The following is a 144,179-nucleotide window of genomic DNA, read 5'->3' on the forward strand; positions in this document are numbered from 1 at the left end:
TTTATTTTACCTGGAAGTTTTTAGAGACTACTTCTGGTTGTGTTATTGGGAATTATCTTTGGCAATGGTCCGTGATTAAATAGGGTTTATTTCTGTGAGCCTGAAGTCTGATATATCTATCTTTTTAGAAAATTGCTATTAAATTATTTTTTAATAACAAGTAGTTATATGTGGGAGGAAAAGAAAGTAAAAATAATGATTGAAAACTATAATTACTTAAATAAAAATGGTTGGTGACATGAATGTTAGAATGGAATTCACAAATATTACAGTTTTATGAACTGATTTTGACTCAGAAAGACAAGAAAGGAAATGTACAGAAAGAGAATGTAGGAGAGAAGAATGAGACAGAAACTAGAAAAGAAGTGGTGATCTGTAGTCAAAAAGAAAAACAACTCTCAGTTGGTGTAGTAGCCAAAGAATAATAATGATTAACAATTTTCAAGATTCATTCAATTTAGGATTATTTACATTGCTACTTTGAAAATTGATAGCCCATGCTTCTGCTCACCTCAAGAACTTAAACTATTTTATTCCCCAGTGCTTTCTTGAGACAGAGAGAGAGAGAGAGAGAGAGAGAGAGAGAGGAGAAAGGAGAGAGAGGAAAGAGAGGAGAAAGTAGAGAGAGGAGAGAGAGAAAGAGAAAGTAGGATAATTCATGAAAGAGACCAAGCATAATGTCTGGGTTGATGTTCATTGAATTAGAAATTCCAGGTCCACTTAAATCTGGAACCTGAAGACAAAGCTGAAATAAAGGATATAGACTCCTTAGAATTTGTTGAAATTTTAGGAAGGACAATGGGACTTCCAGAGTTCTGCTCCAAATTTATTTGACTATTCTGAGCTTGTGATACCTCATTCTGACTCACACCTGACTTATAAAATACTTAGTCCTTCTACCAGCAAAAAAATTACTCCGTCCAAGATAAACCACGTGCCTTGGTTTCTCCCTGCACAAAATTTTTTTTTTTTTTTTTGGTTTTTTTGGGTCACACCCAGCAATGCTCAGGGGTTATTCCTGGCTCTACGCTCAGAAATCACCCCCGGCAGGCTCGGGGGACCATATGGGATGCCGGGATTTGAACCAGCGACCTTCCGCATGTAAGGCAACCGCCTTACCGCTGTGCTATCTCTCCGGCCCCCCTGCACAAAATTTTTAACAATTGCTTTCCCTTGTTCTGTCTCCTCAGATCTTATTCTGTTAACAGTCTTACATTTGCTAGTTTATCTTCATTAGCAAACCTTTATCCATTTGTTTTTGTTGTTGAAAATGAACATTTTTCAGAGGCTCTCCCAGGATATTTCTTTTAATCTCTTCAGTTTATGCATTTAGGGAGTCACTTCAGTAAAGACTGTTCATATGGTTTAAAGTAGGCAGAAATTATCCTGGACTTGAGGCACATTAATATTAACAAATTTATTGTGCATTTAGAAAAAATTGGGTACCTTTATTATAATATTTACTTCATTTCAAACTTCTCAGCTTTTTTTCTATAAAGTTTGGTGACTATTTTAGTTTTATAGCCATATGGCCTAAACCACTACACTTACAATTTCGTGTAGATGCAGCCATAATAATGTAAACAAGGAACTGTGGTTGTGTTCCAATAATATTTTATTTACAGAAACAGACTGTGAAAATGATTTTGATTCTTAATTTACTTATGTAGACAAGCACTTGCTATCTATGAATGCCCTAGGATATTAAATGAATGCAAGTTCCATTGGATAGTAAGTATAAGGAAGACCTATGGGAGGGTAGATTTGGATGGTGTTTTCCTGATCTTCCTGTAAATGAATGTAAAATCTGTCCAGATGCTTTCAACAGATTTTGAGACTGGATTTCTCAAGGAGTGGAAGTTGTTTTAGAGTTGTTCAAGGGGTGGAAGTTGCTTTGTACCAGATCTGTGTTTGTTTGTTTGTTTTTTTGTTTATTAGGTAGATACCTAATAAACTACTCTGTTTCGGTGATTGTATTAGTCTGGTGGTGTGGATGCCACAATAAAGTTCCAGAGACAAATTAGTTAAACAACAGAAATTTGGAGCCACAAAGATAGTACAACAGATAAGGCATTTGGTTTGTACACAACAGCCCCAGGTTCAATTCATTGCACTCCCATATGGTTCCCCTGAGCCCCACTAGGATCGATCCCTGAGCTTAAAGCGAGCAGTGAACTAAGAGCACTCCAGTGTGTGACCCAAATAAAATACCAAATACCAAAATAAAGAGACAAAAATTTATCTTTTTTTTTTTTTTTTTTTTGGTTTTTGGGCCACACCCGGCGTTGCTCAGGGGTTACTCCTGGCTGTCTGCTCAGAAATAGCTCCTGGCAGGCACGGGGGACCATATGGGACACCGGGATTCGAACCAACCACCTTTGGTCCTGGATCAGCTGCTTGCAAGGCAAACACCGTTGTGCTATCTCTCCGGGCCCAATTTATCTTCTTAAAGTTCTAAAAGTCCCTTTCTAGTCCCAGATCAATTGAGCTTTAGAGTTAGTTTCTACTGAACTCGCTCCATGATTTTCAGACATTTATTCCCTGCCATTGTTTTCCCTGCTCATTGAATAGCTTTATCTTAATCACTTCTATTAAGGACACCAGCCATACTAAACTATATCCCTCTATTGGGGCCCTAAATAAATTAATTTTAGCTTTAGCTTTTTTGTAGTCATACCTAGCATATTCAGAACTTACTTCTTGCTCCATGATCAAGGATCATTCTTGGCTGGGCTCAAGGGAACATATGTGATGTTGAAAATTGAACCTAGTTTGGCTGCATGTAAGGCAAATGTCTTTTATTCCTGTACTGTCTCTTCCCACTCCCACCCCAGTCCCTTTCAGTGAAGGTATTTCTAATTCATCATTTAAAAGATCAAAGAAACACAGGCTGGGGGGTGGAGCAATAGCACAGAAGCATGGCCTTTGCCTTGCACACAGCCAACACAGGACGGACACTGGTTCAAATCTGGGCATCCCACATGGTCCCCAAGACTGCCAGGGACAATTTCTGAGCTCAGACCCAGGAGTAACTCCTGAGTACTATCACTGGGTGTGGTCCAAATCTTACCCCCCAAAAGAAAGAAGTTAAAAGACAGCTAAACTTAAGAAACAGCTGAGTCTGAAAAAAAAATATTAGCATTCAACACACAGCTAAAGGTTGGCAGGATATATAAAGTACTTACAAAAATCAACAATAACAAAAAATAAATTCAAAAACCCTATCAAGAGGTGGGAAGAGGAAATGAACAGACACTTCTCAGAAGAAGACAGGAGGATAGTCAATAGGCACATGAAAAGAAAATGATTGGCATTACTTATCTTTAAAGAAATCCAAATCAATACAACAATGAGATATCATCTCATACCAGTGAGAATGGCTCATATCAAAAATAGTAGGAACAATCTGTGCTGGTAGAGATGTGGTTAAAATAAAAGGAACTCTCACCTACTACTGGAAGATATGTAGTCTGCTTTAACTCCTGTGAAAATCAATGTGGAGGATCCTCAATAAACTTAAACTTGAACTGCCATATGACTCAGCAATTTTACTTTGGGACATCTACCCCCAGGACATAAAAACCTTAATTCAAAATGACATATGCACACTATTATTCATTGATGCGCTTAGTACAATAGTTAAGATATAGAATTAACCTAGGTGTCCAATGACATGAATGAAATATTATGCAGCTGCAAAGACCAATGAAATCATGCAATTTGCTGAAAACTGTTTGGAAGTGGAAGATATGTTAAGAAAAGTAAGGCAGAAGAAGGAAAACTAACACAGGATAATCTCATTTATCAGTGATATATGTATATATAATAACTGAGCTAAGTTATATAATGTAATAATGTAATATAGTAAAGGATGTGTGCCTAGATCGTCCTTGACCTTAGAGTTTAGAGAGAAAAAAGACAGAGAAGTAAAGAAATCAAGGGGAAAGGGAAGAAGAAGTGAAATAGAAGTAATGGGGGAAGTGGGGTCAGAGCTTTAGAGATAGTGGTGATGTGAAAGAGTAGTATAGATATAGAAAAACATACAGTATTTTCTGGCATATAAGATGACCCACTACTTTTCCTGTTAAAATATAGGGTTTGGGCTATATTCACCATATAAGTCTGCCTCTCTTTTAATGCACACTGTAGCAGGTCAGCCCCTGAAGAGGTTGACTGATGGAGGGATGGAGAATGAGGCCCTTTTCTTCCAGCTCGGAGCACGCGTCTGCCACCCTGTCTAGCCCACGGTTCTGAGGTGAAACGGCGGGTAAACAGCTCGCAGACAATCAGGCTCGTGGAAATATTTGCTTTATTCGGATGGACAAAACTGAAGTCCAAAGACTCAGATTCAGTTCCAGCCAGCAAAAAGCTCCTCGCCTTCCACAGACCCTTGCTCTTATACTCCAGAGTCAGGTCCCACCCAATGGTGGGATCAGATACCAACCAATGGTGGAAGCAGAATCAGGTCCTACCCTAGGGTGGGGGCATAATGCCAGGTCACACCCTAGGGTAGGGCACAGATTAGGGTGAGCAACATAGTAATCCCCCAAAATATTTACATACACAACAATTCCCCCTTTTGTTTTTAGTAAACAAACAATATTGTCTACAATTATTAAAAGAAAAATTAGTCAATAATAAAAGAGCGGCTGTTTGCATAAGCGCATCACAGGAAAATGTAAAGAAAAACTTCTAACCTAAGCACAGGGTGTCTAAAACCAGAAACATGTATCAAGGAATCAACTACAAGCTCCTGAGAAGATAAATCTAAGACGTACATAGATCTTTCGAAGAGACACCAGAAAGGTTGTGTAGCAGGCAAGAAGAAGCACCTTTTCTTTATTTGTTGTTGTTGTTGGTGGTGGTGGTGGTCGTTTTTGGGTCACACCTGGCAGTGCTCAGGAGTTACTCCTGACTCCACATTCAGAAATCGCTCCTGGCAGATACCGGCATTTGAACCAATGACCTTCTGCATGAAAGGCCAATGCCTCACCTCCATGTTCGGCCTCCATGCTATCTCTCCAGCTCCATTTTCATTCAAGTTCAGGTAGACCAGAAAGCCCATCTTTGAGGGCATTGAACTAGGCCTTTATTTCGGAAGAAGAGGCACATACACCCTCTGCACAGTGGGGAGCCACTGCAATGATGATCAATAGGTATCTGAACTTAGTCCAAGTTCTTAATCCAGTCTGAAGTCCATAAGATGTCTGAAATTGATGTCGACTATTTATAGATGGGAGCTTAAGTCACAAACCAAAACAAAATGTTTAAGGCAGAGACCCTCCCTGTGTAAATAAACAACTTGAGGGCCCATCCAAAATGGATGGAACCTTCTATAAACCTAGTATTTTGCCTATGATGCGCCCACGCAAAAAACCCTGAGAACAGACAAAAATATCATTTGGGAAATTATAGACAATAATATATAACTCACAAACCTAAAGTCAAGAAAGCAAAACCGTAATGTAATACAACATCGATTCCTAATATTAAAAACTAAAATAGAAAAACATTAATTACGATAGTCAAAAGAAGTGTAGTACCAAACATAACTTCAAAGGATTACAGTTATAGGAAAAACAACAGATGTAATTTCTACAGAGTTCAATACCAATCTGTAAATATGAGGGGTCTGGAACTCCAAAAAGACCGGCAGAAGACACTTGATGGGTCTGGAAAAGCGGGTTGAAGCCTTGTACAGGAGATAACATCAAGCTGAATGAAGAAGGAAGGCCAGTACAGTCATCCATGTGTTGGGGCATCCCCAAGCGTTACATCATTACATCATAAGTTGGTTGGGCTTCTGTATTTTCTTTGGGATCGGTGCAATCTGGGGGTAGCCATTGTAGAAACGGTCAACAATAGCATTTTGTATGTGGATGGAAAACCAGAAATTCAGATAGCACAGTTTAACTGGGATCCAGAGACTGTGGGTCTTGTCCATGGATCTTTTCTCTGGTGTTACATTGTGACACAAATCCCAGGTGGCTTCATTTCCAACAAGTTTGCAGCATATATGGTGTAAAACTCCAACAGTCATGGATTTCTTCTTCCCGCCGAGATCAGGAAGCTTGTAGTTGTGGGTGAAGGAGATGGGTTGCACATGTGAAATCCTGAAAATTAAAATGTTAAGGACTAGGAAGAGAGAAGGAAGGATAAGGAAGACTAATTTGGGGAAGATAAAGTTAGGAAAAAGGAAACTATATACAAAATATGCAGAACAGACAGACACTAAACAAGACATACATACACAGACTTCACAAAAAATATGGCCATAACACTCACTCATACTAAAAAATATTTGTTGGAAAGGATCCAAAATAGAGCAAAAGAAAAGAGAATTCAGCTGAATCAATTAAAAGCTCCTTAAAATGTAATAGCCGGCAATTGTTTAGATAAATCATTTCAAATTCACTAAAAATATATTTTTTTTGCCTAGCAGATCTGAAAGAGAATTTCATGCGTAATACAAACATGGACAACTCTACTATACGTGTATATCAGTATATATACAAAGTTATTGTATAACAGTAACTTTATGATAATCAATCATAGGCAAGAAGCACTGTGAAGAAAGTCCACCTAAAATTATCATTATGTCAGCATCTTAAAACCTAAATTGAGGGAAATAAAGCAATGATGTTAAAATAAAAAGAGTGAAAGTCGTTAAATGAGTATACCTAGAAAGAAAAACAACATTAATATGATGAGAAATTTCTCTTTCAGGTGAACCTTGACTAAATTAATTTGTAAAATTTCATGATTAACTGAGACCTAGAGCAATAATGAAATTAAGACATAAATCCATCCTACAAGGAAACACATTGGGGATTCATGATTTTCAATCTATATTCATTGATCATGCCTGTGGAAAGAATCCTAGAGCATTAATAGCAACTGATAAGGAAGTAAAATGATTATCTGGTGTTCATTGTAGATCTCTAAGAAGTATAAAACAGGATGTATGCTGCTGTGGATTTCACCAATGTATTAGGGACTTTTTTGATCTTCTTGTCATCAAAATTGATCCAGTGTTGTTTTGCAGCAATTTTACAGTATGAAGTACAGTGTCCATAGTGAACTTTACCATAATGGTTTGACACCGATGATAAGTTGTATTTCTTAATCTTGCTTTTATTCTCTGAAGTGAATTCCTCTAAATTGAGGTCTTCTAAAGGAAAATCTACATAAGTATGCAATTTTTTTATTTGTTTGCCATCAAAAGCAAAACGTTTCAAGTGTATTATAAGTACTGGTGGCAGTTTCCATAAGTACGTTTTCTTTGAAAAATCCCTTCTATTTTTGCAACTGTTGCACAGAACTTTGTTGTCATTTCTTAATTCTTCTTCTTTAAAAAAATTCAGAGAGGCATTCCTGTAATGTACATTTATCTGTAGATGTAACAGCCAAAGACAAATGAACAAATGTCTCATAAACCTCAGACTTTTGGTGGCAAGTGAGACACTGGAGTATAGATTTGAATTGTCCTTGAAAGAGATCATGAATAATAGATTTATGAGCCTTTTGGTGTTCTGGACTAAATTGTTCATAATTTTCATTTCCCATGAGATGTGTAGTTTTGTCTGTCATTAGATTTACAGTAAGCAAGTCCTGATGTAATCCCTCTATTAGGAACATCAGTAGTTCGTGAGGATCCTGCTGATTGTGTCCAGCAAACTGGTCATTAAGTAAACCAATTGTTACTTTGAAGCTTTCAGGGTTAATATATCTATGAAATCCATTTCCCATGGTTTTGATGAGCCGACCAAATTCTTCGGCTAATTTACCTTCATGCCCCATCGGATTTTTCTTGTTAATATCCTTTTTATAATGATCTTTATAAAAATACTGAGTTAAGTCTGAAATATTATACAAGCATTGCAATATTGAGTTCATGTAGCAAGAGTTTCCTATATTTTGGAGCCCAGTTAAGACAGGTTCCTGTCTTTCCTTTTGCATCTCGGAGTGTAAGGGTTTATCACTACCATCAGTCTCACTCATTGTATGGTGTGTGACAGCGAAATCGTTCCCTGCCCCAGAGACCTTAGTAATATTACTGCTGTTAGTGTCTGAAGTATTCTGTTTTTTCTCTGAAGGGGAGTTTGTAGTCTGAACCTGATCATTTGTGCTAGCCCGATTTCTAACAAGACGTAATGGAACCCAAAATTTCTTGGGAGGGTCATCATTTATAGAAACATAGGCATAACCCCTTCCTCTTAGGAGAAGATAGCCAGCTATCCATTTTTCATCCTCCTTGATCCAAATAGGTTTATGGGTTGTTTCTTGTCTCTGAATATCTTCTTTAAAATGTCTTTCCGCTGCAGTGTAGCTTTCCCCTTGGGGTAAGTTAAAGTAATTTAGTGTGATAAGAGTCAAAGATAGCAAATCCGTTGGTGGTAAACCTCTTTTTCTATTTTTTTGCAATTGAGTTTTTAAGGTTCTGTGAGTCCTTTCTACAATGGCCTGTCCCCTACAATTGTAAGGAATTCCTCTGAGATGTCTTATCTGCCATTCCTTACAAAAAAATTCAAAAGTTTTGCTAACATAGGCTGGCCCATTATCAGTTTTTATAGAATATGGAATACCCATCACAGAGAAACATTGTAAAAGAAAACTACAAGCAGCCTTAGATTTTTGAGAAGACATGGGAATTGCCCACATAAACCGAGAATAAGTGTCCACCACAACATGAAGATAAGGTTTCCTTGGAAATAAATCTGTTTGAGTTATATCCATTTGCCAAAAAGGCTGCATTTCTTATGCAAATTGGAGTAGTGAAGAGAAAACTTAAGCTCTGGCCTACCCTCTCGGACCATCCTATTCTTAAGTATAAAGGCAAAGTGGCCAGAATCCCACCACATGTCATATAGGGCACCATAAACTCCTTGGGGTACTAAGAGAAGCTCACATCCTCCTTCTAGTACAATTCATGCACTTTCCCACTATCTACCACTTTGTGATCTGCAATTATAATCAAGGGACCAGAGCAGTGGTTTTTAACCTTTCTAATTCTGTGGATTGTTTTCAACTAGTGAAACTATTGTAGGCCCGCCACCCCCAGATACCATGGGTTTGATTCTTGGCAGAAGTTCCCTCAACATAAAGGGTATATCAGTAATCACTGGTGTCATTGACTCAGATTCTATGGGAGAAATCATTGTAGTTATTACTGTACCAGTTACATGGACCTTTAAAAAAGGAGAAGCGATTGCCCAGATAGTAATAGTGCCTTATGTCAAATTTGGGACTTCAGATAAGACTAGAATTGGAGGTTTTGGAAGCACAGATCCGGATGCTGCTCAAAACCCAATCGTGGCTCTGGTTACTAAATGTAAAGATGAACACCCAATGATCAAACTTCACTTGGAAGGCAAACCCTTTGGTGGAATGATAGATACGGGTGCTCAGGTTACCGTAATTTCTGATAAAGAATGGCCAGAAAATTGGCCTCTTCAGGAAATCCCGTATTCCCTAGAAGGAATAGGAGGCCTGAGTTCCTGTCTGTTGAGTACGAGTACTATACTATTTTACGGCCCAGAAAATCAAAAAGCAATAATCAGACCTCACGTGGGCCCATCCCTGTGGGGCCGTGACCTACACAAACAGTGGAAAGCAGAATTCCACATCCCATTAGCTCCAGAAGAGCCCGAACCTTCTTTTGATTTAAAAACCAAAAATTTTTAGTGGGGGCCACTGCCGTAAAAACACCAGCACCAATAAAAATAAAATGGAAATCTGATGAACCAATTTGGACAGGTCAGTGGCCCCTTAAAACGGATAAATTAAAGGTGCTGACAGAATTAGTGGAGGAACAGCTAAGTTTAGGACATATTGAACCATCTTTTTCTCAATGGAATTCACCTATATTCACTATAAAAAAGAAATCCGGTAAATGGAGACTTTTGATGGATCTTAGAGCTATAAATTTATCCATGATACCTATGGGCAAATTGCAGACTGGTTTACCATCACCTGTAGTTATTCCAAAGGAATGGCCACTAATTATAATTGATCTGAAAGACTGCTTCTACCATATTCCTATCCACCCAGATGATAAAAAACGTTTTGCATTCTCAGTTCCTTCTCTCAATAATACCCATCCCTGCAGACATTTCCAATGGACTGTTCTCCCCCAAGGCATGCTGAATTCCCCAACCATGTGTCAGTTTTTTGTAGATAAGGTTTTGAGCCCTGCTCGTGAAAAATTTCCTCAAGCCATGATATTTCATTATACAGATGATATCTTGCTCACAATGAACAACGAAACAGATTTACAGGAATTATACTCTTATGTTACTGACTGTTTACAAACATCAGGACTGAAAATAGCTTTAGAAAAAATACAGATAATGCCACCGTATCAATATTTGGGTTTTATTTTGGACCGGACATCTATACGTCCACAAAAATTTTCTATCAAAAAAGAAAACCTCAGAACGCTTAATGATTTTCAGAGACTTTTAGGTGATGTAAATTGGCTCCGCCCTGCACTAGGAATCCCAAATGCAGAGTTATCTAATCTGTTTAAAACGTTGGAGGGTGATCCTGCTTTAGATAGCCCGAAAAATTTAATAACAGCTGCAAAAAATGAATTGGACATCTTCTTGAGCAGATTACAAAAATCGTTTCTCTCAAGATTCATCCCAGGAGAAAAGGTATTACTGTTAATCTTCCCTACTATAGAAACCCCCACAGGGGCCTTGATGCAACAGTCAGGACCTTTGGAATGGGTGTATTTACATAACAAACAACCTCGCTCAGTTGTCCCCTACTTACAACTGATTTCAGAGATTATTATCAAGGCAAGACTCAGATCTATATCTTTACTAGGTTTTGATCCAGATATAATAGTTTTGCCAGTACCAAAAAAGGAAATTGAGTCAATATTGCCAATTAATGAATCTCTACAAAGGGCCCTCTCAGATTTCACAGGAGAAATATCCTCCCATTATCCAGCAGGAAAAATTTGGGACTTTTTAAAGAAAACTCAGTTTGTTATTTCTTCAATTGTTCGGGATTCCCCTATCCCCAATGCCAAGGTTTTTTACATTGATGGATCCCAAAATGGAAAAGGAGGAATAACTGGAGACAACATTAATATGACCTGCTACACACACCAAATGGAAATTAAAAAATGTAAGATTTGACTTCAATATGGAAATTTTAATTCAAATGCTTATGTCATGCATGTACTTAGCTGAAAAACTGTCACTTATAAACATAAGGCTATTTGTCATCAAACATACAAACATAAAACAGTGATCTACATTGAAAGCAGAGAAATGGGGCTCCTCCAAGAGCAGCTGGCTGGGGTGCAGTGATTAATAGAACAGCTAGAGAGAGACTGAGAGCCTTCCTCTGTGTTCCATAAAAGCTGAACAGAGGGGTGCATCAATAAGGGGACGGATCAGTTGTCCCTGAAGCTGGAGTAAATTTCAGCATGCCATATACTGACCTATAAAACAACGCCCGACTTTTAAGAAGTTTTTCATGGGTTAAAAAGTCATCTTGTACACCAGAAAATACAGTAAATTCAACAACACTGCAAATGTGAGATTAGAGTTGCAATCACTGGAACTTTGTAATGTGCCTTATGAAGATGGCAGGCAAATGACAGACATGGAGCATGGGAATACTGGTAAAAAGTTGACACTGGTGCTCGCTTCGGCAGCACATACACTAAAATTGGAACAATACAGAGAAGATTAGCATGGCCCCTGTGCAAGGATGACACGCAACTTCATGAAAAAAGTTGACACTGGTGGTGGAATTGGTGTTTAAATATTACATATCTAAAATTTGACTACAATGACATTTTTAAATGACTTTGTAAAACATGGTTCTTTAATTAAACAAAAAGAAAACAATGTACCTTACCCATTTTAAACTATTCCAACAACGTGTTTTCAGATCGGAATAATCAGTCTCTATTTTCCTTTAAAAGAGGAACATAATTTTTTAATTATGTTTTTAATCTTTGTGCTTTCATGTCTTGTGGTTTAACAAATCTCCCATTCTGATTGTGTGTACTTGTATAGTTTATACTAAGGCCACTACATACATATTATTCAGCATAAACTATATTATATTTCGATTGGAATAATTTTAATCCCCAAGGAATGTGTGCAGCATATAATTACATTAATGTAAAATTTTAGCCTTAAAATGTAAGAGAAGAAATTCCTATGTATTATATGCAGCATCTTTCATTGTTTCTTGAGTCCATAGATAAAAGCTATTTTAGGGCCACATTGGCAGTGGGTTTTAATAATGAGGTTTTTTCATAATTTAAAATAATTTAATATGTAATTTATATACTTATATGAAATTTAATAATGAGGTTTTTAATAATATTGAGTGTTTTAATCATTTTTAAATGAGGGCCACAATTTCCAAATGAGGGCCAGAAGACTGATCCATGGTAGGAAGCTTGCCCCAAAGATGAGTAAATGTAGTTAGGGCAGAGAAGGGATCACTCTGATGATATAATCACTCTAATGATACTGAAAATGATCATTCTGACAACATCCAGGCTCTGAAAAGAAGTAAAGTGATATGCATGTCATCCTTTCAGTAACAATATTGCAAACCACAATGTCTAAAAGGAAAAAAAAGTAAAGTGAGTGAGTAAGTGAGTGAGTGAGTGAGTGAGTGAGTGAGTGAGTGAGTGAGTGAGTGAGTGAGTGAGTAAGTGAGTGAAAGATAGAGAGAAGAAAATGCAATAGAGGCAGGTAGGGGGAGATAAGGGGAGAGGGCAGGAAAGAAACTGGGGACATTGGTGGCAGGAAATGTGTACTAGTGAAGAAACAGGTGTGTGACTGAAACTCAGTCATGAGTAAATTTGTAACTATATTTCACGGTGATTCAATTAAAAATAATTTAAAAAATAAGACTATTCCCAAGCAGTTCCTATTGTTTTCTAGTATATAATTCTAGTATATAATCTAGTATATATAATTTATATATATAAAGTGTGACTTTATTCCACTCCATTCCTTTCTCAATATTTATCCTGTTCCCTTTGAACTATGATCACACACTATCAGTTACCTGAAGACTGGAGCCAACTATGTCGACAATCCATGAGCAAGCTGTGTGTTGAAGACCAATAAAGGGCATTGAAGCATGGGTGAATGTTCCTGATTAACAACATACATATTGTTGCACATGGATATTGAGAAAATAATGCACCTAATGCCATTGGAAGCAGACAACAAAAGTTCTGTGTCTTTTTGTAATTTTTCAGAAACTCTGCTCACATGCTTCTGCACTGATGCATACTATTCATGTGCTGAACCATAACTGTGTGTTAGAGTATACCTTGTTTTACCCAAAACAAAGATCATCCCTGGTTTCTTTGTGTCTGTTTGCTTACAATATGATTTCACCCAAAACAAAGATTGTCATACATGTAAACCTGGTTAAGACTGGCTTAGGTAGCTTGAGCTATCTGTCCTTATTCCCCCACCTAGGGGTGGTCTGTGTACTCAATATAAACAACAGTTCTGGCAGGCAGCCCACTCACCATAGGAGGTAGTATGTGCCATACTACACATGTTTCCCACTCAGCCTGGTCTGGATTATTTTGTGCAGCAACTCTACTTTAGACTCGTTCACCTGGAGTTGGAGATATAGAGCATGGGGTGATTTTATAATTGTGCACAGGACAGTTCTCAGTGTGTTCTCTGAGTCTTTTTTTAATATAATTTTTATTTTGATCATAGTGGCTTACATATTGTTGACAATAATATTTTAGGTACATGTTAACTTAATATCAGGGGGATTCCCATTACCGAATTTTTCTCCCTACATATCGGTTCCCATCCTACCTCCCATATCTTCCTCCCTGGCCCTCGGGGCTGCAAGAATACGTGGTCTCCTCTGTGCCTAACTTGCTATTTAGTGGTCTTACACCTGTTTGGTCTTGGTAGCTCTCTCTGAGTCTTTTTTAATGAACTATCAAATCTAAGGAATTTAGGACACTGAATTTACGGTTAGAATCAGAAGTGAGGCAATCTTGTTTGGAGGCTCAAACTCTTTTTGTTATGTACACACGAGGGCAAAGAGAGCTTCCTAATTTGTTCTAATGTCTCAAATTCAGAATCAGCACTATCAGTTACCTTTTAATTATATATATATAATGCAGGGAACCAAATCCAGTTTACTGAAAAAAATCAAGGAAGTTGATTAACTTTGGCCAATACACACATACAAAATATATAAATAAATAATAAATAAAATTAAATAGAAACCAAAAACCAAACAATTTTAAGCTGTGGGAGAGGTTATAATTATTAAACCAAGAGATGGTAATCACTTTCCATGCCTAGATATGTCACCCACAAAAAAAGAAAATCAACACAATGGAATACTGTGCAATTGTTAGGAAAAATGGAGTCAACATTTGCTTATGTTGATATGGAGAGTATTGGTGGAAAGGGATTAGACATAAAATTAACTAATTCGTTTACGGGGTATATTAAAAAAAGATAGTATGATAATAATATTCAAAGACAATAGCAATGAGGGCTAGGAGGGCCATTGTATGGTAGAGAGCTTGCCACATAGAGCAGAGGACTGCAGGTAAGACAGAGAAGAGGCTACTATGATAATAGCTGGAAATGAGCAGTCTGGACAAGAACCAGGTACTGAAAGGAGATAAAGTGATAAACATAATATCCCTTTAATAACAATATTGCAAAGCACAGGGTCTAAAAGAAAAAAAGAAAGGAGAAATATCTGTTACAGAGGAAGGAATGTTAGTACTCAGAACATTTTGACAGTAATTTTTAATTACATAAAATTAAAAATTCAACGAAAATATGTATATTATGCAAAAAAGGAAAAATTTTCCACTGCAATGGGAAATCAATACCTTTCACAATAACCTCAAAGTTGAACTAGTCCCCTGGGAAAAGCAGTTTAGGTCTTTTAGATTACAGGGAATGCAAAAATGTGTTCAGGAAAAAAAATAGAATAGATTACAAAGCAAACAAAAATGTACCCAGGAAAGAATAGAATAAAACAGTTCAGGATTTTCTAGATGTGAAAGATGATATATGCAAAATCAGAGTGGGAAATTGTCAGGTCTTTATACTTGAAGCCTACTTATTGCCTATGTGAAATATTCCAATCTCTGCTCCTAATGTTCCCACTGAATTTCTGTGTGCTTACTAACTGCTCTTATTATCTGTCCACTACAACAATAACTCACTTGCTGAGAACCCAAGTGGAGAAGCCTTATTGCATTGAATAATTGGCCAGCTTATTCAATTACTTAGTGACTACCCAGGTGACTCTTGGATAGTCTTTGCTTGTTGATCTTCCTAAGTATTTGTTTGTCTCATTCTCTTTGACTCACACTGGAAGATAGTAAAGCTGCTTTGATTGGCATTATCCACAGAGCCATGCAACAATAGACTTTTAACATTAACATTTCTATATTTAAAGATTTTAATACAGTACACTTCTTATCATAGCAGTGACAATGATATATTCGTTTTTTTGCTTTTGGTTATGCTTTTATGTATATCAAGGTAATTAATTGGGTGTCTATGTTTATTTTTATTCATATGTGAGAATTACATCTCCTCAAGTATAAAAAAAAAAAACCAGTGGACTATATCATTAACAAAAGGTTTACTATTCTCAAGTTACTATCTTCAGTAAGGGGACAAGAATTAAAGCAGTATTAGTTACAGATAGCATTCAGTATTAACTATACAAATAAGCTACATTTAAAAAGCAGTTAATGAAGAATTAAACATTAGTAAGGCCTGTTCTGAGATTCAACAAGAATTATCAGCTTCCTGATAGTCAATGTTTGGGTAGAAGAGGTTTTTCAGTGGAAATGTGTGCATTTGATGAATGCTAATTACTGGTTCCAAACTTCTTTAGCCAATCCATTTGCAGCTGTTATCCAAGTTATTTTATAAATGTTTGAAACAGCTGTCAACATTCTAAGAAGAAGCTCTTCAATCAATGAATTGACAGAAATGCAATACTTAGATTTTTCTGAGCAGAAGGCAAGAGAACATAATACATATCTATTTTGTGATGTAGCCAGCAATGAAAGGCAACGATTGATACTGCCATTTTGTTTTAAAGTGCCAAAGAAAATGTTCCTGCTCGTGGGCATGGAAAAGACATTATAAGAGCAAGCTACAAGCAGGGAGACCCACAAAGTCAAATGGGCTATTTGAGTGTCCTAAGGATACAAGCAGTACAATCTTATTTCCCATCAATAAGAAAGCTTGGAGTGGTGCATAGCATCATTGTAAATCATATTTTAATTAAAATTTTAGTACTTGTTGATGTTATTTGTTTATTGTCTCAATAAAACATTTTTAACAGATGACATCTGGACATTTTGCTTAACTTCTTTTTTTTTCCTCTATAAAATTCTTTAGTAAATATAATTGTCAAGAAAGGCAGCAAACTGAAAATGAAGCAGCAGTAAATGAAGCCTTTTATTTGGTCTCAGAATTTAAATTTTAAAGAAATTGCCTTTATGCTGTCAGTAGCTTTGATTCCACATGAGAGAGATGACTTTATAAGGCAGGGCTTAGCTCACCTTTACCCTTGACTAACATATGTTTTTCTTTACTAACATTTCAACCTGAAGGGTCAAAATGAGCATCTTTCATAGTAGCATTTTCTGGATTGTCTTATGTCAGAAATAAGATGAAACCTACCTTTCTATCTGCAAATGGCCCCAAAATAAATCTTGAACTGTCATGACCTTAAGTGAAAGTAACTCAATCCGAACAGAAAACCCTGTCTGCTCTGATTTTTCACATTAACTGTGGCCCTGCACAGGCATGTCAGGACTCATCTAATGTCAATAACCAAAGGACACAATTATGTTGTGTAGTTTGCAAAAGTCAGACTGGTTATCTTGCTGCAAGAATACATATAATCATCCCTACAAAATGGATACCAATGAGCAAATACATAAAAACATTTTTAAACTAGTACTACTCCTGACAGGGTGAAAATAACAGCAGTCACTGGACTATTTTTGAAAAACATGGATTAATCATCTAACTTTCAAGTGAAGATTTAAAATAGAAATCTACTTTGTTCAGATATAGTATCTCTTTTCTCCATTATTTAACATACATCTGTGGTTAGTAGCCCTTGAGCTACTGTGGCGCAGTATGGATTCCCCAGAAGAGGACCTTGAGACAAGGATTGTGTATAAAAGAAATCATTGCATAAATGCTCTCAGTAGAAGCCAATTAGGAAGAGTGAGAATCAAGATAGGGAAGTGGGAAAAGCAAGCAAACATATATTCTCAGTCATACGAACAGGATAGAGGAACCAAGATTGATATGGCGGGTGAATTGGATTATAAAATTTGCCTCAGTTTATCCCAATTTAAGACAGCAGATCTGTGTTTTCACTGATAACAACAGTCAGCCACTGGGTAAGATGTGAGCTCCTGAGCCTGTCCTGCCTTTTATTTTAACTTATGCCCAAATTTGTTTCCAAAATCCCAAATGATAGAGGGAAGTGGTAACTCTGGATAAGTACTGGGTACTGAAAAGGAATAAAGAGAGATGTATAATACTATATCAGTCAGAAGAAGAAAATTGCCTGCTATAAAGGGCAGACTGGGGATGGGAGGGAAATTGGGGATACTGGTGATGGGAAGTGGATTCTGGTAAGGGATTGTGTTTGAACATTACACACCTAAAATTTAATCATAAATGACTTTGTAACTTTGTAATTTATGTTGATTTAATTTTAAAAAGAAAAATACATGTCTAGTCACATAGAAGCATAAGCATAGAGAAGTCATCACATAAGAATAAAAGAGATGCATTTGAATGTGGCAAGGCCCCCTCAGTATCCAGTAGATGTAAGACATTTTAGATAACATTCCTTAAATTGTAAAACAATAATAAATGATTATCCATAAATAATAAACTTTTAGAAAATAGAATTAGTTGTACTTAGAAAAATATTAGAAATGTTTAGAGTGGTCATATTTTGAGTAGCAGTCTCATTGATAACAGAGACAAAAGTCATAATGTAGATATTCCAAAATACTCATTAGTATATCACTTAGGGCTCATTTGGAATTCCATAAGCCCAGGTTACACCATATATTATTAAAAAAATTCCTGGGCCAAAGACACATGAAAAAATGCTCCACATCACTAACCATCAGGGAGATGCTAATCAAAACAAATGAGGTACATCTCACACTACAGAGATTGGCACACATCACAAAGAACAAGAACAATCAGTATTGGCAGGGATGTGGAGAGAAAGGAACTCTTATTCACTGCTGGTGGGAATGCTGTCTAGTCCAGTCTTTATGGAAACAATATGGAAATTCCTCGAAAAACTGGAAATTGAGCTCCCATATGATCCAGCTATACCACTCTGAGGGATATACCCTAGGAACACAAAAAGACAATACAAAAATCCTTTCCTCACACCTATATTCATTACAGTGCTATTTACAATAGCCAGACTCTGTAAACAACCAAGATTCCCTTCAACAGATGAAAGGTTAAAGAAACTGTGGTATATATACACAATGGAATATTATGCAGCCATCAGAAGAGATGAAGTCATAAAATTTTCCTATACAAGGATGTACCTGGAATCTACTATGCTGAGTGAAATAAGTCAGAGGGAGAGAGATAGACACAGGATAGTCTCACTCATCTATAGGTTTTAAGAAAAATTAAAGACATTATTGTAATAAGGCCCAGAGAAAATAGAGTTAAGGGCTGGAAGAGCCAACTCACAATTTGAAGCTCACTGCAAAGAATGGTGAATGCTGTTAGAGAAATAACTACTAAATAATAATAATAATAATAATAACAACAACAACAACAACAAATAACAACTAGCATGACAATGTTAAAGAATGAGAGGAGCAAAATGCCTGTCTCGAATACAGGCAGAGGTGGGGAGGGGGTCATCGGTGGTGGCAATATTGCACTGGTGAAGGAGAGTATTTCGGTTATATCTGAAACCCAACTTCAATAATGCTTATAATCATAGTGCTTAAATAAAGATTTTATTTTATTTTATTTATTTGTTTGGAGGGGGTTGAAAAACACCGGCAGCGCTCAGGGGTTACTCCTGGCTCTACGCTCAGAATTGTTCCTGGCAGACTCGGGGGACCATATGGTATGCCGGGATTCAAACCACTATCCTCCTGCAGGCAAGGCAAGCACCCTACCTCCATGCTATCTCTCTGGTCCAAAGATTTTATATATTAAAAAAATTCCTGGGCCTAGAATTTAGCATCACTCTTTTTCAACTTATAGCCATGTAAGGAAAATTTTGCATGCAGCATGGTCTCGATATGGAAGAACTTAAAAATGAGAGAGCTTCCTTTCTTTAAGTGGTTTTATTTTAGAATTTTTAGTTTTGGGGTGGATGTTGTTGCTTTTTGTTTGTTTGGGTATTTTTTGTTTTTTTTTTTTGTTTGTTTGTTTTTTGGTTTTTGGGCCACACCCGGTAATGCTCAGGGGTTACTCCTGGCTATGCGCTCAGAAGTCGCTCCTGGCTTGGGGGACCATATGGGACGCCGGGAGAATCGAACCGCGGTCCGTCCGAGGCTAGCGCAGGCAAGGCAGGCACCTTACCTTTAGCGCCACCACCCGGCCCCTGTTTGTTTGTTTTTTGTGATATATGAAATAAAACTTTCTATTCGTTAGTATACTGGAATGTTAATGAAAAATAAGTTGGATGAGAACTTTCAGTTTCTTTTCCTATTAACTTATTATTTGATATTTATTTATAACTCATTTAATTGATATAGGGACAATCTACAGAGTTTTTCAGAAATCTTCAGGAAAATATATTTTTATTTTTTAAATTTACTTTATTTAAAGAACATGCATCACATAGTTGACATAGTTACATAATATATTTGTTTCCAAAAAAGTAAGAGCAAAGTTATTAAGAATCGAAAAGGAAAAATGAAGGGAAGACTTTTTTTTAAAAAGTACAGTGATAAGAAAAATTGTGAAAATTATTGTATCTCCAATAAGGCATTGGCAGAAGGTTTAGTAAGATCTTGTTGCTAACTGTCCACTTAGTTATTTCATTTGTTTCCAAAAATTAAGTGACCTCAGCTAAACATTGGCATCTAAATTGGTGTGTTCCTATAATGATGACAGGATCAAAAATAGGAAGTTGTCCAGGAATTCAAAGCACTATTACTTATACTGCAGCTCTTTTGGTACGTGCTTTCAGCTGTCAGGTCTCCAGGAAGTAGAAGAATATGGGTGTGTCAGGGGAAGAAAGTGCCCTCACTTGTTTCAAAAAAGCCCTGGTGATATCAGCCCAAATACCAACATACTTGGAGTTTGGTCAGATTGCTGTCTCTGCAGAAATAAAAAAATATTTGTTTTTAAGCTACAAAACAAACAGTACTATTTCAAGAAATAATTGAAAAACTCTGATAGTTTATAAAAATAAAGAGAGGTTTATGGGAGGATGGTAAAGTAGGAATTACTAGGAACCCATCTTCCATCTAGACAGTGATTACACTGTAGGAAAAGATATAACTATATTGGAATGCTGAGATCTATTCAAGCTTTGCAACTTCCATGGGGCAAAAGCAAGTTATCCTTAATTTAAATCAAGTTTATGATTGGAGGGAAGACTATCCCTTTCCATGCTTCACATCAAGTAGCTGAGCATTTCAGAGGCAGCAATGAAGTTTGAGGAGGTCTGGGGGAACAATAGAAACCCGTGTCTCCAAATGTTGGAGTTATATTCTAAGGTGGCTAATTACTGCCCTGACAACAAAGTCACAGAGGCAGAATGCAGAGTCACAGTCCTCTATTTTTTTTAATTTTTTTTTTTATTTTTGGGTCACACCTAGCAGCGTTCAGGGGTTCCTCCTGGCTCTACGCTCAGAAATCGCTCCTGGCAGAATCGGGGGACCATATGGGATGCTGGAATTCGAACCACTGACCTGCATGCAAGGTAAACGCCTTACCTCCATGCTATCTCTTCAGCCCCCACAGTCCTCTTCATTTCCATGGCCCCAAACCCCTCCTCTTCTGACTGATATGATTACAACTTAACAATGTGCCAAGGTAATTTCAATTTTTCCTTTGGTTTTGTTTGCCTTCTCATTTTATTCTTTTGGTTTGGTGCTACACCTGACAGTATTAAGGGCTTACTCCTGCCTCTGTGCTCAGGGATCACTCCTATTGGTTTTTAAGTGACCATATAGATGCTAGAAATTAAACCTAGATTGGCTGTGTGCAAGACAGATGCCTGCCCTTTTTACTATTGTGTCAGTTACAAAGTTTATATGTTTTTAGTGCTAACTGGAATCAATAAGTGTCACAACTTTAAGATATTAAATGTAATACCTCATGGATTAAGAAAAAGAAAGCATTTATTTGACTTCCACAAGGAAAAATTACAGTAAAAAACATTTACTGCGAAAATAGTAAAAAAAAAAATACAAAAAGAAAGAAGGAAAATAAAAAGACTTCTGTGAGGTACTGCAACATAGAAGGCATATAAAAAAAACAAATTGTAAAATGACAGGAGTTAGTTCTTACAAGTAACTAAGTATAAATGAATCAAACTCTTCAATCAAAGGACAGAGATCGGCAGAATAGATTAAAACATTATCCAACTGAATGTTGTTTGTGAAAGACATTTCAGATCATAGACACAGCTAGAATGAAAATAGAAGAATGGAAAAAGTTATCCTATGCAAATGTAACTGCATCATTCACAATAGCTAAAATGTGGAAGCAATTCAGAGAATCTATTGTCAAATGATTGAAAAGGCAACCTGTAGTCTATTCATACAAAGAAGCAGTATCTTCAAAAGGAAAAAAATAAATCATGGTAACATTATGGTTCACAAAATGAATTAACCACAAAAGTCCTATTTTTTATGAGATTTCTTGAGAGGTCAAATAAAAGAAACCAAAAAGTGGAATGTTTATTGTCATGGGTTGAGATGTAAGAGAACAGGAAATTGTAGGTTCAAAACTTCAGTTGTCCAAGATGAAAAGATGGAAATTCTACCACCTGGAAACGGAAGGTGGTAAAGGTCATATAATAGTCGGAACATACTTAATGCCACTGAACCATTTGTTTAATATAGTTAAGATGGTAAATCCTTATGCAGTAAGATAAAGAGATACATCACTATCAAGCTAGCAGAGAAAGTGTTAATAGAGAAAAGGATAATGAGGAATAAAGCAAATTGGAATAAAAGTGGTAAGAGGATAACAACTGGTTATTTTTCTAAATCTTTATTTACTCACTCTGAATCTAGAGAATTGTTGAACTTCTGGTCAATAGAGTTTCACTTTATAAAATTTACATCTGAACATTTAGGGCAAATTAGTGGATATGGTGATAAAATTAATGTGAAATTATTAGGGGATTTATATTATTTAGTAATGTTCATTTACTCTGCATGTTTGTGCATATGTGCATGTGTGAAAAAATTAAGGACATCTGAGAAATTTAAGAGCTAATTCCGTTTTCACAACCAATCTACTTAGGTAATGTTTGTTTTCTTTTCTTTAAGGTATCTTATTTTATTATATTAATAGGTGGTATTTTCTTTCTAAATATAACACTTTCTATTGCTAATAGATGCTTTTAGCATTTAAAATATGTAATCCAGTGTATCCTAATATGACAAGGTTTCTGGTATGCTCAAAATCTAATTAGGTTATTGTAAGACTCAAATGGAGTAAACTATTCAAAAATGTTGTAAAAACAATTTAATGAATGAATACACAGAATATATTTTGTTCTTAGATATGACTATAATCTAATTTCAGATAAAGTGTTTTATAAAGTAGAAAGTTGTAAAATAAAGGACTTGAGAATAAATTCACCTTATTTAGTTCTCAAATATGCTGAACTTTAGGTACTTTGACTAAACAATTAACACAATAATTAATTTTAATATTTATATGCTGGACAAAAATTAAAGTTTTCAGAGATGTAAAATAGAAAAAAATTTAGGAGAGAGAAACTCAGATTTTTAAATATAAGCAATAGGAGTGACAGGATACATAGAGCAGAAATTAAGTCGCTTGCCTTTCATGTAGTGAGCTCTGATTTGGTCCATGGTGTATATAGGGTTGCCTCAGCAGAACAGGAGTGATTCCTGAGCAGAGCAAGGAATGAGCCATGGGCACCAGGGTGTGACAGAAAAACAACAACTCAAAATTAAATTAGATTAAGGAAAAAATAGGAGCCTAGTCATGTTAATCAGTGCTACAACTCTGGTTTCTCACACTTGATATCCTAGTTTCATTATAAGAGCTAGATATTGTCCTTTGAGGTGTCTATTGCCACAGCTCAGTGTATGATCACCTAGATAACAAGACAAAGTGCTCAGCCTCTGGAAAACACCACAATCAAAGTGTGTGAGCATAGCAATCGAATGTCTGACTTTTGGCCAGTGAAACAACAGCAAAGGACAAGAAAAGATGAGGAATTCAATTACAAATAATAAAACAAATAGGACTCCTCTTTTGAACTTCAGGGTGAAAAAGGAAAGTTACTTACACAATGATGCTGTTTCCCTTGTAATTCTTCATTCCAAATTATAAGCAACAAGGCCACAGTAAGGACAAGCTGTTAGGAAAACTGATGGGATAATCATTATTTTCTGATTAATCATGTTGCATTAGCCTTGCTTCAAGAGCTAGGATGTCATTTCTAAATTTAGAAGGAAGTGTCTTCTGCCAGGCTAGAAATCTTTAGTGATATATTTCTGTGCACTCATTAGGCAACAAAACCATGATTGTGATAGCCAGTCTTACACTGAATTAACTAAGCATCAAAAATGAATTTAGTTGTCAGTATAAACAGAAGCAATATACCAACATACTTACAAATCATCAATTTGCACAGATTCCCAATTTAGGGAAAGAAAATCAAGTGACAAAATTCTCAAAAATATTATTTATGTCATCAAACAATAATTACAGAATCAGCAGCTTATGATTTTGGACCCTGAAGAATGGTGAGGGAGGAGAAAAAACAACTTAGGGTTTATGTAATCATTTATTCAACAAGAATTTGTTGTCTATAAAGTGTTACAGCAGGAACAGTTAAGCTGGAGCTATAATAATATAAAGTATACGTAGACCCTGCTTTTCTGATATATGAACCAGAACTATAGCACAAAGATTAAAGCACTTTCCTAGCTGTGGCCATGGCACTGGTTCAGTTCTCAGCACCCTGTATAGTTCCTGGAGCATCACCACAGGTGGCCCTTGAGAACCTCTGAGTGTGGTCCCCAGCTAAACAAAAGGTATTTGATAGGACTTCAAATTCATCTCACCTAAGCATCTACTAGATTCATAAGCACCCTTTGGCAAACTCTTCATTACATTTTTGTAAAAGAAGATGGTGGATCCCTTTCCTCAACTTCTCTTCCGTTTTTAAAAGAACAGTTATGTTTCCAGTGCTTGGTTCTGTTTGGTAAATTGTTAGAAATAGAGTAGCAAGCAAACATTAAAAATATCACTTCTGGGGGCTGGAAAGATAGCATGGAGGTAAGGCGTTTGCCTTGCATGCAGAAGGATGGTGGTTCGAATCCCGGCATTCCGTGTGGTCCCCCGAGCTTGCCAGGAGAGATTTCTGAGCATAGAGCCAAGAGTGACCCTTGAACGCTGCTGGGTGTGACCCAAAAACCAAACCAAAACAAAACAATCACTTCTTTAAAATGCTTGTACAGGAGGCAGGGGGTAGAGTGAGTGGGAGGGAAACTGTCTACATTAATGGAGGGAAATGTGCACTGGTCAAGAGTGGCCATACGTTCTATGACTCAAACTCAACCGTGAACAATTTTGTAACTATGCTGCTTAAATAAAGTAATTATATACAGAAAATTAAAATCACTTTATTTATTTATTTGTTTGTTTGTTTGTTTGTTTGTTTGTTTGTTTGTTTGTTTTTTGGTCACACCTGGCAGAGCTCAGTGGTTCCTTCTGGCTCTACGCTCAGAAATCGCTCCTGGCAGGTTCGGGGGACCATTTGGGATGCCGGGATTTGAACCACCGTCCTTCTGCATGCAAAGCAAATGCCTTACCTCCATGCTATCTCTCCGGCCCCTAAAAATCACTTCTTTCCTGTACTACTAAAGCTAAAATAAAAAATAAAAAAAAATGGAACCAGAGAAATAGTACAGAGAGCAGAGAGCTTGACTTGCAAGATACTGATCTGGGTTCGATTCGCACACACAGTCTCCTGAGCCCTGCCAGGAGTTATCTTTGAGCACAGAACTAGAAGTAAGCCCTGATTAATGCTGGGTATAGCCCAAACAAACGAACAAAAAAAAAAAAAATACAAATCAGGCTGAAAAGTTTAAGACTCTCTTGGAGTTAGATTATGTTAGAGATGACTCAGTAGTTGGATTGAGTTGGCATTCAGTGGTCGGCAACCTTTTTTTTCAACTGAGCCAAATCTCGCCAAAAGCACGATTGAAATTTATTTTGAGAGCCACACAGGGCGCGCACTGACAGAGGCTTGGAGCAGAGTTCTGACTCCTGGAACGGCCGCTAGGCACACAGAAGAGCCAAATTAAAAGTGGAAAGAGCCAAATATGGCTCGCGAGCCGCAGGTTACCGACCACTGGATGAATAGAGCATGAAGCAGCCTCTATGTGGGTCATAGCAAGCAGTGGCAGATTTGTAAAGGAGACCATCTCTAAATTCTATAAACCAGCTTCCCTTTCTATTCCTTTACAGATTAATTAATACAGACTAAATCCTGCCTGCTACTGAGCACAAAGTGATACAATGTTAGTCCAAAAGTTGCTCCAATGTTGAGCAAGAAACCCTCATTATTTCTAGTCAGGAATTCATCTATATACAGATATGTACATACAAAGGGGAAAAATAAAAAATAACGTTTTATTTGTTTCTTTTGGTCTACATCCTCATATTCTCTTTTAAATGCATTCAAAATAATCTGTACTTCAGACTGATTCATTTTTTTAAATGTTCTTTCCAGTTACAAATTAGTTGTCAAATACTTAAATTCACCTCTTGTTTTTGACTATGCAAAGAAATATACTATTCTAATTAGGAACGTCTAAAGAATAGGGATATTTAACAAATGCATGTCTTTAGGTTTCAGCAGCTTTTATCGAAAGAATGCTAAATATATAATAAAGATTATAGGAAGTCATGAATCTACCATAAATGCACAAATAATGTTATGCCCCAAGACCTCTAAGAGTGATTATATATACATATACATATATATATTGCCTTGCTTGTGTGAAACCCTGGTTTCAACCCTGAGCAATGAAAAGAAAACATTATGAATGTAATATTAGAAGTTTGATTTGAAAATGATATGCTTATTTCAGGAATCTGTGTTTCCCAAGATAAACTTTGAGCTCCTTTGAGTTTAAAGTGAAAATAAAATTCTGCAGGTGTCTACAATCTAATCACAAAAAACTTTATTCCAAAAGAAACAGGGAGCTTGAATTACACAGTAGGCTGTTCTATATTCATTGAAATTGGACCCATTTTTAGATTTCAGATAATATTTGACTTGGGGAAACAAAAAGGAACAGAAATGTTTTTTTCAGTAGAAATAGGGAAGATGGCATGCAAATGTGAAACAATCAAGCAAAGATACTAGAAAATAATTTAAGACATAATTTGATTTATTTGAAATAGAAAATTCTACTTAGTAGATATTGTAAAATGAGGCAGGTTAATTGCTGTCAGAGTGAGTTTAGTTGTGTTTCCTTATAATGGTAAAGAAATGAAATAGGGGGCTGGCATGGTGGCACTAGAGGTAAGGTGCCTGCCTTTCCAGCGCTAGCCTAGGAAGGCCCGCGGTTCGATTCCCCATATGGCCCCACAAGCCAGGAGCGACTTCTGAGTGCATAGCCAGGAGTAACCCTTGAGCATTACCAGGTGTGGCCCAAAAACTAAAAAAAAAAAAAAAAAAGAAATGAAATAGATGTTTTCCCTGTTCTATAAAATATTTGGAAAAAGAAAGCTCTCTTGACCCACTTGAGAAGAAGTAATGATTTCTAGAGTTAACAAGAAAAAGACATCTCATTCCATCTAAAATGAATAGAAGAGATGAACAGAAACTTCATCATATAAGAAATCAGATGGTCAAAGGGACATGAAAAATGCTTCACATCACTAATCATCAGGGAGAAGAAAATCAAAACAACAATGAGACATCATCTCACACCACAGATATTGGCACACATCAGAAAAAACAACTAGTGCTGGCATAGATATGGGGAGCAAGATATTTTTATTCATTACTGGTGGGAAAAAATAGTACATTTCTCAAAAATTAAAAATTGTGGTCCCATATGACCCAACCATACCACTCCTAAAATATACCCTAAAGGTCTAAAAACACAATACTAAAGAGCCATTTGCACTCCTATGTTGATTGGATCCCTATTCAAAATAGCCATAAGTTGGCAACATCCCAAGTGCCAAGAATGGATGAGTGGATTAGGTAACTGTGGTACATTTATACAATAGAATATTATGCAGCTGTTAGAAAAAATAAAGCAATAAAATTTGCTTTGACAGGTATGCTGAGTGAAATGAGAAGGAGGGAGTTAGACATAGAATTGTGGTGCTCATTTGTGGGTTATTAAAAAATAGTATGGAAATAATATCCAAAGACAAAGTGATGAGGGTCAGGAGGACAAGTCTATGGTAAGAAGCTTGCCACAAATAGTGTAGTTAGAGCAGAGAAGGAACTACTATGAAAATAATAGTTGGGAATGATAACTCTGGACAAGAACTAGATGCTAAAAAGAGATAAAGTGATATGAATGATACCCATTCATTAACAATATTGTAAATAAAAGACCCAATCTTGAAAACCAATTTCTAAAAGGAAAAAATGGAAGAGAGAATGAGAAATAAAAAGAGAAAATAGAAAAGAGAATGAGAAAGATAAAAGAGAAAAATGGGAGAGAGAATAAAAGAGAAAGAGAAGAAAAATATATCCTCTAAAGACAGGCATGAGGAAAGGCAGAGGGGAGGGCAGGAGGGAAACTGGGGACATTGTTGATAGGAAATGTGCTCTGGTGAAATGATGGGTGTTAGAGACTGTATGACTAAAACTCAGTCATGAACAATCTATTTATCTCACAGTGATTTAATTAAAGAATTTAATAAAAGACAAAAGCAATGGTTTTCTTCTTAAACCTCCAAATTACTTCTCAATTCTTTCATCACTATATCTAAAATGATTGTATTTTTGCAAATGGTTTTTCCCCTAAAGTCTAGAAGCTCCGGATGGTCAAGTACCAATGATCAGAATAGATCCTGTTATAGAGTTTAGCAAAGTACACATCAATAAATCTAGGGAATACAAATCAAATCGTCTTGAATAGAATTAACCTCCTATTTTAATTTTTAATATATTAAAATGTTACTTCACAATAAGACAGAGAAGTCTGTTGAGTAGATGTGTCCCAGTCATACATGATCCTGTTCCATGCTTAACCTTTAAGGAAGAAGCCTCTGAGCTCTAGAATCCCAGAATTTTTAGTCATCTCTGAGTAAGCAAAATTAGAAGTTTTCTGTAATTGATGTTTGTATCAGGAAGTATTTTTTCGAGTGTATTTACATGACACCATAGAAAGTAGAGATGAAAAATAAATGCAGGACCAGCCTTGAGCAAGACAGTGAGGGTGTGGGAATATGATTTCCATAAAGCATCACATCACATTTGAATTACACACACACACACACACACACACACACACACACTTGTGCAGATGAAAAATAAGGGGGGCACACTGCTTTTGTCCAAAGCAATAGAGAAAAATATATATTTATCTGTCTTACACAGGAGAATAGATGATTGATTCAATGAAATGAATGAAAATATTCACTCCTCAGACACACTTACCTCGATGATATTCTGCCCAGAGCTGGGCACTACAGACTGAGTAGTAGAGGTGTAGCGCCATATACTGGCTCCAACCCTTCTTCCTTGTGGGCCCATCCATACATTATTGAAAACTCTCCACTTAACATCTCTAACATGAAGATAACTATGATGTATCTCTTATTGATTTGTAGTTACAATTAGTTATGATTAAGTGATATAAAACTAGGGCCCTGAATGCACAAGTGTAGTGCACTTACCTTGCTTACCACCAACCCAGGCTTGATCTCAGCACCACATATGGTTTGTCTAGTCCTACCTGCCCCCTCCCCAAGCCCCCTCTCCAGCAATTCCAGGAATGAACCCTGAGTACAGGGTTAGGAGAAAGAACTGAACATAGCAGAGTGTAGCCCCACAAACAAACAGATATAAAACATAGAACATCACTGAATTAATACTACTATATTAATATTTATGATATTAATACTTAATATTTTGTTGTTGTTTTTGGGCAACACCTGGGGTGCTCTGGGATTATTCCTGGCTCAGCACTCAGAAATCACTCCTGGTAGGCTGTGGTGCAGTATATGGGATGCCAGTGATTGAACATGGGTCAACTGTAAGCAAAAAATTGCCTAACCCACTGTGATATTGGTCCAACCCCTGATGCTTAATTAAAAAAAAATTTTTTGGCCACACCCAGTGATACTCACACACACACACACACACACACAGGGTTACTCCTGTGTGTAACTCCTGGCTAGGCGCTCAGAAATCGCTCCTGGCTTGGGGGACCAGCGGGGACACAGGGGGATCAAATCGCGGTCTGTCCTAGGTCAGACATGTGCAAGGGAAATGCACCACTGCTCCGGCCCCAGGTTTTTTTTTTTTTTTTTTTTTAAATTTTACACACGTGTGCCTATATACATACATTGTTTCTATGATTGCAATTCCTATTTCTTGGAAAAACACTCTTCCACTGATAATACTACTAGTGATCATACTGCTTTTACTTACTTTTTCTCCAAGATTAAGAATGAAAAAATGACACTTCAGAGCATTCTTCTCTGTTAGGTTCGAATAACAACTATATTCTACTTATTTACATTTTCAAGCTGCATCAGCTTCTCAGGAGCAATGCACTTTTTCATCTGTCTCCTGCTGTGTAAAGTGGTACTCCCTCTATTTGTCCTAAAATAGTCTCTTTTATGCCTCAAGAAGTTCACTTACATTCTAGTTTGTTGGATTTGATGATTAAGTTTGCATACATTTTACTGTTTCTACTAAATAAACGACTGTATTGATTTCATTTAATACACCTCTTAATATTCATGTTTTTCTTCTTGAAAGTCCTAGCACCTCAACTCTCTCTTGTCCCTCACCTATGCCACTTTGTTCTTTTTTTCCCCTGTCTCTTCTTTTACCTCTGCATTCAAGCATTCCTTACAGGAACACTGGGACTGAGTCCAAATCTGTGATTGGGGTACAGTTGAAAAACTTGCCAACATAGTCACAAAACATATATACTATTATTTCAAAGAGGGGATGAGTTATAATCCCACCATTTGATTTTAATTAAGATAGAAAAATGTAATCTTAGTTTACATATCTACATGCAGTTAAATATAGAAGTATGATACCTATGCAAAGTAATCACAAACACAGACAATGAAGCACTGTACCTCAATACTCTGCCTCTGAAAACTTGTGAAAGTTTGAAGCATCTTCTGTGTGCAGAGCAAATAGTGTGATCGATTAACCTTTTGGTTTCATGTAAATTTGTCTTATTTTTGATAATGGAGCATGGAGAAGTGATTCTTGAACCATCATAACAGCACTGATTGATGGCCCCCTGAGTGCTGGATCTTTTATAGCAAACATAATTGACAGCTTGGAGGTAAAGAGCAAATGTCGATGGATTGAGTCCACATTGAACACAGAAATGAAACAAAGACATGATCTGTTCTATTTGTTATTTCATAAAATTCAATTAATATGATAAAAAAGATGCATTTCAGAGAATAGATTTATTTGAGGTTGGGGCAGATTCATTTTTTAAATTGTTATAGAATCTTGATATATGGCAATGAGATGCTGAAATTGCCTCCTGTATAAGTATTTTATTTATTTGCTTATTTTTCACAGTGCTGGGAACCCAATAATTTACACATGCAAGGCATGTACTCTACCACAGGACTACATCCACAGTTGCTTAAATCTTTTATAACATCAATGAAATTTATATTACTATTTTCTTTACCCATGTATAACCCCCCTGCAAGTTGTTTATTAAGCAGAGACCTTTCAAGTTATAGATTTAAATTACACTAAGCTTATTTTTTTTTAGTTACATACCTGTGATAAATTAAGGTAAAATTCTAGGCTGTAAGAGTAAATAATCCTTTAATATTACTTCTGGGTGCACACCACAAAAGACTTGAAAGTGGGAACTTAAATAGATGTTTTCATATTCACCTACACAATAACATAATTCATACTATCTAAAAGGTAGATGTTACTCAAGTATCTAATGATAGATGAAGAAAAACATGATCTTACATTCAGTTGAATATTATTTGGCTTTAAAAAAGAATCAGATTCTGACATGTACTATAATATGTACAATGTTGAAACGATGTTAAATAGAAGAAGCCAGGCACAAGAGGACAAGATTGTTTTACTCTACTTTAATGATCTGATGCATAGAAATTGGAAGTAGAGTGGGTTCCCAGGAACTGGAGAGCAATTACTTAGTGGTCTCCCAGTTTCTGCTGGGAAAGATGGATAAACCCTGAAGGTGAATGATGATGGTGGTTGTACAATAGTGTGAATGTTCTTAATGCCAAAGAACTGTACATTTAAAAAGGGTCAGAATGGTACATTTTTATGTATTTTTACCACATACAAGGCATGTAGCTATCTGCCTTATGATCAAGATGAAAAAAGGCACTGTCACTAGATTAGATGTAACAAAATTTGACCTACTGCTAAACAATAGATTGTAGATGCAAATATAAAACAATATCAGCAAGCTGCTGATAACTAATTTGGAGGAGTTGGTGGTAGGCCACACCCCAACATAACAGATCAAGATAGGCACCCAAGATCCTGGTTAATAACATATTATAACCTGTTAAACTAGGTGTATTGATACAGAAGCAATTACCCCACATTTAGTGGCCTAAAACCCCAGTTATTTACTATATCATCGTAGACTTATTTCAGCCCAACTGAGATAAACAGTTCTAGACCAAAATCTCTCAAAAGGCAGAAGCCATCAATCAAGATGCTTATATAGTCTTTGAATGAGTGAAAACTGGCTTATAAAAATCCTCTTTCAGAAGATCTCATTCCCTGGATATTAGCAGAGGGTTCTCATTTCATAGGCATTTTTGAGGGTCTTCCATGACTTGTCACCTGAGTTTCCCCAGAGTAGGCTTAGAGAGGAGAGAGAAAAAAGGGAGAATGAATAAGAAGGAAAGAAAGAGAGAAGAGGGGAGAGAGATGGAGAGAGTAAAGAGTGAGAAGGAAGAGAGAAGAAAGGGAAGCAGAAAACCACCATGCCTATTGTGACTAATGTCCAAATTCAATGTATCTTGACTAACACTTTATTCGTCAGCATATTCAATTTATTAAATCAATGATTAGGGGAGTCATTAAAAAAAAGAGAGGTATGTTTCTGAGAAAGCAGTAAGAAAGTATTTAGGGTTCACACCTGGTAAGGCACTGATCTTGCACCATGGCTGCTTCACTTTGGATCTGAGGCACCTCTTCTAGTTCCCCCTTCCACTTCAAGGATTAATCACAGAGCAAGATTTAGCCTTGAGCACCACCAGCTGCTGCAGAAAGAAGGAAAGGAATGAAGGAAGAGAAGAGGGAGAAAAGAGAGAACCACCTTAGGAGAGAGGGAGGAAGAACTAAAGTTTTGAGGAAGGATGGAAAGGAGAGAGTGAGGGAAAAAGATTAAAGGAGGGAGAGCTGGAGGGAAGGAAAGAAAAAAGAAAAAAATCATTAAATCTAACCTTTCAAATGTTTGGTTACACATTCTTCTTTTAATATTTTGAATGTCTATAAGCACAGTCCTGATCCCAATCTTTCCTTCTCCAAATTAATTACCAAAAGTCAACCTATGAGCTATATTTCCAAATTCAGACTGGATACAATTTAATGAATGAATGCAAGTATTGCTTCTAACGGTGGGAAGGAAATACAATGCATTTACTTAATTTGGTAAAATATCACAACGTTAAATTTAAAAGAAAAGAATAAGAGTTCCTTTCTCTCCACATCCCCACCAGCACTGCTTGTTTTCCTTTTTTGTGATGTGTGCCAATCTCAGTGGCGTGAGGTGGTACCTCATAGTAGTTTTGATTTGCATCTCCCTGACGATTAGTGATGTTGAGCATCTTTTCATGTGCCTTTTGGCCATTTGCCTTTCTTCTTTTTCAAAATGTCTGTTCATTTCTTCTCCCCATTTTTTGATGGGGTTAGTTGTTTTTTTCTTGTATAGTTCTGTCAGTACCTTGTAAATTTTGGGTATTAGCCCTTTATCTGATGAGTATTGGGTGAATAATTTCTCCCACTCAGTGGGTGGCCTTTGTATTCTGGGCACTATTTCCTTTGAGATGCAGAAGCTTCTCAGCTTAATATAGCCCCATCTGTTTATCTCTGCTTCCACTTGTTTGGAAAGTGCTGTCTCCTCCTTATTCTCAATGTCCTGGAGTGTTTCACCTTTTTCACTGCTGGTGGGAATGCCATCTAGTACAACCTTTATGGAAAGCAATATGGAGATTCCTTCACAAACTGGAAATTGAGCTACCATACAATCCAGCTATACCACTTCTAGGAATATACCCGAGGAACACAAAAATACAATACAAAAAACCCTTCCTTACTCCTATATTCATTGCAGCATTATTTACAATAACCAGACTCTGGAAACAACCAAGATGCCCTTCAACAGATGAGTGGCTAAAGAAACTGTGGTACATATACACAATGGAATACTATGCCGCCGTCAGGAGAGATGAAGTCATGAAATTTTCCTATACATGGATGTACATGGAATCTATTATGCTGAGTGAAGTAAGTCAAAGGGAGAGAGAAAGACGCAGAATGGTTTCACTCATCTATGGGCTTTAAGAAAAATGAAAGACCTTTTTAACAGTATTTCAGAGACAAGAGAGATGAGGGCTGGTAGGTGCAGCTCATGACATGAAGCTCATCACATAGAGTGATGAGTGCAGTTGGAGAGATGACTACACTGAAAACTATCATAACAATGTGAATGAATGAGGGAAGTAGAAAGCCTGTCTCAAGTACAGGTGTGTGGGGGGGGAGGAGGGAGATCTGGGAAATTGGAGGTGGGAATGTTGCACTGGTGAAGGGGGGTGTTCTTTACATGATTGTAATCATACAACTGTAATCATGTTTGTAATCACGGTGTTTAAATAAAGATAATTAAAAGAAAGAAAGAAAAAGAGAAAAAAAAATAATAGTAACTCTGACAAGTCTTAGAGAAGATTTAAGTCCACCAGGAATCTAGAGCAAAGTACCTACTGAAAGGAAGCTACAAGAACTCTTCACTATAAAAAAAGAAAGAAAGAAAGAAAAGAAAAGAAAAAGAAAAGAATAAAATGTCCATAATGTATTACTTAATTTTAGTACTTTGTCTTTTTATGGTCCAACACAACATTTAGAAACTATTTGAAGGCATCTCTCAGTAAACTGTGAAGTCTCGTTACCAATTTCTGACGGAAGTTTTACCAGTTAAAAACACAACGAGGGGTCAAAAAGATAGTCCAGCGGGTAGGAAGTTTGCCTTGCATGGGGTCTGACCGGGATTCAATCCTAGTATCCCTTATAACCTTATAACCCAAGCGTGCCAGGAGTAGCCTTTGAGCGCCGCCTGGTGTGGCCCCAAAACAAAATAAAACAAACAAACAAACAAAAAACACTTAAAAACACAACCAAATGCATTCCACTTAAAGCATTTTTATTCCGAGGTTATCATTTTGATCTTTTTTCATGTTAAAATATTTTGGAAATGATGGCGACAGTAGTTAGCGTTTACTTGCTTGACAACTTTGATCCCAGCTTTTCTGCTCGTGCTTGGGCTTTTTCACCTTACTGACTTCAAATCTACCTGTCTGGAAACTTCCAGAGAGGCTTGCTTTATTCAGTAATAAGAGTACCTTGTAGTAAGCTGTCGGGGGGTGAGGGGTACCCTCGGCATGCACAATTGGCGGGAGGAGAGCGGGACATATGCACCAGCAGCTAACCCAGCTCACTGGGTTACAACAGGGCTTGGCACAACCGGGGGACCCGCAAAGCTATTCAGCCCGAGCAAGATACAGTGCACCTAGGCGGCAGGGTTTTGAGTTCCAAGTCCCAAGCTGTGCTTTCCACAGCGTCTGTAGGGTGGTGGATCACCTTGGGTAGGGACCAATGTGGAAGAGGAGCAAGGAAAATCACCTCTTGGGAGGCAGAAGCGGGTATCAGGGCTGGGCGTCCATTCTCGAACAAGGAAAGCGAAAGAATCTACCTGAGTTAGGATTTGGAGGAGAGAGAAGAGAGAAGAGGGAGGAAGTCTGCCTTGCAAGGGGCCTGCCCGGAGTTCAATCCTGGCATCCCTTATGGGTCCCCCAAGCGTGCCTCTGAGCTCCTCCTGGTGTGGCCCCAAAACAAAATAAATAACAAACAAAAAACACAAAAACACAACCAAATGCATTCCATTTAAAGCATGGAAATATACCCCCCAAAGGAGAGTAGAGTTCTTTTTTTTTTGGTTTTTGAGCCACACCTGGCGGTGCTCAGGGGTTATTCCTGGCTGTCTGCTCAGAAATAGCTCCTGGCAGGCGCGGGGGAAAGAGTAGAGTTCTTAGGAAGAGGCAGAGGAACACTGTGCCCTCCCTCCATCCCCAATTGAGCAGGTGGGGAAAAAAAAAAAAAATAAAAAGCTTTTCCGCCACACTTCCCGACAGCCTCCGCGAGAAAACACCCAAAGCGCCTGCGCAGTACCTAGGGCCCGCCCTCAGCCCCGCCCCCTGGCTTTCCTGCCCGGGTCTTGCAGGGTCAAACATGGCGGCCCCCAGTGCACTGCGGCGAGCTGCGTTTTCACCCCGCTTCTTCCTCGGGTCGGGTGTTACCTTCGCCCTCTGGAGAGCAGCGACTGCTGAATTGCAAACAAGTGTCAGATTCCAGGTAAGGCCTGGAGAACGGAGAAGAGCCTGTGCCGCCGCCACCTGTCGCAGGCCCCCCTGAGCCCCACTGTGGAGGAGCGAGATGGCGAGAGTTGCAGCGACAGCAGCGACCCCGGGTTCGGGCGGGAAGTCATCTGCAGAGGGAATTGCAGCGATCCCTGCCTGGAAGCACCGCCGGGCTGGTGGTGCATTGCTGAGGGAGGGTGGGAGGTTGGTGACCCGGCCCCTGAGAGGGAACTGGGAACAGGCCTGGGAAACTTAAGAGCAACTTCAAAATAAAAATAAAAGTGGGGGCCGGAGAGATAGCATGGATGTAGGGCGTTTGCACTGCATGCAGAAGGACGGTGGTTCGAATCCCAGCATCCATCCCATATAGCCCCTCGAGCCTGCCGGGAGCGATTTCTGAGCAGAGAGCCAGGATGATCCCCTGCGCGCTGTCGGGTGTGACCCAAAAAACAAAATAAATAAATAATAAATAAATAAATAAATAAATGTAACTGGGATGCGGGAATCGAACAGCAGATAGGACGTTTGCTTCGCACACAGGTTTGAGCTCCAGGACCCCTATAAGGATCGGTCCTTCAAACCCCCATCAGGAGTGATCCTTAGCCTAGAGCCAGGGTACGTAAGTCCTGAGCACCTCCTGGTGTGGCCCTTACAAGCAAGGCCAAATAGAAGTTGCCCAGTGCAAGGCAGTGCCTCTCCGTCTCGGGAGGTCTAAACCCAACTGGCACACAAACCCCAAGGGTCCTCGAAGCTGGCTGGGGGAATGCTGGATGAAGTCCTCTAGGAGAGTTGCAGGTTTTATGCATCTCTGGGGTGTCCAAGCAGAGAGGTGCAGAGGCGGGTACTTGTGTTTAGTTGTCGGACACGAGTTCTGGACCAGGAAGAAGCTGGCACAAGTCTCCCAAGAAGCCAAAAATGAGCTGCTGCGGAACTAGGAGAGAAAAAGTGGTGTGGCTCTGTAGAAAGTAAGAGGGAAAGTGATGGAACGAACACTACTGGATATTGGCAAGAAGTCAAATGCTAGTTAGGATGTGGGAACTATATTGAAAACAATGTGTATCTTTTAATAAGCTTATCAAACAAGTAATTTTTAGAAAATATGCTGTCCCTTTTCCATTTTTTTTGTACCACGCCCGGTGGCCCTCATGGATTACTTCCAGCTGTGTGTTCTGAAATGATTCTAATATGGGATGCCAGGGATTGAACCTGGGTCTGCCACGTGCAAGGCAAACGCTCTACTCTCTGTACTTTCTGGTCTGAAAAATAGAGCTGTATCACATTGATAATAATATTTACCTATTTTCTAATAAGCACTTTAGTTCTTAAACTTTACCTTTTACATTAGTCAATACACACTTGTTGGATTGGACTGTCTATCATGGAAGAATAACTGAAGGTATTTGGAGGCTTGGCCCTTGTATATTTTTATTTCACTGTGAAACATAGGTCTCTGTCCCAAGTACCTGTTGTTTTTATATCATTTATGGACTCCTTGAAATTAGAATGCCCTGTATTTGTCATAGCAGCCTGATGGTTTATCTTAGGGTCTCAATAAACTTTATGATAAATCGCTAATAAACAGTCATAGAAAAAAAGACATAACTTTGTATTTGCATTTGTGTTAGATGTTTTATACAACTCTGTACATTTTTTTCTCTGAGTTTTTTAATTTAAAAGTATTTCCGTTTATTTGCAATGTGGGGAGGGGACCTTGTTGAGGATTAAGGCTGAAAGGCTTGGAATGTATGCAATCTCTGTCTTGAACCCAGCACTGCATGGTCTTCCTGGCACCATCAGGGTTGAATGTGAGGAGGTCACCCCAGCAATATAGGCTCCAGGCAGCACCTTATCATTGAGCCTTAGGCCCAGCTTTGCCAGGCCTGACAGTGAAAGTGGGCTCCTGGCTCTAGAGCAGTCCTGGTAGGTAACCCACTGAAAAATAACCTTGTGGTAAGAGGGGCTTATTTCTTTTGCTATCTCACCCTGTCTTTTATGCTTAGTTTCAATATGTCCCTCATTGTTTTAACTATAGAAAACATTAAGATGTGCTTTAAATATATAATTTTCTTGAAGAGAACTGGTGATAAAGACCAGGTAGATGGTATGGGAATTAAGAAATTATTGCCTAGCTTTGATTCCTAGCACTCCATATTGTCTCCCTACTCTTTCAAGAATAACCCCTGAGAGCAGAGCCAGAAATAATCCCAGAGCTCTGACAAGGATGGCTCAAATTCCCCTACCCTCTCAAAAGAAAGAGCTTGATAATTAATGTCACCATATGCACACCTCTCTAACTTATGAAACAAAGTAAATATAAACTTGGGTACTGTGATCCATTGTTTTTTTGTTGTTGTTGTTTTGTTTTTTTGGGCCACACCCTGCGGTGCTCAGGGATTACTCCTGCTCAGAAATAGCTCCTGACAGGCACCAGGGACCATATGGGACACCGGGATTCGAACCAACCACCTTTGGTCCTGGATCGGCTGCTTGCAAGGCAAACGCCACTGTGCTATCTCTCCGGGCCCTACTGTGATCCATTGTAATTAGGATGGCAAATAAATTTATTTTTACATAACAAATCCCCCCCCCCCAAATCTGGCAACTTAACAGACATATTTATCCCAGTTTTTATGGATCAGGATTCCAAGCATTGGATTTTCTGTTCAGGGTCTCCATAAGGCAGCAGTTAATGTTGGCTGTGGCTATATTCATCACAAGGTCTGGGAAAGTATGGAAGAGGGAATCCAATTTGCAGCCCTCTGGGCATGCCCATTAGCAGGATTCCTATCCTTGCTGACTGATGGACTACAATTGGTTTTAGACTACTCAGTTTGGGACATGTTGGCCTCTCTAGGGCCCAGTACCATGCCTGACTTGGATAAGGTTGGCCAGTAAAGTATTAAAATGAGGACTGTCTCATTTTAATTTGCAGCCTGATCTCCAAAAGAACTCTTACTTTAGTATTTGGTCATCAAAATCAAGTCCTTGGTTTGAGCTGAGCCCAAGGCTCTAGGAGTATATCATATGCATGCCCTGTGGCAGAGTCCCTGGGAGCCATCATGAAAGTTGCCTTTTAACTGTCAATGTTCCACTTGCATTTTTTTTTTGTTATTATTAACAGCTTGTGTGCTCAGGCTTTTCTTCTATAGCTTTGTTGACTTCTTGTAAAATAAAATAACCTGTGTGTGCTTTGTAATGCCACTAGATATTTCCTAGATACTTACTGATTGATTTTAGATCACATATTTAAAGAATTTTAACCTGTAGGGATATGTGGTTGTAGACCCATTTTGTATCTGTGAACATTTTCTATTCTTATTTTTGTGTGTGTGAGATAGTAAGGAAGTTGAGTTTGCAGCTGCTACTTTTTTCAAAATAAAGAAAAAAATTGAAAACTTTTCTAACTAGTAGCAAAAACCCTGTCTCTTTATCTTTGAGAATACCTTCCCTCAGAAAGAATAGCAATATTCTCATTTTATGACGGCTCCATTCAGTTTTATAGTTGTTTCTGGTGAGATATAATGCTTAGCCTGGCACAAAGTAGTTGCTCAGGTTTGTTAAATGAACCTATAAGAAAATTTACTGTGTAGACATTTGTTATGAAAAAGAAAGCATATGCAAATGTGCACAAAAATAGAATACTATATAATAACCCCTTGGTCATACAAACCAGTTCTTAATGGTTTTTCTCTTGGACAGGGGACCATTCCTGGCGAGGTTCTGAACCAAATAGCGTGCTGGAAATTGAACTTGGATTGGCCACCTGGGAGGCAAATGCCCTACTTGTTGTACTACTTCCTAGTGCCCTGGTTTTTAATATTTTGCCCATCTTGTTTTATGTTTTTCTATTTTAGTTTTATTGGAAATAAAATTTTCAATGTAACTTAATCAATTTCAATTAAATTTTAATATAATTGAATTCAGTGTAAATTTCAATGTAAATAATATTCTGTGTTTCAGTTTATAATTGAGTCTGCACTTTTTTAAATTAATTTTCATTTTGTTTTTTGAGCCACACCAGACCATGCTCAGGGTTTACTTAAGATTCTGTATTTCCTGATTGTGCACAGGGACCATTTGTGGTGGCAGAGGTTAGTACCCACGCCCTCCCACAGTCTCTTTTGCCCACAGATAGTTTTTAAAACATAGTTTTTGTATGTGTACCATACCTAGCAGGTAAACAGTATCCCAGTGTCCTAATAACCCTGATTGTCTAATAACTTTCAATCATTTGCTTTAATCAAAATTTAAATGAAGTTTTTGTATTTGATTTTGAAAAGTATGCTAAATTGCTTGCTTGTAACAGATGGTAAAATGAATGCAAATGGCGAGTTTTTCCTTTAGTATCTTAGTTTTCTTATTTCATCTTACGTCTATTCCCCTTTCATAATTGCACTCCTGTTTTTCTCAATAGAAATGCAGTCTTTCCCCATTGGCCACCGCTTGGAAAACCTGTTATCTAGGGCACCTGACCAAAAATACCTCCTGAGAGCCAGTCCCTTCCTTGAGGTTCTGAGCAGAGGCAGATTGGGAGATTGATTTATCTTAATTGCTACATCCTGAATACATTAAAAGTACAGTAAATCACTGAAAACATGCAACATGGAAACACCTGCCTGCGTTTCAAGTATAGTCCTATGGATCCCTTAACCTTCTCAGAGCCGACCTGTGCTTGAGTAGAACAGACGCTTTGGTATCCAGACCCCACTGGATTTCAAACTACAGAACAGTTCAGGAAGGTCTCACTCAATTCTGGGGCTATTTCTCTTCATTTCCTTAATCTGACTTCAACCTTTGTTCTTTTCTACCCAGATTAGCTGCAGATTCTTGGTTCCATTTTTATCCATTTGCACTGAGGAAATTGCTCCGCGACAGTCCTACAGTTCCACTGCCTGGTAACATTGGCGCGTGGCCAAGCTGGGGCCTCCCTGCACTGTTAGGAAGTGTCTGCTTCTCTGGCAACCTGCTTGATTGAAATTATAGTTGTCTGACCTCCTGATTATCTTGAAAAAGAAACAAATCTGTCAGCTCGTGTCCAGACCATTCCCTTGAAAACCAAGTCTGAGGAAAATTTGTTTGGAGTTTTTTATTTGGAAATGGAATTTGTGGAAAGAATTGCTGGGAACTGTGCTTAGGGGTGGCAAAGCAGATTTTCTCCAAGAGTCTTAAGATTCTGTCTGGGCTAGCCAAAGATCGAGGCATTTCCCGGACAGCCTCATCTGTTCCATCATGGACTAATAGAGAACTCTCTCTTGAATGTCAATTCCTTATTAACTATTTGCTGGAATTTAATAAATATAACTTTCTGCTGTTGAGGTTGTGATGGCTTCCATAAATACAGTATAGAGAATTGACAGATTTTCATTTTATTTTCTCCCTTTTGGGGGCAAGCACTTTAGCTATCCTACACTCATTTTGTCCCCAGATTTTCGTATTCCTAAGCACTGTATGCAAATGACTTCGAGAAGATCCTAAAAGGAATTTAAAAAATAAAAACAAGAAGGTGACTTTTAAAATGTACCTTTCTAAATGGACAAATGGCTCGCTCTTCAAGCCCTTGTTCTCCCTTAAATATATATCTCACCTGTTTGTCTTTATGTTTCTTTGCTTTTTATTTCCATTCTGGAGAAGCCTCTGTTCTCTTCTCCTTTCTTTCCCCTTACATCTTTCTAAATCAGTAAACTAGCTTCACCAAAAACACAAAACAAACAAACCTGTGCAAATAATTTTAAGCCTCATTAATGATAAAACTAAGGATATCTTGTCTCATGTCACAAAATATGCAAACTAGTGACAATAACTTTTAATGAAGTGAGTCTTTGAGTTAGTAATCAGTCACTTGAAATGAGGTTAAAATGTAGAAACAAAAATAATGTAGTAGAGGAGGATGCAAATATAAAAGAATATCTACTCAGTACAAATGAAAGACTATTTTACTATAGCTGCTTCTTTAAGAAAAAGATTTAGTGGAGGAGAGTTCTAAGATTTTTTTAATAGTACATAATGAACAGGAAAATGTAATGTTTAAAAATCACAGAACAGGGGCCGGAATGATAGCACATTGGTAGGACATTTGCCCTGCACGTGACTGACCCAAGGTGGACATCGTTTTGATCTCTAGCATCCCATATGGTCCCCTGAGCCAGGAGTGATATCTGAGTACAGAGCCGGGAATAACCCCTGAGCGCCACCAAGTGTGGCACGCGCACACACAACAACAACAACAACAACAAAATCACAGAACACAGGAAAAAAGAAAAAGAAGTTAGACAAATAGAAGCTGGTATCTGTGTAATTACTACGATTGGAGAAGAGAACAGTAGGCAGAATTTGGTGGATGCAGTTTTATTTTTATTCAGATATGTACATAATTACCACTGAATGTAATGTAAAAGCAGAACCTATACTACCCAAACTACCAAATGAAAAGCAAAACAACAACAAGAAAAAAAAAACCTTGTGGCAAAAGGGAAAAACAGGATGGAAACAGTAATAATAAATTAAAAGTTAAATAAGATGAAAACACAGGGAAAAAAAATCTGTTAAAATCCATTTAAATGGGATGTTCTTTTCTCTAGGATTAGGGTAGATTGGAGAAAGGAGGCTTGTAGAGTTTGCTCAGGAGGCAGGGACCCCACCTGAAAAGCAATTCTTAGTTAACTAGACCTGTGTTTCAGTGCAAGGGTCTGAGGACCCAGTGCTGCTCAGTGCTACTTGTTCCCTGAGGTACTGGGGATTACCTGGTTTTCCCAAGTGGTACTTGGTGCTCTGGGGTTTCTAGGGCTATTCTTGATGATACTCCATGACTATGTGGACTGGGGATGGAATCCAAGTAGCTTCTGGACTACAGATGGTACTGCTGGACTATCCAAACCATGGTGTATTATATACTTAAGAAAAATATAAATGAACCCAAAATTTAAATTAAAAATATGGACAATATTATTACAAAAGAAAGGAAATAAAAGGTTGATCCAGTGGAATTGAATCTAAGATAAATTTGCACAAGAGTGAAATACTTTGGTATACCAAAGGGAGCAATCTAATAAGTGAGAACTCTTGTGAAGTAGTATGTTGTATACCAAAGAAAGTGCATGGGGAATCTAAAGGTGTTTGATAAGGCATATTACAGTCATAGTATGGATGCAGATTTTTGGTTTTCTGGCTCATATCCAAGAATAAATAGATAATTATTTTCTTTTATTTTTCTTTCTGTATTGGCCATTGAATATGAAATATTCAGTCGATCAAACTTGCCATCTGCTACGTTTTGTTATGGCCAATATTTATTTCACAAAATAAATAAAGTAGTGTCCATAAGTAACCTTTTATCTTTTGCTTTTTTTTCTCTCTCACAGCAATTTGTTTGCAGAGTACAGAAGCCATTTCTCAATCTAACACTAATGCCTGCCATTTCCCCTGCTCTGATGTTGCCTGTCTTGTGTCCCAGGCTGATTACTAACCCATGTATCTCTCTGTATCTCTCAGTTAGATCTCCAATAAGATGTTCATCATGTTTTTCAAATTCATGGTGTCAGAATTGAAGTCAGTGCTTTTCTTTCCTAATTTAACTCTCCCACTAAAATTCATTGGTTCAATGAATGGGGTCATATTCACAGGGTGACTTGTTTCTCTTGTGAGAGCTGTGGTTAGCTATTGGTAGGGTCTACCTCTTACAATATAGATTTTGTCATCATAGAAAAAATTTTGTTCTACAATTTTCAAAGCCTACGGTGTCCTCATTATTTTGGCAAGAGAATGTTTGGGAGAATGTCTTACACAACTGCTTTTTCATCTCCAAATTCATAACTATGTCATAATTTTTAGGGAGATTTTCTCTTTGCTTTGAATGGGAAGAAATATTTTGCATTATTCAAAAAAGCCATAGAATTATTTTTTAAATCAGAACAATCTGGAAAAAGAAAGAAAAAGGATAATAAAACTAGCACACTGGGAAATTGGTGACAGTAGACTTGGCACTTGAGTGTGGGAGCGGGAGTAGAAAAATAGTCTGATTTATAGAATGCCAAACGAACTAGGGAGCAGTAGTCCTGGGCTCTGTTTTCCTGTTGATAGTAAAATTGTGGATTTAGAAGGCATAATAAGAACATAGAATTGTTGTTTAATAAAAAATATTATTTTGAGTAAGCAAGCCAGATAGGACAATGGGTAAGACTATTGATTTGCATTCAGCCAGATTTAATCCCTGGCACCACATATGGCCTCTTGAGCACTGCCAGGACTAATCCCTGAGCACAGAACCAGAAGTAAGCCCTGGCCACCACTAGGCCTATCAACCAAACCAAACCAACCAAACAAAAATATCCTGGCCCAGAGAGATGTACAAGGGCTAAGGCACTTGACTTGCACATGGACAATGAGGTTTTGATCCCTAGCAGCACATATGGTCCAGTAAGAGCTTCTAGCAATGATCACTGAGCACAGCCAGATGCGGCCGAAAACTTAAAAAAATATATTCTTTGTTTTTTCAGAGGAAAAATATGGTTTCATGTAATTTATTGAATTTTTGTAATTTATTGAATTACATTAATTTTTTTAATTTAATAAAGTGTTTCTAATGTAACTTTAATGACAAATAGCTTTAGAGACTTTAGAATCTATTCTCAAAGTGCTAGGAATGAGTATAAAGAGGTGGTATTGCTGGTGATATGAAGGAAAGACTTTTTCATATTAGGAAAAGAGAAATGAATTAGAGTTCATAAGGTGCAGTTTCTACAACCTGACTGTTGCTTCTAGAGTGTTGAAAATCACTGATAAAGGGTGAGAACCACAGACTTAAGATTCTGAGAAAAGCCAGAACCTGAAAGATCTGTTCAGTTACTGAATGCAGCAAAAGTCTAGTTTGACCTTTGGAAGTATTTTCTCTAGTTCTTTACATTGTCTTTGGGGGGGGAGGGGGGCAATTCTTAGTGCTACAGCATAGAAAGAATCAGCAGCTAGAGATGAAATGTGATGACTGGTAACTTAAAAGGGTTGAGCCCAACTCAATAAATAGTCTTGACATTTACTGAAAGTTTCTTCATTATGCCAACTTAACTAAGAACTAGGGAATGAAGTCTCATGCTTAGCCAAAGTTGTCACTGGGAGAATTAAAGATGGTTTTCGTAGTACCTCGGCCTAAGGATGTATTTCCAAATACGTGTACATTTCTTTCCATCTCCGCTTTCCTGTTCTTATCAGTTGTGATAATTAGTTGACACCAACTCTGGTATCACATTCAGATATTTGCTTTAGCTAAGGAGGTTGCATATCATTGATGTTTTTGTTTTTAATATAATGAAATGATAGTATTTGTAAGCATAGGCATTTAAAAGTCAAGCTTTTGAACTGGCGACCAATGTCTTAACAACTTCCTTTTAGATTTTTTTTTGTTTTTGTTTTTGTTTGGGGGGGGTCACCCCTGGTGATGCTCAGGGGTTATTTTTGACTATGAGCTCAGAAATCGCTCCTGGCTTTGGGACCATATGGGACGCCAGGAATAGAATCCTGGTCCATCCTGGGTCAGCTGCATGCAAAACAAATGCCCTACCACTGTGCTATTGCACCAGCCCATCATTTTAGACTCTTTTTTTTTTTTTTAATCTTTTTCCTTCTAAATTCCTGCCAACTGAGTACTATAGTAAAAGAGACAATTATTGGAATGGTGTTTTGTTTCAAGGTAGTGATAAGTGTTTAATTGAAAAAAATCTTTATTTTCTTTTCCACATTTTATTTTCTCATAGATAATAAGGCTAAGACATGCCACGGTTGTAACGACAAAGAAAAATGCTGCAGCTTTAAGACGGGAATCTTACACGGCAGATTTTATTAAAAAGCAGATTGAAGAGTTCAACCTAGGAAAGAGACATTTAGCCAATATGATGGGAGAAGATCCAGAAACTTTCACCCAGGAGGACATTGATGTAAGTACTGTTCCTCAGCTGGAAATTAATTGCTGTAGAGTTTTAGATATCAAAAGTCTTTTGATATGTAGTAGATTTGGAAATAGCTGTGATGCCTTAAATTCAGCTTTCTTACAAAATGATAAAATAAGTGGAAATGAAAATATATTCATGATTACCAGAAATCCCACATGTAAATCTAAGCCCAGTGTTTTCATTAGTTGAACTTATTTTTTGTTGTTTGCCCCCTTTGTTTGGGGGTGGGGGTGGGGGCTTCACCTAGTGTTACTTAGATGTTACTTCTGGCTCTGCACTGAGAAATTACTCCTGGCAGTCTTGGGGGACCTTATGGGATACTGGGGATCTAAGCTGGGTTGGCCGCATGCAAGGCAATCGTCCTACTTTCTGTACTATCTAATATCACTTTGGCCCCAGAATTTACATGTTCAAAATGAGAACATGTTCTAAGCAATTTGAGAATTAGGGATAGGACTCTATCAGTATTATTATAATACCAAGAAAAAACAGTAATGATACTATTTTTGTTGGCAAGAATTATCAGCTTTAAAGATTTTTCTGATTTTTATAAAGTGACATAGAGCCAAGGAGATAACTGGTAAAGCATATGCCTGAGTTTGATCCCCCAGCATTACCAAGTGTTTTTTTTTTCTTTATTTAAACACCGTGATTACAAACATGATTATAGTTGTATGATTACAGTCATGTAAAGAGCACCCCCCTTCACCGGTGCAACATTCCCACCACCAATTTTCCAGATCTCCCTCCTCCCCATCCCCCTACACCTGTACTCGAGACAGGCTTTCCACTTCCCTCATTCATTCACATTGTTATGATAGTTTTCAGTGTAGTCATGTCTCCAACTGCACTCATCACTCTATGTGATGAGCTGCATGTCCTGAGCTGCACCTACCAGCCCTCATCTCTCTTGTCTCTGAGATACTGTTAAAAATGTCCTTCATTTTTCTTAAAGCCCATAGATGAGTGAAACCATTCTGCGTCTTTCTCTCCCTCTGACTTACTTCACTCAGCATAATAGATTGCATGTACATCCATGTATAGGAAAATTTCATGACTTCATCTCTCCTGATGGCTGCATAGTATTCCATTGTGTATATGTACCACAGTTTCTTCAGCCACTCATCTGTTGAAGGGCATCTTGGTTGTTTCCAGAGTCTGGCTATTGTAAATAGCGCTGCAATGAATATAGGAGTAAGGAAGGGATTTTTGTATTGTATTTTTGTGTTTCTTGGGTATATTCCTAGGAGTGGTATAGCTGGATCGTATGGAAGCTCAATTTCCAGTTTGTGAAGGAATCTCCATATCACTTTCCATAAAGGTTGTACTAGACGGCATTCCCACCAGCAGTGAAAAAGAGTTCCTTTCTCTCCACATCCCCGCCAGCACTGCTTGTTTTCCTTTTTTGTGATGTGTGCCAATCTCAGTGGCGTGAGGTGGTACCTCATAGTAGTTTTGATTTGCATCTCCCTGATGATTAGTGATGTTGAACATCTTTTCATGTGCCTTTTGGCCATTTGCCTTTCTTCTTTTTCAAAGTGTCTGTTCATTTCTTCTCCCCATTTTTTGATGGGGTTAGTTGTTTTACCAAGTGTTTTTTATTTTTAAAAATTATTTTGTTTTTATTAATATATATATACATATATATATATATACCTTGATTTACAAAGTTATTTATAATTTTTTTGTTTTTGGTTTTTGGGTCACACCCGGCAGCACTCAGGGGTCACTCCTGGCTCCATGCTCAGAAATCGCTCCTGACACGCTCTGGAACCATATGGGATGCCGGGGTTCAAACCAGTTGACCTTCTGCATGAAAGGCAAATGCCCTACCCATGCTATCTCTCCGGCATTTAATGTTCTTCCAACAGTCTCATTACTAGTGTCAATTTCTCCATGAGTATCCTCAGGTTCCCTCCCATCCTCTGACCTGCCTCCAAACATTTTCAGTTTGGTTGTTACTGTCTGGATCTCAATCAAGTTTTCAGTGTTGATGATTCTATGATTTGTGTATATATAGCTACACCTTTGCCCCACCCATATACCTGAGACCCTTGACCATTTCCCTTGTTACTTTCCTTCCTCTTCTTCACCCTTAATTTCTTTCCTGTCCTTTTCCTTTCTATATACTCCAGGGTCAAAAGTGATCTAAGTATTTCTTTAATGACTTGCATTCCCTCATCCCTCATCTATATATCACAAATAAGTGAGACCATTCTGTTTGTCCTTTTTTCTGACTCACTTCATCTAACATATCCTTCAGTTTTACCCAAAGCTAGCTGCATTGTTTCTTGTAGCTGCATAGTATCCTGTTATGTACGTATATCACATTTTTATTGTCCACTTATCTGTCGTGCGACACCTACATTGGTTTCATATCTTACCTATGCTACAATGAATAATGTCTACATACATTTTTGGATGAATGTTTTGAATGCCAGTCTATGAGCATGAAATAATTTTTTATATCCTAAGGTCCCCTTCTCTTTCTTAAGTGACTTAAGTTTCAGTTCCTTCCACCATTCAGTCTCAGGTGATTTAAAAGACTTGTGAAACAAGCAAAGGTGCTCACCTTGTACACAAGCAACCTGGTTCACCACACCCTAAAGTACCTTTTTGCAGAGACAGGAGTAAGCCCTGAGCACAGCTGGGTGTGACCCAAAAACCAAAAACCAAACAAAAGCCCTAGTGGCAAGTTAAATTGGTTGTGAAAGACTCTGATGATAACAGTTAAGAGAAAATACCTGGTCACAAGAGAGAAAGTAGATCCACATTCAAAACAAAAGAGGTATGAATATAACAAGTATCACCAACACAGCAAGCAGTACGTCCCTATTCCCCAGATCCCAAGTCCATTGGTACTGATGAACTGAACCAAATATTTACAGGATTAAATCTTGTGAAAATAGAAGAGAATATTGTACAACCTTAAATCTAAATAAGATTAAAATACTCTAAGACAAAAAATATAGGTCAGTACCAATTAGATTTCAAAACTCCAACAAAATTGTTAGCAAAACAAGTGCAGACAAAATAATATCTACATGGACAAGGTTGTATATATTTTGGATTGCAGAAGTTGTTTGGCATTGACGTAAAAATTATTCCAAATAAGTAAATTACTTCTCCTTAAAGTATCAATCAAGTTTGAAAAAAGATAAAGTCTCTTCTGCTTTTAAGTTTTAAGTTGATATCTACTACCTATGTTAGCTCAAGGTTATGTTAAAGATTTTTGCTATTAAGTGATGCCTTACTAAACAAATAGTACAACAGGGAGGGCACTTATCTTGCAAGTGGCCAACCTAAATTTGATCCCTAATACCACACATGTTCTCTCAGTATCACCAAGACTGATCCTTGATTACAGAATTAAAGTTATACCCAAGTACTTCTATATATAGCCCAAAAACTGTGTCCCCCCAAAAAAAGAATATGCATTTACCATATTTATAGAAGAAATCAGATGTTTGGGTTTTTTTGGTTGTTGGCAGGAGGACTTGGGATTTAGGGCCATACCCAGCATTGCAGGGTCTAGAGATCGCATCTGAGTGCTTGGGGATCAAACCAAATCAGTTGAGTGCATGGCAAGTGCCTTAGTTCTGCAGCATCTTTTTGGCCTTCTCTTTGAGACTGTCTTTTTTGATAAATTTTGTGAAGCTATGTCATAAACCTTTTTTATTTTGCTATGTCTATTTTTGTAGTGTTACCAACCATGCCAAGACCATCTAAATCAATGATGGCTAACGTTTTTCAGAGACCGACTACACAATGCCCGGTCCTCCCAATGGCCAGTCTGGCCCTGTTGCCAAGTGAGCTGCAAAGCAGACACCAGCACACTCGCCTCCCGCTGTGCCACATATCTTAATTTCGGACGTTCCCACATGCCAGCTGCAAGGCCACAGCTGGCATCCATGCCATAGGTTTGCCATCAGGATCTAAATAAAAAGAGGAAAAATATTGACAAGATAGTGTGGCCATGCTCTGAACTTACTTCTCGCTCTACACTTGGGAATTTCTCCTGGTGATACATAGAGGACCATGTGGAATGCTGGGGATTGAACCTGGATCAGCCGCATGCAAGTCAAACACCCTCCCCACTGTACTTCTCTTTGGACCCAAGAAGATTGGCAAAAATTGTTATATTTAGGGGCTGGAGCAATAGCACAGAGGTAAGGCATTTGCCTTGCATGCTGCCAACACAGGACAAACCCCAATTAGAATCCTGGCATCCCAGATAGTCCCCGAGCTTGCCAGGAGTGATTTCTGAGCACAGAGCCAGGAGTAACCCCTGAGTGCTGCCAGGTGTGACCCCCCCCCAAAAAAAAAAATTCGTTCTATTCATATAAAAACACATTTAGCTGGAAAAATAGAAATCAAAGGAAAAAAATTTTATCAAGCAAAAAATAGTTATGGGTTGATACAAAGGTTTCCATTTCAAAAATAGTTTAATTGTTGCCTAAAGATAAAGAACCCAACTACTGTTCTTGCTCATTGAACTACAGCTCTACTCATTCCCTTTGGCTATGTACAGAGAGAAAGAGTGTTCCTTTAAATTCATTGTGTGTGCTCACGATGTACTTACACACAGTGCCTAAAATCAATGCACACACAGAATATAAAATGATTGTATACACAGCACCCAAGACCAGTGTGCACACACTGTCGAAGATCATTGGACCCACACAGCATGTCTTACTAAAAGTTCTTAAAAACATGCTAGATATTTTGAGACTAGATCTTAACGCTATGGTTCTCAATTCCTGTTCCACAATCCTTTATCCAGGTGACTGCCAATTGTTGACCTGTCTGTAAAGTGTTTTTGGCTGTAACAACATTTGTGAAGAGGAGGGCTTGTTGAACTAAGTGGGTCTGGTAATTCAATGTAAAGCTGTTACAGTTTGGTCAAATTTTATGTATCTAGAGATGGGAAAGAAGTGAGGCCCATAGAATGTAACAAAGAATCTAGCTCATCTTTTTCCTCAAGTAGTGAACCAAAGTGAAAGACTGTTGAGTTGATTATTAAATGCATTGCAGCTCGCCATTATGCTAGAATAGACATAATCTGCTGCTTACTATTACGAAATTTTTCAGCCCTTTTCACGTGTACCAGCAGAATTTCCTTTTCTTAAAATCATGTAAACAGGGGCCTGGATTGGTAGTACAGTGGGTAGAGTGCTTGCCTTGCAAGTGACCAACCCATGTTCTGTTCTCAGCATCCCATATGGTCCTTTGAGCACTACCAAGTGCAGAGCAAGGAGTACGCACTGAACACCTTAGGTTGTTGACCCCCACAACTCCCCCCAAAAAGCCCTGTAATTGTATAAACAAAAATTACTGATGACCACTGATATTTACATTTTAATTTTTGAATTAAAATAGTATCACTTCTATATTTTAATTTGGAGACATTTCAGCGATAGTAAATATTTGGAAAACAGAGTTTCACTTGCATCTACTAATGTCTTTATTCGGGAATTAAAAGTTAAGTTCCACATCACTGTAGAATTTCAGGAAAAAAGCCAGCAAATTGATATATCACACTCCTGAAGTCTACCAATTACTTTTTAATTGGTATTATAGGCCTCATTCTGAAACCAGAATGTTTTATTCTCCTAAGTGTGAATGTGCTGTATGAAGTTTCTCTAATTGATTTGCTGTGCCCATTCCATTTGATGTATCATTTTTCACAATATTTCATAATTTGTGCTCAGTTCTAATGAACAGAGTCGTTAGGACAGGCATGTCTAAGTACAACTGACAGCTAACATTAGGTGCCAGATGCAGTTTATAAAGCTATGTAGAACTGTAGAGAACAGTTTAAATAAATTAGCACCTGTACATTAGTCTCACTTGCTGGTAATTTATAAGCGAATCAGTAGAGATGACATTTAGGTAAGTCATTGATCAAGTTAACAGCTGCAAGCCCACTGCCCAGCTGGGATACCTAATTAATAGAGATTGCATTCCTGACCCAGTGCTTCTCCTGGGTTCAGTCTGCAGGCCTTTTGTACTTTGACTTAAGTCTAAGAATATAGTTTTAATACTTTGCCTTCATTTTAGGAGACCTTTGCAGTATTAGTATTCTAATTAAAGTCTAAAAAAAGAAAGAGAATAAACTTGTTTACAAATGAAAATCACCTTACTCCATGGTGTACTTTTTTTTAAAAAATTGACTTATTCTCATTAGCATTTTTTGGTTTGGGCTTCAGGTAAGCGATGTTGTGGTCTACGTATATTTCTGAAGGGTTCTATACTTAATATTAAGCATATAGGTCTCAACATTTTCTTTTTCCTGGAAGGAGCAGGGTTGGTTTGTTGTTTTTTTTTTTGTGACAACCAATCATTGAACCCAAGCCATATATTAACAGCTTTCTTTCAAATGTGACATCAGTTTAAAACACCATAAACATTGCCAAGTTAAATTCTGTACAAATTCCACAAGTAAATATAGGAAATTGAAAGCTGGAAATGTAGGAAAATGCTTTGTTTTGTATTTCTATGGCTCAGATTTTTCTGAGTGAATGTGAAATTGAAAATGTAAGGCATCATCAGTCTTAAATCAGAATCAGGCATTGATTTTGTGACTTAGGTATGGAGTTGTAGATATTAATGATTATTAGTATTAAAGCTATAAACTACATCTAAAGTCTGCTTTGTCATCTGAGAAAAAGATCTCTTTTTTTCTCTTTTTTTTTTTTTTTTTTGGTGGGGGGAGGGTCACACCCAGCAGCTCTCAGAGGTTACTCCCGGCTCTACACCCAGAAGTTGCTCAGGCTGCTCAGGGGTCCATATGGGATGCCGGGATTTGAACCACCATCCTTCTGCATGCCAGGCAAATGCCTTACCTCCATGCTATCTCTCCGGCCCCGAGAAAAGATCTCTTGACATAAAAATATGAAGTCTAAAATAAATAAAAAACATTGGGCAACTAATATTCTTTTCAGCTTCTTGAAGAATCAAGTCCAAGTGGATAGATTGAAGATAGATTTATTTATTTTACAGAAAGATTTGGTATTTCTTTTTGTATTGTTTTGTTTTGTTTTGCTTACTTCCTACTATGTACTCAGGGATCATGCTTGTCAGTTTCAAGGACCAAAGGAGATGCAAGGGATTGAACCCATGTTGGCCCTGGGCAAGGCAAGCACCCTATCCACTGTACTGACCCAGGGTTGAATACTTCTTGAATTTAAATAATAGGGAGTTGTTGTTGTTGGTGGCGGTGGTGGTGGTGGTGATGGTTTGTAAGTGAAAAAGTAATTATTTGGGAACTGCAGGGATAGTCTAGGAAATAAGATGTTTTCCTTGCCTGTGGCTAACCCCAGTTTAAGCCCCCAGCACTACATATTTGTGGTTTACAGAGTGCTGAGCACTGCCAGATATATCCCTTTCCCATCCCTCCAGAAAAGGTTCTTATATCATTAAATGACTATGAATTTCTGGTAAGTTGGTCCAAGCAGGCCAAAGCACAGGTCAGATGTGAAATGCCAATTTACTTCAGATTTTAAAATACTTGAAGGCTTCACCTTTTCCTCTTGGCATTTTTTCCTTCAATATTTCTCATGTGCCATATGCTTCAGGGAATAGTGGAGAATTAGCAGTTGATAGAAGGATTTACATTAACCAAAAAGCCAGATTCCCCTTCTCACTGTCCTCCATTGGTTTTCTGACTTTCATATCACTTAGCACATTGAAATTCTACACTTAAAAATCATACTTACATAGATATTTCTGATCAGGAAAACGGCCTGCAAAAAGACTGGAATACTTGAATACTTTCTTTGTCTTCATTTGTCATATTCTCTGAACCTTTTACCCAGCCCAGTCTTTAATCTCAAGTTTGTATGTAGAAATAGCTTTCTTGCTTCTCAGGCTTTAGTATAGTAATCATGGTTGTGTATATATATATGCTGCCTAAGTGAACACTAGCTATTTTGTTCGAAATACCCACTGTAGCTTTATGTCCAAGTGGAAAACTACATTTTTTTTTAAGTTAAAGGGTATTTTGAAGAAGCCACATGGCTGCAAAGAGTAACCCTTGGGAGACTTTGCTTTCCATGAAGAGTTTTCATCTTGTGGGGCAAAAGCTATGGAGTGTAAGTACCAATTGAGTGTCTAGGTCTCAGCCACCTGTGAGGTTCCAGGGCTGATGCTAAAAGGAGGCTCTTGAGCTTGTGATTTTTGAGAAAAACTGATTAGCAGATCCAGGGCACAAACAAGGGTTAGGAAGGAAAAGGCATGGAGCATTTTGGTGAATACTATTTGAAGGAGTTTGTGCACCTGCCTTTCTGCTAAAATCAACCTCCAGGCCCCAAGACTCCCAATAGACCCGTTTGGCTTTACCACGGGTTCCTGTGCACATTTATTCCAGCCATGGCTTGAACTAGAACCGGAGATTTCCGGTCAAGCAAGGCAGAGGTGTATCGTTTTAGCCCATTCTTTCCTGTATAATGTTGTAACAGCACATCTTAAGTCCCTCTTTTGTCTCCACTGCTGAAATAGCATGTGGCAGGGATAGAAGGGATATCTTTTTACCAAGCTAAAAGACTACCTAGAAACCAGGTAGGATGGATATGTGTTGAATACAGTTTATTATACCCAAGATCAATTTATTTTTCATTAAGCACCTTCAGTGTTTTGTCTAATTTTGCCACCAAATGGCTAACTGTCCTTGAACTCAGTTTTGTAGTCTGGTTTTGATGGCTCCTGAGCTAGCTATTTGTCTGTTTTCCTGAAGAATAGTTGGTGAATGAATGGTTTGTTTTACTAGTCCTCAAATAATGGAGGAAAGTGTTTCCTAGAGGTGAAACATTTTGGTATGGCTAATGTCTATTGAACATTTCTTCTGCATGCTAGCTGGGCTTTTAAAAATTCTTTCAACCTTAAAATGGCTGGGTAGTGTCTATCCATGCATTCAAAAGCACTAGTACATTTTCTTCATGATCATAAGATTCAAAAAGTGTTATGTTACTGCATGCACATTTACAGAGAATACTTTCTCTGAAATACAACTCAATTTATTTAGAGGAATAAATGCAAAAACAAATTTTTAAAGATTATGAGTTTATGTTGATTTATCTAACTCTAATATGTTTGACATTTTATTTTGTATTTTGCATCTCTTCTCTTTTTTTTTTGTTTTTTGTTTGTTTGGGGGCCACACTCATTGATGCTTAAAGGTTACTCCTGGCTATGTGCTCAGAAATTGTTCCTGGCTTGGGGGACCATATGGGACTCCCAGGGATCAAACCGCGGTCCATCCTAGGCTAGCGCTTGCAAGGCAGATGCCTTACAGCTTGCGCCACTGCTCCGGCCCTGCATCTCTTCTTCTCTTACAAAAAGTAGGTCTCCACAGGGCTGGAGCAATAGCACAGCAGGAATGGCATTTGCCTTGTATGCGGCTGACCTTGCTTTAATCCATGCCATCCCCTATAATGTCCCATGAGTTCTCCTAGAATAATCCCTGAGCACTGCCGAGTGTGGCCCATAAAAAAACTTTGGTCTCCACAATATTTTTTATTCAATAAACATAATATTTCCAAGTTACAATTTTAACATGACTGACTACTAACAATTAACCCTATCTAGTAAACTAGGAAAATATTTGCAGTAATTATTTTGTGGCTAAATCAATTTTATTTGTTTGGTCTCATTATATTTCAAGATTTCTTTTAAAATTTTGGTCTGCAACATACATACATATATGACTCAGACTTCAACTGCACACAAAAGAAGCTTTATCCAAAGATTCATACTTATTCCTGTGATCCTCAGTCTTCTCCCACTAATTTGTAAGAGATTTATTTATGTTAGTTTGCACTTTTTCTTGACTTGTTTATGTTGCCCTCTCAATATGCCATTAAACCATGAACATTTTTCCTGTGTGTTTTTTATTTCTATTTCTTATAGGTACTAAAGCTGCATACTACAGACCTTTTTTTTGATATTCTGATTTTCTTTTTTCTTTTTTTTCTTTTTTTCTTTTCTTTCTTTTTTTTGGTTTTTGGGTCACACCCGGTAACACTCAGGTTACTCCTGGCTAGGCGCTCAGAAGTCGCTTCTTGCTTGGGGGACCATATGGGACGCGGGGGGATCGAACCGCGGTCTGTCCTAGGCTAGCGCTAGCAAGGCAGACACCTTACCTCTAGTGCCACCGCGCCGGCCCCTATATTCTGATTTTCTCAGTCTTTTGTGGGGTTGTGTGGAGTGGGCCTCATGTGATGGTATTCAGCTCTGTGTTTGGAAATAATCCATACCAGTACTCTGGGATTGGATGTGATGCCAGAGATCAAACCAGTGTCGACCATATGCAAAGCAAGTGCTTTAACTTTGTCTCTCTTTTTTTTTTATTACTAAAGACTACTTGATTTCATAGAGTTATCATAATTTATTCAATCAGTTTCTTACATAAGGGAATTTGGTTGTTTCTAATATTGTATTTTCATCAATTACCAGTTGTTTTGGATTTGGGCTGTCAGTGTCAATCTGTAGACTTGTATGACACACAGCAAGGTATCTGAGGCTATATCCTTGCCAGCACTGCTGTTGAACTTAGATTTTTGCTCCTGTTTGTTGAAAAGTGGTATATTAAATAGTCTCAATTCTACTTATTATGGATGCATTCATCCATATCTTTATTTTGTTTTTGTTTTTCATAAGTGTAGTTGGCCAATTTTATTTTTTTTTGCTTATGAATTTTGAATCAAGTTCAAGATTTTGATTTATCCAGGTGATACAGAAATTCACCCATGTTGCCTCCTAAGGTTTGATTTCACTTTCCATGTCCAGCCATCTAACTTTCTTGGAGTTTCATGTTTAGTGAGGTTTGGATCGAAAAGCATCTTTTTCCAAATGGGAACTATTGTTTCATTTATTCAAAACTTTACCTTTTCTCCTTCAGAAAAGGTGAGGTGTCAAGTATCTGGTTTTAAGAAGAAAAAAGTTCACAAAATAAGTATCCCTTTGTTTGATCTACATGACTAAAGCATGACCTAAAGATACAGCTGGGTTTCCTAATAATTGAATTTCTATACCCAAATTATAGACCTTTTACTTTCAGAGGCAAAACATGATCCTCTGTAGTTGGGCAAAAAAAGTCTGTTCAGGAACAAGCTTTCCAAGTGAGCAAGTGTTTATCTGAGCAGTTTGTTTGCTTAGAATCCAGAAAAGATGTTAAGATCAAGGCCATCTAATATCTTTCATGCTTTTGCTTTTAATTGTGAGAAAGATTAGTGGAAGATAAACTATGATAACTTAGCCAGTTGTTCTCAGTTCAAACAAAACTTCCAAAAGTCAACACATTTGGAAATGTATGAAGTTGAGTATTTTGGGAGGAGATGCCCCAATGGGATGACCATACTCAGAATCTCATCTCCCTAGAAAAATAGACAAAAAAAGAGAACTATTATTAACCTATTAACCAGAGTTATAAAATCTCTCATAACGTCTAGGAAAAGTTCTGAGAGTATCTGAGAACCTCAGTGGTGATGTGTGAGATGAGACCTCAAACCTGCTCTTTTTTGTAGTTTGCCTTTGCTATTGGCATTGCCTCTGGGATGTCAAACAACTGCTTTGGAGCCTTCCACCACAGAAGCTGTGCAGGGGCACCTCTGCTCTGATTTGGGAAGGCAGGGAGTGAGTTTATTTGTGGTATTGTGTATATTTAAAGCCAACACTTCAACATGTTTATTTTTCGTTTCTTGTGTGTGTGTGTGTGTGTGTGTGTGTGTGTGTGTGTGTGTGTGTGTGTGTGTGTCTGGGAGAAAACCAAGAACCCTCATGTTCTACAACTAGCTTTATCCCTGATCCTTTCTTGAAAAATATTCATAACTAGGTCTTGTTTTCTTTGGGGAAAAGTAGACTTAGTGTTTTTTATTATCCCATTTAAAAGATTATGGAATATTCAGCACATAGTAAATAGTCACTAGCTATTAGTGATACTTTAACTTGTTTTTACAAAAATTGTGAAGTAACCTTTGTATCTCTTTCCAGAGAGCCATTGCTTACCTTTTTCCAAGTGGTTTGTTTGAGAAGCGAGCCAGGCCAATAATGAAGGTAGTTATTTTGATATTTTTTAATTTAATTAAATTTATGCTATAATAAAAGACTATTCATATCTTTGAATGGTATATAATATACTGTTCATTTTTTTTACAGCACCCTGAACAGATTTTTCCAAAACAAAGAGGTAAGATTGCTCAAGAGTCAAGTTTCTTTTTTTTAAGTTTTTCCTTTACTTTTCTTTGAGTGGGCCATACATATACATATACATATACATACAGGTACCCAGGGACTAGTCTTGGCACTTGCTGAGTGGTATGGGGGTTACTATTGGAGGGGCTCAGGCCAACTGTATGTGGTGATGGGGATTAGACCCCTCAGGCCTCCAGCTCACTGCCACTAGTTCCCACACTCTTAAGATTCTTTATTATAACTGAACTAGCCCAAAAGAAATGTAACAGTTAATTGAAAATTAAAAACTGACATCATCTTCTGAGCAGGAATAGTGTTCTGTTCTTGTTCTTACCCCGAAAGCCTGACCCTGACTCAGAAGCTATGATCTAGGTTTGCAGATAGGATGGATGATAAGATTTAGAGAACACTCCGTGCTACAGTCTGCAACTCACCCTTCCTAAAATTGTATTTCCTGTTCTCTATTCCTGTAAATGCCCCTTCTTTTAAGTATATGGGCAAAGTAGGTTTTGGGGGACAACAAGTCTGCTGTCTTCTCAAGTTGCTACCACCTGAATTGACCTGTTTTTCTCACACCAACATTTCTCTCTTGAGTATTGGCCCTGAAGTGGAAGCAGCTCAACCTGAGTTTAGGGACACAACATTCTATGATGTATTAGCACTCACTCACATCACTATGGTGATACAGTCCTATGTCATAAAGTTAGCTCCCCAAAATATGCACACATACATATACATATAATTTCATTAGGGGGCCACACCCAGTGGTGCTTGGGAGATGCCTGACTTGGTGGTTGGGGTAATGTTCAGGGGATCGTATTGTTTCAGGGATCAAAATCAGGTCCAGCAAGCCAAGCAAGGACACTAGTCCTTTAAACTTTCTCCCCTATCCCACAAAATAATGAATAATGATAAATTATGAACTATTTTTGATTATAAATATAAAAATTAAATTTGATCAAGTTAATTTCTTTTTTTTAAGTTAATTTATAATAAATAGTTCAACTTCATTTTTATCGATCCCATTTTCTTTTTTTATTTTTTTAGGATATTTTTTAAAATATGTTAAATAGTATCTTAAAGCAGACAGTCAATGTAAAGTTACCAGCAAATAGTGCATTTACAATTTCTTAATTTAGCTTATACGCAAGTGGACTGGTGGTAGTTCTCAGTAAATCTGAAAAATATTAAAACTAGAAATGGTTACGTGAAACCACTCAGTAGAGATGTGCCATTATTCAGTCTTGCATGGTGACCCTACATCTTCCCTTTGCCTCTGCTCTTCTATCCTTCCACTGGTGTTCATCTCTGCCATTTAATTTCCTAATAGTGAAGCAAAGATGTGGTCTGAGAAATCTGACTGCAGGCTATTTTAGTATTTCTATAGTTATTCCCTTTCAAAGCTTTTGCAAAACCCAGGACTTCCAAATGTCTCCCCAAATTTAGAAGCACCCTCTGAGGTTAGGAGACGTTGTATTTGGACATGTGTAACAGCCAGCCTCCCTGGGAAAAGTGGCCTGTATCTTTCTATTGGCTGATGAGACCCCAGCGGACTCAAAAAATACTTGAGCACTATAGACCCAGGTCCCTGGTGCATAGCACTAGCCAGTGCAAACTGTGGAGTGAGTCCTTTTCCACCTGTCACCTCCTCCACTTTTGTTATGCTAAAAAGCACCCAATGACGTTTTCTATACATGGGATGAACTTTTTAAGTTCCTTGATTGTGCATCATCACTATCCTCCTTCTTGAATATATATGACTCTCCAAAAATACTATTAAATATGTATACGCTTTTACTCTCTCCTCTATTTTCTTCACCTCCTTCCTGTTCTGTTCAGTCATTCTTGTGATTTTTTTTGGGGGGGAGGGGCACACCCAGTGACGCTCAGGGGTTACTCTTGGCTACGTGCTCAGAAATCACTCCTGGCTTGGGGGACCATATGGGATGCCAGGTGATAGAACCGGGGTCCATCCTGGGTCAGCCACGTGCAAGGCAAACTCCCTACCATTGTGCATTCAGTCTGGCCCCAGTCATTCCTGTGATTTTTTAAGATGATGCTCTCAGCCACACTCACATTGACCAAACTTTTCCTCACTTCCATTGAGTTTTCCTCAAGTATTTTAATTTTAACTTAACATTCATGGAAGCAGCAACTGTCTTTACTGTTTTCACTCATATCTCATTGCCGTATGTAATACTTAATTCATATAATTATGGAAATAAGTAGAATTGTGATGAATAGGTTTGGGAATAAGTAGTAAGTTTGTAGCTCAGTGCAAATTGTGAATGTAGTAGAGATATGTAGCCAGAAGTGCTCAGTATGCAGGCAGTGTTGGTATGTTTCATATATTGACTAGAGACTGGATAAACGTTCACATATTTATAAATATAGTTTTGCATTGATATTTCTGCCCAATCTTACCTGCATCCAGAACAATACATTCTATCTATTCTTTCACTATACTCTTTGTAATAACTTTGACTTTGAATCTTATTAAGAATATCTCTTATGGGGCCAGAGCGATAGTGCATTTGCCTTGCATGTGGCTGACCCAGGACGGACCTCAGTTCGATCCCCAGCGTCCCATATGGTCCCCCAAGCCAGGAGCATACCAGGAGTAACTCCTCAGCGTCACCAGGTGTAGCCCCAAAACAAAAAAAGAAAAAAAAGTAAACTACATACAGCACAATATTTTATACTTAGTGACCTTTATATGTAATCAGATGGACTTAATAACAAATGCCTATTTGTTATTTTGGAAATATGTCCAGATTGATAGAATATCCTTCAATTATACTTAAGCATATTTATCTATTCTAATACTATTTCAGCATTATAAATAATTAAATTTATTTATGGCAAAATCATTGAGAGGGGGTCATGTGGAGGGATAGCCACACCACAGTGCTCAGGGTCTCCTTTTGGCTCTGTGCTCAGGAGTGACTCCTGCCAGTGTCAAGAATTAGAATCTAAATGGGGTTAATTAATTCTGGGCTCCATGAAAGTGCCTCACTTCATATGCTATATCTCCTTTATCCCTGTAAAATATTTTTTGACACCTACCTATTTAACTATACTCAGCAAGTATAGGACAAACTGACTTTTATGTAAAAAAAAATGCTAGTGAGTTTTAGATTGGAAGTGATCAGTGACATTTGTAAGACACTACCACATTCCTTAATAAAATGGAATTGTCTGGGACCAGGAGATAGCTCAAAGAAAAAAAAATAGCAACCAAGATAGCAATAAAGATAAATACTGGATATATGCAGAAAATATGAATAGCTAATGCTAGATAAAATGGATTTTAGGAAAGTTGGAGACTGTTCAATAAGCTAGGAATATCAATTTATGTTAGTGAAACCTAATATCTATTAAATGAATGTGATGACCAGAAACCTTTTTGTACCAAGTATTTAGCACTGAGATATTTAAAGCTGTTAACTAAGCTGCTATAGAACTTGTGTAACAGCATGATTTCATAGCCACAGGTATTAAGAGTATATTTTATATGCAGATGACTGGAATATTAATAGAGTTAGGTTGTAAAGGTCATAGGGAAAACCCAATAAGCTCCAAAAAGAAGAAATTAAATAGGTTAAAATTTCTCTGACTACATAGAAATTAATGCTTTGGGGTTTACAGTAGAAATTGAAATTACAGAATATTTAGAATTAGAGAATTGTTTATATCAGATCTGCAGGATATGAACAGTGTATTATACATACACAAACATATTTATTTTCAGAAATATTAGATATGGCATTCAGAACCCTCCACCAGTGCAACTGGTGAATTCCCACCACCAATGCCCCCCACCTCCCCCACCCCTGCCTGTACCGTGACAGGCATTCTACTTCTCTCAGTCTTTAACATTGTTATGCTAGTTGTTATTGTAGTTATTTCCCTAACAGCATTCACCACTCTTTGTGGTGAGCTTCAGATTGAGAGCCAGTCCTTAAGGCCCTTCCTGATTTAAGAGGGCAGCAAGAGGTACCAGAGAGATAGTATAGGGCCAAGTCTTTGCCTTGCAAGTAGCTAAACTTCTGTTTGATTCTGGCATCACATATCATGCCCTGAGCACCACCAGGAGTGAGCCCTGAGCACTGCTAAGTATAGCCCTCAACTTAAAACAAACAAATAAAAAAGGCATGCAAATAACTGTGCCTGACCCACTCAAGTGGCAAGAAATGCTAGTTGTTATTATTATTTAGGATACTTTTCAGATCACTAAAAGATCTTCTATGACATGGAAATGAATTTTCTACTTGGAATAAAAGGCAAGTTTAATGTCCTCAGTAAATTACTTTTTAGAATGAACTTTCTAAAGGCTTTCTTTCTCTCCTCACTCTTCCTCCCTTTCACCCTCCTTGCATTTTTCTAAATAAAACCAAAAAATAAATTAAAAGAACAATACAAAGCCTAACCAAAAAAATGGCAAAGGAGAAATAGAGCTTAAAAGGAAGAAAATATAACTAAGTAATAAACAGAGGAAAATAATCAGTGCAGATCTGAGATGGTATGCTGGAAAATAGTGATGAGATCATTAACATTGGTGAGATTAGAAAGTTCAGTCTTTTGTCATCGAAAAAGTAGTAGCTGCCTAGGGTGGGAGAGAGAATTCAACAAGCTGAGAGCATGGTTGGCCTGTAGGAGGCCCCTGCTCAATTTCTGGTACCATTTGGTCCCCTACACACTTCTGGGAGTGACCTCCAGACACAGAGTCAAGAGGAACTCTTGAACAGTATTTGTTGTGGCCCAAAACACACAAACAAAAAGTTAGAAATAATTTACATCTTCACCAACATTTACATTTTGGCTAAATGAGCTGTCAGAGTCTCAGTGTTGTAGACTGTGATGCAGGTTTTGCATAAGCAAGCAGGTGAGCGAGGTGCAAAATGTCAGCGTGGAGGAAGTGTACTACTGGATCGCAAAGCCTTTGGGTTGGTTACTGCTGGCTGAGTCACATACAACAGAAACATTTCTCAGGGTTTTCAAGGTTGGAAGTTGGAGGTCAAGGTAGCAGGGGTTTGATGTCCCAGGAGCGCCTACTTGGTTCAGAGACAACCACCATCCTGCTGGGTCCTCACCTGGAGAAGGGACTAGGGAGCTCTCCCATATTTTTTCTGTGAGGTCAATAACCCCACACATGAGTGCTCTGCCCTTCTCAAGCTAATCACCTCCCTAAGGCTCTCCCCTCAGAACACTCCCAAGAGCATCATTTTTAGTATCAGAATTAGTCAGGAAGAAACACAAACCTTCTCTCTGTATCTGATAGGCAGCTTTGGTATAGCGTTATACTGTTTACATTATGAATTTAACAATGATGCATTAATGCAAATAATTTTCTATATTTCAGCCAATATATGTATATATATATATAGAGAGAGAGAGAGAGAGAGAGAGAGTCCACACAGTTCACTCTAACTATGCCTCCAGTGAGTGCATGCTGATATTTAATATTTATAAGAGGTGAATAGGAAGCAGAGCTTCGAAGGAAGTGTATAACATGGAGTGCATATGCGAGAAAAAAAAAACTAAAATGGGGCATCTGAGTCTCCTTAGGAAACTATAGAAAAAGATCAAATTAATCCAAAGTAAGAAATAGCAAAGTAGGGGGCTTGAGAGAGGGAAGAAGGGGAGAAAGGCAGCAAAACTTGATTTTCTGAAACCACAGTAAATTAAATAGGCTGCTAGCCCAGTGAATTAAAGAGAAAGGTCGATAAAAATGAATCATAGCAGAAATGAAGAAGGTGTCACTGTCCTAGATCACATGGATATTCAAATGTTAAGCATGGAGTTCTGTAAAGGGCTCTGCTCACAGATTTCATAACCTAGAAAGTACGAGGTAGTACTTGAAGTCAGAATTTGCTGGAACTATGCAAGAAGTAGACTAATTTTAAAAGCCCTCTATTCAGTTTAATTGGTGATTTATAACCTAAGGAGCTCTGAGTTATTTATGGCTTTTTAGATAAAATGAAATCATGTTTCATGAAATAAGAGTTGGTAGGATGAATTTTATAGATAAATAATAAAATAAATTTCTGCACTGCAATAGATTGTCAAGATGAAAAGATAAGCCATGAACAGGGAGAACATATTTGGAAAAGTCATATACATTAAGAAGTGTTACCAGCATTTGCAAAGAACTTTTCAAACTCAACAAGAAAACAACTTGGCTTAAAGTGAGCCAAAGACTTTGACCTCATCCAAGAATATACATAAATAGCAAATATGCTTAGGAAGAATTCCTTCACATCAGCAAAATGCCAATGAAGCAACAGAGAAATACCATTCTAACAACATGACAGTCTGGAAAAGAAACTAAGAGAATTGCTAACACATCCATGGTCTCCAAAGGCCTGGAAGTAGGGAACATAGAATTTCTAAGACACTGCTCTGGGTGATATTGTAATGGCAGGCATGTGTCATTACACATTTATCCAAATTCATAGAATGCACATCAAGAATAAATTCTAATATAAATACTGGTCTTGGCATGTTCATTCTCTATCTTTGTAAATTCGTCAGTAGAGTAAGGCACTAGTGTAGGGAAATCTATAATGGAAATGGGCTATGCATGTATAGCAGGAAGGTTTTTCTAGATTTTATTGTGAACCTAAAACTACTCAGTCTGCTTAAAGTAATAAAAGATGAGGCAGGAGATAGCTTCAAGTGCTGGAGTTTAGACTTTGCATGTAGGAGACTCAGGTTTAATCCCCAGTACTACATGGTCACCTGAGCTGGGAGAAAACCCTGAGCACTGCTGAGTATAGCCCCTTACCCCTAAAATTATAATAATAATAAAAGCAGCTGGAGTAGTAGTACAGCAGGTGGAACACTTGACTTGCATGAAACCATCTCAGGTTGCTCCTTTGAAAATCAAGACCAGATCTAATATAACTTCAGCCAGAGTTCTAGTGGCATTTCGGAGGGAAACATAAGATTTAAGAGGGAATGTGTATAAAACAATGAGAAATAGTTAAAATAATTAAGAATAATTGGGCTGGATCGGTAGCACAGAGGGTAGAGCAATTGCCTTGCATGTGGCAGACCAAGATTTAATTGCTGGCATCCCATATGATTCTCCAAAACCCACCAGTAGTTATCTTTGAGAACAGAGCCAGGAATGAGCCCTGCAAACTTTCAGATGTTGTACTTCCCCTTCCCCCCAAAAAAAATTAGAAAGGAGAGTTTACCCTATAAAGTGTGAAAAATGCATTAGAAAGCAGATTAGTTTTAATTAAAGGGTGGCAGTGTGCATAAATAAAATAACTAATGGACCCAAATAATTTTCAGCCTCAGCTATTTTTAATACCATATTTTCTTAAGAGTTTTTCAAATTTTAACATTTGACAGCAGGACTCATTTTAATATCAATATCACTCTTTTCTTTGCTTGTGTGATAGAGATGTGAGATTTGGGTTGAATGTGTATAAATTGGATACATTGGAGTGAAAATATATAAATATACATATATATGTTACACTTATGGACCTGTCCATACTACATTATGAAATTAATTAGACACATAAAAGGGACCTAATTTAAAAGTTTCTCTTTCTTGATCACTATCTTATTGTTTCAATAAAGCAGTGAAAAATTGATTACATAGTAAAAGTTGAAATTAAAAAATACACACAGATGTTGTGTTTGATTTATCCATACCCCATTAGCAAATAAGGATCTGGTTTCCTTCTTTCCAGTCAACACTTTTCATCATTTTACTTTTATTCATTTATATTACTATTTTGTGGGCTTGGAGTCTGGTTTTGTTTTCCATGTCTGCCGATCCTGGTGATGTTCAATGTTTACAATTGGCTCTACACTAAGAAATTATTACTAGAAGTTTTGGGGGGATATATAGGATAATGGGGAACTAACCCAGGTCAGCCATGTGCAGAGCAAGCACCCTCCTTGCTATACTGCTGCTCCAGCCTGACTTTTACCATTTTGAAATAAAATGCTTGTCTTTGTTTTGAGTCTTCACTTAAAAGTGTCCTGTGTGAAATGCTAGTTATCCTTAGAAGAGATTAAGTAGCCTCCATATTGAGAAGATAGTATTTTAATAGAAAAGAATACACTTGATCTTCAGAAACCTAAATGAAGTCTGGTATCTTTTTTAAACAAAATAATACTTGAATTTCTCCCTCAGAAACAAATATCAGGTAAATTAAACTTCAGAACATGAACATAATAGAAATCTCAGAAGAAAAGATGGGAAGATTGTTTTTGGAAGCCCAGAGTCTTAAAGCAGGGATTCTCCATGGGGGTGATGGTCACCCATCGGGGCGTAAATTGGTTCAGAAGAGATGAAAAAAAAAAGTTAGCACCTAAGAGGTTTGTGGCCCTCCAATGGGTCTCAGTATACATCACCATAGTTCCAGTATCTGTGATATTAAAATTCCATGGGGAGGGAAGCAATTAGTGAAAAGCTATCTAAAAAAGCTTAGATAATAAGGGAGGTGGGGGATTGTTGAGAAACATATTATAGTGGGAAAAGTGACAGATTCTACTATATACAAATTTTAAACTTCTTGATTATGAAGAACACCATAACATTAAAAGACAAGTGACAGACTGGGAGAAAAGGATTATATAATTCATTTGATAGGAGAGTATAATTTTCCACATATTTATTAGAGTGACTATCTCAGTTTATGAAATGTGAATAACCATATGCATTTCAAAATTACACAAAACACCATTTCAGGAGCCTCTAATGTAGACATGCTACACTCAAAGATATGTCAGCACAGGGTCTAAAACAGTGTGCATGGAAAATCTACTTAAGATATTTTTTTATTACCCTGTTTCAAGATTCCTGTATATTTTATATAATTGATTTATCAGTTTCTCTTTTTAATATTAGATGGTTGCATTATATTTATAGCCAAACTTGTAATTTTGGTTTATATTTGGCCATTTGGGTCAAAACAGTTGATAGAAATTTGGGTGCTGAAATAGTTTGGAATATTTTGTTAGATAAGAATACTGTCTTATGTTAACAGATTTGAAATAGAAAATATTCTAAATACTTCCATGTTGAGGATGCTAAAATAAATCTGAAAATTTTAAATATTAGTAGTGCTCATTGATCACTTTAAAAATTATAATTATTATTTTTAACTGCAATTAAATGTAGCTATTTGGTCACTGTAAGTTTTAATTTTTGCTATTCTCCGTGTGTTTTAATAGCAATCCAGTGGGGAGAAGATGGCCGCCCATTTCATTTCCTTTTTTATACTGGCAAACAGTCGTATTATGCATTAATGCATGTAAGTATGTCTACATTTACAATAAGTAGTTTAAGCAGCAAACTAAGTAGTAATATCCTGTTTCTCAGCTTCAGACTTTGCCTGTAATGGATTAAAAAAAAAAAAACAACACTAATTTTAGAGTTAAGTTGGTATGATGGAAGTCTTCAAAATTATTAACCCATTTTTTGTTAAAGGTAAACATTTTAAAACATGGATCATCCTTTAAATGTTTTTACTTGTAAATTGACATAATGTATTCAACTCAGTGGTAGGATACAAATGCTCCGACAGACCAGGAAATTCCAGGATGCTTGTCCGTGTCTAAGATGCTTGTTGGAAGGAGACCATAGTTAACAATACTTTATTTGTTACTGATATATGGTCTCTGCTTTCCATACATTAATGCAGTGTTTGAGAGCATTTTTATTTTGCTGCAGAACTAGTAATATTGAGTCGCGTCCAGATTTTGAGTTGCTATGGGAAATTTGCTAATGCGGAGTCGTAGACAACGCTTTCCTATTCAAGCATCAAATTCGATTCTTTCTTACTCTTCATATAATTTCTAAAAGTTGCACAACTATTTCCTGAACTTTCTCTGTCCTGGGGCAGATCTGAGGTGGCAAGAATCCCATGCACACATATCCTTTCTCTGCTTTGTAGAACTCTCTGGTGCTTATTTGTGTTGCAGGGTCCCAGAGGACAAAAATCCCCACTTGTCAGGTACATTTATTTCTTAGGGGGAGGGGGGAAAAAAAAAAAAAGAAGAAACCTTCTTTTCTCTTTTTGTTGACCTTGGGCAAATGAGCTTCTTGCCCTGGCAGAAATGAAATGAATGATAAATGTGGCGAGTGTCTTTGCTGAGTAATGGCACTGCGGCGCAGCCTCTCCGCCGAGGCCGCCGGAGGCCCCCTGCTGTTCATTTAAATAGGTATGTCAAATCTGCCTCCCAACGCCGCTGGTTTGATCTGTGGTAATATTTGTGAAGGTTCCATATGGACTTGAGCCCCCTGCAGTGCTCAGAAATAATGTACAACGCTTCATGGTGCAGACGCAAATTTCCTCTGAAAAGGGATGCAGTGCTGCGTTTTAGCTGTCGGAGGGGATGATGGAGCTGACGCGCTAGGCCTGTCAACTTGTTACACGGATGGGTTGCACGCAGCGAAGCTGTGGAAAATCTGTGCCTTTTAACTTTTCTACTTAATCACGGTTGTAGCATTGCCTTTAGACTGTATGCTACATTAATTCTCTCCCTGCCTTCTGCCTTTCATCCCAAGTTTCACGGAGAAAGTAAAGCATGCAGGTCTGGTAGAGGAGTCTTATCAAGCAGCTGTCATCTGACAAGCCATTTGCATTTATTTTGGCTGAAACTGAGCAACCCAAGGGCAAGATATTTTGTTGCATTCCATCATAATGAAGAAATTACACATTGGATAAGAGGCCTAACTATTTTTAGTTTATGTGCTTTGAAAGGTATGGCACACGGGCATAGCTCATTTTTCAGCGGATAGGATTCTGCCACCATGCTCTCTGACTTCAGTGTCAAATTATATCTGATGAATAAATCCTCCGATTAATACAGTTTCTCTTACAGGGAGCAGACTTGTTTGCGCTGTTCTGTTTTAGTTAAATTCTGTCATTTAGGTGAGTTTGTTTTGTTGTGGGATTTGGGTCTGCAAAAGTGTGGGATTTGGCATCTGTTTCACCGTTTTGTCAGAACTATTTGTTTACATGAATTACAGATATTTTGTTTAAACTTGAGCATTATGATTCAGATAATTAACAAAACCTTGTATTTTCAAAGGGTTGTTTGTTTTTTTTTATGAACTTTTAAAGTAACCACATATATGGGGAAACAGGATAAATGTTTTCCTCTATAAATGTCAATCACATTGGCATTGCCTATGGCAAACATTAATAATTATAGCTAGTCACATCCATCTCACTTCCTAGAGGATACAGATCAAGATCTTTTGAAATAGTGTGTGACTAAATAGTGTTACTATTCAGCTTGCAAAACTGGATCTGTAGTGAAATCAGAAACCACATTTAAAGTGAACGGATGAAAGTCAAAGCTGCTTGAAACTGTTTTCTCCTTTGTTCTACTTTGTCTCAGTAGGGGAGTAGGTGGTATTTATTCTCTGTGCCCATACCAGCACCCATTCTAATGCAGTAAGGCAGTTGGTCCCAAGACTTGTAGCTGCTAAATACAGGGAATGAAATGTGAAATTTCTTTTCAACACTTCTGCCCATCTGGCAAGTTGAAATAAAACACGCTAATGCCAAACTCTGCTTTTCTACCATGTTACTGACCAAGGCCAGTTCTACGGAGATGGCAGGCCCAGGCAAGACTTTTGACAAGAGAGAAAGGAGGCAACAACTAAGCTAGAGCTCGTGCATGAACTTCTGCCAGAAAACCTTTCTTGGTCCTATTAATCTTTTAAATCTCTAGTAATGACAGATCTCTCTCTTTTTTTTTTTTTTGCAATCAGTGTTTGCATATTAAGCTTATATGTTGTAGTATAGCACTAATAAAAGACAGTCCTTATGCAGCTTAGTGTTAAGGAGAATAGCTGATGCTTCAGTGAACACCATAGAGAAGTAGAAAGGAAGATGAGAAGAAAGAAACAATCCATTAAGCCTTGATGAGGCATGATAGAAACATATAAAGGGAAGGAAAATGTGCTCATCCAGGGGGTCTCCAACTTTGTCAAACATATTACATTCTAAGGACTAGATTCAAAGGTAGTTGGAGCTGCCATTTTTCTCTTGATATATGTCTGGTAAGTTGACATGTAAGGAATGATTCATCTGTCTTCAAGTTCCTGGAGAGTCAGTAACAACCAGCTTATTTTACAATATAGTGAATATGATCTATGTAAGCACTGAAAAAAATTATTAAACAGTGCTAATTTTGACAATAAAAAGTAATTTAAGAAGGAATAAGAGACTTAAGGAGTTTTTCAAAGGCTCGTTGAGTACTAAGAAGGGAGCTTCCTGCTTGAGGGCACTCGCTCATCTGTCTCTTTTTCACCCCGAATGGATGGCTTTCCATTTCCTTAATAGCCACTTCAATGGGAGAACTTGTATACTGTTCAGACATGATTTAGAATTTCCGTTTGCAGACAAGATTTAGAGTTCCTATTTAAAAATTCAGGAACAGACTGGAGAAACAAAGAATTAAAGAACTTCCCGAGATAATCGACTAGAAATGAAAAGGAAAAGGATGGATTTCTGAAGAGGATCTATGTGTCTGTGCAGAATGGAAATGCTGTTCCACTGAAAGTTGCAATTGAGTCGGAGCCCAGGTCTGTCTGGACGAGGGAGAGAACTTACGTGTACAGTGAAGGCCAGTCTGCCAGCCCAGCACAGAAGTTCTTGTACACAGCCACAATATGTTCTTAAACAACCTCACTAAAAGTTAGGGTAAAAATGATTTAAAGTTCACGGTGAAAGGTGACTATTTAACCTTGTGTAAAATGTCTTCTTAAGTCAAAGCTTGGTCTTTCCCAAAGCACTTTCTGAAAAGTTCCATTTATAAAAATATTTTGCCAAATAGGAACTCTGAATTAAATAAGTTTTGAAATGCTGATATCAGGCATGAGAAAGTGCTTTTAGGAGATAGCTTGCATGATTAAAGCTCTATGAAGTCATTCAAACCCTGTTGCCTTAAGCCACTTTTTCAAACACTGCTGCATGAAATCCTTTCTACCCAGACCACCTTTTATTGGCCATTGAAACTGATACTTAGGAAATTCTATAAAGAATATCAGAAACCCTAAACATTTATTGAAACTTAGCCCAAATTCCTCCTACTTCTACAGACTATTCTAGAAATGTAGCATCTGTTGGGGGTGGGAGGGCAGGCTACTAGTAGACTGGTGACTAACTTAGTCAAACTGTCCCATGGTTCAAGGTGAGGGAACTGCTTGGGGCCTCCAGGTCTGCACGCAGTGACACGTGGGGGAATGTGGGGTACCAGAAATCAAAGCAGAGTGGCCAATGTGCTTTCCATCCTGTAATGTCTTTTCAGCCCCAGAACTTAGCATCTTACCAGGCTAGTTTTATAGTGAATAATTGAGTATTTTCTAAGTATTTCTATAGATTAGGCAAATTTCAGCTAGCTCTCACTTAATATTATAGTGAATTTTAATCGTATCACTTTGATAGGGCCTTAGAAACTGACTCTTAAGTGAAGTGACTCACGGAAAAGCAAAAAATTAAGTCCTCCAAGTGGTTATTTTGTCTTCCTCATCTGCCAGGTGTGAATGTGGGTGGGTCAGCTGTATCTCCTGTGCACCACTTGAAAGCCCCAAATACATAAATATAAGGAAATAGCACTGACTCAGCTTATTGCTTCCTTTCATTTTAATCAGTGCTGCTTTTATAGCAGCATAACTGGTGAGTTTTTTTTGTTGGGGGTGTCGGGTCAACTCCAGGTTCCCATATGTGTGAGATAAGTGCCTTGGCCACATTCCAGCCCCATATTTGGAATGATTATTGTTATATATATGGTAGATCTTAAATTTAAGCAGTAGAAGGATGTGGTATTAGTGTTACTGCTACTTTTAAATTTCTCCTGATTATGTATTTTCCCAGGATATATTCTAGACAGCAATGTGTGATATGATTTTCTATGTAGCGTGGATAAAAAGCTCATGGTATATAAAGTTTATACCATATCCACTGAAGTACATCCCTAGCTAGTAGCAAAATATCACTTGGAATTTAAGTAACAATAACATGACAAATAAATCACATACACACATTTGATTTTGACCAGCAGCCAAAAACTTGAAATGATTGTTATTTAGGAAATAGCTATTCTGTGATTAAACATATATATATATATATATATATACACATATATATTAAGTCTTTTGTTTTTCTATAATTTGGTTGTAAGATAATTACTATTAGTTTGTTCATGTAAATTTTGTGTATCAAAATATAGTTAACTTTTCTAATGCCATTTTCCCAAGAAATATTATTTGTTTGCCCTTCCTCAGATTGGAATTTCTACATGATTAATATCACCAAAATGGGTTCTTAGAAGGATACTAAAAAAATCATATGCTCTGCTTTTGAAAGGATTTCGTTTAAGCTCTTTTTCCTTCAAACTGAGCATCTGGTATTTTCAAATTAGGCACCTTCTAAATTTGACTCATACATTATGGAAATCTGATGACACAAGGGGTGGATAGGCTTGCTTTGATTTTATGAAATATTAATCATAGCTGTGATTAATGATTCAGCATTTCACATCTGGGTTATTCCTGTCATATTTGAAAATTATACTATTAAATACAGTATATAAACTTAGTGTGGATGGGGTCAGACTAATTCTCTAGTGTCCCTTAAAAATTAAGTGGAAACTTAACAATGTACCAGAAGCTACCAGTGATAATCTGTGATGTTGACAGTTCCTGGCATATTTTATACCCTCAAGGATTTTTTGATGTAATTAGTCCACATCTCTTCAGGGATTTGAGCTATAGAATCTACTTTCCAGAGCACTGTTGTCTAACTAACCAAGAGATAATTTTGAGGGATTTTTTTTTATTGTGTAGAAGAAAAAGAATAAATAGAAATAGTGAAATAATAAAGTGGTTTTGACTGTTTGGCTTTTGTGTGCTATACCTTATCCCTGTTAACATTTCTTGGCCATTAGTAGAAGTTAAGCATTGTGCTAAGTTCTTCTGATATATATTCCTATTAAGTATATAAGGTGTCTTAATGAGCATTCTACAGTTTGATGCATTACAACCATCAGAAGTGAGAGCATTTTCAGTAAATGAATAGAATTGACTGTTTGAAATTTGAACTTTTCACAGGTGCTTTACCCATATTCTATAGGCATTTCAGTTTATTTTATTTAGCTTTTATTTTATTTCCAGTTATAAATTATTGTGGGGCTAAATATTACACTGGATGGCAATAACATTTAAAAGAAAAGTTTAAGAAAGATATGGGCTTATTATTTCTAGACTGCAGAAGGTGACTCAGAGAGAGAATAGAGGCCTCACTGCAGAGAATCTGGGTTGCAAATCCTCTTTCCACCAAAAAACAAATAAACAAAAAAATAGCTCAGGGGCCAGAACAATAGCACAGCAGGTAGGGCATTTGCCTTCCACATGGCTGATCCAGGTTCAACCCTTGGCTTCTCATCTGGTCTCTCAGACACCACCAGAAGTAATTCCTGAATGCAGAGCCAAGAGTGGTATGGCTCTGCTGGGTATTCCCTCCCCCCATTTTTTCTCAAATATTACTAGAAAATAATGATATATAAGCAGCCCAGACTTGATATGAAAATTACCCATGATACAAGTAAATTATATTCTAGTTGCCTTGGCTCTAGCAGAAATGGACAGTAGGGAGGATGTCTGGTCCTTGTTGCTGGTTCTCACTTTTTCTCAGCTGCTTTTGGATTTTACAGCACCCTGATTTAGGCGACCTAACTCCAGCTTTCTAGGAGGAGATAGCTCCAATCCTGTCCTTGCCCTCTGGACTGTCTGATCAAGCCTGAGACCCTCCTTTACAGGGATTTCTTATTTTTCTTTATTTTATGTATTTCCAGCACTGGAAAATTTCCCTCTAGAAAGAGATATCTTCTAATGATCTATTCAAAAAACTCCCAACCCACTATCTTACCTTTAAAGGTCAGTTAAAAAAAATATAACTTTTAGGGACCGGGGAGATAGCACAATGTACGGCATTTGCCTTGCATGTGGCCAACCTGGGATGGACCCAGGTTTGATTCCTGGCATCTATTTGGTCCCCTGAGCCTGCCAGGAGTGATTTCTGAGCACAGAGCAGGAGTAACCCTTGAGCACTGCAGGTGTGGCCTCCAAAAAACCAAAAACAAACCCAAAAAAAGTATGACTTTAAACCACGAAGTGTCAGAGGAAGTTTACTCCTGGAGAGAAAAAAAAAGTCTTAAAAATAAAATGGATTGGGGAGGAAAGAGAGAAAAAGATGGAACCCCCATAAAACAATAAGAATTACAGCTCACAAGTTGGGATAGAGGCAGTTTCAAAATGAATGCTCAAACAATTTGCATTTTTTTTTCATTTGAGTATGTTTCTGTTCTGTGTTCTGTGTGTCCACCTCTCCTGTGCTACCTACAGCCTACATTCCAGGATGCAGTGTTCCCTAGGCTTGGATACTTCTCTTAGGCTGTGTTGCTCACTGTATGCTTGCTGGGGGTTTTGCACTAAACCCCCCATCCTCTCACACATTCTGACTACAGTGCTCACTGGGGAATGCCTTGTTGCTCACACACAGCTGATTTTGCACCCAAGGTCAATGAAGCAATGGTGCAGGGATCCAGGACAGCAGACCCTGGGGCCTGCCTTTGTGTGGCTGCCCCACAGAAAAGCAGGCACTTCAGTTTCTGACCCGCCATGGTTCTCACTCCCTCTGGTTAAGTTTGTGGCAGGCAGCTGCAGACAGGGTTGTGTAGTGAAGTCTGGACAGCAAGTGTTGTCTCATGTTTCCATTCCAATCTGCATTGTAACAAGTAGATTCATCAATGTACCCAGTCACTGACTCCACACCCACACCTTGAAAAAGTCTGGCCTGGGGCCTGAGAGAGTACATGGATCTAAGTGTAGATGCTGCCATGGACCTGAGAATCTGCCTTTAGATTTACTTAAGTCATGTGTGTCTCAATTGTTGGGGATGTTAACCTATGCTGGGCCCCAAGTGTATGTAGTTCCTAATTACTTCTTTTCTTCTCATTCTTTCCGCTGCTTTCATTAGCTATCTTTCTAGCACCCTTTTGAAAGGCAAAACAGAACAGAAACTCAGAATTCTGAGTCTCCCTGACCAACCAACTACAGGGCATGACTGCTTCTCATGGGGAAATCTTTGCTCTTGCTTAGGATCTCAGGCCTTCTCATCTATGGTGACACCCAAAGGCTGAGCTTTTCCATCTTCCATCTTCTTTTTCTTTCTCCCCACTCCAAAATGGACTCCTGAATGAGATTACTTGTTGCAGGACGAAGATAATAACAAATAAAGGGACACTTCTCCTATTCCAAGAACAAGTTCTATATCAGCAACGTCAGATATGATATGGCAGCTCTATTCAGAGTTCACAAGAAGTTGTCCCCTAAAACATGAAATTATAGGACTACTTGAGACTAATGGTCATCTCCAGCAATGACAGGTTGTGTCTTTTTGTATGAACAACTGATACGGCAGAGACATTAGGAAGGGGAAAAATGTTATTTATATTACTCCAGCTTCTTTGAAAATGTTTAGTCATTAGGAATTAGTATGGTAGGTTATGTGCAAATTATAAATGAATGTACATTGGTTGTGAATTCTCAATTAACTCTGCTAAATAAAAAGAAATTAACAAAGCATTATTCTGCTTGCTATAAACTCATTTCCTGGAAAAGGTATTTCATTGATAACATTTATGGCCAAGTTATTGCTTTTCACAAGTTTCAACACAATGACAAATTTTTCCTAAGGTAAACAAGTGAATAACATTTACAGACTTCCATAGAATGTGAATTTATGAAAGAAGTCAAATAATGAGAAAAAAATAGAATCTAACACTTTTAAAGATACAAACAACATGGTGAGGTTGTGGGTATGTGAAGTAGTAGATAAGAAGTTACAATCCCCACAGCTTTACTTGTTATTCTCTAAGCTTAAAGAGTACACAGCCATCTCCGCCATTTCCTTTCATAGGAAAGTCTTGATCTTGTTTGAGGAACTTTATGGAAATAAATAGTTTATGACTTTGTTTTGTTTTTAACATCAGTGGGGATTGCATATTTTTGTAGTTATTTAAAAATTAATATCAAGAGTGCTGCTGTGTCTGACTTGAAATTCTCACTCTTGAATTTGAATGAACTATAGTATTCTTCAGAAACATTTTCATTATTATTTACTATGCAGCTCTGTTTGCAATGGTAACTTTCCAAATAAGGGAAACTTGAAGGGCCATGTTAAATAGAAACACTGTGTACCATACCATCTTTCTTATCTTAAACATACATAATTTATTTGTTATAGGAAGCCTATGGAAAGCTACTAGATATAGAAAATCATCAAAATCAGATGCAAGCCAAAGGTCTGTCTCCAGAAAAAACTAAAAGCATGTAAGTTTCTTTCTTGTATAAAAATAAATGACTAATTGGACTCAAATGCATGGCACAAATCATTGGTAGTTTTCATGCATACCTAAAGTCTAAGATCATGATGTTGCTTCAATATTGAAGTTGGGGGTCAAAATAGAAGGTGATTTTTTTTGGTTTGGGAATAAGAAAATAAATATTAAGAATAGCATCTGTATTACATGTGTTGGGACAGTAGATGTTTCAAGGCTTGCTCTTTCATTTGACAAAACAATTCATTAAGTCAGTCTGAGTGGCCAGCTTTTGTTTGTTCGTTTTTGCTTGTTTGGAGGCTATACCCAGCATCGCTCAAAACTTACTCCTGGCTCTTTTCTCAGGACACTATTTGTAATGTCAGGAATTGAACCCAGGTCAGCTACATGCAAGACAAGTGCCTTATCCCCTGTGCTATTTCTCCAGCCCCTAAATAACCATTTTTAAATTTTGGTCGTTCATCTAGTCTCAGGCCAAAAACACTAGTTCTTAAGCAGACCGTGAAGTTGCAAGTAGCATTCCTAGTCCTTCACTTGTAATATTTTCCATTCACAGGCAATTTTCTGTCCATACATCTCTCTGAAGTATATTAGGAAAAAATAAGTACATTTTTCAGTCTTTTGTTTTGTTTTAATTGGGTGACCATACCCTATGGTACTTGGGATTTACTCCTGGATCTATCTGTATTCAGGGATCACTCTTCAGGGAACCATATGGAGTGGTGGTGATTGAATCAGGATTGCCATATTCAAAGCAGGAGCCCTAACGTCTATACTATATTTCCACCCCATTTTTTAAATTTTAAAAAATTTGGTGGCTTTTTTAAGGAGGTGGGGGGGGGCACACCCACCTAGCAGTGAATAAAGGGCTCCTGGGAGACTTGGGGGATCATACGTCTTGCCAGGGATCAAACCCAAGCCAGACACATGCAAAGGACATCCCCTACCTGCTGTACTATCATTCCAGCGTGAAATCTGGTGGCTTTTACTATAAAATGATTCTCACAATGGTATGTTTAGCTCTCCAAACACAGTATTTTCAAGACAGTCATTTTACTAAAGTAAATGAGAAAATGAAACTTGTCTCAAAAAAGGTTTGCATGGATGAAATTTTACTGCTTGATGACACAATAATCCCTCCTTGAATGATTGCTATGTGGGGTCTTCTTGATAGAACTTAGGTTGCATGGCTAATTTCTATGTGATATTTTTACAGAGATCTCATTGGCAGCAGATGGCTGATTAAAGAGGAACTAGAAGAAATGTTAGTGGAAAAACTGTCAGATCAAGATGTAAGTAATTAATCTTTTTAATTTAAGGGGTCCTGCATTATGAGAACACACGCAATATGTTTAGGATCCTACAGACATGTTCCTAAAAAGAAGATACTCCTCAAATTCTTCTTCTTAGACATGTCAATGGTTGTTATTTGTCTTAGGGATAAGGGACCCCTAATCTGTGGTCAGGAAGGAGACAGATCTAGTCCCCCTACCTCTCATGTAAGTGTTCCCATGTCCTCTGCAGTTGCTCTAGGGAAGCATGGCAGATGCCATTTTTCATCCCCTTCATTAAAGCAAAGAGCCAATTTTACGGGCTAATGATAAATATAAGGAGCTATTATAGGTTAAGTAAGAAGGAATGAAACACGTGGTTTAGCATCATATGATTTGCTGTTCCCTGGATTCCTATGTGTAGTGTGTCCAAAGCCAGTACTTTTCATCTAGAACTACTTGTATTTTCATCAGGATAAGCCATTTGTGCCCAATTCATTAGGAATACTGGTCACACAGGAGGAAGTTTTATAAAATCTTAAACCAAGCTCAGAATTTCTAGAAGTGTCAGGATCTCATATATCAGCAAGCCCCCTACGGGAATAGTATACATGTAAGGTTTTTGATTCCTGCTTTAATTCTTAAATGGATTCTTACTTTGTCAAGTATATCTAATAGATCTATATAAGGTATCAGTATCGTCAGAGGATGTATGATGTTTTAAGAATCTATATGTTCTGAAGATTGTTTTTGAGTTGAATCTAGGGAAGTTTACAAATTGTGCTGGAAGAGCTCTCATCCTTGGAAATGGCTAACTTTCTCACGACCTTGCCAGCATGTAGATTTTACGTTATGTACTTAAATTGCTCTCTCTCATTTAACATATTGGAGAAGTTAATGATTTGGAAAAGTTGTAATTTGCTCAATCAAGGTACCTGCATTTGGTACCTTGGTTGAGTGGTGGTGGTGGGTCAGGAGTTTGTGATGCTGCCTTCCTGCTAAAACAGTATTACTGTGTTTGGGTCTAAGTGAAAAATTTTTCTTTACTACCAACCACATCATTTATCTCTTTCCTGACTGTTTTTGTATAATGTCTGGTTTCTTTCTTTCTTTTTTTTTTCAAACGTCATATAGCTGAGTGTGTGGCTAAGAAAACAAAGCTGTGTAATTCTGTATATAATAGTCTGTGCATTTGGGGAACCAGATCTCAGAAGCCTGCCCAAGACTCCTGACTTATCAAGATGAGGATGTAGTGTGTCTTCAACCTTAAACCTAGTTCCTTAGTAAGGCAGTAACATTCCTGGAGTTGCTCTTTGTGGTCATTACCAGGTGAGAAACCAGCTAGGAACAGTTGAAAACAAAGGACAGAGACCTGTGAGTGTAGAGAGTGGAGCTTTTATCTAAGTGCTAAGGATCTCATTCTGACTTAGAAAACTGCTTTCTTTTTCATTACACCATCTTAGAGCAAGCAGTGATTGAAACAGTCTTTTATATTCTATTGGTAGCAGCTTTATATATGTCAACTTACTAATGGCAGATTTTTACTGTAAAAATAATGAAGGCAGGATGAGTTTAGGTTTTGTTTGTTTTGTTTTTGTTTGGGGCCACACCTGACAGTGGTCAGAGTTTACTCCTGGCTTTGCACTCTGGGATCACTCCTGGTGCGTCAGGGACCATAAGGGGTGCTGCGGGCCAAACCCAGGTTACCTTTGTGCAAGACAAATGCCCTACCTGCTATATTATCTCAAGCCCTGTCAGTATGATTTTTAAGGTTAACTAAGACTATCAAAAGAAGGTTATCAAAAATCGGAGTGACATTCCATAATAACCAAAGATCTCAAGTAGTAGTTGTTTCCTTCTGCATAAACACTTTAGAATGATTATTCTGGCTTCTAATTTTAAGGGGTTAATACCAAGTTGTTTACTTTCTAATCACATGTTCAAGAACTATTAAAAAAATGCACAGAGTAGCAAGGATAATTTATTTCAAGAGGTTGCCCTTTAAGTCAAGTATCTCTTGAATTTTTAAATAGCTTGATTGTTCAGTTTTAAAGGAAATCATAAACATTAAAGTAACACAGCTTGAACAGCTAAAGATATTTGTCAAATGTATTATGAAATATAATTTAAGAGGCACATTTACTCAGAATCAAACTCTTCTCATTTTCCCGTACATAACTTCCTTGAAATTACTCTGAAGCTCTCCTAGATACACTTCTAATAAAAGAGTAGGAATTATTCCTGAAGATCATTGAGACTTTTCGGGGGGGGGGGGTGGTAGTGAATTTCAAATCTCAATTTCAAGTAATCATAACACAGAGAAACGGATTTTTCTTTGGGTGACAAATCTCTTTTGTTTCCTGAAAGACTGAGCATGAAGGCCCGGGGAAAGGGGTCCATCTGTGTGTAGAGCATCTGTGTGCTGTTTTAAAAGCAGCACGAAGGTGCAGGAGTGTCATCCTGTCAAAATTCATCAAGAACAGCAACATTGGAAAGATCAAGTATATAAAAATAGAAAAAAATTTAGCAAATGCAATTACACTTGCATCTTCTAATGAATTTTTATTGTCTGCAGTATGCGCAGTTCATTCAGCTGCTGGAAAGGTTATTGACATTGCAGTGTGCTGCTTCGGAGGAAGAATTTGTGCGGCGGTTCCGTAGGAGTGTGACTATTCAATCAAACAAGCAGCTGATTGAGCCTGTGCAGTATGACGAGCAAGGAATGGCCTTCAGCACAAGCGAAGGTAATGACATTCCGTCGAGAGAAAATAAATTTAGTGGAGATTGAGAAACTCCAATTATTTTTATTTGCTATTGCTTTCTGATATTCATTTGATATATTTACTACGGCCACGTTGAATTTCCTAATTTCAAGTTTCTGTAGAAGTTTTTACAAACTAACCCTTGCCCTGTTCCAAGAAAAAAAAAAAATGAAAAATGAAAAAAAAAAAAATGTGAATCCATCCTGACATGATGATTACACTGACACTTTTATTTTTTGCCTTTTTAGCCAGTAGAAATGTGAGATGAAAATGTTCAGTCCATCTGCATATCACTGCTAAAACTATAAAATGCGAAAAGCTCAAGCTCCCAGCTTACATATTTTCATAAAGATAAAAAGAGATTTGACGTGGTGTCATTTTTAGAGAGTGACCTAGAATATCTGAAACTCTTTGAGATTTAGCATCCCTCCTTTGTCATTTTCAACTACTGTTTTGAAAGAAATGTGACCTTTTCTGAGCATAATTTTTATTTTTATAAATTGTAATTTATCTTATTCTTCATACCTTTCTGAAAATGATGATTATGTATTTTTATTGATTAAAAACATTACAAATTGGTTGACTTTTAAAAAATGATATAAATGAAAATGAATTACTTTGTTGCTTGTTAAAACTAATATAAAATCTTTGTAATGTTCTCAAAATGGAATTCAAAGACATTTTACTCGTTAATAGGCTTTGTTACATGGATTACGGTGTAGGTTATGCGGGAATTTTTTTCTTTACTTGTAACAGTTAGAAAATGTGCATGTATAACATGCTATAAATCTTTATTCTGGAGACTGGGTGAAATTTTAATGTACTTGCTTTTTCTGTCTCAAATCTTTGATCTTTAAGATTTTTATTAATAGAAATTTTTTACTTTAAAGGTAAAAGAAAGAGTGCGAAAGCAGAAGTGATTGTTTATAAACATGGAAGTGGACGAATTTCAGTAAATGGAATCGATTATCTGCTTTACTTCCCAGTAACACAGGACAGGTTAGCTTTGGGACTTTGCCTTTGTCTCCCTCCTTCCCTTCCTCCCTCCCTCCTTCCCTCCCTTCTTCCCCTCCTCATTCCTTCCCTTCCTCCCCCTAACTTCTTCCGTCCCTCCCCCCCACTCCTTCCCTTCCTCCCTTCTTTCCTTTCTCCCTTCCTTTCTCTCTCCCTCTCTTCCTTTCTTAATATATTTTGTTTTAGAGACATCATTATTCATTGAATACTTTCTGTGACTTTCTGATTCTATTTACCTCAATAATTATTTCCCACCAATATACTTATCATACTGACTAGAGGATAGCTGATCCCCCCCCCCCCATTTTTACATAGTTTTCCAGATTTTATAAAAAGTATATCTTAGAGTCACTCAATCATTTGAATCTTTCCCTTCTCTTTATTAGGTGCTATTGGAATTAGACAAGTCTTTGATCATGCTTATATTCATAAATACTCTACAGTGTTAGAAAAGTACATTTTTCTTTCTTTAAAAAAACTCAGCTTTGGTATTGATCACCATAAATATTTGAAAATGTCTATTAGAATTTCATGTATTTTTCCTATTCAAGAGAAAGTGTTTATATGTAGAAAGAGCAAGCAAAGAAAGTTGACGTTTTTATCTCATTAAAATAAAATCTCAACAGGCTTTGAGGCTTAGTTCCTTGTGCTAAATATGGCAATTTAATTTATTTTCCTTTTCTCTCTCCCTTTCTTCTGTCCAGTTGTTAGGTTTTAAGCTCATGAAGAAATAGATATTAATCATAAATAAGTATTTAGAATCAAGTCCTCTAAATATACTCATCCAAGTCTTTCTGACTTATGGTAGAAAGGTCTCTCTTGAGATGGTGGCTATTTTTCCTCTTAGTTACTATCATCTGTAAGTAAAAGAACTTCTTCCTGATTCCTTCCCCCTTTCATAGTTCTCCACTTGAATGAGTGATAGTATCAGAATGCAAAGGGCAAAGGTCATTAGACCCCAGTGTATATGAATCATAGAAAAGAGATTCTTCTAGGACATTTCTGGACAGACAGGAAATGTATGTCCAGCCTGCCTGCCTGAGTGCGTGCGTGCGTGCGTGTGTGCGTGTGTGTGTGTGTGTGTGTGTGTGTGTGTGTGTGTGTGTGCGTGTGTGTGTGCGCGTGCGTGTGTGCATGCATCTGTCTGTCTGTCTTGTCAGTCGGGTTCACTCTTTCAGTGTGAATCAGATTCATTCTGCCCAATATCCTTTCTGGGAAATGAATGGAGGAAGCTCTGATTTCTTTTACAAAATGTCAGAGACCCAGAACTTCAGTATTGGAAACTGCTATGAGAGGTGACATTTGACCAATGCCTGTCTGTCAGTTTGCTTTCAAGTACTTCTGAAAATATGGTAGCAAGTCTCAACTGTGACTTAATCTCATAATTAAATTATATCCTTAGAAGTTTCTCATTAATTTTAATTCTTTGGGCATTTATCAAGTATTGCCTGTGTACCCAGTTTTTTTCTGGGCATTGTGAAGATAACTGCTATTTATATGATATTTTTGCTTTAGGAAACCCATATGGTTTCATCAGCTTTCAATAGTTGTTATTTGAGCAGCCTTACTGGCCTTGTACTGCCTTCTCTGTAGCTCCCAGAGCTCACAAATTCCTCAGTGAAGTCCCCATTGGCCAGTAATAACCTACTGGAACCCTGGGACCAAGAATCAGAGAATCTTAATTCCAGTTATGTTTCCTGGTTGTGGGACCTCACTTTCCTGTTCCAGTTGAACTTGATCTGAGCTCCGTAATATTCTTAAGGTCAGTTCCACTACTTACTCATCTTTCCAGTCCTTTCCTCTAGACTGTTTTTGACACAGACATGAGTCTTTGGGTATGTAAATTGCCCTCTTGGTATCAGTAGAAATTCAGTTACTTAAACAACAGATATTTCTTTCTGTGTGGCTGAAATTTTAGAATACAAAGATATTGTCACCTTTCTGATTTGCTTTGTTGATTAATCAATTAAGCAGTTCTTAGTTGGTTACGTATACTAAGGAAATGCTTTCCTCATATAGCACTAACAATATAATAAGAGACATAAGGTGAACTGTTTGCAAGCTCATGGGTTCTAGAGAATGCACGAAAGGTTTGCAGACAAAACTCAGGTTTTGAGTTTTAAAACTAACTTTTTAAAAGTTAATTTGTTGTACAGCTTAATTATATGGGTCAGAGTCACCCTGCAATGTCCAGAACTCTCTTTTCACCTATGTGTGATGTAGCTCATCCTGCTGCTTGATGTTCAGTCCAGCATACAGTGACCTAAGTCATATTCTTTGCCATCTGCTCATCTCTTATGTACAAAGGCTCCCTATTGTCCCTATGCTATTCTCTATTTAGTGTACATTTTTCTTACCTGGAATCTGCATCTAGATTCCTGTCATCTCAGTCCCCATAATGGGCCTTGCTGTTCTGTCACCTATCACTGGACCTCCCAAGAGCTGTACATCAGAGATCCCCTGTCCCCTCAACTTTTCTTAGTCTTCAACCACATGCATGTGAGTGAGATCCCTACTATCTTGCCTTCTGCACATAGGCTAGGGTCCATTCCCTGGCTGTGGGCTTCTTTTTATCTGCTCTCTCTCCCTCCCTATCCACCCCATTACCTATTTTGACTGAACATCTCTCAGTGAACAAAATGTCAAATGACATTAACTAGTTATGTTTACTGTGCTCATGCTCTCCCTTCCACTTCCACTTCCAGGCTAATAGTCATGAAAGGAGACAAGAACTTTTGTGATATATTTCTCATGTTCTCTTACTATTTATATATTGTACTTACAAAAAGAAGAAAGTACAGGAGTCAGGATGATAGTACAGCAGGTATAGTGCTTGACCTTGCATGTGACTGGCCCAGGTTTCATCATCAGAACTCCATACTGTCCCCTGAGCACTGCCAGGAGTGATCCCTGAGCACAGAGCCAAGAGTAAAGGAAACCCTAAGCACTGCCTGGTCTAGCACAAAACAAAGCAACTACGTACATGCAAAAATCTTCATATAATTTGCAGCCCAGATTAGTTGAAACTGATAGATGGAAACCTTTTTTTTTTTTTCTCTCTATAACTGAAGAATTACACTGCAGACATACACCAACTTTCCAGCTTGTCAGCCTCTGGGGATATAACTCAGCATGCTCCTACCCTTGAATCCCATCCTGCCCCACCCCATTTCTTCTGAAAGGTTCTTCCTCTGCTAAGTCTCTGGGAATTCAATTCAATCTCCATTTTGTGGTTTTCATCTGCATTTATTTCTAAAAGTATTTTTCGAGTGATCTTTTAAACGTTCTGGAATTGAGATTGTTGCATCTAGGCCCCCAAACAAGTGTTACCATCACTCTAGCCAGTCGCCCCCACTGCTATCGGATAGTGACAAGTCTCTGTTGGCCTCAATCTCAGCTGGGAAATGGACTGGTAGAATTATACAATTAGTCTTTGAGTTCTCTGTGACTATCCTAATAACAACTATTATTTTTAATAGTACTGTTTTCTAAAATACATTCTTATTTTTTATTTAGTAGCTTTAAAAATGGTTTTATAAAAGCAGTATAAAAATGATTTTTAAAATACAATATGGGGAGAGATAGTACAAACTTGCCTGGCATGTGATCCGGGACCAGGGCCTGGTGTTTCCCACCCATACCCACACCCAATTTTAAATAAAATAATAATAAAGCGGTATATGTTTATTTTATCTTATATCACTATGTGTTGTATATAGGACTTCAGATTTCTTGTGGGGGAGGTTGCGGGAGAACATTCCTGGTGATGCTTGGGGTTCATGCAGTGCCAAGGCTCCTGCATACACCCTGTGCTCCAGGCTGAGTCCTCTCCCCTGTCCTGTATCTTAGGCTTTGTTGTTTTAGGTGTTTGTTTCCTGTTGACCCAGTGCTCCTCTTGAAATGGTGTCTTGGAAACTCTGGAGGTCTTACCCCGCACATCTTGATGTGTGATGGTAATATAAGTAGTCTAAGGACTTGAATGTCCTGTGCACGATTTGCCTTTCAGTTTAACTATTTTCCAGAGGCTTTGTTTGGGTCCAGAATGCCTAATAGGTGGCAGGCAAAGCAAACAAGTACAGTACATAGCAACTTTCTTAAATAAAAAATAAATAAAAATTTAGATGTGACATTAAGGCAAAATAACAATGGCAGGGATGCACCTTGAACTGACATGTAAGTGCTTCTCAGCAGTACTTGTTTCTTGCACAGGAGGATACTCAGGTGCTTTCTGCTGGTGTTCAGCCCTTGTTTCTGGGGTGAGGTGGGCACTCACCACTGACAGAGGCACATTCCCTGCATGGGGCTGCTCTATATGCCACTCAGCCCCAGACAGGAAGCAGAACCTTACCATTAAGAAAACTGATAAGGGGCCTGAGAGATAGCATGGAGGTAAGGCATTCGCCTTGCATGTAGAAGGTCGGTGGTGGTTCAAATCATAGAGCAGAGAGAGAGAGAGAAAGAGAGAGAGAGAGAACACTGATAGGAATACAGATTGGGCGGGTGGGGGTAGACAAGTGAGATGCATTTTTATCACTTCAGAAAATAAGCCAGAATCTTATCTGTACATTGTACAGATACGGTGTCACATTCTTTATTTAGTGACTCTGCATGGCATTTAGTAATTGCACAGAAAGACCTTCTCAGACCTAATATCCCAGGATCAGAGACAGAGCTCAGGACTAGAGCACTTGCCTTCCTGTGAGGAGTTGTGGGTTTGGTCCTGCACCGCAGATAGACAGCAAACAAGCTGCCCCTTGAGTCTATAGAGGCTGAACCCCACTGCCATATGAGAGGCTCCCAGTTTCTTTAACAAGGTTGTTTTCCAAGCCTGGCAAAGTTCTCATAAGCTCAAAGAGATCATTGAACAGTGAGATTGGATGTATTTGGTGTATCTCTGGAAAGGAAGAATAATCCTTTTTCTCAGTAAAGCATTCCAAATGTCAGAAATGTCAGTGTTTTTTTCATGTCCATCAGCAAAGAGCAGCATGGATGAGCTTGCTGTGATTTTCATGTGCAAAATGGGGAGGGGAATTGATAAAATTATGTAGCTTATCACTGTTTCTTAATTTTTTTATTTAAGACATTGTAATTTACAATTACTCATAGTTGATACACAATGTTTAGACATACAAAGTTCCAACACCAGTCCCACCACCAATGTCAGACTCTCTACCAATGTTTCCAAAGTTCACACCATACCTCCCCCACCCTTGTCCCTACCCCCACCACAGCCTGTCATCAAAACAGATACCTTTAAAAGTTTGTATTTGTGGGGTTTTTGTTTTTGTTTGGTTTTTGGGTCACACTTGGTATTACTCGGGTTACTCCTGGCTCTGCTCAGAAATCGCCCCTGGCAGGCACAGGGGACCATATGGGATGCCGAGATTCAAACCACTGTCCTTCTGCATGAAAGGCAAACGCCTTACCTCCATGCTTTCTCTCCAGCCCCTGTTGTTGTTTTTGTATTGTTTTGGGGCCACACCTGGCCAGGTGTTCCTGACTCTGCACTCAGAAATCACTCCTGGGGCTTAGGTCATATGTGATGCTGGGGATCAAACCCAGGTCGGCATGTGCAAAGCAAATGCTCTACCCACTGTGCTATCACTTCAGCCCCACTTTTTTTTTTTTTTTTTTTTTGTTCACATCCGGCAGTGCTCAGGGGTTATTCCTGGTTCTACACTCAGAAATCGCTCCTGGCAGGCTTGGGTGACCATATGGATGCTGGGATTTGAACCACAGTCCTTCTGCATGCAAGGCAAACTCCCTACCTCCATGCTATCTCCCTGGCCCTCAGCCCCACTTATTTTTTCCCTTAAGTTTTTTGGGCCACACCCATTTGATGCTCAGTGGTTACTCCTGGCTAAGCGCTCAGAAATTGCCCCTGGCTTGGGGGGAACCATATGGGACGCTGGGGGATTGAACCGGGGTCCTTCCTTGGCTAGCGCTTGCAAGGCAGACACCTTACCTCTAGCGCCACCTCGCCGGCCCCTCAGCCCCACTTTTTAAGTTAAGTTGTTAAAGTTTGGTCTCATGATTTCATTGTTGTTTGACTCAGTGGTTTGGATATTTTATTCTGTCTTTCTTAATACCAATGCACCTGAGTCCCCTTGATCCCTGCCTCCCATTATTTCACATCTATCTTTCTCCTCTTCCATTCAGTTTGTTTCCTTCTCACTATATTCAAGGGCCATTAGTGTTCTCAACAACCCCAGTTTAAACCATTGCATTTCTTCATCCTGTATTTACTTCTGGCTTACTTAATTTAACATATCTTCCAGTTCCATCCATGTTGCAGAGAAATGCATGATTGCATCATTCCTTACAGCCATGTAGTATTTCTTTATATGCATAATCCACATCTTCATGATCAACTCCCCTGTTGTTGGACATCTAGATTGATTCCAACTCTTATCTATTGTACTGAGTACTCTGATGAGTAATAGTGTGCATGTGTTCTTTTGGATGACACATCCTTTTGGATGACACTTTTTCTGTCCTAGGAATAGATACACAAAAGTATTACTATTTGCTTTTTGTTTTTTAATTAAAGTGATAATGATTCCTAGCATTGTGTAGGTTTAGGTGAACAACCAAAGAATTCCGTGTCTCTCGATACATCACAAGCACCATCAAAAATCTAGTTTCTGTCTATCACAGTGCAGCCAACCCCTTTTACCCAATTTGCCCATCCCCTGACCCCATCACTAGTCTTTGTGTGTGTTAATAAGACAAAGGCAAGCATCTCTGCAGGAAACCTAACAGACACTTGTCCTGTGTTTTAGGGAACAGCTGATGTTTCCCTTTCACTTCCTGGACCGGCTTGGCTTGCATGATGTACGATGCCAGGTATCCGGTGGTGGTCGGTCTGCACAGGCAGGCGCAGTGCGCTTGGCCATGGCCAGAGCTCTGTGCAGCTTCATCTCGGAGGAGGAGGTGGAGTGGATGAGACAAGGTGAGCCTAGGGATGGTGGCCCCAGGTGCTGCTTATTAGTGTTCATCTGTTACTCTCATCCTGGTTGTCTGGAAGTGCCCAAAATGTAGTACAAGGGTACTATTGCAGTATACTTGAACGTAAATCCCCAAGTGTATCACATAGAGGTGCAAGAAAGGGCTTGCGACTTTTTCTTTTCATGTCTAGAACTATGAGAGAAATCTTCATTTTTGCTCTCTAATGAGTGAACGTGAATTGTTACAAAAGGAAGAGAAGCTCTCCCAGCATTTTCGACTAAAAGCCTTGCCTTTATTTTTTTATTTTATTTTATTGAAACCATTGTTATAAAGTCCTTCATCGTTGGATTTTAGATAGGGCCAATCCCACCACTAGTGTCCACCTCCCTCCAACAGTGTTCCCAGAGTGCATCTACCTGCTGTATATGGGCTCTGGTCCCTGGACTGAGTTTTAACAAGGAAAAAGGAATGACTCCCATGGAATAAGCTCAGCATAAAGATATTTGTGTGTACATATAAATTACAAGAAAGCATGAACAAAATATAAATGGTCAATGGGAGCCAATAGGGACTATTTATCTTTTTTTTGGCTTTGCATCCTATACCACCACCTTTTGCTCCCCAGCCTGCTGATATAATGGGCTCATTTTATGTTTAGAATGTTATAGTTTGGTTCTCTTGATTTTATTGTTGTTGACTTTGGCTTGGATATTTAGTTCTGTCCTTTTTTTTTTTTTTTTTGGTTTTTGGGCCACACCCAGTAACGCTCAGGGGTTACTCCTGGCTATGTGCTCAGAAGTTGCTCCTGGCTTGGGGGACCATATGGGACACCGGGGGATCGAACCGCGGTCCGTCCAAGGTTAGCGCAGGCAAGGCAGGCACCTTACCTTTAGCACCACCGCCCGGCCCCATAGTTCTGTCCTTTTTTATCTCCACCAATGTACCTGAGACCACTTGGTCCCTATCCCCCACTTTTTTTTTTCTTCTCCCTTCTTAATTTTATAGAAAATACAGAAATATGAGGTAAAACAAAGTAATCCGTGTCCCAAGGTTGTTTGGAAAAGGTTGGAGCCCCTATCTAAAAGATAAAAAAATGGGTGGCAGTTTTTGCATAGGTGCAGTAAGAGTTGGGGAAAATAGAAAGAGAAAGCCCTTGAAGGCCTCACATTTTGTCTGCCAGAACAAATACTGCTTAAACTGTGTTCAGCAGTAGATTTGGCTGTTTTATCGCAGAAATCTAAGAAGTGTTCAATTTGATAATAATTAGGTATTTCCAAAATTATTAGGGATTTCTTGTACTTGTGAGCATGTTAGCTTGATTTCTTTCTCCTCTTAGTTAAGTTTGGGAGCTCCCCCTCCTCTCCAGGTGGGGGTCAGAGGTGCTCCTGCCAATGGCAACTCTGTTATGGATATAGAGACAGGCACTCGGACTGGCCAGTGTTTGGAGGTCATCAGAGCAACCCTTAGGGAAGGGTGTAATGAAGTGCTGGTCATCAGACTCAGGACTTCACATGTGAGACCTGGGTTCAGCCACTTAAGCTTTCTTCCTGGCCTCAGAGTTTTATTTTCATTTACCCATTTTACATAATCCTTCACCAGATACTAGGAGGAGTCTACGTGGTGTGGAATAAAGAGTGGAAGAAAGAGTTTTCTTCTTAGATGTGTCAGATGAATGTGTTAGCATCCATCATAATCAGAGGGGTTCTCCTGACCCTTTGCCTAGTCTGAAGAGGGAAGGTATACCACTCACTGTGATCTGCACAAGTCACTCAGGCTCCCTGGACCACAGCTGCCCTATGAGTCAGTGAGATGGTCTCTGTGGGGCCAGAGTGTTTATAAAGGGAACAGAGCTCGTTCTTTCTATGCCAGAGCCCCAGACTCATCCCCAACAAAACAGGGTACCCTAAGTACTTCCAGAAATGGCCCTGAGCACAGCCTGGTACCCCCTACCCCTTCTACATTAGCCTCTGGACTTCAGCCTTGTGCACAGGTTGGGCTACAGTGCTCTGGCCATACACTAGGTAATTTTGTAAGCCTTTGAGGTGTCCATGTACACTTAGAAGCAACACCATTGTATGTTAGTCCTGTGTACTTATTAAAGGACTTGGTAGGCCCTTACTGAACAATTCTGTTAAATACTATTATGTTGGTAAAAAATAAAGCAAAGTAATGTTGCAATCGTACAAAGGTGTAGACTGGTTTCAACCTGTGTTTTGCCCAAAATATTACATTTTTATTTCATGCCCTCTAATATAAGTAAATAAAATTATGAGTATATGATAAATGTTTATAGTTCAGCTTTGCTTACAACTGTTGAAAGACCTCTTGTTAAATACCTGAGCCTGTATACAGTGAAAAGAGTAAAGATCATGGAAAACTCTGGTTCTTTTGACTTTCTATAAGTACAGTATAGGAGTGTCCTTCTCCCTGGGATTCATGACCTGTGTCTTTACTGACTCTCTTCTTACCAACCCTGAGATGCTTCTGTCGGAGCGATGCTAAGGGCTGCTCATGAATAACTGATCTAGACGTTGTTCCTTGTGATGAGGAGAATGGACATTTCTAAATAGAATCTGCCTACAATTTTTAGTCTGTGCAATAAACAATCAAGAGATATAGTCATCATACCAGTTAAAAATAAGCTTCTTTTCACAAATGTTTGTTATATTTTAGATGTACATGATTTTGTGTCATACAAATATATGGTGCTGAGGTACTGTCTTGTCCTCCACTATTCAATAAGGTTTTCTTTTCTACCCTTAGTCCCATTCATTTTACATTCAGTAAATGTCCAGTTTACCTGTTTACCAGTTTACCAGTTTATCCTGCCTCCCATCCAAAAGTGGCTTTAGTTTTAGTTGGGTGAGTTAAAAAAAAAAAGCATTATGGCTTTCATTAGATAAAAGGAGGCAGACTCAAGAAATGTGAATGGTGCTTGTCTGGGAAGTGGGAAAACTATCCCACAAGCAAAGAAGCACATGAGGCTGTGGATGTCGGACTGAGCCAGTCAGTTACTCAGGTCAGCGTACTCTTCTGATTGCAAGGCTCATTAATCCATGCAGCCCACATTTTTCCTGTCAGGCAGCCCATCCTTTCCATGCTTCCTAAATTCATCTCTTCTGCCACAGCTGGACTGCTGACTCCTGATCCCCGTGTTCGAGAACGGAAGAAGCCAGGTCAAGAGGGAGCCCGCAGGAAGTTTACCTGGAAGAAGCGTTGAAGCTCTTCACAGCACATAATGTGTCTGTCTGGCACACGGCGATAATTACTGCGTAGGGACAGTGTGGGGACAGTACCGCCAAGCTACTGAGCTTTGAGATCCTTTTAAATGCTACTGTATAAAGATTACCTTTAAAAGGAAAGCGGTGTTTCCTTTTCTTCCGGTGCTCTATTTTCTTTTTCACTTTCAGAAGGTAGTTTTTTATTCACCAATTTATAGGCTCATGTCCTATTAAGCTGAAGTCTAGGGCCAGCCTCATAGGCTTAGTGTCCATCCTGAATGCAGAAAACAAAACACAGCTCTGTTCCCACAAGTCCCCATGGCCGTTGTACAGCCTACTGTCCAAGCCTGGAGCCCAGCTTCCACGCTGGAGAAGCGCAGGTTCTCTTTTGAACATGTGTCTCATTCCTTCATGCTTCTCTGTGGGTTTCCTTAAATAAAACTACTTTGCTGCATTATATTGTCTCCTGAAATTCTTTTCTGAGGAAAGGTAATGTTAAAAATAAATTAAGTATATAAATAAGAGACTGTAAACCACTAATCTTTCAGTAAAAAATGAAAGAGAAAAGCAAACTTGAGAGGACAGTGCCACCCATGTTGGCTTCGCTGACTGAAAGGTAGCAGGCCCCCACCCGGGAATCAAACCAGGTCCCTGCATATAGGACAAGCACATTTATTCCTGTGCTGTCTCTGGCACCTTGACTTTTTCTTCACAATTTTACATAGAAACGAGGCTATTCATTAGTCTCAGTTGTCTGGATTGACTTTACTTAGCATACCACCTGCCAAGTGATATAAATCTTCCAGTAATCAATAAGTAAGCTCAAGGATCTAATATTGTAACTCTAAGGTGATTATAGTTGATTCTTAATGCTCATTTTTTTCTTTATGTCAAGAGTTCTGTACTACCAGTAATAATACCCAAAGACAATAGAATGAGAACCAGGAGGACTGTTGCATAGTAAGAAACTTGCTACAAAAAATGAGGGGGATGCAGATAGAGCAGAGACAATGATAGGAATGATCACTCTGGACAAGAACTGCCAGGAGTGATTTCTGAGTGTAAAGCCAGGAGAAACCCTTGTGCACCGCCGGGTGTGACTCAAAAAAAAAGAAAAGGAACTGAAAGGAGGTAAAGTGATAAGAACGATACCCTTTCAGTAAAAAGATTTGGAAACCATTTTTTAAAAGAGAAAACTAGGGAAGAGAAAGAATAAAGAAAGAATAAAAAATCTCTGCCACAGAGACATATGGATTGGGAAGGGGGCGGAGGGAAAATTGGTGGCAGAAAATGTGCACTGAGGCCTGGAGAGATAGCACAGCGGCGTTTGCCTTGCAAGCAGCCGATCCAGGACCAAAGGTGATTGTTTTGAATCCCGGTGTCCCATATGGTCCCCTGTGCCTGCCAGGAGCTATTTCTGAGCAGACAGCCAGGAGTAACCCCTGAGCAACGCCGGGTGTGGCCCAAAAACACACACAAAAAAGAAAGAAAATGTGCACTGAAGGGTTTGGTGTTGGAGGTTATATAACTGAAACTCAATCCTGAACAATTTTGCAACTGTCTCATGATTCACAATAAAATAAAGTTTTTAACTTTATTTATTGATTGAGATTGATTGGCTTCTGGGTCACACCCAGGGGCACTCAGAGGTTACTCCTGGCTCTGCACTCAGAAATTGCCCCTGGCAGGCTGGAGAATCATATGGGATGCCGGTAATGGAACCGGGTCCCTCCCGGGTCAGCCACATGCAAGGCAAACGCCCCACCGCTGTGCTATCTCTCCAGCCCTAAAAAAATTTTTTAAACGTCTATATTATTGATTTTTCCTCCTTCCTGGGAGGTCCAGCAACACCAGCTTCAAGAACACTGGGAAAGTCAGCAACTGAGTCGAATCTTTCTGGAGTCTGCTCTGAGCCTGAATCTCCCTCTGGCTGGCCTGGCTCCAGGACTGCTCATTTGTGAAGTGACGAAAACAGCAGCATTTCTCCAAGGATAAATCATAGAATTTTATCCAATAAGTTGGTGCCAGAGAAAGGGTTCAGGGGATAAGGCATTGCACATAGCTGAGTTAATCCCTGGCACAATATAGGGTCTCTTGAATACCTCTCAGACTAGTCCTCGAGCATTATCCAAATCCCACCACAAAATTAAGGAAAAACTTTTAAATCCCTTGAGTGAATTCATAGTCTGTAGAAGTGACCTATTATTAACATTGATTCAGATTCTTACTAAAGAATTTCTCCTTTAACCTTTGTCGTTGGTGCATTTAGAAGTTTGTAAGAGACAAGGAATAAAAGTGTTGATAAAAAAAATAATAAACCGGCTATTTCTTTGATAATGAAGGAGAAAGTTCCTTGGTATTTTTTCAGATACATCTTTGGTAGACTTTTTACTTCTTTTGTAACACTGGGTACATGGCCTTTGCACAGCTGTCATAACCATAATAGTATGTACCAACCAATAAGAGTCTTTTAGGAATTGATAAGAATCAATAGTTCTCTAGTTCTTGCAGGGAAGGAACTACAGAAAAATGTTCGTCATCTCAACTTTATCCTCAATTTTGCTGCATAGTTCTTTCCTGTACTAAGGCTTGGCCAAAACACAATAAACTGATTATGAAAATCAGAATTAGTTTTTGAACACTATTGAATGTCTATGTTGTGGTCAAAAGCTCATCAAAAATTGTTTCTGACATTTCATGGAAAATAATGGTATATTGCTACTGAAGTGACAAATGTGAATATACTACTTTTCCTTCAACCAGGCCATTGACTTTTCAGACAGTATAACCCAAAAAGAAATCCATAACCCTCAAGCAGCGCTCCCAAAAAAAGGCATCATAAGGGCAGGAGCGGTGGCACAAATAGTAAATAGGGTGTTTACCTTGCACGTGCTAACCTAGGATAGGCTGAAGTTTGATCCCCTGGCATCCCATATGGTCCCCCAAGCCAGGAGCGTTTTCTGAGTGCTTAGCCAGGAGTAACCCCTGAGAATCGGGTATGGCCCCCCAAAAAAATTTAAAAAGGACATCTTAAGAAGAATTAAGTATTTTGTTAGAATTGTAAATGTATATTTACATTTATTTTCTAGAACCAGAACCAGAGTGATAGTACAGCACTTGCCTTGCATGCTCCAGACCCAAGTTTTATCCGCAGCATCACAGAGGGGTCCCATACTCTGCTGAGAGTATTATCCTTAAGCATAGAGCCAGGAGTAAACCCTATATACCTAGGGTGTGGCCTAGGAAACAAAAATATATTAAAATAAAATTTTTCTGCTCCTGGCTCCTGAAGAACAGCCAGTGTTTGGCCCACACAGCAGAAAACCGCCCATCTCATGAGGAGAGGGTGGGCCAAGCCCCTGCCCTGCCGAAACCAGGCCTGGTGCTTCCATCACCCACAATCGACATTTTCCTGATGGTCCTGCCTTATCACTGACCCTCTACATTTTCCTTCCAGGACACCAGTCTGACCAAACTGAGCAGTGGAGATGTAACTTAGCAGTCTTGACTTGATCATGAGTGTTTTTGCTGTCAACCAGAATTTAAATTTAGAGACCCCCGTGGCTGAAGAGATAGTACAGCAGTAGGACCCTTGTCTTGCACGCTTCAGACCCAGATTTGATCACCAAATGGTTCTCAAGCTACTCCAGGAGTGATCACTGAATACAAAACTTGGAATATGCCCTGAGCTCCCCTGGATATGGCCCAGAAACCCAAAAGAAACCCATATTTTTAAAGTAAAAACTTTCTTTTACCACATTTCATGCCTTTTGGATGTGAGCTAACAGGTAGTCAAAGGTGATTTGAGGCTATAGTTGTTCATACTCCAGGTTCAACTGCAAAGCTTGGAATTCCCCTATGTATGGAATCTCCACTTTATCTGAGCATTTCCAGTCCTTAGTCTGTTTTCCCTTCATAGTAATAGAAAAGGGATGAGTAGAGTTTCTCTCTGGTATAGTAGCCCCTAGACTTTCATTCAACTAATAGATACCTAGTGATGATCCCTGAGGCAAGAAGACCAATGCTAAAAATATTCCAGGGAGGAATACAAAATTCCAGTTCTTGTAGCACTTACATTGAGCTTGGAAACAAAATCAACTGAGCCAAATGCTCAGTGCTGCATACAGTGAGACATGGCCTGGAGAAGGATGCAGGGCTAGGAGCTGGGAGAAGAGGCTGGACTGGAGGAATGATGACCTCACAGGGCAGGTGAGGAGCCTTTCCAGTAGACAAGAACGTGAGCAAGGGACAGGCATGGACTCTGGGAGCTGGAAGGCTGAGAAAAGAGCTGGACTAATGCAAAATCCTTGAGTGGGAAGAATACATACATACTCAGAGAAACTAAACTGTTATCATTTGGCAGTTGCTATGGTATTTTCTGGGGAAAGTGTACAAAACACAGAAGTTAATTTCTTGAAGCCAAGAAAAACAGTGGAGTGTTGGAACTTCCCATGCTTGTACTTACTGAAATACTTCATACAGCCCAATTTGACCAATTTGGAACATTTCAGGATACAGGTCTGTAGATTGGGTTGAGGAACTGGCCTCCATGGCATGAGTGATGTTTCAGGCATTGCTATTGTACCTGTACATTGTCAGTCAGTTCCAGAATCTGTGTGCTTCTAGATAGCTCAAGATACTGAAATTACTCCTCTGAAATTTCCTGAATTTACTTATCTGGTTTTGGTCACACCTGTTGATGCTCAGAGGTTACTCCTGGCTCTATGCTCATGGTTCACTCCTAGTGGGACTCATAGGACCATATGTGATGTCAGGGATTGAGCCAGGGTTGGCTGTGTACAAGGCAAGCACCTAACTCACGGTACTATATTTTGGGATATCATTTTATTGATAATGCTTACATTACTAAATATAGTTTTAATTTTTAAACTATATTTGTAACTGTCCTTTTGTTTATTTGTTTTGAAGAGGAGAGAATAAACAGTTTTCACAGAATAAACAGTTTTCACTGAAAGGTCTAGATACGTATTTGTACCCTGGTTTAGCCACAAGGTGGAGTAGTTTACAACTAAATGCAGAGAAAGGTGGCAGAAAGGAATGAATTCTAGCCCCTTTCAGAATCTAATCTAGCTGACTCCTGAACATGTTAAGTTTCCTGAAAATATCAAACATTATGGTTGGGGGTGTTTGTTTGTTTCTGGGGAATTTTTGTTTGTTTTCTGGATCACATCCAGTGGTGTTCAAGAGTTTCTTCTGCTCTACACTTAAAGAATCACTTTTGAAGGTGCTCGCAGGACATCAGGACATTTCAGGGATCAAATGCCGGTCTACTGCACACAAGGCAAGCACCCTCCCTCTCTGGCCAACGATTGTGTGTTTAAGTCCTTCCTCCATTTCAGACGAACCTCTAAATTTTCATTTCTTCTTTTGTGTTTATGTTTGAACTATATAATTATGCCATCTGTTAAATTGCTTCCTTTTAATGAAAGTTATTTGAAAAGACCAGAGAATGGAGTTGGAGTGCATTAGCAGCAGCTTTTAATAATAAAAGAAAATCCTTGAAAAAAGTTACTGTCGGCTGCTTTCATCTCAAGCTTCCCTGTGCCCAATTGAGGTGCAGTTGCCATTCCCAGCTTTGGTGAGCACATGTGGCAGTACAACAAACAGAGGTGTGACCATAGCTTGTCAGATTAGTGTTTTGCATTCCTTGGATAAATACCTTAGAATGGGTCTTATGGTTGTTTATTTAAGTTTTGGAAATAACAGTAATTATTTTCCATTGAGGCTGGATCCATTTACCTTCCCAGGGCCAGGGATGAGGGTTCCTTTCACTACTCATCCCCTCCAGCACTGGCTGTTTCTGGACTTTTTGATGTGGACCTTTCTCACTGATGTGATACAATAACTCATTGTTTTCATTTACATTTCCTTAATAATCAGTGATGATGAGCACATTTGCATATGCCTTTTGGCCATCTCTGTCATCTTTTAGGAAGTAATTGTTCCGCTCTCCTATTTGTTGATGGGTTGTTTGTGTTTGTGTATGTGTGTGTGGTTGAGTTTGGTGCATGCTTTATAGATTTTCTTATTAGCTCTTTGTTAGATGTATGATGTATAAACATTTTATCTCATTTGGAAGTCTGTAATTTTTTTTAAATAATTTGAGTTGGAGTTTCTTTCAGAAGTTTTCTAGTTTGATGCCACTGCATTTGTTCTTGTTTTTGCTTTTGCTTTCTTAGCCATCATATCGACTCATTGGAAACACTTCTGTCAATCAGCATCTTAGAGTTATTTCTAAGTTTGATGTATTTTGTGAATTTGAGTCTGACATTGAGGTAGTTAATCCATTTTGAATTGAGTGTAGCAGGTGGCACAATTTTAGTTTCTTGCATATGGCTATCCAGTTTACTACTCGGCTGTTTTTTTACATTTTGCTACAATGTGGATGATGTTGGAGGGTCATATTTAAAGTAAATCAATGGGGAAAGACAATTAGGGCACAGTGTCCATTTAAAACACACCCTCAGACTCTGATGACAAAACTAAGATGATCAAAGCAAGGAGTAGCAGGGAGGAAGGGACAGGCCCGGAACCTGGAGACAGTAGTAGGAGATGTAGTGCAGTCACATTGTATATCAGAAACATAAATACTAACCCTATTGTAAACCATGTTAACTCCACGGTAAAAATAATATTAATAGGGGCCGGAGAGATAACATGCCTTTCATGCAGAAGTCGGTGGTTCGAATCCCAGCGTCCCACATGGTCCCCTGAGCCTGCAGGAGCAATTTCTGAGCGTAGAGCCAGGAGTAACCAACCCCTGAGCACTGCCGGCTGTAACCCAAAAACCACCACCATAATAATAATAATAATAATAATAATAATAATAATAATAATAATAATAATGAATGGAATAAGACATGGTAACCGTTGACTTGTTCAAAAGCCTCATAATGTTTTTACAACACCAACAACTAAAAAAGTAACAAGAAAGTGACTCAAAGTTGATTAAGAGACTCAATTATCAAGAGACCTAGACTCACAAATCAGTACATCTGGTTGCAGTCTCTGTGGATATTTAGTGAGGAGTATCTAGGAATCAAGTGGGGAACTACTGATGATAGCTGCTGGGGATCTGAACCAGAACACCTGGGAGCAGCCTCCCACCCTCTCTAAGGACCATCAGCTGAGAATGTTATTAATAATTAACTCTATGGTGGTATAGGGTACACTCTGACAACATTGATGGAGGTCGACACTGATGGTGGGACTAGCCCTGATACATTGATTCTGAAATTCAACTATAAACCAATGAAACTATAAAATCCAACATTGAAACCATTGGTTTTAAGAAAATAAAATTTCAAAAAATCACACTTGAATGTTCATCAAAAGCACCCAAGAGAGGTGCAGACTTTGTAAACCCCCCCCCCAAATAAACAGAGAAGCAAGATTACCATGTCACTGTGATCTTTTCATTCTCCCCAATCAGTCGTGTCACTCCTCAGAATTTTGCTGGTGCACACTCTGATGTGCAAGCGTATTTTGCATCATCATAATTAGAGTGTGGGTACCTTCTTCAAATGGATTTTCTCTCTAATATCATAACCATTTTTCTAATCGTGGAACTGTGAGCTCCCTAATTACAATCTTAATGAGCTCAGAACATTCCACTCATTGTGCATATGTTCCGTGATTGACTTCAGTCATTTCTATACTCTTAGCCACATGTGCTTTTTTTAATGCAACATTGTAAAATAAGCATATTTGTATGGACGCATGCTTTTTCTTTCATTTATCCTTAGGGTGAATTCCCAGAAGGAACTTTATAGAGTCGGCAGGCATCAGCTTTGCCATCCCTTTACCAAGGACTTCCCCAATGTCATTTGCCTTTGTAAGCAGGTAAGAACAACGGTTTTACTATGCTAAGACGAATTCTGAGTGTTTTCACTTCCAGAAGACTCCAACTTCCTACATTTCCTATCATGGAACACAGAAACTCTCTGTCCTACACCTCTGCTCTCAGAGGTCCCCTCTATGGTCAGTGCCCAGCATGAAAGTATCCCACTGCCCCATGCCCTAGCCACAGGCTTAGACCTCCCTCTCTTAGATCCCTCTCGAGAATCTCAATATAAACACTTCCTCTAGCACCCAGGGACTGCCTAGACCTATCTATTCCTTCTGTAAGAATATTTATTCACCTTGTATTCACCTCAATATCTGGAGGGGGGGTTCCTGGACCCCTACTCACACCAGAATCCATGGCTGTGCAAATCCTTCATAGGAAAGACATGATATTTGTATGTAAGCTACCCACATCGTACTGAACACTTCAAATATCTGTATATTACTTAGACATATCCTAATACAATCTGAATACTATATAGAGTGGTTAGACCAAATTGTCTAGAAAATAATGACAAGAAGAATCATCTATGTACAGAGAGCTGCAGCTTGCATTGGCCTTACTCTACATTTCAATATATATTGCTTAACTGCAGCTGACTGATTCCTCAGATATGGAACCACAGATTCGCAGGGCTGATTCAGTGCCTTGATCCAAGCAATCTGGTTCCTGCCTCCACCTCTTTGTTGAAATGGCTCTTTCGAAAGTCCCATGAGGCCCACCACAGCTATCATCCCTCATCCCTTTTCATTTGTTTTCTAACATATTTGACACCATCCTTCTGAAAGCTTTCTCCCTCCTGAGTGCTGTCCTTCAAGTGCTTGCTGCATCCTCTGTTAATACAGCCTCTTGCCACAGTTGTACCCTGTCAGAAGGAGAAGGAGCACAGCACATCTAAACGTGCTCAGAGCCTCATCCCATCTCCCTACTTTTCTCTGACATCAGCTCTCAGATTTATAATCTCCCAGGAATCCCAATGCTGAAATCAGTCTTCCTCTTTCCTTCATTGAACACTATTCTCTGGTTCCATCAAGATTTTAACAAATCCTTGTGGTTGGTTTCTCAGTCTGTGTCTCCTGCAAGGTCCTTCTCTTGAATCTGATGTTTGTCTAACATTCTTGAATTGTCTCTGTCTGAACAGACGTTGCTTGTGACTCATATTCAGCGAGTACCACCAGGATTGGTCCTCCTCTCTCCTCCCCTTCCCTGCCTGTGTTCTTTCTCTCCAAATGAACACAGATGCTACTCTGTGGTCAATTCAATCTGCCCTTTCCTTCAGATTTCTTACCATTCTTCTCGTCCAAAATCCTTCTCATTTATTCCCAATACCCTCAAATCCCTCCTTTGGAGCCAACTTCTGAAGCTTACAATGTTTATTTACTTCATGGCATTGTGTAGCTCCTTCTGAATCAGTCCAGTGCCCTCACAAATGATGACATTGTCCTGTATCTGCCAGGTGAACAAGCAGGCCTCATACCAACTTTCTGGATTTATAGGTCGACCTCCATGATCTGTGCTGTGGATGGGTTCTTTAAGTTCACTTCATTTACTCAAATGTAAGAGGGACATGATAATAGCATCTATCTCAGGGACAGGTGTGAGATTACCTGTGACCAACACTAGTCAGTTCCTGGGAGAGCATCTGAAGCACACTAAGCATCTATGAGACAGTAGTTACTGTGCTTGTCATCCCTGTCCTTTACACAGTGGGAAATGCTATCTAATGGATCCAATCTGTCTATTTCAAACAGTGTATTTATAAGCAAGTAAAAAAGTGTCTGTTCAAGCTCTTGTCAGGTATGGGGTTTGGGGAGGCCCCATACCAGAGCCTTTCTCCCTAACCTGGGGAGTGCTGGGAGGCTTGGCAGGCCCCCAGCAATCCTTGTCTTTTTCCCCTAACTCCAGGCCTTCCCTGGATGCCAGCTCAGATGGCCAAAGTGGGTTCAGGTGGACTCTTAGTGGTCCTCAGGTTCCCCCCTCCCTCCGTACTCCAGGGGGGGAGTTGCATGGGGAGGAGGGCGGGCAGACATCTGGCTTCCAGTTTCCTCTTTGATTCTAGAGACCAGCTCTTGCCAGGTATGGGGTTTGGGGAGGCCCCATACCAGAGCCTTTCTCCCTAGCCTGGGGAGTGCTGGGAGGCTTGGCAGGCCCCCAGCTGTGCTTGTCTTTTTCCCCTGACTCCAGGCCTTCCCTGGGTGCCAGCTCAGATGGCCAGAAGTGGGTTCCGGTGGACTCTTAGTGGTCCTGAGGTTCCCCCCGCCCTCTGTACTCCAAGGGGGAGGTACATGGGGAGGAGGGCAGGCAGACATCTGGCTTCTGGTTTCCTCTTTATTTCTGGAGACCAGCTCTTGCCACGTATGGGGTTTGGGGAGGCCCCATACCAGAGACTTTCTCCCTAGCCTGGGGAGTGCTGGGAGGCTTGGCAGGCCCCCAGCTGTGCTTGTCTTTTTCCCCTGACTCCAGGCCTTCCCTGGGTGCCAGCTCAGATGGCCAGAAGTGGGTTCAGGTGGACTCTTAGTGGTCCTCAGGCTTCCCCCCTCCCTCTGTACTCCAGTGGGGAGGTGCATAGGGAGGAGGGTGGGCAAACATTTGGCTTCCGGTTTCCTCTTTGATTCTGGAGACCAGCTCATGCCGGGTATAGGGTTTTTCTCCCCTAGACTTCACTCTTTCCTGGGCACCAGTCTAGGTGGACTCTATAGGGGTCAACAAGCTTTCCCCCTATCTCTCCCTACACTAATGGGAATGCGCTCTGGGAGGAGGGTAGACTATTCTAGCACTGGTTTATGTTGGGACAGTCAGTGGAAATTTTTTTCTCTTTGTTTTCATATTGATAGTATTGTGTGCATATATTCCATATATCCATAATATCCATCTTGTATTGTGACCTTGATACTGTCCTACAAAGCTCATTTCTAATATTTTATTGCCTCAATACCAACCCTTATTTCCCCCATCCTCCATTGTAGGTGCAGCTAATGACATGAAGCTCACCACATAGAGTGATAAGTGCAGTTAGAGAAATAACTACACTGAAAACTATCATAACAATGTGAATGAATGAGAGAAAAAAAAAGCCTGTCTCGAGTACAGGTGTGGGTGGGGTGGGGAGTAGGTAGATCTGGGAAATTGGTGGTGGGAATCCTGCACTGGTGAAGGGGGGTGTTCTTTACATGACTGTAATCATAAAACTACAATTATATTTGTAATCACGGTGTTTAAATAAAGATAATTAAAAAAGTGTCTGTTCAAGAAAAAGAAATCATCAGAAGGGGTCAAAGCAATAGTATAGTGGGTAGGATGATACATGTGGTCATCACAGATTTGATCCCCAGGCCCTATAAGCACCACTAGAAGTAACTGATCCCAAAGTTCAGAGCCAGAAGAAAGTCCTAAGAATAACTGGGTGTGGCCCCAAAACAAACAAAATTATGAAAAAGAAAAATAGAAAAAATGAAAAGAAAACAGCTAAAGGAAAAAATTATTTGAGATTCACATTTCTACTAAAGCAAATCCTCACAGAAATAAAAACCTTAACCCCCAACAGTTGACTTAAAGATGGGGTATAGAGGGATGCTAACATGAGGGAAGGCACTTGCCTTCCATCTCATGGCCTCAACCCTAGTTCAAATACCTGGTATCACATAAGGTTCCCTGAGTACCACCTAGGCATGACTCCTGAAGCACAAAGACAGCATCAATAGCCCATAAGTGTTACAGATGTAGCTCAGCTCCAAACCTGACCTCCCAAAAAACTAAGCAGTATCTGAATAGTCATTTTTACAGAGATTTACAGATAGCTGGCAGGTAAGTTTAAAAGATCTTCAGTATCACTGACATAAGGAAAAGGGCACAATGAAATATTACCTCATATCTTTAAGAAGAGTTGTTTCAAAGAAACAAGACCAGCCTGAAGATATAGCTCAATGGTAAAGAACATGCCTATCTTTGTAAGACTCTGATAACACACTCATCACACACACACACACACACACACGAATGTGAGAACAGGAATCCTGTGCAGCCACAATGGAAAACAATATGGATGTTTCTCAAAATACTAAAAATGGATTTGTCATGTGATCTAGTATTCCACTCTGGGAATTTAAAATACTTGAAAAGAACTACTTTGAAAAATATGTGTATCAGTGTTCTGGAGAGTAGTTCTGGCCGGCATAGGGTGTGGGGAGACCCCAGGTTGAAGGCCCTCTCCCTAGCTTGGGGGTTGCTGGGAGGCCTGGGTGCTGGCCCAGGCAGCCAGAAAGATGGATGCCGGGGAGGACTCTAAAGAGGGTTGGGCTGGGGCAATCACCAACAACTTTCTTTCTCACTGGTCTCCATTTTTAAAACTATTTTCAAAAGGATTTTCTAATGTATGCCTTGCAGATGCAGAATATCCATATTATATTCTGCCTTTGCCTACCTACTGCCCTACAAGCTCATGTCTAGTCCTTTACTTTTCACCCCCTCCATCATTACCCCACATTTAACCCTTTTTATCTTCAATTCTTGGCTCATCAAGAAGCAGATCATTATCCCCACACAAAGCCAGCTGTCAAACCTCACCCTAAGTAATATGATAGACTCTCAGCCTAAGAAGATCCCAATACTCTGTTGCTATTGATCTACTTTCAGTGGCCTGCTTCCCTCCTCCTTCCTTCATTGTGGGCCTTAGCTTGCTAAGTGACTCGGTTTCTGAGAAGTCATAGCTTAAGAATTTTCCCTGAGATAGGTCCATCGCCAGCTAGTTATCAGACTGCACAAGCCAAATCACAGACCAAAGTGATGCACCGATTTAACACACCCCCAACTATTTTAGAGACATAAAAGATACACGTAAATATATATGTATATGTATATATATATATCTTTTGAATATTTGTATGTATTCCCTTAACAGCTATAATCCTTACTGAATATTCTCTTATACAGTGATGATTTTCCCCACTGTTTTGTCTGTTCTTCTCTTTGTGATCTGTTCAATAAGGAGTTTTGGTAGAAGAGTCCCTAGATTTAGAGCTTATGTTAGAACCAAGTTACAGGGATTGTTGGACTTGTTCCAGTGGTCCCCATTTGCACCAATAACACCCTGAGGCATTGTTCCACTTTTGCATAGGCACATTAAAATGGGAAAATACTATACAAACAGGCAAGTTCTTATCTAATAGAGACAGGAAGATTTGTGCATACAAATCTTGTAATGCAGTGGGACCTTACACCCTGAACATTATCATAATGACCTGGCTTAGGCCTCAGAAGAATGGACATTGTCCCTTCACCCCTGAACCAGGATGCCATCTACAAAACAACCACAGTTGTCTGTAACATCACCTGGGAGCAATTCTTTACCCCAGAGGATCCTGCACTGCCTTGGCATCGACCTACTCCAAAGAGAGTAGACATAACAACAACATTTACCATGAGAAGACATAACAACAACAACAACGTGCTTTCAGGGCAGGGCTATCCACATTGCTCTCTAATTGCAAGGTGAAACTAGAGGATGCTCCACATCATTCTAACTTCGGTGTAGGATATGCACAGATTCCAGGATCTTTAACTACAGAAACCTGACACCAACAACATCGACTGTGTGTGTGTGTGTGTGTGTGTAAGGGAAGGTTCATTGGCACTACAGACGATGACTTGGGTTGGACAACCTAGTATAGGTCTCATGCCAGAAAACTTCATGGGTAAGGTCTCCTTGTATTTAGGCCAGGCCTTTTCTTTCCATGCCCCCCATATTTTGCTGCGTCTATGCAAACAATTGCCACTCTAACACTGTTTTTGCCATACTTCTTTAACTCTTATTCTTAAATAAAAAAGAAGAAAAGCTTATTAAAACTTCTGCTAGGCCTTTAATGAGTTAATTGGTGATTCAATGATTTTCAAAAATATACTTGCTACTGAACCTTTTCTTTCTCTTCCATCTCATTAGTTTTTTTATTTTATTAAATAACTTTGCCTTTGTTCTTCCTGAAACAAATGTATTATGATCAGTTGTGTCAACTATGTGATATATTTCCTTTAAATAAATTAAAATTATGTGTATCATATTTATACAAAATTAGTTTGGATAATTTTTACAGACATGAATATTATTTTCTAATTTTTTATAATATTGTGATTTACCAAGTTGTTTACAACTTGTTGTAAGTTGTAATTTTAGGCATTAAATGTTTAATCACTATCATATTACCAGCGTCTTCAATCTCCCTCCCATCACCAAAGCCTGCCTCCTGGGAGGCACACAAAATTTATTTCATATTCCTTGTTATGACAGAGGCAAGTAGAATTATCAAATCTTAGATCAACATAGGTCAATTTGACATGTTTTTATCTCTCTATGAATATCACTAAAGTCAGTGTCTAAGGATTTACTGGGCTGTAGTTGGTGCTAGTTGAGCCTTCTGTGTTACTATTGAGGTTCACTGAGGTGGGTAGATTACCATATAACCTTCCCATCAGATTTTCTATGATATTACTGGGCTGACACTACAAGATAGTGTAGTTAAGAATTCATACATCTAAAACAATTTAGGTGACTTGGAAATTTTATAAGGTTAAATCATAGAGCTGTTCCCTTTCTGTCAGAGGGTGTTGAGGATGTCATTGGGCTGCTGTAGCATAAATAGAAATATGGCCCTCTCCTGTCTGAGAAGGCCACAGAAATACCAACCCAGATTGGACTATTTCTGCTATTAATTTGTGTGATCTTCAACAGTTGTATGCCTTCCTTTGTTTCTCTCTTTATTATTTTTTTTTGCTTCTCATTTCTGATTTGTAAACTGGGGTAATAATGTCATTGGTTTCATAGAGTGATTATGCTAAAGAAACTACTATGTAAAATGTTTAGAACAGTGCACAGCACATATTAAATTGTATATGGATTTGATTCTGCATGACATTAGAGTACATTTCACCAGTTGTGAAAGTAGTAATGTCAGAGGCTAGTTTGTTTGAGACCCTCACAGGAGACCATTGTGGATAGCATGGGCAGTAATTATGAAAAGGATCCACATGCCAGTCAAAGAGCCCTGAGTTTCACAGAAAAAAAAAGTTTGGGATAATAGGAATCTTGGGCTCATCTTAGTGTTTATGTATCTCTGAGATTGAAATGAACTAAGATAAATGAATGGAAAACTTTGAACAATATTTTGATATTATGCAAATAAGAGAGCAAAGTTTGTTTAAAAGCATTAGCATAAGTAAATTTTAAAGTTTATGGATTTTTCTAATGAGAAAGACAAGAAATAAAGCTAAGTGCTCATTTCTGACAATTCATCTAAATGATAAGAGGCATCAGGGTGTTGTCAGGAAGGAAATGTGCTTCTTCTGCCTGAGTCTGGCAGCCTCTGCATTGAAACCAGAGGGGTTTCTCTCACTTCGCTCACCAACGTCATTTCAGGTGTTATCAAATCTTCTTAGAATAATAATAAGTTAAATATAAAACTTCCCTTCTCATCATGCAAGAATTTTTCCTGATTATCCACTAATTTACATGATCTGCGAAGCAGGAAGACTTTCCAAAAAAAAGGTGTTTTGAAAGCTAATGATTTTGTTTTGTTAAAAGTGGGGAGGTATCTGCAAGAAGGCTAATTAATTTTTTTCTACTTAAAATATCCTTCACTCTAATTTGAGGTCAAAAAAAAAACTACCGTGAGTATCAGTCTCCCAAATGTTTGAATGAATTGAAGTGTTTGTTCCTCTGAAACAGATTTCCTAAGTGTGTAGATAGTGGGCCATGTGATTAACATGTCGGTTGTATAAAGAAATTGTCATTCTATCTGTCCCGGTCAAGAAGTCATTGCACGCTTGCTTCCTTTAGCGATGTGTGAGTGGTCCAGTTTCTTTACGTGCTTGATGTTGTCACAAAATTCATTTACATTAGTCATTTGAAAGTGGGCATGCTATGTACAATTTGAATTTGCCTTTCTCAAACAATAATGGTGTTAAACATTTTTATGTTTATAAGTACCATCTGCCCCTTTTCTGTGAGCACTTACCCTGTCTTCATTCATGATTTTATTCTTTGCTTTTTTCTTATAGAGCATTCAGAGTTCTTTCTCTCTGCCTGTTTTAATTCATCATGAGATTGGATTGAATTAATTTTTTGGTTTGGGGGTCACATTGGCCATGTTTAAGGTTACTCTTGGCTCTGCTTGGTTATTACTCCTGGCAGGTGCCGGGAACATATGGGATTCTGGGAATTGAACCTGGATTGGCCACATGCAAGGCAAATATTGTTCCTATAGTGGTATTCCTCCAGTCCCTTGAGTTAATTTTTGTATTTAATCTGTGATGTTACACTGTGATTCCTTTTTGGACTGTAGCTATCCTGTTGCTTTGTCTGTTCTTCCTCCTTTGATTTGCTTGTAATTAATTATCCTTTTATCAAAAATCAATTTTATCTTTTGCTCCTAGATGTCTGCAGCTGCATTTATTTCTGGAGATGTATGTAAAATGAGCTAATAAGATACTATTAGCATGTAAAATGAGCTAATAGTTTATATAAGCTTAATACATTGCACTAGTCAATATCTATGTAGACAGTTTGCTGAAGGTAGCAGTATGACTGAGGTGTTTTCCATACTGGTGTGTAAAGAATGCAAGGACACAAGTTTCTGCATTATAGTCTTAATGGGTCTTATGCAAACATTTCCACATGTATGCTAAGACCTTCTAGGCAGAAGCTCTAGGATCTTATCTCAAGCCTGACTCCCCTTCAGACTTGCCTTCAAAGCCAGGATAATGTCTCACAATTTAGTGTTGCCTTGCTTTGGTTTTTAAACTGTTTTCTATCCTGATTGGCTCCTCCATCTTTATTCACAAGCAGGCTTTTGTGTGTCAGAAGGGTAATTAATAATGAGGACCCCATTTCACAGGGAGTGACTTACTATTTGCTGGCCAAGTGATTTGGGTTGAGTTATTTGGATAAGTCTGAGCTCCTAGCTGCAAAATGAAGACAGTGAGAACCAAATAAGTTATCAATTCAGGTACATAGAACAATGTCTGACACACAGTAATTATGGAATAAATCATGGCCAATAGTGTTATTGATTCAGACAGTTTTTTAAAAATAGGTCTTCGTGACGATATTGCAACACTATGGCTGAGGTACCTGATGTCATTCCACAGAGAGCTCTGCATATTTTAATTCAGTTCATTTGGTAAGTGAGCATTTGTTTTGTGATGCAATGTTTGGCATATTTGTTAAAATCTAAAATTGGAAAACTGGAGTTATTTCCTCTGGGGGACCATGGTAAGGGCCAGGAGCACATGCCTAGCTTGACAGTATTAAGAATGGGATGGTGAAGTCAAGTGATGAATTGGCAATTATTTGTTTTATTTGTTTGTTAATAATTTGTTTCTGTATTAAAATTAATTATAACAAAACCAAATACTAAAAATATAATTTATCAAAACAATTTCACAGAATGGCATGTATCAAAAATATTGGATACAGCCAGTGTTGTGGAATCCCATGGGAATGTAACCTGGGTCAGTCTATGTAAAATAATATAGAGGCTTTTGAAAAATTAACCTAATAATAGAGACTATAAAGAAGGGGAGTTCTTGGCTTCTAGCCTCCTAACTCAAAACAACTAACTTGAAAATACATATACATACTTAATTCCATTTCTGCACTAATTTCAGGAGCTAGGATATGGAAACAACCCAAATGTTCAATCAAAGATGACTAGATAAAGAAGTTGTAGTGTAGATCCTGAATGGAATGGCTCTATGAAAATATCATAAAGCTAAAGAAAAATCAGAAGGAAAATAAGGGAGGTTTTCCTTCATCTGTGAATACAGAGAAGCAAAAAAGGAAATAGATAATATGCAATTATGACAAACCCTTGATTTTTGATTATGAACTGACCTTATTAAGTAGTGTTTGAGGAGAAAATAAGGAAAAGGTCTAGAAATGACATAAGGACAGTGCTGGAGGATTTGGTGGTGGTCAAGGTACATAAATTATGTCCAGGGGTCTCAAACTCAATTTACCTGGGGGCCGCAGGCGGCAAAGTCGGGGTGATCCTTGAGTGCAAAGTCAGTGTTAAGCCTTGAACATTGGGGGGTGTGACCCAAACAACTAAAACAAAACAAAACAAAAAAAGATTCCTCTAGGGCAGGGCACAAAATGTTGTACGGAGGGCTGTTTGCGTTTGAGACTCCTGATAAACATTAGCATGTAATTATTTTACCAAACCACAATTACATTTAAAAAATATATTTTTCAGAACAAACTTTAATCTCATTGACTCATAGTCATACCTAATTCTTATATGCATAATAGTTATATGCAAAACACAATAGCCAATTTAATGAAACTAATTTATTAAGCTCTATCACATAAGAATAAATATGTTAGAACTATATGTACACAACCAAATTGATTATAGGAGTCAAAGTTAGTTTCAAAAACTCACCATTAACCAAGGAAGATGTTTTGGTATATCTTTGGTTGAGAAAAATAGGTCCATATGACTGGAGAGAGAGAGTACAAGAGTTAAGACACTTGACTTAAACCTTAACACTTGCCTTAACTCTTAACCATGACCAACCCAGGTTTGATCTTTAGCATTAGATATATTCCTGTACATGTAATTGTGAACTCTGAGCACAGAACCAAAAATAATTCTTTGTACAACCATGTGTGACCTTATTTTTGCTCACTAGTAATCATATAAATGGAGAAGTGAATTTGCACTAAATTATTCTATGAGACCAAGTATAGAGCCAGGGTGGTTTACTGCCATTTCTTCTCATTATGTGGGCTGTAGGGGCTAATGGGCTTCACTGTAAGTCTTCCTTACCCTACACAACAGCTAATACATCATTTCTATCTGGAATACTGCTGGTCTTATAGAGAGAGAAAGTGGAAGATAGCAGAATTACGTAATGACTTTTGTGCTTCTGCTCTGCTCAGAAATAGGATGCATTGCTCAACATAACAAACTATATGGTGGCAAGTTGTGAGAGAGTTAGCTATTTCCCAAGGCAGGAATTCATTCAAAACAGTCTCTAAACTTAACTACATGCGACTCTTAAACATAATCTAGATGGGAAGCGGTGATGAACATTTTTGAAATATAACATGACCTAAGATAAAAGATAAAGCCTAACAAAAGCGGTGAAAGGTCTACAGTGAAAAATTAAAAGTCACTCTAATTTCCTATAAATCCCAATATCACACAGATTTTATAGGAAATTACAGACACTGAGGTTGCAGCTAAGGAAAGAAGTGAGCAGACTGGAAGTTGATAGGAGATTGAGCTCCAGAACTTTGAAAGATCCTCCCTACATGGGGACTTGAAGGCAACTTCAAGAGAAGTTCCCAAGCCCAGGAGGGAAAAAAAAAAAGCCAGACAGATGAACTTAGGGTACATAAGTGGTATGAGTTAATATCTAGAAAAGGAAGTTACAATGACTGAAAAAGGAAAGGCCTAAGGCAAGCAGTGAAGTTGAAAGACAAACAGGAAAGAAGAAAGAAGAGATGGGTGAAGAGGTAAAATGCTTACATAGATTTCAGACTCCATATATAAGTGGTACATTAAATAACCATGGGCTTATTATTAGAAATTATAGAATGGGGCCGGCGAGCTGGCGCTAGAGGTAAGATGTCTGCCTTGCAAGCGCTAGCCAAGGAAAGACCGCAGTTCGATTCCCCTGCGTCCCATATGGTCCCCCCATGCCAGGGGCAATTTCTGAGCACTTAGCCAGGATTTATCCCTGAGCATCAAACAGGTGTGGTGAAAGAAAGGAAGGAAGGAAGAAGGAAGGAAGGAAGGAAGGAAGGAAGGAAGGAAGGAAGGAAGGAAAGAAAGAAAGAAAGAAAGAAAGAAAGAAAGAAAGAAAGAAAGAAAGAAAGAAAGAAAGAAAGAAAGAAAGAAAGAAAGAAAGAAAGAAAGAAAGAAAGAAAGAAAGAGAGAAAGAGAGAGAAAGAAAGAGAGAGAAAGAAAGAGAGAGAAAGAAAGAGAGAGAAAGAAAAAAGAAAGAAGAAAGAAAGAAAGAAAGAAAGAAAGAAAGAAAGAAAGAAAGAAAGAAAGAAAGAAAGAAAGAAAGAAAGAAAGAAAGAAAGAAAGAAAGAAAGAAAGAAAGAAAGAAAGAAAGAAAGAAAGAAAGAAAGAAAGAAAGAAGAAAGAAATTATAGGTGAGGGAGCAAGCATGGGGTGGGGTGGGCTTTTAGGGTGTTGGTAATATTCTCTTTCATTGACTAAGTAGTTGTTATACTACTGTTCCCTTTCGCAGTATCTATTATATTGTGCATGCCTATGTGGATGTTATACCTCACCATGATAAATATATATATTTAGAGGAGCAGTTAAAACTACATTGGACACTTAAATACTATTTCAACCTACTAATTCCATTTCTCTACTCAAGCACCTATGAAATTAGACAAGTAGATCATATAGGACATTAAAAGTAGACATTAGCATCCAAAAAAAAACAGGTAGGGCTCTTGTCTTGTATGCAGCTGACCTAGGTTTTATCCTGGCACCACAGAGGGTCCCCTGAGCCCTGCCAGGAGTGATTACTGAGTATGAGACAGGAATAAACACTGAGCATAAACGGGGAGGGTGGTGCAGAAAACAAACAAAATATTTGTAATTTCTGTTGTTATTATTATGTATAATTTGTTATATTTTTGTTATTATAAATTAGTCTTATGTATAAATTACATTACTAAGAAATATTAATGTTATTTTAAACCCTTTAAAATACAGCTTTAAAATGTAAAAGATTTAAAGAATTGAAAATTCTTAAATAATTCAACGATGAGAAATATCAGATTTACCCTTCTTAACCTCAGTAACACATAGTTCTAATCTCTGACCTAAGACATACAGTATATCTAACAAATCCCAGAACTATTTAGAAGGACACAAATTGAACACATATATCTTTTGAATATTTCATGGGTATTTTCTTTAACTGATGTAACTCTCTATATAATCTTCTACCATGATGTTTCTATTCACTTTTCATCTTGTCTATTCTTTGTAAGCTGTTCAGTAAGGATTGTTGGTGGAACTGTCCCTCAGTATGAGGCCTATGATTGAACTATGTCATGGAAATTGCAGGTCTTGTTCCCTATTGCCTCCCAGATGCACCAATACCGCCCCATGGCATTGATCCTTGTTTGCATAGACACATTAAAAATGGGAAAACACCATACATACAGATAAGTTCTTATCTAATAAATATCAGTACAATGTACCTTACACCCTGAACATTGATATAATGACCTGGCACAGGCCTCAGAAGAATGGGCATCCTCCATTCACGCCAGAACCAGGCAAGCTATCTACGAAACATCCAAGGTCTTTTACAGCAACAGCTGGAAGCAGTCCTCTACCAGGAAAGACACTACCAAGGGTCTGACATCGACCCCCTAAAAAGGAGACTTCCGTTTACACTGAGAAGACTTGACAACATCAATGACCTGCTCTACAGGACATGGTTCTCTCTAGTGCCCCTTAAGTGTGAGGTGAAACAAGAGGATGCTATGCACCATCCTGACTGCAATATGGGATATGCAGACTCCAGGATCTTTAATACAGAAGCATGATACCAACAACAGAGACTATGTGAGGAATGGAGGTGTATTGCCACTACAGACGATGACTTGAATTGGACAAACTAATTTGCCTGGAGCCTAGAGTCAGTCCTGTGCCAGGAAACTTCAGGGTTAGGGTCTCCTTGTATTTAGACCATAATTTGTCTTTTCATGTCCCTTATGTTTTGGTGGGCCTATGCAAACAAATGCCACTTTAATACCATTTTTTACTATGTTCCCTTGACTCCAATTCTTAAGAAAAAGAAGCCACTAAAACTTTTGAGGTTAACTTAAACTAGTTAGTATGTACATGGAACTAGAGAAATGTACTTTGCCCTCAATGTTTAAGGAGCTACATAAGTATAATGTCTTTAGATTATATTGTGTGCTGCTAAGAAATCGTATGTACTACAAATGGGGATTTGAGAGACAAGTAATTGTATTGTACATGGGTTCAGTTTTGTTTTTCTTAATGCTCTTTGGCTGAAAGTTCAAGGCTGGGATATCATTGATGGGACTACCGAGGAATTCTGTTTATGGGGTGATTGGGCTTCCACTGTAACTTTACCCTGTCCTCTTCTTTACATCTTTGTTGTGTCATAATTAAAATAAAAAAAAAAGATGAGAAATATCACCTTGTCAGAAAGAAAACGAGCTTTCAAATAAATTCTCTCTCCTGATTTGAAGACTTCAAAGATTGCTCAACGTCATAGAATGTCTACTCCTTCTAAAAATGGAAAGAAAGAAGAAATGAAGACTCTTTTTATTTGAATTAACATCCAGCTAACATGGGGTCTTAAGTGGGTTGCTTTTTTCAAGCTTCCTCTGAAAATGTTAATTAAGTTTTCAAAAGATTTTTGATTTTCATAAAAAAGGAATTTGATTAGGTCTTGGAGAACTGATTAGAATCTGATGCTCTGAGGTCAGAGTCAGCTCCAACAGTGCTTGCTTGGGGCTAATTGACAAAACTGACTTCTAGTGTGTCCCCTGTCTCCCTCTGCTGGGCCTGTGTGTCTATCAGTACCTTGATATTAAAAGGCTGGTTGAAACAAAAGGAAAATAGCAGGCAGATTCCATCTCTCCCAGCTCAGCCTGGGATGAAAACTCGTCATATTCCAAGGACTTTACCCCATTCCTTCCTTTTAACACCTTTATTTTGCTTTGTCTAGCACATATTTTGGTCTCAGACTACATTTATTTATTCATTCTCCCAATGAAAGCAGAAGTCGGGACAATGTGAAAAGATGAAAATTAGGAAAGCGTGTTGAATATTCTGGAGATTCAACTCAGACAAAATAAACAAATTGTAAGTAAGTGTCTAGTTATTGGACTCTTAGCTTCTTTTCTTTAGTCAAATTTAGCCAGAGACAGAGAATAGCATTTCTGCCAAATGACAAAAGCCCAGACTTCTCCAATGCATGAAAACTCAGCTCTGCTCAGGCCACAGGTGCTGCTCATAATTGCTAATCTCCTGTGTGTCCATTTAATTATTTTCCAGCCTTAGAGACCTACAAGAGTGAAGATGAGCTTCCTCCCCATCAAAGCTCTCTGCCGGGTTCTGTATTTACACTCTTTATAGATATTAACTCCTTCTGTCCTCTGAAGGACCCCATGAAGTTAGTACTGTTGCTCTCATTATAGATGAGGAAATGGATGCCCACAAGATGTACATCTAGCCCCCACTTCTACTATAGCTTGTGAGCTAGAACCCCTGATTTGTGTTAACCTGGCTCTGACTTTACATTACTCCTCATATAGTAGTATTTTATTTTACAAATTTATGATTTATTTTATTCACTTACAAAGTTATGCATAAAAATGCATCATGTTAAGTCATAGATTTCTGTTACCCTTAAAATGAGTCATCTATTATTAATATGACATTACATTAGGAGTTATTTTTGTGGGGTTTTAGGGGGGTTTGGGCCATACCCAGTGATGTTCAGGGGTTACTCCTGGCTATGTGCCCAGAAATCTCTCCTGGCTCAGAGGACTATATGGGATACCTGAGATAGAACCCGGGTCTGTCCTGGGTCAGCTGAATGTAAGGCCCTACCGCTGCGCTATCGCTCCAGCCCATTAGAGGTTATTTTTAAAGAGGAATAGATTTGCATTTTATCCCCCACTCTCAAAAGGACTGAAGTTTGACAAGATTAAGTCATGCATACTATTGAGTAAAATTTCATTGAATTTTATAAGTTATAACATACATTATATAATTCAATGAATTGAATAAAATGTATAAGCTTATGATAAGAGAAATACTGTTGATATTAGGTTTAAACCATTGTGGTTGTTTTCTGTCTTAAGTTATGGCCCAAAAGTAACACTTCTTTCATTTGACTGATATGTGCCATCTATGAAATAATGTTTTTTTGTCTTATAAGTCTTTGATCTTTCATCTCCCACTTTGGCCCAACTGACATTTTTCTATTTACTGTTGTGAAAGCATCAGATCTTTGGAGTCTATCTTCTTGATAAATGTCTTTGCTGGCCTGGTTCTTGTCTTCCCAGATATTTCTCTAGGCTTGCTTAACTCTGGACTCTGGTAGGTAGGTGGTTAAATTGTTCTGGTTGAGTCAGGCAGAGATCAATTCAGGCCATCATTAGAGCTATCAACCCTGGAGGTAAAGCCAGAATGGTTGTGAGGTGTTTTAGATTAAATTAGTAAGAATTTACTTTTTTCTTTTTGTTTGGGGGGGATATACATATCATTGCTCAGAGAATACTTTGGTATCAGAGTTTAGAACTTTCTCCCAGCAGCCCTGTATTAAAAGTATGTGTTCCAGTCTGTTGAGCTTATCTCTCTAGTCCTTGTACAAAGTGAAGATTTTTTTTAATTTAAACAAAATTAAAAATTAAGAACACATAATAGCTTTGATTCTTGTATTACCCAACTAATTGATTTGAATATACATCAGATTTTCTAGTTTTCACTGTTTTTAGTCAGTGGCTTAAAAATATGGTAAGATTGATGGTGGGAGCTGGTAAGTTCCATCAAAATTCAAGGATTTAGAAGGTCAGTAATAAAATGTAAATAGAATTGTAAAACATTGAAAATCCAAATAGCTAAATTTATACTGAGAAATAAGAACGTGAGAGGTATTGTATCTCTGACTTCTATAAATCTACAGTAATCAAAAGAGAACAGCACTGGAGTAAATATAGATTGTCAGACCAATGGGTTAGAACTGAGACCCAATAATAAACTCTCAAATTATATCAAGTGTCTTGAGATTAGGCCAGAATCTAAAACATATCAGATTACATATTTGAGGAAAATATAGATAGCACATTTCAGTATTTAGACCTCAAAGTTGTTTTCGATGAGATGATTCTATTGGTAAAGACAACGGAAACCAAAATAAATTAAAGTTTCTGCCTAGAAAAACAAATGAAGGCTAAAACTAAAAGACGTACACTTAATGGGAGAAAATATTTTCACACTATGTCAGATAAAGGGTTAATATCCAAAGTATAAAATCACTCACAAAACTCAACAATAGTAAATCCAATAGCCCCATAAAAAGGAAAGAGGAGGGGCCAGAGAGATAGCATGGAAGTAAGGCGTTTGCCTTACATGCTGAAGGAGGGTGGTTCAAATCCCAGCATCCCATATGGTCCCCCGAGCCTCCCAGGAGCGATTTCTGAGCGTGGAGCCAGAAATAACCCCTGAATGCTGCCGGGTGTGACACCCCCCTCCCCCCCAATAAAGGAAGAGAATTAAGCAGACACTTATCTGATTATACAGAAGGATGTTCAGTAGGCATAGGAAAGTGTTCATTGTCTTAAGTGTTGACACCATAATAGCCAATGAAGGAATTTTCTCCTGAAATGCCAGTTCCTGTCAGTGCCCATGTTTCTTGGTGATTTTTATGCCACACCCAGCGGAGCTCAGGTGTTACTCCTGGCTTTGAGCTCAGAAATCACTCCTGGCAGGCTTGGGGGACAATATGGGATGTCGAGGATCAAACATGGATCGGCCGTGTGCAAGGCAAACGTCCTACGCACTGTGCTATCACTCCGACACTCTTGGTGTTTCCACTGGGGGACAGAACTCTTCCTTTGCCTCCATTCCCAGCAAATGTTTCCCAGCCCTTCGTGGCCTTTTAGAGCAGCTGCCCTCTGGTCCTTACAACACCCCCACTTCACTGTGACTGCACCAAAGAAACTGGGCACTGTGTGTGTGACGCCACAGGGACCTAGGTGTGGCTGACAGAGGAGGTCAGGGCTGGGGGTGGTGTAGTGGCCCTAGGATTCTTGTCAGTAGGGTGTCCCTGCCAGTGCTCCTGTGGCATCTCTATTGTCATTTCTTTCTTTCTTTCTTTCTTTCTTTCTTTCTTTCTTTCTTTCTTTCTTTCTTTCTTTCTTTCTTTCTTTCTTTCTTTCTTTCTTTCTTTCTTTCTTTCTTTCTTTCTTTCTTTCTTTCTTTCTTTCTTTCTTTCTTTCTTTCTTTCTTACTCTTTCTTTCTTTCTTACTCTTTCTTTCTTTCTTACTCTTTCTTTCTTTCTTTTTCTTTCGTTCTTTCTTTTTCTTTCTCTTTCTCTTTCTTCTTTCTTTCTTCCTTTCTTCTTCCTTCCTTCTTTCTTTCTTTCTTACTCTTTCTTTCTTTCTATTCTTTCTTTTTCTTTCTTTCTCTCTTTCTTTTTCTTTCTTTCTTTCTTTCTTCTTTCTTTCTCTTTCTTTCCTTTCTTTCTTTCTTTCTTTCTTCCTTCCTTCCTTTCTTTCTTTCTTTCTTTCTTTCTTTCTTTCTTTTTGTTGTTGTTTGGTTGGTTAGTTGTTTTGGGGGCCACACCCTGCGGCGCTCAGGAGTTACTCCTGGCTCTTCGCTCAGAAATCGCTCCTGGCAGGCTTGAGGTACCATATGCGATGGGTCCTGGGTTGGCTGCATGCAAGGCAAATGCCCTATCGCTATGCTATCGATCCGACCCTTTTGTTGTCTTTTCTTTTCCAGTTAAAATGGTCCAGACATACCTTCTTCACGCAAAAGAATTCAAAATCAAATGGTTGTAGGTGAGCAATAGAGACTCAGGAATGGCCTGACCAGTGTGGAGGAAAGTTCTCATCGTGAAACAGCTTCAAAGGCATGCCAGTGCTTGTGCTCCTGTTCAGAGAGGTTACATCTGTGCTGCCAAGCCACGGCTAGAAAGGATGAGACCCCATTCTCTGCTTACTAGAAAGAGGTTTGCCTTTCTGTGATGGACATTGTACAATGCAATTTACTGTCTAGACTAATTTGAATTTAATTGCAAATATAATTTCATTCTTGAATATAAACAGTTTTACTTTTAAATTATTATTTGGGGAGGGTAATACTTGGTGGTGTTCAGGGAGTATTCTTGGCTGTGCTCAGAAATAATTCCTGGCAGCACTCAGGGGAACATGTGTAGTACCTGGGATTTGAGTCAGTATTGAGGCCACTATAGCCATGTACAAGGCAACTGTATAGTCTTCTGGTCCCAATAGTTGTATTTTGTTAGACTAATTTTGAATCAACCCAGAGTTTCTTAGGGTAACTCCTGGATTTGCACTCAGTAATTACTCCTGATATTGCTCAGAGTACCATATGGGATGCCTAGGATACAACTTTGGTGAGCTACTTGTAAGGCAAGTAGTATCTTTGCAGTGGTAACTCACTATACTATTTGTCCAGCCTTGCAATAGTTGTACTTTCAATGTGAATTTTTTTCCTTGAAGCTCTGAGCAGATATCTCACATCTGCGAATTATTCCATTCTTTTTCATCATTATTAATTGGAACAGGGCTTACCTAAACACTTTAGCCCTGAGCTGGACCTCAGGGCTATGTAATCTTAAACTAATTAGAAATACATTTATATGGGGGAAAATATATGGGGCAGATTCAGAAGTTTGGCTGGTACATTAAAGGTGTAGAGGAAAAAAGGGAATAAATAAAAGATTCGGTCAGACTCAGCCCATTCACACTAGAAATCAGGGCTCTCTGTCCCAGACTAGATTGGCAAAAGCAGACACTGATATGGAGTTTACTGTGAAAAATGTTCATGAGAGAATCATAGGGGTCAAATTGTGTTTTCTAATCCCCAGATTCAGAACTTCAAGCACTAATCCCCAGTATCTCAGAGTGTGACTATTTGAAAATAGGTCTTCAAAAAAAGAAATGATTCTGTTCAAATGAGGTTTGTGGGATGAAACCTTATCCCTCTGACTTGGTGTCCTTATAAACAAAGGTGATCAGACATAAAAAGAAACAGGTAGACATGGGGCCAAAGAGAGGAACTTGAGACTTCAACACTGTGAGGTTGGCTGTATTGTTTAGACCACTAAAAGGTGGTAATTGGTTATGGCAGTCTGGGCAGACAGCATTTGGAATCTATGAAGGAAAAGAGAAAGGATCAGACAGAAAAATTCCAATTGCTATGTAAGGCCCATGCAACCTTAGAGTACTCCAGAGCAGAATAGCTCACTACAATCACAAAAAGGTTGTTTTCACCTCAGACATCTTATGAGACTCTCTGCCTTTGCTTTTTGTGACCTCAGCCAAGGTGGTTCTCTATAGCTGAGGTGGATCCCCAAGGAGCGCTCTGTGTCCCAGATTCCTATTCTTGTGCTGATACTTCTAAGAGGGAAGAGGCCCATCCGCCTGTGACCCATCAGCATTTAGGTCAGAATTCACTCCTTATCCTGCTGGAGTATAAGTTCTTCATGTATATCTAAGGAGCAGCTCTCCCAAGAGCCCCTGGACATCATTTCCTTAAAGGAAATTTAGAACTGGAAAGTTCATATGAAGCACACCATACCATTTCACTAATCTTTTCCTTTTTTTGCATTTTTTTATTTAAACATCTTGATTACAAATATGAACCATTTCACTAATCTTAGAGACCAGGATGGATGCTGGATAATTATCATCACATTTTTCATTGTGTATTTTAGTATCCTAGTCTTTCATGTTCTAACAATAGGTCCTGAGACTGGAGTGATTTCTTAAGTTTTTGAGGATATTGGAGATCAAGGTGCGGAGATCCAGCATGTCCAGCAAAGACCCACCTTCCAGCATGTTGACAGCTGCCTTCTCTCTCTGTTAACATGAGAGAAAGCACGTGTTTTTATGTCTCTTCTTATTTTTTGTGTGGGGATGGGCAGGATTGGACTATACCTGGTGCTGTGGGGAGATATTCCTAGTTCTGTTCAGGGGTCACTCCTTGTGATGCTTGGAGGACCTTATGTTGGAGATCCAACAGTAATGAAGCAATTGGCTTTTTAATCGCTGTCCGGTCTCTCTGGTGTTAATATGTCTTCCTATAAGGGCAACAATACCATGACAAAACTCAATCACCAAATAGTATCATATTGGGGTTGAGAGGTTTGATGAGTAGATTTGAAGATAATAAACATTCAGTCCATAGTAGTGATGGTTCTTTCACACTCAGCCATCATCTCTCTGACCACAGTGGCCCCTGATGACCATTCTTCCTCAGGCCATTTGGTTATCCTTGTCGATTAACAGTCATGTTTGGATAAGGTTATGAGATCAAGTTGGTTAACCAGGTTCCATGTAGCTCCTTTCTTACTTCTAGTATCCAACAATCTCACCCCACAGCCTTCTAAGATGGTAACTTGTCTTATATATTCTTTTTTTCCCTAGACTTGCAGAGCACAAAGCAGTTGACATAATTCAATGGATTCTTTACTGTTTCCCCAGACTTGGGTTTCTGGGCCCCATCCTGTTGAACCCAGAGTTATAAAGAAAGGAAAAACAACGTTCAGTAGTAAATTATAGGAAGGATGGTCTTTTTATTTGTCCTTTATTCTTGGACTCAGGTTCCCCCCAACTAGTTGTCTTACATTCTATATGTTCAATGCTTATGCTGCATCTTAGAGCATGACACTTTATTCTCATAACACTTCCAGACATTTTTGATTAGTGGTTTAATTATTTTTGCAATAGTCTGGCAGTCTCTGGGTGGTGATCTAAAAGCTGGGTCCCAGAAACATGCACACACTCTGTGTGTCCTATCTTGTAAAGTAGTTTGAAGCTATGTGGGATGTTTTAAAATGTAGGCTTTATTTTTACTTAGGTACAGTAAGGCCAAAGAGCTAGAGAGATAAGCTGGTGTTATATGGTTTGCATATTAGAAAGCATATTACAGGGTATCTCTTAAAGTATATAACAGTTTCTAGCAATAATGAGTAATCTGGTTTAAAGTATCACAGTGTGAAAAATGTAGTGTCTTTTAATGTTTTACCTATTTTTTACTTTCATGATCACCTTCACAGACCTATTCATATGACTTTATTCCAAACCTGGTTTTTCAATCTTATTCATTCTAGACTTCTAACCAATCAACCAGGCCATTATATCAGTTGCTCATTAGTCCAGATTTATTCCAAGCTTGTTTAAATCAATACAAAAATAAATCATATCTCTCCATATAAAATAACAGTTGTACTGTCCAAAATGTCAATCTTTGAAATAATGTTTTCTTGTCATATACTTTGAAAGTATATGTCTTTTATAGTTTTGGTTATTAATTTTCAGATTTCATCCACATATCAAGACCACCATATTTTCTCTCCTCCTTTTGCTAGTTAGAGTCCTACTCCTGACATGCCATAGTTGGGGGTGGAAATTTAGGTAACAGCTCAACAGAAGTTGACACAGCCCTTGAACAACTCACCTGGCCCTCTAGCCCTGGTTGTGCTCAGTGCTGGATGCATTGGGAGTTACTGTTAAGTCTCCCCAATCTTATGACTTGAAGAGTCTGCCAGCACCTGACTCACTATAGATAGTTCCTTTCAATGTCTTTGGTGTCTCATGATCAAGACGAAAGACTTCCTGCACATAGTAGCTTGACAGTGGTTGTTATTATTAACTTAAAAGCCACTCATCTATTTTCCTTCTCTTGTTGTTGTCATATCCTGGGACATACTTGGTTGTTGTGATTGTACCCTTTAGATGTACTTACCAGGGCTCACATGCCCCTATTGTAGTGATGAATGTAGTTGAATGTGGTATACTGCAAACTGTAGAATGTGCACTGTTTGGATTCTCAAATGGCAATGCCACACCACTTAGATCACATTTAGATATGGAAGGAGGGCACTCCATCACTGAGACATCCCTCTGAGGCTCCAATTTGGTTTGTCAGAAGCTTCACTGCTGATAGTATGGCCTTGTTACAGAACCTCAGAGACTTTCTCTTTGATTTCTCCATGATGACTTGCCACTAAAAGCATTTAGTACCACGAATACTTCCAGATATATACGGTGCCAATGGCATGGATACTTGCATGAAAATCAAGGACTTTCTTATTCTAGGCCCTACTCAAAGCTGGGGGGAAGTTTATATATCCCAATATAATATAAGCCAGCCATTATATAAATGGCAGATCATAATCAAAAAAGCTGGGCCGGAGATAGCACAGTGTTAGGGCATTTGCCTTGCATTCAGCCAACCCGGGAGACGATCCATATGGTCCCCCAGCATGCCAGGGGTGATTGAGTGCAGAGCCTGTAGTAGCCCCTGAGTGCCACTGGGTGTGGCCCAAGAACCAACCAACCAACTAATCAATACAGTTTAAAAAAATCCAAATACAGTTAAAAAAGAATCCAAAAAAAGCTATTCTATTTATCAAGAAGAAAATACAGGGGCCGGGCAGTGGCGCTAGAGGTAAGGTGCCTGCCTTGCCTGCGCTAGCCTTGGACGGACCGCAGTTCGATCCCCCGGTGTCCCATATGGTCCCCCAAGCCAGGAGCGACTTCTGAGCTCATAGCCAGGAGTAACCCCTGAGCGTTTACCGGGTGTGGCCCAAAAACCAAAAAAAAAAAAAAAGAAGAAGAAGAAAATACAAATTAAAGTAATAATAAGGTAAGACTATATGACTATTATAATGTAAAATTTAGAACACTGCACACACACACACACATTCCCGTGTAGCTGTGAGAAAACAGAAGATTCCTTCATCACTGGCAGGAACACATAAAGGTAAAGTTATTTTCTTACTAAATGAAACATACTCTTCATATTAAATCCAACTGCCATACCTAGAGGCATTTACCCCGAGAAACCGAAAATTTATGCCTTCACAAAAACTTGCACATAGATGATAGTCGCTTTATTCAGAATTGCCAAAAGTCAGAAGCAATCAAGGTGTCCTTCTGTAGGTGAAAATATCCAGGCAGTGGAATGTATAAATGTCAAAAAGATTCAATATCACTATGTACCTAAAATATTACTGTGAAATATTTGTAATTTACTTTGGTCAAAATAAAAATTATTTAATAAAAAATTAAAAAGTGTTGTGAAATTTTAAAAAAAGAATGTAGTATCAAAAGGCCATGAAAAGACATGGAGAAAACATATAGATATATTACTTAATAAAAAAATCAGTTGAAATAAGAAAGCAACTTTCTCAGGGGCCGGGCAGTGGCGCTAGAGGTAAGGTGCCTGCCTGCCTGCGCTAGCCTTGGACGGACCGCGGTTCGATCCCCCGGCGTCCCATATGGTCCCCCAAGCCAGGAGCAACTTCTGAGCGCATAGCCAGGAGTAACCCCTGAGCGTTACCGGGTGTGGCCCCCCCAAAAAAAAAAAAAAAGAAAGCAACTTTCTGCACGAGTCCACTATTTGACATTCTATAAAAAAAACACATAAAGACAATAAAAAGACCAATGACTACCAAGGGTTGGATAGGTGTACAGGATGATTGTACAGAGTAAAATCTTTTAGTTTTCTAAAAATATTTTATTGATTGAGATTCTGTGATTTACAATAATTAATGACTTCTCATACACATAATTCCAACATCATACCTATCACCAGTTGCATACTTCTAACACCAAACCTGTCACCAGTACATCTGAATCCCTCACCAAGGACCCCAATGTCCTTCCCTTTCAGTTCCTTCCCCCAAATCAATTGTGTGGATCAGTTACTAGTTATGTTGACAGAGGCTTTTTTTTTTAAGGTAGCAGAACACTTTATATTCTAATAATGGGCACTTAAAGTAAGTTTCCACCTCATTCTAGAACCCATAATAACTCTTTATTCTTCATATTTTATGCTTTTTAAATGATATTACTACTTCTAAGTGAGGCTTCTTCTTTTCTTTTCTTTAAAGGAAGACCATTTGGCAAATCACAGAAGTCAAGGTCATTAATTCTTTTTAATTGTTTTTTTGTCTTCAAAACTTTTAATTACTCATCTAATCTGTGAAAACCTACCTTATAGATTATGCTTGATTGGCCATATTTTTATTTAATATGTTGAATATCTCATATCTTTTCTTTTTTTTAAACTTTCCATTATGGCCTTTAGATTTCTGTTATAAATATCCTTTTTCTCTCCTTCTAGAACCCCATTATATGAATGTTTTTATTAATATTGTTTCCCAAATCTTTTGTGTTTGCTTCATTATTTTTCTCTTTTTTTTCTTTTCCAGGGCTAGGAATCAAGTCTAAGGTATCATATATGCAAGACAAATTCTCTGCCATTGAGCTACATTCTGTCCAGTCTATTCTTGCTCACTACTTTATTCTCTCTTATCCTGAGCCCATGAATTCTAGTTTTGGCTTTTGTCATTATATTATTGAGTTCCTTTATTGTATTTTCTAAGTTTATCTGTTATATTCTTTGGCTTTATCACCCCTACTTACTTTGCTTTGTTAGTTCTCTTCCACTGATTTTCTCATTTCCATGAGCATCATTAAGATGACTGCTTTGAAGTCTTTATTGGGAAACCTCTGATGGCTCAGAGGTGGTGCTGGAAGGTAATAAAGTCTTATACATAAAACCCTTTCAGCAAGAGCCCTGTAAGCCACAGTGCAAAAATTCATATATTTAAAAAAGGGGTCTCTTGTAGACATAGACTGGTAGGAGGCAAATGGTGGGGGAAGGGACATTAGTGGAAGAAAGTGGACACTGGTGCTAGCATGTTTCATGCACGCAACCCTACTTTAACAGTTTTGAGAACCATGGTGCCTGAAATGAAAACAGAAAAGAAAATAAAACCACATTTGAATGACCATAAATAAACAAGTAACATGGTAATCAAAGAAAAGGGTTGGAAGTGGGAAAAGGGAGATGAGAGTGGGAGTGGGAGAGCAGGAAGTACAGAGAGACATGAGAGAGGTAGATTCTCTTGAGAGAAGGCTGAGGGGTTCCAGAGCCCCATCAAAGGGGGGAGACTATGCCTCCCATTCCAAGAAGAAGAACAGCCGCCAACCAGAAAGAGAAGTATCCCAGACTCCAGTCTGACCCACCCAGGAGAGGCCAGGCAGGTGAGCAGGTTAAAATCTCCTGTGCTCACTGCTGAGCTAGACAAGGAAGCCCTTGGATGTGCACTCCTCTTGAAAGACCAGTGGGCCAGTGCCATGTATTACTGGGATGGCTTCTCTCTACATGCTGCTGGGCCTGACAGCATGTTCTGAGGAACCTGGCATCAGTTTCATCGCCCCAGCTCTCAGTCCATTACCTTTAGGTGAGCCAATACAATAGACACAGCAACTCTCAGCCGGGCAAGCCCAAAGTTCCAGCTGCTGAGGCCTCCCTCTGTCCTAAATTGTCCAGAAGGACTTAACGGAGAAGTTGGGTGATGGGGAGTGGAGGGTCTGTATTCTATTCACCAAGGCCAGTATGGCTGATGTAGTTGAAAGAGAATGGACATTCTCCTTGTGCACTTCAAAGATCCTTCCCGGGTCCGTATCAATGAGGAAGCCCACAGACATGCTTGACAACCGCCCTGGAGAAAAAAAGCCCCTGTCCCGGCAGTATAGAACCTCCACAGCTGCAACTGGCAGCAGCTGGGTTATTTCTGCTTTCTGTTAGGCTGCTCATCCTTTGAAACAGCAGATGCTTTTTCAGTTTGAATCAGAGTGGCTCAACTCCATACACCCCTCACTTTCAACCATCTCAAGCTCTGTGAGTGCTCCCAACAGCAATCCATGTTGTTGATAGTTGGTGCTCAACCTGCGTAAATGCTCTGGCACTACACAGGCAGTTTCTAAAGCCAAGGAAACTGCATGAGGTGCTCCCAGCAGCATAACTGGGAGTCCACAAGAGCACAGGAGATGCAGAAAGGTGACCCCACTTCCATGACTACATCCCCACAGCTCTCTCTTCCCACTGCTCCTTACAGGAAGGTCTCCATAGCCATCTCTGGCACTCCAACCAGGTGTATAGATAAGCTGGCTGTGTAGACAGTTCTCTAACACCCGAAGAGGCCCTGTTCTGAGACGCAACTCTAGGGGAAGAAGACCATACTTTCAGTTCAGATCAAGTAAACGGAGAACTCAACTCTACTGCTGAGGGCTTAGCCCAGAGAATCTCTGTGTCCCACCCCTTTGGGTCCCACAAGGCAGCAAAAACATCCCAAGCCAGTTACAGTTGTGTTCAGACAACCTATGAACTTTCGGTTTAAACACCTTGAAACTTCCATCAAAATCCTACATACACGTTTTCTTGAACATTATGATCAAAATGTTGGGGAGCTGTAATGGAATTTTTCCCTCGGCTGGTGGGTGCCTCCTAAAGCCAGGTGTAGTCCTTCCAGCTGGTCTTGTGTGCGAGGCATCCCTGAGCGCTTAACCTCCTAGGTCTGAGCTTTGCTCTGCCTGGACCTGCCCGACAGTCAAGAAAAAGGTGAAGGAGGCAGGTACTGGAGTGTCCACACTTGCACAGGAGAGGCCGGGGAACTCCAAATTTTGCTGAGAATTGCCCTGGGGAATGCATTGCGAGGGGGAGAGAATGTTGACTGAGGAGGAGCAAGTACATGCACAATACTCATACACCGACGCTTGCACACATAGACACACATGTGATCATACACGCATACGCACATTCACCTGCAAACTAAGCACAGATGCACACCCGCACGTGGACACACATCTGCATCTGCAAGTGCGCGCGCACACACATGCGCACCGTGAGTGAACGAACAGAGGCACACATATGCCTATAGTTGAAGGAGACACACTTGGACGCACACGCAAGTACACATGCGAATGGAACACACATGCGTGAGCTCACGTGCGCATACATGCATCCGGACTCTCTCCCTTCCCTCTTTCCTCCGCGACTCCAGGCGGCTGCTGTCGGGTTGCGGGGACCGGGACGCGGGGCGGGGGAAGCAGGGGGGAACGAGGGGGCGGTGCGGGGACGCGGGGACGCGGGGACGGGGTCTGCGCACTCCCGCCCCGCCCCATCCCTCCCCTCCACTCCCCTCCCCTCCCGCCGGCCCGCCCCCGCCTCGGCCCCGCAGCGCGGTGGGAGCGGCGGCCGCGCAGCCTTTGTCTCGCCAGGCCCAGCGCTGCGTAAGTGAGCGGGGCCAGGCCGGGCGGGCGCGGCGGGGGCACGGGGCTGGCGGGGCCTGTGCGGCTTTGGGGGGCGGCGGAGCCCCGGCCCGGTGAGGAGCCGGAGAAGAGCCGTGAGTGGCACCTCCACGGTCCCCGATCTACCGCATCGCCGTCTCCCGCGTCCCTGCACGGGCATGCCCGCGCGGCCCTGTCCTATCCCCCCAGGGAGGCACCCCGAAAGGGACCCCCGCAGGAGACTGTCCTGCGTGGCTGGCTCGGGCACTGGGGTGCAGGGAGGCCGCGGGGATGTCTCGGGAAGGCCGATGCGGGACTTGTCAGGGTCTGATGTGTTTGCTGATGCGGGCAGGGGAGGGAATGGGAGGGGGGACACTTCTGTCCCGAAGGTTCCTTTGGTGGTGACGAGATGGTCGCCAATGTCTGCTTGTCCGCTGTGGATTTCAGGCGTCAGTAATCAGCAGCCAGGACAGACAGACAGAAAGCGGGGGAAACTTTCCACCAAAACACGACCTAGCTAGGCTGGAGCTCATGCCCTGTGCGGCAGGGACCCAATAATCTCCCCTGCACCACCACCCCTCCCCCGCACCTCATATCATGGTTGGTCCCTTAGCACCAACATGAGCCTGAAAATGCCCCCCAACCCCCATCTCCGCAGCACCATCAGGTGTGGCTCAAAAAAAAATAATAATAACAAGCAGTGACATAAACAGCAATAATAATGCCAAAATAGCAAAACAGGAGGATCCGTGGAAAAATGGGCCCAAGAGGGTTTAAGGGATAAATGCACTCTTTATTTGCAATTCTTTATTTGGGGTGCACTAAGGTCAATAGGTCTCTGTCACCCTGCCTGAAGATGTGTCAATTGGTGTGTTTGAAATAGGCATCAGTTTGGTCCTCCAACAGCCAAGCACACACCCAGGACTCTGCTAAAGTGCTGGGAACCCAATAGCAGTCTGCAGCTGCCATCTGAACCTCTAGACATGGGCATGTAAGACAGACTAGACAGGGGTAGGGGGTAAGGGGTGGCTTACTACAGTGGTAGGGTGCTTGCCTTGCACATGGCCGACTGGGGCTTGATCCCTGATACCCAGAGTTCCTTGCAAGGAATGATTTCTGAGTGCAGAGGCAGGAATAAGCCTGAAAACTGCCAGGTGTGGCCCAAACAGACAAACCACTTAAAACAGACCAACAAAAAGGGGGGGGGGGGAGGAGAAAGAAAAAGAAGACACATAGATAACCTACATTTTCTTGATACTTTTGATACTCAAGTTTTTCTTCCCCAGAAACCAATATAGAGGGTCTCCTTTTCATTTCCTTTCATTTTCGTTGGAGTTGGGTGAGGGGTAGGCCACACTCAGGGATACTCACCAGCTACTCCCTGCTTGTGTTGGGGTGGGGTTAAGACTTATCCACAGGGTACTGGGGGCCAGCAGTGCTGGCTGTTGACCTGGCTATAGGTGTTGCACCCTCTGGGCTGTCTTCTGGCTCAGAGTTCGGAGAACTTAACCAGGGCCCTCTCTTCCTCCACATTTCTCCCCAAGTCACTACACTTGGAGAAGAAGAGTCAATTGCGACTAAGGTGGTAGAACACACGTTTTGTGTATAGTTGGAGGGTGTGTGCCTTATATGCAGATATGAGCCCAAAACAATACAGAAATGAAGGGGCAAAAAGGCCATGATATGAAGTAGTGTGAATCCTGCCCCACAGCACTGCCAAGATCTCAATTTAAGTTATCCCAAGATTGAGATATAATGATACAATATTAACTTAAACCTCCTTCATTTTTGAAAAGGGAAGTTAAATAATATACTTGATTATGTGGGAAGTGGGAAATACCTTTGAAATCATGTTTACTTCACACTTCCAAGGCTTTAGATTGAAGCCAGAGTCATCTAAAATGGTTGTTGATCCTGTTCTGAGACAGAGACTTAAAGGATTGCTTCTGCTGCATCTTTTTAACTAGGTTTTTTGGGAAGCATCTTAGAGAACTTTGGTGCCTTTGGTTTCTGTTGAGTTCTTTGGTTATAGTCCCCATAGATTGTCTTAGTACCCAAGAATTTGTGTATCTCCTGTATGACTGACAATTTATACTAGAAATATAATTAATGTATTTGTATTGAAGAATGACTGAGGATGGATTTGGGCTACATCCAGCAGTTCAGCAGTGTTCAGACTTACTTCTGGCTCTGTACTCAGGAATCGCTTCTAGTAGGGCTTAGAGTATACCATAGAGAGTACAGGGAATTGAACCTGGATCAGCTGTGCATGCAAAGCAAGTGCCCTACCCATACTATCTCTCTGACCCCTGATTGAGGAGTAATTTTTATACATAAACTTTATAACTCTTCACCCAGAAAACTACAGAACATTTCTAACCTGTAGGACATAACTGCTTCTAGAAGTAACTCAGATGGCTCTCACACAGAGTACTTGTTGCTTTTTTAAATGTCACCCTTTCCTGAGTTTGGAAAGACTGAACAATGGGCAAGGTGTCTGACTTGTATGTAGTCAATCCGGGTTCAAATTTGGTCCCCAAGCACAATTAGGAATGATCCTAGAGTGCGGAGTCAGGAATCAGCTCAGAGCATAGCTGGATGTTTCCCCAAACAAACAAATTCCCTCGTTTAACCTTGTAGGCTTTTTCCTTCAGCAAATATGGTGGAATCCAGGACCCTTTACTAGAGAGGCAAATAAAGCAGAGTCAACTCAGCAGAAGCCCTGCTTGTGATCAGGTACAGAAAGGAATAGGGACAGGCAGTGTTGGAGTTTAAGTGATAGCGGGAAGAGAGTTTGTTGAGAATGAAAGGAAAGGCCTCTTGGAGGATATGAGTCTTTAAGTGGACACTGCAAAGATGAGTAGAAGGTGATCAGCTCAAACATGTTCCATATTTCAAAAGGAAAGAAGTAAGAGAGTCTAGAGGGTTCAAGAAAACAAAAATAAGTAGCATAGAATAAGTGATGAAAGCTGAGAGCTAGAGAAGAATGTGAGCTGTAGCTGTATAGGCTAGAAAGTCTGAGACTGGGCTGTGGTGCACTTCTCCTTGAAAGGTTGGGGAACCCCTAACAGCTTTTGTCCTGGGCTATCTCACTTCTGAGTTGACTGATCAGTGACATAGAAAGTAAAGATTACAGGGAGGGTTCCTTGGGCATTCAAGAGAGAAACAGAACTACTTACTCTGGGCAGCGGTGATGGGAATGAGAGAACAGATTGACCTGAACATGCTTTAGAAGGTCAACTTGGTTTGACAGCAGCAAGGGTTTAGAAATGACCTTAAATAAACCACATGGATGGGTCAAGGTGCTATTCGAAATATGGGGTAAGGACTTTGCTTCTGCAATATTCTTTGATATATTCCTTTCTGGATTCAGTACATTTACTTAAATTACCAGGTAACTTGTGGAACATTTAAGAAGAAAGATCTACTTAGATGCTATCACAACCAGCATCTGAGAACATTCTAGATGCCAGACATGCTTTGCTCACTTGGGATGTCACCAGGAACAATGACCAGGTACTCCATAATCTCACCTTTTATACATTCTGGGCTACATTCAGGGGTCCATGAGATATAATTGGGGACTTCAGACATTCTTGCTTCTAGGCTGTTATGATTTATTGGTGTCATTGCCATTAAAGAGTGGAAGCCTACGGATCAAGGGACACTAAGGGACTAGAAATTAGAAGAGGAACAGGAATCAGAAGAGGTGTGGAGTATCCAAGTTTAAGGTGTGGTCCCCAGTTCTCTCATCTGAGAAGTTAAACAAGCTGAGGACAGGCCAAGAACAGGTGATGGTCTATTGCCGAATATTATGAAGTAGGTTCTCAGACTAGCACTGAGGGTATCACCTAAGACTAAGTTTAGAATAGGAAATGTTCTAGGCCTCAGTCTGAAGCTTGGTGTGCTGGACCCAGCAGTCTATGTGTGAAGCAGTTTTCCAAGTGCTTTTCATGCATGCTGAGGTCTGAATGAATGCCTTTGCTCTAATGCATTTGTTGATAAAGAAGTCAGGTGGCTAAAAGCTCTTGTTGAAAGTTTACTTAACTGGCCTTGTAGTATATTTGGGCAAATTTAACACTTTTATGAAATTTTTCTATTTCACTTTTGAAATTTAAGTATTCAGAGATCTTTTTTGCATGTTTGAAAGGTTCCCTTTTTCATATTAGTTAAGAGATTTATAATGTTTCACCTTGTTTTATGTGATTTCTGATGTTTCCCTTTAATCTACTCTGAAACACATCTGTTAATGGAGTCTATATGTTAGGCCACTGGCAGGTAGATAATTCATTCATTACCCTCAATTCTGAAATGGTAGAATTAAATCTGAATTGCTGTATAAAAAAACCACCTAGATTGTTAGGTGGGCTTCTCCAAATTCTCTAGGACTTTCGATATCTCATCTCATGTCTTGTCTTCTCTCTTCTCCCTTGCCTTTCCTTCTCCTCCACAGTCCTCTTCCCTCCTCTCTGCTTCTCTACCCTCCCCTCTTTCCTTTCCCCACCTCTCCTCTCCCTTCCCCTCTACTCTCCACTTTTGTCCCCTCCTCCCCTCTCCCTTACAGTTTCCTCCCTTCATTTCTTGTCTTCTTTTCCCTCTTCTTTCCCATCCTCTTCCTTCTTCTCTTCTCTCCTTCTCTCTCCCCACCTCTCTCCACAATCTTCTCTCTTCTCTCCTCTCTCCTTTCCTCTCTTTTCTCTCATTTTTTCTCATTTCTAGTCCACACTAGAAGAATTAGAGTATTTCTGTATATTTTGAATATTTTTGTATTTTGTAATTTTGTATATTTCTGTATATTTTGCTCTCTGGGGGAGATGGGTGACAAATAAGAAGAAACAATACAGATGCTGTTCTTAGTGTTTCTACTCATCTAGCACAACTTTTCTTTTTAAGGAATAAATTTGGAACATAGTTCTAGTGCTTTGGATAATGATAAACACAAAAAAAAATCCTTAGGTGTTGAATAAATACAGTGATGAATAGCTGGATGAAAGTACCTGGAAAGAACATGGAAGGAAGGGCAGTTAAAAGAATGGATAGATGGATGAATAACAGATTAGTTTGCAAAGGTCCCTAAATTCACTTGGCCTACTTCCTTTTTAAAAAACAGACACACAGGGGCCAGAGCAATAGCACAATGGTAAGGCATTTGCCTTGCACGTGGCCAAAACAGGCCGGAGCCCAGTTCGAATCACGGCAACCCATTTGGGCCCCCAAGCTTCCTAGGGGTAATTTCTGAGTGCAGAGCCAGGAGTAAACCCTGGGCATTGCCGGATGTAACCCCCAAAAAACAGACACACAGAAAGCACTCCTAATTGAATTCAAGGCTACCATCTCCCTGTCATCCCCTGCATGATTCTAACATCACCCCCAGAAAGACTATATCACTCACTTTGGGAAACACTGGCTTAGTAGAGACATGGACAGTGAATTTACAGATGTATACATGACAACTAATCAGGTAGAATAATGGATGGATAGGACAATAGCACAAGAGTGTTCCATAGCCTAAGGAAGGAAAAATAATCTTTAAAAAATATTGTGGCACTAAAAATAAATACAGTGGATAGGGTATTTGCCTTACATATGATTGACTCAGGTTTGATCCCTAGTACTCTATATGGTCCCTGAGCCCAGCCAGGAGTGATCCTTAAATACAGAGTTAGGAGTAAACCCTGAGCACTAGTGGTATGGCTCCAAAACCATATGTGCTGAAATTTATGTTGCTTCTCCTACTTCTAGTGATCTGTAAAAGACCTCTACTTCTTTAAGCCCCTTGTGTGAAAAAAGATGGTATTAAACACTCCATCTGCTGCCAAGTTTGTGGTTAGGATGACACTGAATGTCAGTGAGCACAACTGTGTGGTTAAAGCCACCAAGTACTATTGGAATATAAAGTATTCTTGTTAGATATAGCTTGATAATGGACTGCCAGTTCAGACTGCATTGAAATATATTAGGAATGCACTTCTGCTTTTGCTTTGGGGACATCCAAGTCCTTCATTGGCCAGCTCACACAAGACTTGGGGTGACTCCCCGTTCTCTGGTACAGAGATTATCCCACACAGATTTTCATACAACATTCATTATAGAGCATGCGGATTAGAGGCACATATCACCATACTATCAAACCTTTAGTTTATTGCATAACATAAGATGAAAACATACACGAATCTAATGTAAATTTAAGAAAGTGGAAATGTTATATAAAATTATGACAGGTCAGGTTCAGCCAGAGCTTTGGCTAACCTTTGGGCATCTCTAGTTTAATATTTGTGAGAGAGCTGTGAATGCATGAAAATAAAATGGAATTACTGACACTGACATTGCAACAGTATTATGAGCTGTTTTTTTCCAAGCCAGGGATAACCTAGAGGCACAGATCTGAGTTATTTTACCTGCCCTCTATTGGCGAATCTCTTTGTTGTTTACAAAGTGCTTGCACAAACATCTTTGGCCTGGAGACAGCTCAGGGATCAGGGGCACAAGTCTTGCATTCTTAAGAACCCAAGTTTAATTCCCAGCACTGCATAGCCCCCTGCTGCTCAATGTGGCCTGGTGGTCCCAGTTATGCTGAATCACTGGACATTAACATCAAGTAATTGGCCTGGCTGGCCAAGTATCACTGAAAGTGACTCCCAGACCCCCTGAGTACAGGTTGGAATGCCCTTAAAAATAAATGAGTCACTAACATACTTGGGTGGGAGTGGGGGGCAATTGGTCCACACCAAGGCTTATTCCTAGCTCTGTGCTCAGGGATCACTCCTGGCTGGGTTCAGGGACCTTATGGGGTGCAAGGAATTAAAACTTGATCAACAAAGTGCAATTTCAAATGCCCTACCTACTATACTCTCACTCCCAAAATATTTTATTTAAAGACTGTTTATCCCTCCTTGGGCTACAGAACTCTCTCATGCAATCATCTTAACCATTCATGATTTTACTCCTTCTCACTCTCCTACTCACATGCTCAAACGTTCCTGGCAGTGTTTGGAGGACAATATGCAGTGTCAGGGATCAAACCTAGGTCACAAGGCAAACACTTTCCACACTTACTATCTCCACCTCTAAACTAACATCTTGAGTTTACATAAATCCCATTTAATAGGAACTGCTTAGAGCAAAGATAACCATTCCATGTTGAGATAAAAAATTCAGTCTCCAATTCAGGCATTCTCTGAATCACTCTCTTTACCTGAGTTTTTCTTAGGAGTAGAGCAAGTGTCAAATAATTAGAAGTGTCCTTGTTTATCTTTTGTACATTTGATTCTTTTGAAGGGAAATCAAAAAAGTGGAAATAGGAGCAGAATTGAGCAACAAAAGGCAGATAATGGACATGACTTTCATAGGGTCCCCCCCTCGACTCTGGACCTGGTGATCCTGAGTCCTTAAGGCCTTAGCTAGCCTGGGTCAGCTGTGGTTGTGTAGCACACCCAGAGCCTCTGAAAAAAAATAAAGGCCTTTAGCAAGCATTCTGAAAATCTGGCAACTTTTTTAGATATGCATTTTTAGCCAGTCTGTGAAAACTGGGCCAAAAGAGCGATCATTCATAAATAACTTCTCAGTGGGCTTCACAAGTATATGTGGGATACCCACCACATGTAAAAACCATAAAAATTGGGAAGATGCTTTCAGTTATTCTTTTTTTTTTTTGCTTTCAGTTATTCTATGAGTGTGCTCACTTAACCTTTCACCAAAATAATTGGAAAAAAAAGACATTGTGTGATTATCACATTGGGGAATTATCTGATGAAAAAGATATTTCATGATGTACTTCAATAAACAAGACAATCTTTACAATAGTCAGGTTGCTAGTAGAACATCCTTTTGACTTTTGTGTTAATAGTGATTAGCCTGAGACACTTGACTCTGCCTTGGAAATATTTTTTCATCTCTGATGTCTGGGATGAGAACATAGTTGGTGACATGGAATGTGGTGTTTGAGTTTTATTTTGGATGGTGACAAAAATGTGTATTTTCTCAGATAGAAGGCATCAGGTTTGCTGGTTAGACCAGGTATGCTATCTTGTGACTATCTTGTATTAAGATGATAGGTCAAAAACCATGCTCAGAATCTAGAAATAGATATCTTGAGTTTTGGAAGATTGTGCTCTTGAGTGGAAAGGGTACAGTCCAGTTTTAAAATCATTTTGATTTGTTTTTGAGAGCCACAAGCTGGTTGACCATAGGAGCCATTTTATTTTCTGTTCTTCAACTTCTTTATTATAAAATAGGTAATAATTATCTCCTGTAGGGCAATTATAGGGAGATCTAATATTTCCACAGAAGACTTCCCATAGGCCAGAATTTAAACCTTCTCTGAATTATTTTATTAGACCTTATAACACCCTTTGAGGAATGCACCTTATTAGCCTCATTTTACAGACAAGAAACTAAATAAGTAAAGAAGTCAAGTATTGGAACAGTTGATCATCTGTATATTTTTTGTCATAGTTTTTTTTTTCATAGTTTTATTTTTGTCCTGAAGCTCACTTTGCTTGACTTCGATTTCTCTAGAGTCAGTGAAGACAAAAGTGCCTGCCCCATCCCCCAATGTACAGTTGAATGATGGGCATGTTCCATGCACTTGACATGGAAAGTACCTCAGAGAACCAAAGGTATTTTTTTCCTCAGTGAGTATTATATGCTAAAAGCCCTAAGCAAAAGTTCATGAACTGAAAAAGGGATCATCCCCTCTAACATATACCAGTCTAGTCTTCTCATCTTCCATCTTTACATCCCTCAAATCCATTTGGAATTTGAATTCTTTTTAGAAATCTTATTTCTTTTTTCAAATCTTTATTTGAGTTATCATAGTTTACAATAGCATTAAGTTTTTGTTTTATGCTTGTAGTGCTGCTACATTGCAATCCCTGCCAATCCCTCCATAGTGTTAAGAGTCTTCTATTAGAACCCCTTCCCACCTCTTCTCTCTTCCCCCATTGACTCCTTAGATTTCTCATTTCTAGTTCTGTTGATCATATCTCAGGATTTATGAAATATGACTTTGAGTGATTTTGTTAAGTCAGATATTTGAGCCCTAGCTGCATTTTAAGGTTGAGAAGAGTTAAAATTGTAGCAACAACCAACAGAAATGCATGTTGAAATGATGAAGAATTTCTTCTCAGTGGCTTCTGTACCTCTCTCAGGATATGATAGCAAGAATCTGACTTCTTTAGAGAATGTGTTTGATTGCATCGCTGCTCCCTGCCAAATGTTGCTTGTGATGAGCCTGTGACTGGCTTGCTCAGGAACAGTGTGAATTGGATTTTTCTTTTCACTCAGGTGCCTACCTTTTAACTGTGGCAGGCTGCATCTTGTGTCACTAGACGCTATTGAAAGGAAGAAGACACTTTCCCCCCAATTCCTCAGAATGAGCTTTTGAAATTGAGGAACAGCATATGGAGTTACTTGGGATTAGAAGAAAGATGAGCTCATTCTCTTGCCTCCAGAGGCAGCACCTCTCTCTACAGGAAAGAGGAAACAAGTAGCAGAAGGACATATGGATGACTGGCTGTGCTTGTGTTTATGCTCAACACATGGAGGAGTAAAGAGTGATAATGATGCATGTCTGTGTTGATCTGAACCAGGATTATACATCCTAAGATGGAGTCTGCCTTCTGGGTTCCTGTGAGGACTCTTAGCTTAGTGCCTTAAATCACCCTTGTTTCTTCATTACAAAAAAAGCATTGACTGACTGAGTTTCTTACGCATAGGACTAAGAATAGTAAGTGTTCTTATGATAAAGTTTTATATTTCTATCTAAGGCTTTCAATGTTATAAAAATAATAACATCTAGGGACCAGAGACAACACAGTGTGTAAGGTATTTTACTTTTGACACAACTAACTTGGATTCAATCCCCAGCACCTTATAGGTCCCCATGAGCACAGCCAGGAATGACCCCTGAGCCAGGAGTAAACCCTGAGTACAGCTGGGTATGACCCCCAAACAAACAAGTTATATCTAATTAAAATCAACTTTATCAAGTCAATAATAAGTTAAATTTTAATTTATATACTTAAGTTTCCACTCCATTATATCAAAGGAAAAATGGATAAAGCAGTGACACAATTTTTAAAGCTTAAAGTATTTACTGCTGATCACGTGAACATTCAGTGATCAAGATTTTTAGAGTCCATAGACAAAGAAAGGGTAGACAACAGCTTATATCATAAAATGTTTGTTTCCTCAGCAGGATTTGTTAATAAAAGCTATTTGCCATGCAAAAAGATTTCTAGAATATTCAACTTTGTACAGTTTTCTAGTGACAACATGTGGGTTGACAAGAATATTTAGTAGGAGAAAATAACTTGGGTTTTGGTCTAACTCCATTTCTAACTGTCTGATATCTATCTGTAGGTTATACCATCTTTCTGTGTCTATTATTGCTTTTTAAATGAATGTATAAGCCACCCATTAGTTGTGTCTCTCAATTCTGCAGTGCTATAATTCTGTAATTTCTCTTCCTTCTCTTCATGTGCCTTTCCCCATCTCTTCTTTTACATTTGAAATCAACATCCATAATTAGTCAATCACACCACATGATTGATAATAAAGTCACTACTATTTATGTTAAACTTTGATTATTTTGGAGGGAGGATGAGAGGGTTCTCCATGCATGTAGCTATAATTACAGTAATGTAGCACATTGGATTATAGCTCTCTTTTGCTCTATTTTATTGATGATCATAATCCAGGAAATCCAAGCCAATATTTTTATTTCCATACTAACATTACACATATCCAACCATTCAGCAAGATATCAGTTTCCTCGAAAGAGAAAACAGACTGTGAACCTCAGTTTAGTAAAGGAGAACCAGTGCTTGAGAGTAGGGGCTATGCCTTTACCATCATATACTCTTCACTGTGACAGACTTTTTTAAATGGCCTAAATCTTGCTCCTCTGTGACTTTGTCACAAAGCCTGCTGTGACCATACTCTGCAACTCTAGACATGTGCCGTAGGAGACTACCCAATGCCAAGAATATAGCATAGAAGTATCTTCTAGAGTAAATATTTTGACAGAATATTAGTAGTAATTTTTTAACAAACAAATTTATTATAGATTAGGAAGAAAATGTTTATAAATATTTAACATCAAGTAGAGAAATTGTAAGCAAATGGAAGCTACAGGGGGTAATCTCCCCAGATTCTCATTAATATCCTACTGTTCAAAGCACTCTGGTGGAAAACATTGAATAGGATGACTACTTTTTTTTAATTACCTTGGTGTTGTTTATTTTTGTTGTTTTTTGGGTTTGTTTTGTTTTGTTTTGTTTTTGGGCTACACCTAGTGATGCTCAGGAGTTACTCCTGGCTTTGCCCTCAAAATTGTTCCTGGCTTGGAGAACCATATGGGTGGGATGCCAGGGATTGAACCACAGTTCATCCTAGGTTAGCACATGCAAGGAAAATGCCCTACAGCTTGTGCCACTGCTCCAGCCCCCTAATTTCCCTTGCTTTTTGAAAAAAAATATTTAAAGAACTATGATTTATAAAATCATTTATAGTTGTATTTTATGCATATAATATTTGAATATGATGACTTCTAATGCTTATGGAGTTCTATGAAATGTTGTAGGCATGTGATTTTCTGTATAAGATATTATAAGCATCTCCCTTTTGTAGTTGAAGAATCCAAGGCACAAATAAGTTGTGAATTATACAGTCCCTATGAGGCTAAAAAACAAAAATAAAAAGCAACCATAAATTCCAATAAATTCTTCTCTGTTCCTTATACTTTTATTGCTCCAATTGGACTCCAGCCCACATACAGAGACAAAAAAACTCATGACCACAAAGGATGATCTGCCCTAATGATAGACATGTCAGGCAAATCCAATGAAGAACCAATGGGATGACTGGGAACTATGATCTTGACTTGTCTAAATTTAACTTCTAAACAAGCAAAGTGAATGTATCCTTAGTGTCTCCTTCTGTGGATCTTCAGAGAACCTCAGAGCAAACCATAATCTCCAGAAAGCCAGACTGTGGTCCACCAGGGACCCCGACCAGTGGGTAAAACTGGGGACCACGTCAGTAATTCGCAATTCTTGAAGAGAAATCCATCCTGAAATAGAAGAGGGACTGGGAAAAAAGAGACTCGAGACGAAGGGTTCCGATCAGGAGTCCATTTAATAAAGGGAGAAATAGACCTTTTATAGACAATGCAAAACAAAGAGAGTAGGAGCGATGCACAGTAGGAATTGCTGTAACTTTCCACGGGAACATCTTGATTTTCCAAGGTTAATAAGATTATCATCAGTCAAGAGATTCACATTATCTTTGAGCAACAAAATACAAAATCTAATCTCAGCTTGGGCCTTTTGACCCCTGTCTTTACAAGGACATCTTGGAGCCTAGTGACTCCATAGCTCTAGGCTATTTCTATTTCTTTGGGTCCAAGGGCAAAAAGGCCACATGCAGCTTGTAAGCACTTTGGCTAAGACTTTCAGAGACTCCATTTTGATTAGTGAGAGGGCTTTTTAATTATTCCAAACAGTCCCCAACACCAGACATTCTCAAGTAATAAGTAAATGATCAGCTTCCATGCTACCCTCTTCACGGTGAAGCTACTGCCATCTTTACCAACATTGATATAGCACTGAGCCAAGAAAAACTAATTTGACCAAGAGGCAAGACTCTTCAAATTCTGTAAAATGGACTTAAAATATGGTTCAAGAGATGGGAGCACAATGTTTTGATTATTAACTTGGGTGGCTGAAAAAAGACAGTAGGCCTGGCCCATGTGGTTGAAAAAGATATTCCAGTAAAAGAAAGAATAATTTCTAGGATCAAACAGCACATTATGTATGTTTTAAATGCAGTATCAGAGTATGTGAAGTAGGGGAAGGGAATGCTGAACCATTGGACTGATGGTTTCGAACTCCACAATTTTCTTCTGATAATTAAACAATGATAAACTATCTAAAGTAATGGAGGAAAAGAAAGAATAAGATTTATCCCTAAAAAAGCAAACCTATCCATGATCTATAAAATAATAGATTGGAAAATAAGAAAAAGCTCTCGGGGCCGGGAAGGTGGCGCTAGAGGTAAGGTGTCTGCCTTGCAAGCGCTAGCATAGGATGGACCTTGGTTCGATCCCCCGGCATCCCATATGGTCCCCCCAAGCCGGGGCGATTTCTGAGCGCATAGCCAGGAGTAACCCCTGAGGGTCAAACAGGTGTGGCCCAAAAACCAAAAAAAAAAAAAAAAAAAAAAAAAAGCTCTCACTTTACTGACTAATTAGGTAGTCATTTAATTCAAGCAAGATGTAATGAATTTTTGAATGACAAATGCATGTAAAATGGAGAGAACTCAGAGAGTATTTAAAAAAATATTTTACAAATATAAAAAGCCAAATGTGATTTTTTAAATGAAAAATAGTGGTTTTATTAAAATAAATGTAGGGTTCTGATCACAATGTCAAAAATGTTTAGACTTTACCAAAATATATTCATAGTAAAAAAATTGTGCAAAATTTCACCTTGAATCAAAAAATATTCATGTGATAGATATCAATACTAAGGTGATACATTGGTCAAATTATCGGAAAACTATTTTAAGCCAACCATAAAAATATTCAGAGTAGTTATGTATACACATGAAAAGAAGTTTCTGCAAAATTGAATATATAAAATTAATGAAATGGAAATTTATGAAATGGAAAATGCACAGACAAAATAACTAATTGTGGATGAGCCAAACAGCAGAATGGAAGTAAAGAAGAAATATTCTGTGAACTTGAAGGTAGAGACATAAAAATACCCATTCTGAAATAACAGAGAACATAGTCTGAAGAAAGGTAGGGAACAAAGTACCTGAGGCATAGGGACTATAAATATGCATTCATCTTATTGGAGTACAGGAGAGGAAGAAAGGAGTTGGCTGAAAAGTTATGTAAGTAAATGCTGAAAAGTTTCTAAATCTGAGAAAATATATAAACCTATAGATGTAAGAAGCTGAGCAATCTTCAAAGAAACAAGACATACTATAGTTAAAGTTCTAAAAACTAAATATAAAGAGGGAATTTTTTAAGTAATTATACAAAAGGATACCTTAGTTATAAGAAGTGATTTGAGTGGAGACAAATTTCTCATCAAAAATAAGGACAAACATAAATTTATTCTTGAGCTTAGGTGAGAGGTTTGCAAACAAAATTCAGAATCTTAAGAAGTTAGAATTTATTGTACAGTTCAAATAAATGGGTCCAGGTCCCTCCACAGTGTCCAGCCTATGTTTAATATAACTTTTTCTGCCCAGTCTAGGTAATTTTAAGTTTTCCCAGCTGTTTTTCTCCTGTAGATAAAGGCCCTGCCTGTCCCTACACTATTTGTGTCTAGTCTAGATATTCCTGATCTGGAATTTTCAGCTGGCACCCTGTCAACTCTTTACCCTTGGTGGGGCTCGCTGCTCTGTAGCCCATTACTGGGTCTCTATAGGACTGTACATAAACAGCTCACTATCTCCTCAGCTTCTCTTAGACACCAGCCATATGTATGTGGCTGAACTTTCTGCTTTCATACTATCTGGGTAGGTGAGGAGGCAAAGAGACCATTGCCTGACTGGGGGCTGATTTTTATTTGCTACTACTTCCTCCACCCCCAGCCATCCCATTACCTATTGTGTATGTTGGGGGAGCACACGCAATTGTGTTCAGGGGTTACTCCTGGCTCTGCACTCAGAAATCACTCCTGGTAGGCTCAGGGGACCATATAGGATGCCCTGGATCGAATCTGCCTGATAAGCAAACACCCTACCCACTGTGCTATTGCTCTTCCCTCCTCCCTCCATTACCTATTTTGCCTGACACCTTTTTAGTGGGCAAGATTTAAAGTATCCAGTTAAATGAACTAATTCACCCAGTGCTTCTCCCTTACACTATATTAGAACAGTGGCACTCCAGGGTCTTAAGAGCATCACATACTTGTGTTCTAGCACAATACCACCATCCTGTTGGCTTAGTATCATAGAAAGTAGCTCACAGACCAACCAGCACCACTTATAAACCACACTGAATCATAAGGAAAAGGCACATTTTTAACTCTTGGAAAAATAATAACTGTCAACCCAGAATTTTATATCTAGTGAAAATATCTCAGTAACGAAGAGGAAAATCGAGGCATTCTCAGATAAACAAAAACTCAGAAAATTTAGAACTACCCTAAATAATGGCTAAAAATGATCTGAAAACAATGAAAAAAAGAAATCAGAGAACAGTTAAAAAGAAGTAGAATAGGGGCCGGAGAGTTAGCATGGAGGTAAGGCATTTGCCTTGCATACAGAAACCTGCCAGGGGCTATTTCTGAGTGGAGAGCCAGGAGTAGCCCCTGAGTGCTGCTGGATGTGACCCAAAAACAAAAACAAAAAAAAAAAAAAAAAAAAAAAGAAGTAGAATAGTATAAACTAAAATAAAGTTGGAATAAAGCTGGGAAGATAGTATAGTTGGTAAGACTCTTGCTTTGCACATCACTTAACCCAGTTTTTATCCCTAGTACCTCAGTTCCTCTGAGAAATTACAGGTGTGATCCTAGATCATAATGTTCAGGATAGCACTGCCAGTGTGGCTCCAACCCCTCCTCCCAGAAATCAATTAAAAATATATGAAAATATATTAAAGGAGCCTGAAGTGATAGCATAGTGGTAGGGCATTTGCCTTGCATGCTGATGGCCCGGGGCAGACTAGGGTTCAATCCCCGGCATTCCTTAAGGTCCCCTAAGCCTTCCAGGAGTGATTTCTGAGCAAAGGGCCAGGAGTAACCCCTAAGCACCACCGGGGGTGGCCCCCCCAAAAAAAACCCAAAAATATATATACATATATATTATAAAGTTGCTCTTATTCTTGGGTTTTCTAAATTACATCTTATGGTAGAAACAAAGGTATGACATAATCTAAATGTTTCTCAAAATATTTGTAAGAAATATTTAAGACAAGTACAAATAAAGAGATAAGAGCACATAAAGGGAGGTAAATTTAAACACTTTGTTCAAGGTCTGGAATATGCCTCAACAGAGGAGTATTTTCATTGCATGTGTGAAGCCAGGAGTCTCTAGCACCCCTAACAACAAAGCTGGTACATGATAGCACTGGTAAGCTATGATAATATAAATTTAATATTTGTTCCAACAACTTTAAAGATGTACAAAAACATGTTTAAAAATTACATATAGGATGTATGAGCATTTACCTGGCATGTATGAAGATCTAGGGTTGATTCCAAACACTAATAGGAGTATCCCCTAGACATCATTGTGTGTGCACCTCCTCAAATTTTAAATGACAGATTAATTAAAATTGAATTCTAAATATGTTTAAATAATCCATGTGAAAGTGAGGGGAACCCTTAGAATAGAAACAAACAGTAGAGAGAACAAAAAGCAAAATGGTGGGCCAGAGAGATAACATTGAGATAGAGCATTTGCCTTGCATGCAGAAAAACGGTGATTCTACCAGCATCCCATATGGTTCTCCAAGCCTGCCAGAAGTGATTTCTGAGCATAGAGCCAGGAGCAACCCCTGAGCACTGCCAGGTGTGACCCAAAAGAAAAAAACAAACAAACAAGAAAAGCAAAATGGCAACTTAAGTTTTTACCTAGTAATCATAATTAAATCTAAATAATTAGAATATACTAAATAAAAGGTCAGTAGATT

General features: G+C 38.8%; 1 protein-coding gene and 1 non-coding gene across 2 annotated transcripts; both read left to right on the plus strand.

Moving 5' to 3' along the window:
- Positions 1-11,655: 11,655 nt before the first annotated feature.
- LOC126025176 (U6 spliceosomal RNA) lies at positions 11,656-11,763 on the plus strand. The gene has a single exon (XR_007501220.1). It is a non-coding gene; the product is annotated as a U6 spliceosomal RNA (small nuclear RNA).
- Positions 11,764-35,947: 24,184 nt separating this feature from the next.
- On the plus strand, positions 35,948-91,852 carry MRPS9 (mitochondrial ribosomal protein S9). Its single transcript, XM_049784424.1, has 11 exons — positions 35,948-36,075; positions 45,824-46,003; positions 58,007-58,069; positions 58,172-58,202; positions 67,409-67,488; positions 76,498-76,583; positions 77,808-77,883; positions 80,438-80,606; positions 81,515-81,623; positions 88,421-88,590; positions 91,715-91,852. The coding sequence occupies exons 1-11, from the start codon at positions 35,953-35,955 to the stop codon at positions 91,804-91,806; spliced, it is 1,179 nt and encodes a 392-aa protein (XP_049640381.1). The 5' UTR covers positions 35,948-35,952; the 3' UTR covers positions 91,807-91,852.
- Positions 91,853-144,179: the final 52,327 nt, after the last annotated feature.

The sequence above is a fragment of the Suncus etruscus genome, chromosome 12 (assembly GCF_024139225.1).
Source record: "Suncus etruscus isolate mSunEtr1 chromosome 12, mSunEtr1.pri.cur, whole genome shotgun sequence".
NCBI lineage: Eukaryota > Metazoa > Chordata > Mammalia > Eulipotyphla > Soricidae > Suncus > Suncus etruscus.

Bases quoted from the DNA above. Each gene is read 5' to 3' on its own strand.
- MRPS9 (XM_049784424.1), top strand. From the start codon at position 35,953: ATGGCGGCCCCCAGTGCACTGCGGCGAGCTGCGTTTTCACCCCGCTTC. The intron at 58,070-58,171 runs GTAGTTATTTTG...TTTTTTTTACAG, and splicing joins GAGCCAGGCCAATAATGAAG to CACCCTGAACAGATTTTTCC. The intron at 80,607-81,514 runs GTAATGACATTC...TTTACTTTAAAG, and splicing joins GGCCTTCAGCACAAGCGAAG to GTAAAAGAAAGAGTGCGAAA.